The following is a 144,179-nucleotide window of genomic DNA, read 5'->3' on the forward strand; positions in this document are numbered from 1 at the left end:
AACTAACTATCACTACACCTGTGTAAAACTGAACTGGGTCCAATTTTAACCTCAGCAAGGTCACAGACTTCACAGTCAAAGTGGGTGACAATGTTATCACAAGAAAATACTAAATTGTCTACTTGGGGTGCATCCTAGAGGCAAATCTTCCCAGTGACATAATGACTTCTAATTTAATTAAAAAAGAAAATCTACCAAATAACATTTTTTTTGTACTTTTTGGTGGTTAGTAAGAACACTTTGAAGACTCTAGCAAGAGCACTCATTCAACCTTTCTTTGACTATGGAATCCACGTATGGTACCGCAGCGCCTCAAAGGCCTTTAAAACAAGGCTCCAAACAGCCCAAAACAAAACTGGTTAGGCTACTGCTTAACCTTCCATCTCGGGTTCACCTTTCCCTCTGATCATTTTGTAACTGTGGGATGGCTCAAGGTAGCTGACAGAGTATAGCATCTTGCAATGGGCCTGGTGTACAAGATACACTAGATACCCATGTACCTGTCAAAATACTTCTAAAGCATGTCAAAATACTTCCAAAACATGTCCCAAAAAAAGATTTCTACAGACCTTCATTATGACATGAAGTATTATGACATTCACATCACGTGTTTTCCCTCGCGTTCCTCTGATTGTGCAAAGACGTACATGCTTTCTCTATTTTTATTTTCATCTGTCCAACTCTCCCCCCCACCACACGCACGCACGCACGCACGCACGCACGCACACACAATAGATGTCTGCAAGCTCCCCTCCACCAGTTGCCAGGAAGCCTTCAGGTGTCCGAGTCATGATCGGTGTTCCGGGTGAGCCACTTCCTACTGGGACCGTGCCTGTCTATTCAAGCATAAAAAAAGGTATTTTCACGTGTGTGTGTGTGTGTGTGGGTGTGTGTGTGAGAGTGAGAGAGTGGGAGTGAGAGAGAGAACTAGGACTGAAAAGAGTAGTTGAGTCAATGTAAATTGATGAATTTGAATATTTATGGTTTCTACCTTTCAGTGAATGGTGATGGTGGCAAGCTGAAACACACATCCACATTGAATGCAGAAAGAGAGGTGGTATGTATTTTTATGACACTGGTGCGTTGCATGTATGTGTACGTGCGCATGCATGGCCTCATGAAGCCAATCCTACAATCTTAAAATAATAATAATAATAATCTTTTCCAATTCAAAATGTATTGACGTGTGCTATAGGCCTATGCTTGATGCAGCATTATACTGTGTATCCCCATAGTTAACTAATCGCTTTGCAGAAATACATTTAAAAAGATAGGTTTAAACACAGTAACATCAACAAAGTAACTCTTAAGAGTTTACAAATTGATCAACTATAATGATGATTTAATTTGATTTGATTTGTAGTGTTTGGGGTTGGCCATAGCTGAGTGGGTAGACAGTCTGTCTGGGAATAGACAGGTCACTGGTTTGACCCTCATCTCACCCAGTGTCTGTGTCCTAACCCCTTAACACCTCACAAACCTTTAGTCACTTAGTGGTATGCACTAAAGTTTAGTGCATACCAAACAAAGTCAAAATCTCAAGGCATATAACCTATTTCATATCCTTGCAAGGTAGTCTATAACATGTGCTAACACTCTGTAAAGATTACATTTTATTTACTATATATATATATATATATATATATATATATATATATATATATATACAACACACACACACACACACACACACACACACACACACACACACACACACACACACACACACACACACACACACACACACACACACACGCATATACGTATATTTCGATAATAAAGTTGGAGTTGCCACAAAATCCCAATGCACAACTGGACTTGTCTCACGGTCTGGAACACCAGTCAGACTCACGCACAACATTTAGTGTGCACTGCAAAAAGTCCAGTCTCAGAAGCAAATATTGTACTTTTACTCCACTACAATTATTTAAAAGCTTTAGTTACTAGTTACTTTGTAGATTTTGATTATTATTACAAAACATAATAAACACCACTTTTTCCCCATGTACATTTCGGGCCATTTGAAAATAGCCAATCTACAAACTCACAATGTGTTGCGATGCAATGCTTTATTAGCTTATAGATCTGCTATTTTCAAAAGTTGTTGAAAACCTGAAATGGGACATTCTGCATAATGACTACTTTTACTTTTGGTACTTAAAGTACATTTTGATACCAAATACGTTTGAACTTTTACTCAAGTAATGTTTGAATTCCGGACTTTTACTTTTTTTTCTACAGTAGTTTATACAGCAGTATTTATACTTTTACTAGGTAAAACATGTGAGTACCTATTCCACCACTGTGCTCTAGGAACTTCTGAATCACTGTTTTGATGACGTGGAGAGATTCATGGGCCGCTTGCAACAAACAGCTGAAGCTCAGAGCGTCCTCAACCAGAGGAACAAGAAGAGAAGCCGAAAAAGCAAGAAAAAACAGAGCCAGGATGGTAAGTGTCACTATTATGTTCTGCTCATTACCCTCGCATAGGTATTTACAGGTGTGACAGCTGTGGTTCTGTTCTTGTACATGGTGAATTTCTTGGTTTGAAATCAATCCAGTCGCCACTCAAGAGACCAAAAACGAATTCTTAGCATTGTGAACATACATGTACTGTAATAGGATCAACTATGTCTTCCTGTGCCACCCTGCTGGTGGGACCAGTATCTTTCAAGAGGACGCTTGAGAAGTTTCACTGTAATTTTACTCAATACATATTTTCCATATTTACTGTAAGTACTATTACAATAGATTGTGTTATATAGCATTAGATATCTCTACCGTGTCTGGGGGCCCATGGCATAAAATATTTGATAAGGCCTGATTGGTTTGTGTGCGCGTGTGCATGCGTGCGTGTGTGTGTGCGTGTGTGAATGATTTTTGGAATTTGTCCGAGACAACTAACTACTACTTACTTCGGCACACTTGCATTGCGTGGTTTTAAATCATCAAAATCAACGTTGCATTGATTTTAACAATAGTGGTTCATCTTTCCTTTATGCAGATGATGTGTTGGTGCTGAAGGCAAGTCCTCCGCCGCAGGAGGAATTTGTGGACATCTTTCAGAAAATCAAATACTCTCTCAGTCTTCTGGTGAGCAGAGATGAGTCACTCCTCAGAGATGACACTTCTTTTTCTCCTGCTGTCAATCAAACAATACAGGACATGCAACTTAGCTTGCCAGGTCTTCTCCTTACTTTTAGTTTTTTTTATCAAGGCAGCTGTACTGGAAAAGTATTTTTTTTATGTCATTCAAGTAAATTAGGATCATGAAAGATTCTTTCTTTTTTTTTAGGACCGTCTCAAGTCTTCCATATCAGAGCCTAACTCACCAGAGTTGCTGCATCATGTCTTTGTCCCTCTCGGACTGGTGAGTCTCAGTGATTTTATTTGTCTAGTAGCTGTCTGTCTATGTGTCTGTCCGTCACTTAGCCTAATTTATACTCCGTCGTACGGCAGACACTGTCATGCGGGCAAAGTATGAATAAAGTTCTACCATCCCATTCACAGTTGGTGAAAACGACAGGTGGACCAGAGTTGGGGGCAACGGTGGTTAGCCCGGCTCTGACCCAGGGTGCCGTGTCGCTGCTTCAGGAGCATCTGACCGAAGATGAAAAGGAACTCTGGACGTCCTTAGGGCCCAACTGGACTTTACATTGGTGTGTGTGTGTGTGTGTGTGTGTGTGTGTGTGTGTGTGTGTGTGTGTGTGTGCGTGCGTGCGTGCGCGACTGCGCGTGTAAAACATCTAACTTTGATTAAGCTATAAACTGAGAATGGGGCTGGGCGTTATGACTTCAAATTAATATCACGATTATTTTAAACTTTTGCCTCAATTACGATTAATGAACGATTTTGTTCTTTAATTGTAACTGTTTGCAGATCTGCAAAATGTATCTACAAGATACGATCGGTTACACCGCCAATGTACAACAAAGTATAATACAAGTGGTTAATCAGTCTAATCGATTTAGTCCTTTTATATTAAAATGTATAATAATCTGTCTTGTCTATTTGTTGATATACTGTATGAGAAAAACCTTGCTTCTCAATTACTTGATTATAAGTCGGCTGTTGGTTCCAAATATTGGTTTCGATATATTTCTGGTTCTATCTGAGAGTATCATTTGAGTGGAGGGTAAAGGTGCTTCTGCTCTGTTTGCCAGCTCCCAGCTCAGTGTGTCTGTTCCTCCATACACACCCGTGTTCCTGGACGGGTGGCAGCCACAGGACTCCAGCTCAGACCCCATTGAGTCACAGCACAACCAGGATGCCATTGATGGAAGCAGGGAGGTAATAGTACTGTACACAAAACATGCCCAACAACTATCTGACAAGAAAGATTACACATTAATCATTTATGAATAACTCATTCTGATGTGTACTGTAGGTCAATATACAGTGATGGAAAGAAACTAAATACCTTTACTGAACTAGCTTAATTAAGTACTTGTGTTTTACTTGAGTATTTACATTTTTACTTTGCTACTTTATACTTGTACTTTGCTTTATTTCAGATGTACAGAATATGCTTTTTACTTCACTACATTCATCTGACAGCTTTCAGATTAATAAACAAAATATTGTCAGCTAATAAATGCTCCACCTTTACAAGGTGAAAGTAAAAGAAACATTAAACTATGAACACATTAATGCATCAATATCTGTAATCCAATAATGCTTATCTCCTGATTTTACTGGTGTAATAAGTATATACTGATGATAATTATTAGAGTACCATTTGTAATGTAGGAATTCTACTTGTAACAGCGTATTCCTACACTGACATATTACTAGATTTACCGTAAAAGGCATTAATACTTCTTCCACCACTGTCAGTATGTTGGCTAATCCACGTGACTTAATCTGCAGGAAAACACCGGACACGATACAATGAGGCCTGTCTCCACTGTGCAGCCAACTGAACAATAGTAAGTCAGAGGCAAATGTTCCTTCTTAACCAATTTCAACCAGATTTCCCTATTTTGGGCATGGATGATTTTCAAAAATGTATCTGCTATTTATTTCAAATATCTGCAAATACTGTTTTTGTCACGTCCGCCTCCAGACCAAATGTCTTATTTTTTCCAAGATGTGTTTTATTTCTGCGAATGTTCCCCCCCAGAATAGGGATGCTAGGCTCCAATTGGTTTAATCACCTCAAAGCAAAACAATCAGTAGGAGATGTTGGTGGGGTTTTTTCATAACTCTTTATCAACCACCCCACTGTCCACACATCCCCACATGGGAGTTGCCGCTACAGCACCCACAACACTAAAGACACAGTTATTCAGATGAAGGATTGCATTCAACCACTGGTTTGACTTGCTTGTTTAATCTTCTGATACTGTGCCAGTTGATAAGCCTGCTAAACAAGAATTTCATACAAGTGTATATACTGACTTATGTTACTGTTTCTCAGTGATTGGCAAACACGTAAGGATTCAGTTCAGTAATTGAAAGTGATATTGGCAAAGACATTCTGAACTGCTATATGAACTTATCTGCTGTCCTAACAGGTGAATGAAAGATTCTATAACTATACATTAGTGGTTCTCAAAGTGGGGTCTGGGGACCCCTAGCGGTCCTTGAGGACGTTCCAAGGGGCCCATGGCTAAATGATTGATAGTTAGGAACCAAATGCACAATTTCTGTCTGTAACTCAAATGGAAGCAAATGGACCCATAAGGATCCATTTGTACACCCTCTCAGAGTAATGGCAGTTCGTGGCCTAATATGCATGCCAAACTAGGGCCATTGAAATGAAAAGGTTTGAGAATCACTGCTGTTAATGAAACTGTTTGAATGACATCATTCATCTTTGGTTTACCATAGCAATGGTCTACCACCAGAGGGCGAGAGACACTACTGTTGCAGTTATGACTTTGTGGCCAGGAACAGCAGTGAACTTTCAGTGCTGCAAGGAGAAACCCTGGAGGTATAGATCTCACTCATAGCATTAGTTATCAATTACCATTTTAATTTTAGAATCATTTGATGTATAGTAAACAAAACAAAAAACAAACACAAAGTTAAAGAACTTTTTTTTTCTTTTGACAGGTAATTGAGTCATCAAAGCGCTGGTGGAAATGTCGGAATCGATTTGACCAGATAGGCTTTGTGCCCCATAATATCCTGGAACCTTTGTCTGCTCTCAATAATGATGAAAGACACAGCCCCGTGGTGCGCAGAGAGTCAAAGGTAATGCACAAACACACACACACACGCGCACGCACGCACGCACGCACACACACACACACACACACACACACACACACACACACACACACACACACACACACACACACACACAATGTTTTGGCCTTATTACGTTTTGTTTGTTTTTGACATTAAACAAAAAATCTAAAATGTTTGTTTCCTGTCTTTCCCCCACAGAAGGTTCCCCTTTCACCTCCAACCAGTATGTATTTCTCATTTCCAAGCCCAAACGACACTAGTCCTTCTACAGCACACCCTCTCAGCATGCCTATGCTTTCTCCAACAATGCAGGGAGAAGCAGATCGAGGTAATAAACCCCTTTACGTCTAACATACACATACTACAGTGGTTCTCAACCTTCTTTGTTTGATGGACTCCCAGTTTGATATGCTTAACCCGGCCTACGGACCCCAATTCCTAGGTTTATTTTTTTACTTTTTAAGAAATGTTTAAATAGTACCAAAATAAAAAAGACCATTACTGTGTTAACAGTAATCAGCAAACTAATAAACTATACTTTAAGAACTGGTCAAACATTGGCCAAATTGTCAAATAATATAAGAAAGAGTCAACATTTATTTTCACAATATTTATCTGTGGAGCTGAGTGGAACAAAATGTGATACCTCAACTCCAACAATTCCAAGGGCTTGTCAGGGTGGGATGGGATCCCCAGTTCACATATTATGATTATTTTGGGGTTCATGGCCTGAAAAGGTTGAGAAGCATTGTTCTAAATTGCTACCTACCGTACTATACCATGTTTGTTTATGCGTGCGCTTTTGTTCCTGCATGTATGCCTGTTTTTTGTACACAGTCCTCATGAATGATATGAATGATGAGCTTCAGCACCGGCTGGCCAACGGGAAGTCGGGCCGTCCTCTGGTCATACCGCGCACATGTGACACGTCTGCCCCGCTGGACTACCACTCCCCCCCCGCCGAGGTGGCTGCCTGGCTCCGTGGCAAAGGCTTCAGTCAGGAGTGAGTTTACTGCTGTTTCAGAACCACTAGTACTAGTGGACTCATAATGTGCCAGTAAATCAGTGTCAAACTAATTCTGCATTCAACCTGGAGACTTGACATTCAGTAATTGGGTCTTATGATAAAAGGACAAGACCAAGTCTTTATCACGGACACATTTGTCTGTGTAAATGGTGCATTTATATAGCACCTTCAGAGATTGTGCATTACATTACATTCACTTCACCCTTCACCCACACATTCATACACCGATGGCGAAGGAAACCATGCAAGGCACCAACCTAGGGGTTACTAGGAGTCTTAATCAAGGACTCTTCGACACTAACTCTGGGGGAGCCCGGGATCGAACTGGGAACCCTCTGTGTTCTAAGACGACAACTCTACCCCTGAGCCACTGCTGCCCCGAAGATATGGACATATTGATATGTACGGACATATTGTTGACCCCTAACCGCACACAGAAGAACCCCTTCTTTGTTATCATTACACCATTATGAAATAAGTTAGGCAAACATTGTTCCAAAGAGAGGGATGGAACTTTTAAACAACTATTTTTTTATTTTATTTTAATGATTTGAAGGATTATTTATCATAGCTTCTGCCAAACCTTGCATTTTTCGTTTAATTAAAATCATCTAATTTTCTCCTTGTCCCCTCTGTTAGGACTATTCAGGTTCTTGGTATTTTAAGTGGTGCACAGCTTTTCTCTCTGAATAAAGAGGAGCTCCGCACAGTCGCACCAGAAGAGGGTGCCAGAGTCTACAGTCAGGTCATGGTACAGAAAGCCCTACTTGAGGTAATGATTCATGTAGTAATCAAACATATCTTTGGCCTGATATCATTATATTGTGCAGATAAAATTATATGGGTCTGTGGTTCCAATCACGCAGGCAGTAGCTGATATTCTCAATATATTCTTGCTCTGTGATACAAACATTTTGTATGTGGGGTGTGTTTGTGAACTGCAGTGCAATGTATGATCATTGCTATTTTTGCTGAATGTTGGATTTAGTTTGCATTGCAGAGCACAGGATATTTCTATCAATCAGCATGAACTGAAAATTGTGTGTTCCTGGTTGGTGTAAAGCAATATTGAATATTTAGGCTATTTGAAAATAGCCAATTTACAAAGAAAGATTATGTCCTTGTCAGTTGTCACTGCATTATCGACCCCTGCTGGTTGGTGGAGGCACCTGTTCAGAGGTGAGAGGATCTGGGGGAGGCAGTGTTAAAGGGCCAGTTCACCTCTGGGGCAATTTTGGTATTTCAGCATGAATGATGATGCATTTTGCATCATATGAGTCATCATGCTGCATCATATGATGCAAAATGCATCATCATTCATGCTGAAATACCAAAATATCTCAAAACACAGATTGAACACAAAAAATATCTTAGGATTTTGTTGATCGTGTCCCAAACAACAATAAAATAAGATCTGGTTGCCCCAGAGGTGAACTGGCCCTTTAACTATGTCTATGTGTTACTTTCTCCTGGTGAAACTCCTCTGTGAAAGGTAGACCTATTACTGCACACAGAAACCTTTTTGACATGAAGTGCGTGAGGAATACAAAAGTGTGACGTCTCATTACTCCGACTACGTGGCTACTCGTGCGGTTAGGGTTAGGGTTAGTAATGGGGAGAGTCGGACGAACGTAATGTCGCGTGCCATATTTCCTTGATAGTCAGTGTGCCATATCAGCATGAAGTTTAAATATGACACTTTAAAAGTACATATCTCCAACTGATTTTGATTGTCTATATACAGTATGACAACATTATTTGTTTCTTCTTTAGACATATTTCAGGATGTAATGATCATTAGACTCAGAGCAATAACACACCTATCTCCCAGACTCCCTTTCCAGTCAGTTTGAATTAATATAGATTTGTGCAGGATGTAATTTGTATATAGATTTAACACTTATTCCAGTGTGCCAGTGATCACCCGCCCCTGTGCCAATGTTGGCACCCATGCCTAAGGTTGCCTACCGTTGGTATACTGTCTGGCTACTCCATGTGAATCAGAGGAGGCATGTGATTTGTCTTCTACAGCTTTCCAATGTTAACAGTTGGGGTTGGCATGCAGTGACAGAAAAGAAAAACAGGGATGGGGGGAAAACTCACTGTCCACATTCATGACCCCATTGGTCATTTTTCTCCTACTTAACACACTTTAGTATTAACACTAGTAAGACGCCTCAGGGTGACATGCGACCTCAATTCTTGGCCATCTTGCCAGTGATGTATATCAGACCAGTTACCCATGTATGGAGACCCCTGCATGATAGTCAACAATGTGATGTCAGAACATGCCCATATATGGGCATTACCAAATATGTGCATTCCCAGATATGCGCTTAATATTGATGACATCGGACAGGGATCTCCATATATGGGCAACTGGGCATAAAACGGACACAGTCATAATTAATTTGTGTGACTCGTGATGACATCAGTGATCTCCATAAGGGCATAAAAGGGACATCAAACCAGAGCCTGACGTCAGAGCGGCAAACCCATTCTGTTAATCAGATTGACATCAGAGCATGATGTCAGAGCGACAAACCCATAGAACCACAGACAAACCCATAGAACCACAGACAACCCCATAGAACCACAGACAAACCCATAGAACCACGGTGTCAGGCGTGACGTACAGACAGACCGACAGACAGAGATACGCCGACAAGATGTGCCGGTTTTCATAGTAAACTTACGACCTAGGGTCGCAATTAAGTAAGAAATTCACGGTACCGTGTGAATTATGATAAATCCAACCATGTGGATCACATTCAGCTCCATTGTCCTCTCTTTGTCTTTTTCAGGATGTGCACAAAACCACAGAACTGGAAGCAGTGATGGAGAAGCAAAAACTGAAGGTGGACGTGAAGTCACAGGGTGGAGCGCTGTGACTGTGATGCCACCAGATGCTGTGATGTCATCAATGTCACCGTCCCGCCATGCAGGTGGAATGCTGTGACACCAATAATAGCACTGACCCACCGGTTAAAATGTGGCACCAGATAACAAAGGACACGGTTGTAGTTATTTCTGAAAAGCTTGTGTCACTTCCCTACAGACATTAGTATTTACATAATTATCATGATCTAGGGAGTTTCAGTGTCTTTATCACACGCATGCAGGTATACTGTTGAAATGCTGTCGATTCCCTGACGATAGCATGTGCACTTTTGCTTAAAGTTAAGCACATCTTCCAATACTTTTCATGGAAAATGGGACTTTTTTTTAAGACTGAGGATATGTGATCCTTTGTTCTGTTTACTTAAGTCAAGATCATTTGTTTTCCATAGCCTTTACAATGAAGAGGTTATGTGAGGTGTTCACATAAGTATCATTTCTTTTAGACTTGGGTCATCTTTGAAACACAAACAAAACGCCTTCAAGCTTTCCCATGGCGGTTATTTATGAAGTGGCTAAAACAACTGGCACAGTACTACTAGAGACCAATTCATTTAGATTAGATAAGATTAAATTAGATTTATTGATCACACAGGGGTGAATTCTGTCCAAGATACAAAAGGTCAGTAGAAAGACAGAAGGATCTGATTATCACGCACAATGAGTATGCCATCAAAACATCTAATCAGTGTTTACTATTTGATTTATTTACATTAGCAGACACTTTGATCCAGAGTGTCTGCTGGTGCAAGGTCAAGGTGAATACCATCAAGGTTTGATAAACACCAACACAGTATGTGATCAAGAAATTGTTTTTATACAGTACATATTCATGTATTTAGTAGTTACATTAAGCTGTCCATTGTCTAGTGCAAAATTCTAAACCAAACACACACACACACACACACACACACACACACAGTTTATACAAATATACACATATGGACACATACAGTATATACACGCACGCACACACGCACGCACGCACGCACACACACACACATAATTGTGGGAGGGCAACAGCTTGCTGAGACTAGGTTGTCAAAGTAAACACATTTAATGGCGGTTAACTCACTGCTAATAGCAATTACTTATTTTAATCATGATTATTCATACATTTATTTATTTGTGCCATTTGGCCTACCATAGTTAAGACCCAGCGCTCTACGTCTGTGACTATGCATTATGTGTTTCTGGTATGTGTTGTGGATTTCCATGGTCATTGTAGATGTTACAGTACCATCACAACTCATTAGGGCCTACATTTATCATTTCTTCTGCTAACTTTCAAAAGGTTGCTAAATGAGATTGGAATATAACATGGTGGCAATATCCTCTGCTAACTTTATTTTTGTTTTATTTTGTTGAATCCTGTATGAGGCCCATCATTTATTGCATAAGGGTGGACACTACAGTACTCATATTACTAAGTAAATTTAGCATATCATTATACCCATCGACTACAACCTGTTTTTATGCTAATGCAGTACCATTTGAGGGTTTCTGGACAATATTTGTCCTAGTTTTGGGTTGTAAACTGATTTTCAATTTAAATAAACATACCTTTACATAAAACAAGCATGTTTGTCCACTCCCATGTAAATAAGAGTCACTGTCTGTGAATACATTGGACCGTTTTCATGCAAATTAAACCTTCACTGAGACATTAGGGGTAGCGCAAAGCGGGCTGCTATGTGCTGTAGTTCCAAACATTGGGACTTCCTCATGGAGATGCAGAGCATTTCTGCATTCCATTCTTACAATGGGAGTCTATGTTAGAGAATTAACTTTCTTCAACAGGTCTGAGCCTCTTGAAGTCTGTCAGGAGATGCAGAAAGAGACACTGAAGCTGTAGGAGGGTGCATTACTTCATGCACGCTAATCAGTGTTGATTTTGTCGACTAAAACTATGACAAAAAATGTTTGTTGACTGCATTTTTTTCACTGACGAAAACTAAATAAAAACATAATAAAAACTAAGCTGTGATGACTAAAAATAAGACTAAATATATTGACCATTTCGTCAACAAAATAAAAACTAGACTAAAACGTTAAAAAGACTAAAAGGGAGGGACTAGTGGAGAAGAGTAATTTTATGTTTGGTTGCTCTCAGGTGTTGAGTGCTGAAAATAGCTGATCTTGCTATTTTCAGCACACAACCAAGTATAAAATCAATCATTACGATGCCATTAAGGCCCGCCAAATTACATTTTAGTTGACTAAATCAACTGTAGATTTAATCACCTATAAAATCTTATATTTAGTCGACTAAAATTAGACTAAAACTAAAACCTTTCAGGTGACTAAATTATGACTAAAACTAAATTACATTTTATTCAAAAGACTATGACTAAAACTAAATCAAAATTTGCTGTCAAAAACAACACTGACGCTAATCAGGAAAGCAAGACAAAGCAATGTAGAACCAGTGGTTCTCAAAGTGGGGTCCGGGACCCCCCAGGCCAGGGGTCCTTTGGGGATCCAGTGCATTACACATGTACTGTCACTAGTTGTAAATGTTGGGATGTATCTACATAGGATGTTCCCAGCATTTTAATCATGCACTGAAATACTGCAATATTTAAAACAGCCTTTATTGCACAGTTAGAATTCAGCTGGGCATATTATTTAAATATACAGTATCTTTAAATATTAAAAAAGCACAAGGGTATCACCCTTTCAAATATTGTACACATATTATTCACATATCATTGTTCACATTAAGTTTATCTTTATCACATTTTCCATTTTTAAGAGTATGATGATTAATAAATAAATACAGATCATTATATATTAGTGAAAAAATTGACTCAAAACTGAATACATTTGGCAGCAGGTCATACAGAACACATGTAAACTTTAACGTCATCACAATTAACATACCGGTACATTAAAATTATCTTAGTGCAAAAAATACATTGTCAAGAGTTAATTGGCACAGTAATATCTTCAGTGTTCATTTATCCCTTTGGTTATATTAACATTTTTTTACCCTGTCAAAGTTACGGTAAATGAACACTTAGGATTTTACTGTGTGAACCTGTATAAAAATGATTGTATAATTGTAGTGGTTAATGCTTTGTTAAGACTGTGAGCTACAGCAGTGGTTCTCAAAGTGTGGTAAACGTATCCTGAGGATTCCTTGAGGGGGTTCCAAACCAGGGCCCATTGGGTCCAACTCCTGAGAGAGTTATGGGGGTCCTAGCTCTGGTCCATAGCTTTAGTGATGTTCTCCCTAAAGCTATGTTCCACTACCTCCGCTCCGGCTTGGCAAAACCTTAAAGCCGTATCGTCTGGTACGAAAATTACAAAAACTGTTTCGCCCCTCGCCAAACCAAAGGTATCAGTGGGGAGTTGAAAGCTTACTCTACTTAGTGAACGCAGTCTGGGCCATCCACCACACGTCTAAAATACATTTCTAGAGCGAAATGAAAAATATTCCTCCCGATGGAGACTCCATTTCTTCTAGTTTTTCCACTATTTGTCGTCAACATCACGGCGCCAACTCACTACTGCCGCGCAGGTCAGAGGACCGCATTAACAGAGCATTAGACTCATTGGGTGTCATTCGGCTCTGTGACGTTGGAAGCTCTGTTTCGTAAAAACACTCTTCAACCAGGAAGAGCGTCTCCATCCGGTGGAATATTTTTCATTTCACTCTAGAAATGTATTTTAAATGTGTGGTGGGGGCCCAGACTGCGTCCACTAAGTAGAGTAAGCTTTAAACTCCCCACTGATACCTTTGGTTTGGTGAAGGGCAAAACAAACTCTACCTCCGGAGCGGAGGTAGAGGAACATTGCATTAGGGAGAACTCCACTGGACCAGAGCTATGGGTGTCCTTGAAATGACAAAGGTTGGAGAACCACTGAGCTACAGTATTTCAAGTACAATTACATAGTGGAAACAGAGAGATCTAAACAGCAGATGCAGAGCAATCAGTCCTGTGGTCTTCTTCACACCTGGAGGTTGTCCTTGTGGCAGGAGTCCCACGGTACTAGCTCATTTCCTTGAAACCACAGCTGGATCTCCCTCTGGGCGCTCTCCAGTGAATCGCTGGCATGGACCACATTCCTTAAAGACACACAAACACAAACATATTTTTCACCATGTTACAAATTGTCTTTCTCATAATAGAATCTTATATTGTGTCCGTCCATCTGTCTGTCTGCCTGCATGCGTGTCTGTCTATCGTTTTTCAATTAACTCTGGTAATTGATATTATTTGCATGTAGAAATTAAAGTGAGTGCCCAGTCTTTACAGTGAATACATTACCTGCTGACATGAACACTGAAATCGCCTCTGATTGTCCCTCCTGGCGCTTCAGCTGGATTAGTAGGTCCCACCATTAAACGAGATGTCTGGACAACATTGTTCCCTTCCCACACCTAGAAAGGGAGAAATAAGGAAAGATCCTTTTAAACCTTGATGCCTGAAAGAATGTAAAACAACCAAAAGCTTGCAATACCTTTTGGATACTTGGAGATGCATGTGTGGTTACTGGCTGCTGTCTTTTGTTAAACCTTGACACTTTGTCATATGTTCAGTAAATTGTTATGCTTTTCATCAAATTAATCAAAGCCATAGATTTAAAAATGTACAATTATGCAGCTGATTTGTCCCAGTGTTTATCAGTTTCAACCTCGCATCCCTATTTTGGGCAAACATTCAAAAGCTTTTTAAATAGCAGATCTACAAGCTCACAGTCGAGATTTGTTGTGAGCTCGCAGATTTGCAAATTTTTAAAAATTTTCAATAGAGTTAAAAAAAAGAGTGATTTGCCCTTGTGATAAAATATCAGGCTCATTGCAACAGTGTCATTCTTTAAAGCGATGGAGATTTGCATAATTATTAGCGAACCGAATGACCCTGTACCGAACAATACAATACCACTCCACATCCACATTCACCTGGAACCCCCTCAAGGACCCCTAGGGGTCCGAAGAGCCCACTTAGAGAACCACTACCCTAGAGGTTATAATAATTATGTGCAATGTAGGCTGCTCCATGTGCGTTATGTAGAAGCCACCGCACGAACAAAAATAATAAAAATACATAACAAATAAGCCCTCACCATAACAACCACTGGACCAGAGGTCATGTAATTCAGAAGAATGGGATAGAAGGGCTTCCCTGTCAGATCACGGTAATGCTCAGAAAGAAGCTTCTCAGGAACCTGTAACCAGAGTTAGTTCAGCCCATGAATAGATGATGTTGCCGGATAGACATAAAGCTTAGAACAGTGATTCCCAACCATGTAGGCTGGGGCCCTGGTGTGTAAAAGGATGTTGCAAGTGGGCCCCAAATAATTGACACAAATATGTATATATATATATATATATATATATATATTTTTTTTTTTTTCTTTTTGGTAAAAAAATCATTAATATTACAAATATATAAACTAAAGATATGTCTATTATTGTTTCTTTTGAGCTTGTCAATCTGCTACTTTTGAATTTGACTAGAAGTAACAGGTTTCCAACAGAGGAATAAAAATATGGTGCATGCACACTCCAAATGCTTTATCAGACAGACAGACACTCTTATTACCTGCAACATTTTCAAGCCCACCAGCTTGAAGCCCCTTTGCTCAAATCGCTGAATAATTTGTCCAATAAGGCATCGCTGGACTCCATCAGGCTTCACTGCTATAAGAGTCCGCTCGTTTACACCACCTAGTGGGACACAGCATGCATTTTCATTACAAGAACCATTTAACCTCTGTATACTCCATTGACCTGGGTCGGGTCTATACTAGTAAGCCCCATTCCCCTTTCCTTTTACACCAAATCTCTTTGGCATAATCAGATCTACAATGAATCTCACAATGCATTGCGAGCTTGTAGATCTGCTATTTTTTGTCTGCTATAAGTGGTTAATTATCTGTTGTCACACCAGTCCTCCACTGGCTCCCGGTCAAACACAGTATAAACAGTAAATGTGGTTCATTGGCTTCCTTTAAAACGGCCCTGAAAATTCACCATCAGGACTGAGGAGACGGGTATGGCTGCAGGCCTGGAGACACCTCCCTCAGCAGATCTTTCTTGTCAGACCTTTCGTCTCAGAACGGAAGTGTGTCGGCGCGCTTCCGGCGCTTACGAGTGACGTCACACAGCAGACTTACAAGCTCACAAGGCTCACAACGCATCACAAGCGCAACGCTTTGTGGGCTTGTAGATCGGCTGTTTTCGCCAACCAACACTGCCACCGGTACCCAGTCGTTTTTAGAGACAGCTACATGGATAAATTATTATTGCAGAAAATTCCTCTTCAAACCATTATTGAACACTGGAAAATAACACATTTCTTAATAATTAGTTAATTTATTTTAATAAATATCAGCGGCGAGGCGAGGGATCCCCGGGGACCCCCCCTGAGGAGCGGCGGTCCGCGAGAGACACTCCGGTGGAGGGTCGCCGGCGACGGTCAGCGGCCCCGTGGTCAGCGGCGAGAGACCCTCGCAGGTTTGAAGAGGAACTTTTGGCAATAAGAATTAATGCAATAGCCTACTGTTATTTATTATTAAAAGTTACTTTTCATTGTAAAGAAACTTTTTATTTTCCGTGTTCCAAAAAGGCAGACAAGCCACAGTACAGTGGAACGCAGCTTCCTTTAAGATTTTTTACCCTGTAGACTTGCCGTTGTACCTGAGACGAGAGGTCTGACAAGAAAGATTTCTGCTGAGAGAGGTGACTCCACCCCTGCAGCCATACACTCTTGGAGACTAAGGAGACCAAAAGGGGAGGTTCACTTCTCCCTTAGACAGCAAACCCCCCCTCTTTTCTGCACATAGTGTTTTATACTTGTGATGATATTGAACTTTGGTGTTATTTTTTTTAAAATGTTGATGAATTTAAGGACCCCAATAGAAACAAGACCACAAGGACTTTTTTGGTGGTATCCTTTTAAACCAAGTGTTGTGCTGTTTTTACATTTTTGTCTAATAGAATATTCAACCAACCAACCAACCAACCAACCAAGCTAGCTGTCCTACCTCCCTGACTGAGTGTCCATCACCAGCCCACCTCATCCCCATGTCTCAGGTCTGGTGATGCACTGAACCTCTGCAAACCCTTATCAGTTAGTTAGTTCTATGCCGCCTTGTAAATATTAATAACTGGCCATACAGTAGGCTGCAAGCAACAGCAGCGGACGGTAACAAAGTACATTTATTTCAGTACTGTACTTAAAGGACAACTTTGTTTTTTTTACAACAAGGGTTCATATTTTAGATTGTAATTAGAGAAAAGAAAAAGTGAGTGTTAAAATGTTTTCATTTGCTTCGTTCTATTGTTTTATTGCATTTACCGTGCTAAATGTGGGGCATGCATACGCATGGGGGCATGCGTACAAATGGCTAAATATGTCTTTTTAGACAAAATAAGCCAGCAGTTTCTTTATTGCTATTTACAGTAAAGCCTCGATCAGAGTCGGATGTAGTCTTTTTGAGTCATGAAACTACAACGTTACATCATTCCTCGCGGTGAAGAGACACATCTCTCTGTTTTTACTTTCAGACAGATAAGCTCTTCACCCCGTTCACTGATTGGCCGATCTAGACCAGTCAGTCACGTGAACAGGACTCCAACGTGACTGACTATGATGGCCTTCACTTATTTTCTGACTTGAGGTGGAAAGCTTTCCACCTCAAATTTGCGGTGGATAGCTCTTCACCGCAGACTCTGATCGAGGCTTAACACTTCTAGTCCCCATAAGTCACATCCAACCATGAAAGGTTGCGTTGTATCTTGGGAATGGGCTTATTCTGTGTAAAATTACATATTTTGCCACTTGTACTCATGCCCCCAACCACTGAAATAAGAATCTCTAAAACAATAGAAGGAAGTAAATGAAATACTTTTAACACTCATCTTTTATATTCTTTAATTACAATCTAAAATATGAACCCTTGTTGTAAAAAACTAAAGTTGTCATTTAAGTAAATATCTTTTTTAATAGCTGTACTTTACTTTGTACTTTTGGATACTCCACCACATTAAAAGACAAATATTGTAGCCTACTTTAAACATTACATTTCTAGGAAGGAAAAACTAACCGCCTCAGCCATTCTGTCTCAATCTCTCTCACATGCTACTAAATGAGTCGGCTGTGAGCTAATGGAAGGCTGTAGATGATTAATTACTCTGACTATTATAGGCCAACGCGTGACTCCATGGTGCATATCGGCTAGGATTTATCAATTATGCCAATAAAAAAAAAAAGAAAGTGAGGTGAGCGGTACTATTTATGAGTTAATTTCATCAAGCGTCCCGCTGGCCAATCACAGCGTGTCCTGTCATTGTGAAGTTGGCCAATGGGACCCTGGGCATACAACAAACTTTGAGCCGTTTGTGCCAAGGTGTAGGCCACATCTAGGCCAGATCTGAGCCATATATTAGAGAGTTCTGCCAATGCGGTTCACGCTTTGTCACTATTCGCCATAGTGCCGGACAAAACAAGATGTTGGAGCTTAGCTCCTTCTAGGAGCACCACTCAAAAATAGTACCTGTTGTGGCTATATTGCAGGGCTCATATAGAACAGGCTACAACACTTAAAGTTTGAGTGCTGATAAGCAGAATTTTATTGCTGCTATGAATAACAGGGTGCAAAGTTGCAGGACAGTGTGTCTGTGTTTAGAGCCCATAGCTCAGAGAAAAGTAGGCTATTATATAGTGAACGGTCTGTGCAATTCCTACTGGCAAAGGAAACCGCTGACAAGAAAATGAAAGCACAATGTTGATAGATAACAACGACGAACACTGTCCTAATTTGCAGTGTAAATTTGTATAAATATTAACCAAAACAAGATTTTAGCTCAAGACCCAAAAGAGAAATTTGAAGTCTGCCCGGGACCCAAACTAGTGAAAATAGCAGACGTACAAGCTCACAATGTGGCGCGAAAAGAGCTTGTCTGTATTGATTGATTGAAGAATTTATCAGAAGTTTGCTTAGGAAAAGGTACAGTTTCATGATGACAGTACATGCAGTTCACTGGTACAGGGTCAACTAAAAGGATACGCCAAAGAAGCTTGTTTCAATAATGAGATCCTTTTTAAATCGGCTATTTTCACTACTTCTTAAAAAATATATAATGGAATTTCTTTAGATTTTTCAACATTTTTCCATGAAAATCCTGGCTTTTTGGGGAATGTTTTTTGAAAATTTCTTATAATAATTAAAAACAAAATGTAGGAAACCAAAAATTAAGGGACCCATGAAAATGTCTCTGAATGCCGACCTAGTGTTTGGGAAACAGTGTAATAGGCTATAATAACTCGTAGGAGAACTTTTATTTTGAAGAGAGAAAACGTCTTCAAAGCAACGTGGTGCGGTGCTCCCATTCAAAACAACCCAAAGGGGAGGAGGGAGGAGTAAAACGCCTCGGCGGACACAGCTATCAGATACCCTATATAAATTGAGGACAATCTCTAAATAGACCGAGAAGACCAGTGAATGTAATTTACTTCATTGACCAGTGGTGTTTTAACTCTACTCCACATCTCAGAGGCAAATCATCTGTTACGAAATATTGTAGGCTACTTTTACTCCACTACAATTATTTGAAAACTTAGTTAGGCCTACTTTGGAAAGCATAGGCTACATTAACCACTTCAGCCAAGGCTATTTGAAAATAGCCTATATATAAGCTCACAACTTCTACATTGCTGTATTGATACTTTTACAAAACATTTGAGTAGCCTACTTTTCCCACCACTGATTTAGCCTATTTGATTGAAAAAGGCTGTTATTCGGGAGCTCTGTTGCGCCCCCTGACAGGATAGACGTGTTTTCCTAATAGTCACGGGTGGCCAATTATAGGCTGCAGTGATTTGTCAGAGGACATGCCATGGACAGTCTAAAATAGTTTTTTTTTTACAGCTCCAACCATAATGATGCACGTAAAAGAAATATGCACTCTCCGTGTTATTCACAAACAATAGTTGCTTATGGGGATGGGACGATATGAAAATGTAGGCTAATGTCACGATTATTGTAAAAAAATAATAAAAAAAAAAAATAATAATCAAAATATCAATATCAATCAAAATATCCCCAACATCCATTATCCTGGGGCGGATAATGGATAAAATAGCCGATCTCTAGAAGTTCAAGATCGTCTGTTTTTATCCAAAGAGATTCCACGTTCCTTTACTATTTTCAGGGCGCTCTGTTGTTGAAAGTGGGTCGATCGCCGAGAGCCGCGCGAAATAAATAAAGATCATAGCCTAAACAACATTGTTCCATTGAAGAAGTGTGTGCCTATATAGGTAGTTTAGTAGGCTACTTACTTGACTTGGTCCTGTGTGCAACAGCTCTGTGGCCCACCAACAGGTTAGAACCCAACTTGGACGCAAAAGTATTTCTGGCTTCTTGACTTCCTCCTAGAAAACACTGACCGTGTTGAAAAATACTCTTAAAGACACACCGCTGCAAGAAAACCATGATGTCTGTTATAAGTTGTTCCCAGTCCGACAGTCGGAGAGATGTTCAGACTCCTCGCAGGCTGCTCAATTTTGTGAAACAAAAATCACGAGTCCCACCCCCGTGTGTGTGAAGTCCAAACTAGGAAGAGAGGGACAGTTTAACTCCAGAAATGCAGAGACCACGACCTGATCACGTTTATCTAATCACCTCACAAAATCACGCATGGTTCAGCAGACAGCAGTAAAAAAAAAAAGGGGAAAAAAAAAAAAAAGTTTAACCGAAATGAAGGTCAATATAAATTATATATGTTTTGTTTAATTTCTATTAGGCTACCTGACTGTTCCACTATTTCTAGCCAAATATTTTGTCAACATTTTCTCTTTTTGGTGGGGGGTGGGGAATTAAAAATGACTGGTAAATGGTTGGTAAATATTTTGAACCAAACCACAGATAACAAACCTGACCTGCTGTTGCTCAATTCAAATGGTGCCCCAAACACAACAAAACGTCATTATTGACGCATTCTCATTGATTGCATAAGAGGAGCTTAGTAAAAAAAGAAAAAAAAAGAAGAAATACATTAACAATCTATCTTTTTTTAGGAGTGAGAAAATGCTTAAACATAGTGTCCCATAAAAACATAGTTTATTGTGTATGCAAGTGCATATCTGTGTTTCTCAAACGTTTTCATGTTAAGGACCCCCAAATTAAATGTAGGACAGGTGCGTATCAGTGTTTCTCAAACGTTTTCATGTCATGGACCCCCAAATTAAACATAGGCCTACCTGCAATATTAGGCCACCACACAAACCCCCATCAGAACATGTTTTGAGACCCAAATATGTATTTCTGCAGTCAAAATGTTTCAAATATTATTCCCAACCCCCTGTAGATTAGCAGATCAGCAGATTTCCGCACCCCTGGAAGCTCCAATATAGGCCTATAGTCAACAAAAAGGAGTGGGTCATGTACCTGTCGCCAACACTAGAGTCGACAACAATAAACAAACACCATCAGCTTCCACATTTTAGAAATACTGTTAGGACAGAGCTTTCCACTCTCGTACACAAGTGAAAAGATTTGTATTCTCATAAAAACCAATACCCAACGTGTAGACTTGACCAGATCATATTTTAAGAGTAATATAACATTAACTTTTTTTTAACCATGTTGTGACAAAAATGGACAATCAATATTTGTGAAAATGGAAAATATGTAAACCAAGATAAACCTCACTGGTGGTGACCACCCAGTCACAAATGGCCCAGGGTCAGCAAAGGAGACCACTGGGCTCTAAACATGCACAAATGCAATATAAGGTGCCAATCAATGTCTTCTGCCAAATATTAGCGAGACCTGTGGAATCTGTGCACATTCTGCACAATGTATTAGTCTGTATTTTCAATAAAGAAGTGTGTTAATCCATTCCATCGGAATCTTACTGCTTTTTGTTAACCAGAATTACTGTAATGGTGGCTGAGGGTGCAACTGCACAACAGTCCCAGTTTTGGCATGCATTGCAAGGTACTGTTCCAGCAACCCTGTGTACTCCTTTGCTGACCCTCCAGCTTGGCATTCCATTATTATTCCAAGATTTTCTGCGGTGGCAGCGATGTATAGATTGCCAAATATAATATGTATTATGTACTTGTTTGCCTTCCATTAAAACTCATTGAATGGTTGGTCAACTAGCTTCACAGTACAAGTGTACAGCTGTCAATCTAACAGCTGAGCCTTCTCCCCCACGCTTACTCTCCTACTCTGTCAGCGAATCTGTACTTCTGTATCTATTTGTATGTTGGCCTTATCTTTAGTACATATCCTTATAAGACCATTTAGGAGAGCGTCTTGTCAGAATGGACAATAAGAACTGTCTGAGAATGGGGCTGAGGAGGCTTGTGCCCCAGCAGGGCTGCCCCTTATCATCTGTGACGCCGTTACTCTGCTCGAATCTTTGATCTTTAAATAAAACTTTGTCGGGGCACCGTCCAGGCGCATACCACTTAGGCATGGATGCATGGCGGCGTCGCCGGTTTGATTCCCAATCCGGACAACCTTTGCAGCATGTCACTCCCCATCTCTCCCCCCCATTTCCTGTAAGTCTACTGTCCTATCAATAAAGGCATAAAAGCCAAAAATACAAATCTTGGGGAAAAAAAATCAACCAATCAATCAATCAATACTACATCCTTACATCCTACTACATTCATTCCACGAGCCGTTATTTTTTTCCATAACGGCTCGTAGAATGAAAATGACAGCATCGACGAAATACCTCTACGTTTGTCTTAATCTAAGGCAGGTTATTGAGTCATAAGCCTGCACATGGTAAGCACATGCACCAAATGTCTAAGCTTGCGGTTCCTCTCGTACAGAGTGGGATTACCATTCCAACAACACATCATCATCAGTGGGATAAAACTAACCTGTGGCTTAACAATGATTTACAACTGTATTGAAATGTCCTTTTTTAATATATTCAATAATGATCAATATGACAACTAGCTTTGCTATAAAAAAAAAATTACAATGTAAACTGCATTCACATAATTTCAATTCTGGGCACATTCCTTGATGGAATCATAAATTAACTGATATCCAAATTTTAATACAAAAGAAGCACTTTATTAATCAGCTTTATTATTTCAGAATGGAATGATACGAAAGAAATTAAGTTCAAAGTCTGTCTCCTTTGGAGATGAAAAACAAAACGAAAAAAAAAAAAAAAAAAACACGAAAAAAAAAAAAAAAACTCAAGGCAAAATTATTAAAAGCAGACATTTTTTTAAAAACTCAAATTGAGTTGGAAAAGTGCTCAGTCCTGGGCTCAGCGTTTGTTGCAGAGCCAAGGGAGAGAAGGCCCGGCTCAGACGGTCCAAGTCTCAATGAAGGCCAATTTTAAAATCAGCTTCACTCTTTCCTGCCAAATCGTCATTAAAAAAAATAAAAATACAAATGTCAACCATTACAGCAGAAATTAAAGAGAAATGTCAGCAGCAGCAGCATCCTTAACCTCCAATTGACCAATCAGACAAAAACCTCTGGCGTGAATGGTAGGAGGTACTGTAGGTTGGAGCACAAAGCAGGAGGGGTGTCGGGCAAAGCAGTCGGCACTCACAGTCTATTAAGATCATAGTCGTGTGTGGAGTGGTTGGAACAAGACATTGTGCTATAGTTTCACAGTGCCTGTAGGCAGACTGCTATTACACAGTCTGTAGTAGCGGAGGTCATTCACCAGCCTCTGCACGCTCTGAGTGAACGAAGGCAAGTCCTTGAAAGAAAAACAAAGGGGGAGAAAAACATAGACAGCCATGTTGGTTACAAAAGTATAAGTTCCGCTGTGTGTGAAGGGGGGCATTAATATGTAACTAGTTGTCAGGTCACAGGGCACGCGGTGATACACAAAATACAGTCAAACGGTAGAGGGTGAGGCTTATCGTCAGTGTTGACGTTTTAAATAAAATGCATTTTGAGCTAAAACCCTTCTTCTGAGAAATCTTTGTTTTTTACCATTTGAGATCATTTATTTTACTAATCAGTGCATTCAGTCAATATTTAACTACAATTTAGTTCTGAGATATTGTCGCTGTCAGGCAGAAACCTTTTATCTTCATTCTCCATATTTAAAATGAATGTTACTTCACACTACAGTGTCACACAAAAGTAGCAAAAATAGCAGATCTACAAGCTCGCGACATGTTGTGAGCTTGTAGATCTGCTATTTTCGTTATTTAAAAATGTCTTTTAACAAAAGTGAAATTGGTTAAATGTCTCTCAGAGTTTTATTCATTTTGAACCAATGAAAAAAATTAACAAGAACAACATTGGATCCATTGGAACACAAGTTATTTTTTTCCCCATTTCTTGAGAAATAACAGTATTCGAGAAATGAGGTTTCCACCTGACAATGACGATCTGCTATAAATTAGCTATACTCGTAATATCACTTGTTAAGCCGACAGAGCTCGGCACAGCACGGCATCTTGCCCTCAGGCCAGTAAAGTGCGTTCGCGACTTACCCGCTCGAGTTTGAAATTGCGCGCGAGGACGCCTCGCTGGTTGGCGTCCACACCCTGGCACCCGTTGAGGAACTCTGGCATGAAGGCTGTGTAGAAGGTGTCGAAGTCCACGGAGGCCATGTTGTAGACAGCCAGGGTGATCTCCTCTTGGAGAAGGTCGTGGCTCTTGTGCAGCAGCACCTGCAGCAACACGTTGATGAAGTGGAACAGCATGGAGGTCCGGAACAGCTTCTGCAAGAAGAAGCAAAAACAATCAATGGCATTTAGAATGTTACTTCTAGGGCTGTCACGCTTTTGCTCAAGTAATTGCGAGGTTTATCGCATTGAACATTTGGAACATATGAATAAATGGGGTCAATATGACAGCATTTTACACAAATTTGTTAAATAAAAAAGTGGAGATATCGCTGATCTACAAGCTCACAACGCACCGTGATAAATTGTGAGCTTGTAGATATTAACACCATTTCTGAACATTTTGAAAATGTAGGTAGGCCTATGTTCCAACATGGAAACGATTATCTCAAATAATTGCAATTGGGTGGTTAATGGTGTGGCTGCAGACTAAGCTGTCTGGAACAGGGTTTGTACGTATGCAGACTATATATACGTATAAAATATATATAGACCACAATCAAAAAATAAAATGCCTGAAATGAGAAAATAATCAATGCCATTTGGGAGGTCAACTGATTTAATGTGCTGCGTGATGCCGTAAGTCTCTCTTTCTCTCTCCTACTGAGCCAGGCATCAAAACACATAACATTTTGGATACCTACATACAGGCAAGAGGTTAGGCCAACATAGACCTTTGTACGTGGACACAAACAAAACCCTGACTCACCCTGTGGTACAATTTGTGCTTGCTGTTGAGTGACTCCAGGTAACAGAGGTTCTGTTTGAAGATGTGTATGTCTGGCTGCAGGAATGACTGCCCGAAAGCCTGCCAAGACAAATGCCAGCACACGTCAGGGAATTGGCACACACGTTCTATCCATTATCTTCTTACTGATTACTTTTTTCAATGAATCAGATAGTTTGTTTGTTTAGTTTTTTACCAAAAGAAGAAATACCTATACAGTATATACAATTTATATATTTATGAATGAAAATGGATTATTATATATTCATGAATAAAAATGGATTATATTTTGAAAATATATATTTTTAAAACAATTGATTAAATCAAATAGTTGCATCCATATTAGGTTATTGGGTTACATTATGTTGGAACCCCCCCATAGGCAATTTGACAGATTTGTTTTTATTTTCCCAAGTTTGATTTCTGTTCAAATACAATGCAATATGCGTCAAGGCCACTAGAGGCTGCCCTTAGTCTTTCATTTCGTGCTCAGTCCTCTACACTGATATAAATAGCTTGTAACCAGCTTGAGCAGCACTATTTTAATTAATGTACGTATGCCATTTTCTCTCACACACACACACACACGCACGCGCGCCATCTTCACACGGTTCTAAAGTGAGGAAGACAGCTTATTTTTTGTCCGTTAGGATCTGCATTGTATGTTGTCTTTCCATACAACCAATTAACTACATTAACCCTGGGCAGTGGGCACCACTATTTTGGCCATATCATTAAGGCAAAGCTAAATCAAAATGTTTCAAAATATCTATATCTCATGTTCTAAACGAGAAAGAGTTTTGAAAATCTGGAAGCTCACTCACAAGGTGTCGGTATTTTTGAATAGCCGAAGGTTAAAATAGGGCTTAAGTGGTTAAATCTAGCTTTTATACTGCAGGACATGTCTATTTTATTTTATGATGGCATACTTTGGTTTTCAAGTAAGTAAGCAGCGCCACAGATCACGCTCAACCCAGAGTCAGCTCAAACAAAGGGTCAAACTCGTTCTCCTGCTATACCACCAAAATGTGGAACGCCTTACCGAAGGCCTTAAAGGAGCGTAGATCCCTAACTTACAGGCGGCAGCCGTTCGTAACTGGTAAAAAAAAACTAGCCCAGCCTTACACTCCCCCTGACCCTTCTTTGTAGTTATCTACTGTATATATTTTTTGCACTGTTATTTTATCTTCCTTTTTTAATTGACCTTGTACCAGTAAACTGTACCGTCATGAAACAGTACCTTTTCCTACGCAAACTTCTAATAAAATCTTCAATCAATCAAAGAACCAGAAGCAGGCATGGCTTGCAAAAATCAAGTGCCATGATGATTAGACCGACTGTCCAAGGGTTCAGATAACAACAGCACAATATAATATATGGGGGAACAAAGTTGTTCCTTTGTTCCCCCGTCAGTTATAGTGAGAGCAGAGAGCACACGCTCAAAGCACATCAAACTACACCTCTGTGGAACAGTGTTGATTTTTGAATGAAATTCCATTTAGTTCTAGTCACATTTTAGTATGTATTTTGGCAGACCTTGATTGTGTTGTTAAAGTGATCCCTGACTAATACGACAAATATGCCTTAATACATTATAATTGTCCTCTATAACTACAATGTAAAATTAAAAACACCTTAAATATTGTATTTCTTCTAGAAATAGCTAATCTTTCACTCAATAGGGGAAATGCCCGTCGCAAGTTGATGATGTCATAAATGTCAAGTGTGATCTATCCTATGGAATTTATGGCATTCATGTGAAAATAAAAACAAACTTAATACTTCCTATGGTTAATATGAGCATCAAATCAATATTTCAAATGTGTTTGTGTTTTGTTTTTTTGCACATGCATGCCATAAAAATTACACATGACATTTATGACATCATCAACTTGCGACAGGCATTTCCCCTACTGGGTGAAAGATTAGCTATTTCTAGAAGAAATAAAATATTTAAGGTGTTTTTAATTTTACATTGTAGTTATAGAGGACAATTATAATGTATATTAAGACATATTTGTCGTATTAGTCAGGGATCACTTTAAGGCTTATTTGGTTGCATGCTAGAAATAGCTGATCTACAAGCTCACAACGAGTCGCGATGCATTGTAGATCTGCTATATTCAGAGCGCAACATGTGTGATCATGGATTTCTTGTGGTGAATGCAATTTAATGAACTCGCAATATCTCTTATTGTAAGCTGCTACAGCTAGGCTAGATTTCATATAGAGTATAGCTGACATCTCGCCTACTGTGTTAGAACAGCATTTAGGTTTGTCAGGTCCATAGAATAATGGGTGCCGTCCGGCTCCGTATTTGTTTTTTATTTTTTTTTTAATTTCAGGGTTCCGTTAGGGTTTGGGTCTGTCATTTTGAACCCGTGAAGAGCAGCTCTATGTGTATTATCTAATGTTCACTATTTATTATAAGTATATATTTATAAGCGTGGTTGCTATAGGCAACCAGACTATTGATCTAGGTCCGAGAACTTTTATGTCTCCTACAGTAAACCTATTTCTGTCACCTCCTGTAAAGTAAAGCCATTTTCATTGAACTTTTTTTTAATCCCAAAAGTTGATTGTGTTCAATGGACGTTTTCTGTAACCCCAAAACCCATTCAGTTCTTTGGAACTTTTCTGTCCCTTTTCTGATTGGACAATATCATGTCCAATCAGACAGGATTGGTCGTGCTTCACTTGACATCACAATATCTAATATAAGATGGTAAGACGGAATTCATTTCCAAGCGGATTCCTCGCATCAATGCAACCACACTTGCAATTTACCAGAATTGCACCATTCTAGTTATATACATTTAAGGTTTCATTCACAAGTGCTGTGTTAAAACAAGAGTAGGGAATGGAGCATACACACAGTGTGGTACACCAACCAACCTGCATGACAGCTGAGAACTGGGCCTCGTTTTCCATGGTGTCTTCAACAGCCCCTTTCTGGACGCTCGCCAACACAGACGTCTTGAAGAAGTACCTCCAGTTCTGGTGGAGCACTTGGTACAGTAGTTCAAACATCTCCGCCTTGACATCTGGAGAGGACCGCTGTCATAGAGGAGAGGAGAAAAATATCCTTATCTTTCAGCTGTTTTCTTTTTGTTTTGTTTTAGCTTCTTTTTTTTCTTTTTGATATTAGCAAAGGGACAGGAAAGTGTGGACAGAGGGGGGGAAATACATGCAACGCAGGTCTTTCCAAGTTCCCTTTCTATGCCATCACTGTGCTGTAGCTGCAGATGAGAAATATAATTTCCATTTGACATGGAGAAAAAGAAAAAAAAATTCTCTTCCCATTCTGTGTGGACATTACATTGTCTTTTATCTCTACCCGAACTCATTCTCAATACGGTTCTCATCTTGTCTCATTAGCTGACTGTGGAAGAAAAGTAGAAGTGACCTTGTGCTAAACAGGTAACACATCTTGATAAAGCATGTTGCCACGGCCATTCATATGCTTAACTGTACAGTGCAGAATGCCTTGCCTTCCTCAGCGGGATGATCACGCTGAGTTTGTACGCAAGTATGCTGAGGTAGCAACCTTTGGTATAGGTCGCTTCCTCATCAAGTCGATGAGGAAGCGAAAACTGCCCCACTCATCACAGGATATGTTATAAGATCGGAGGAAAGTGGAACACCAGGAAGAACATGGGGAGAGTACTCAATCTCCATACAGAACAGACCCAGTTGGGTTTTCACCCAGGACCTTGATTCAGGCCACGGGGAAACAGTGCTAACCACTAAGCCACCAATGGATGTGCCAAATTGAAGGTAGATGAACACCAACTGACCTCTGCCACGATGGGGTAGACCTGTTCCATGCAGAGATTGAGGATGCTGGGAAGGAAGGGTTTGAAGGCCTGCCCAGGCTCCTGCACCACCACCTGCAGGATTTTCAGGAACTTCTGCACAACTCTACATCCTGCACTGCCTTCTTGCAAGATACTGGCAGCAAGTTGCTCCCTTTGAAAAGAAAAGAAAACAAATGGGGACGGTCACACTTGTATTGATGTACAGCACATCCTTTGCCTTTTTATCCAGCGTTATGTTTTTCCTCATAGACAGGAGGCGATGACAGCTTACTCACCTGGTGAACATGCTAAGGAAGGTGTGGATGATTTGTCCAGTGAAAGGAACACCCATCTGAACTCGCAAGGCTTGAAACAGCGTCAGGAAGAAACTCAACATTTCATCAGTCACATCTGAGGAGGAGAAGGAACCATTCACCATTAACGTCATCGTAAGCCCAGATATTGTATTATGGCATGACAAAAAAATGTAAATTTCTTATTTCATGTGAACTTGCATGAGTGCCTAGCAGTGAGTGAAGCGTGGCTAAGGATCGATTCATACTCCACTTTTAGAGCCTAAGTTATTTCGGTTTGGCTCTGTCTAAACTATGATATGGCGTCATTCAGAGCCGAATTAATGACCCCCCCCCCCCCCCCCCCCCCGAATGAAGCCATATTATAGTTTAGACAGAGCCTAACCGAAATAAATTAGGCTCTAAAAGTGGAGTATGAATCGACCCTAAGACATTCATCTGTTCTGACCTGGCTGCTGAATGAATACTGGGAAAAGGCTGAGGGACACTTGGACAGACTCCTGAAGACTCTGGTAACAAATCTGCCGTGATTTGGTTGATTCCCCCGAGATGCTGTCAACCATATCTCTGAGCACACGAAGGGTCTGCTGCAGCACCGATTTCACTGTAAGAAAATCAAGAATAGGTGAAAAAAGACTGCTGATCGCATATACAGTGTGTGTGTGTGTGTGTGTGTATGTGTGTCACTTTAGATTATTTAATCTCATTCCTTGTTTTTCTTTCTCTTACAAATACTAGAATACATGTTTAAATATATGGATTCTTCAAAGACTAGCATTCAAGCAAAAAAAGATAGACAAATATAACAGATGAAACAGGAAAACAATGACAGTGTGTGAGAGGAGTGAGGGAGGCATTATTTATGATGAATGATAATTGCAACAACTCCCAGTGGGAAGCAACAATAGAGACGAGCGGAGAATACTGACTGCCATCTAGGTCAGAGCGCCGCTGGGGGAGGTTAGCTGTACCCCGCAGACTCCGGTAGTCTCGGGTGAGCGCCGTCAGTAAACTGCCATGGTTGGAGGAGCGCGTGTGCCACTGCTGTTCGCTCTCCGGTAGGTTGGGCCACGGCAACAGCAGCATGTTGGACAGAGCCCTACACACCAACATGTGAGCCTGGACAAATCACAGAATACAGTGTCAACCACTGACCATCACAACAACAACAAAAAGGTACAGACCGTGTGATAACATGCATGCAAAATGCATTTAGATGGCTGTAGATGCTGGTTAAAACAATGGAAGTAATCCCTTTAGGAGTGCAATGTTGTTGGAAATAGAAAACACACAGTATAAACTCTAACTGCACTCTGTCGAGGTGCCAACTGTCAACTTGCGCCTTGTGCTCAAGTAGGCCAAGTATGGCCTGCTTGCAGAGCGCGCCATGTGGTGCGCTCACCACTGGCATCACTACTGGCGATGCCAGTGACATCGCCACTGGCATCACCAGGAATGCTGGTCCCTCAATGGCTGTTAATGATGACGTTGCCAGAAATGCTGGTCCCTGATTGAGCTACGGGCTTAAACACGGGCAGACACCGACATACATATGCAGCTGAACGCAGCACTTGTGTGCTCTGCTGGCACAAGTAAATAGAACAGCAATGAGGGGAAATGGACCTCTTGTGGGAGTCTGCGAGTCTGGCTCTCTGTGATGAGGTTGAAGATGTTCTGGACTGCTGGTAGTGTGATCAGGAAAACAGGCCGCACGGTGGAGGTCATGGAAACCAGGAGATGGCACGCAGACAGCAGCAACTTTTCAGGTACCTGAAAAAGAAGGCACATTGTCATGCCAATGCAATCTTATCTGATGGCACTTGACATACAACAAAATAACACACAATTAAAGCATAGACAACCTTAACCACAATGGAAACAAGCCTTCAGGGCTTTGTTTTATCCTTTTAGCATCGTTGTATAATCGGACCGTTGTACATTTGGCAAAATGTTAATTAAGTATTCAATCAATCAAAAACTCTAAGCATAAACAATTACATAGAAAAAATACTTTTGAAGATGATTTTACTGTTAAATTGGCTTAATTAATCAAGCCACACCAAACGAAATATCAAAGCACTAGAGTAAATTCTACTTAAAAAGTTGAGTAAATCACATTTGTAATAATACAATCACATTTTTGGATGATTAAGTAAAAAGAAGAGATTCAGGTTTAGGTTTGACCATACATAAACCATGAAAGAGTTAATGTTCATTGTTTGACTATTACTTCCCGATAGTTAAAATCTGCTGTTCTTACTCAGAATCACTCCCAGGGTCTTTTTTATTTACCGATATGCATAATGACACGCAACGAAAACGAATCATGTAAAAGGAAAAGGATAAAGGATACAGGTCCAATTTATACTTAAATAAAACGCGTCTCAAAAGCATTATGCAACAAAGTGTAAATTTAGCCTAAGACTGGAGTAAGTTACCTTGGCAGTGATAAGTGGACTGCTGGCATCTATGGCAGATGTGATGAGATTGTTGAATCTCTGGTTCTGGCTCTGGTTCTGTCTGTGGACCTCCCCGTAGAACTGTGCTAGCCAGTGGGAATAGGCCTGCAGGGCAGCAAGGGCCTGTGCATGGCTGGAAGGAACACACGCGTGCACACTTTAGCGTCACTTTACAAGCATACAAGCTCACAGTGGCACCAGCTTCTCAAACTTCACACAACACAACTTCTGTGAAAATTGCTCATAGTATAAGAGCTTTCCTGTAACCAGTAGTAACAATTTTGAGGTATTTGTACTTTTCTTCTACTCCACTGCATCTCGGATCCAAATATTGTTTTACTCCACTACATTTATTTGAAAACGTTAGTTACTTTGCAGATATAAATTATAATATTATAAAACATACATAAACCACTTCTTTGGCACTATTTTATACCTTGGCTATTTGAGAATAGGATTTTTTTCAAACATTTTGTACTTTCTGAAGCCAACACGTTCATACTTTTACCCAAGTACATTTTGAATGTCATTTTGTACTTTCTGAAGCCAACACGTTCATACTTTTACCCAAGTACATTTTGAATTCTGGACATTTACTTGGTGTGACCGTGCCCTAACAGAGTATTCTATATTGACACATTTACTTATGTGAGCACTTTTCCCACCACTGCCTGTAGCCAGAGAATACTCACACATCAATGAGGTCTGGCTTGAGCACAGAAGGCACAGCAGTCTCCAGGTCATACAGGCTGATCTGGGAGCCATAGCATGTGACTTCAACCAACCTGCGTTGAGGCAAAATCAAAACAAAACACTTCATTCTTCATTCATACTTTGGTTCCAAATAGAAACTTTAGGTCTTATGGCAAGAGAGAGAAGAACAGAAAATAATTCAATATATTAAATTCCTTTGAGAAGTTAATCTTTTTCTTTTTTTTTGAACCTGAAACCTATGATAATCCTACCCAGACATTGGTTCCCAGACATTGGTTCTTAAAGTGGGATCCGGGAACCCCCAGGGGTCCTTAAGGGAGTTCCAGGGGGTCCCCAGCTAAATGATAGAACCAAATGGACCCTTATGGGAGGTCTGTAACTCTGAGAGTGTACAAATGGAACCAAATGGAATGGTTATTGGTTAGGGTCCATTTGGTTCCATTTGTACACTTTTTAAATTAACGTTGATTTTACAATATAAAATAGGGTCTCAGAGATAGAAAAATAGCATTAAATGGTGTCTGTAGCCTAATGCATGTCAAACTGGTGGTCCTTGAGACTAAAATGGTTGGGAATCACAGCTAGAGTTATTCATTATTTTACACTTTGGCTATTCAAAAATCGTAAACATTTGTGCAAATATTTGAATATTACATATATATTTTTAAATAGAACATTTTTAATTGAGATCTTTGCTTCTGGGGGTCCCTGGAACAAAACATTTTGAGATGGGGGTCAGCAGCCAGATGCATATCATTTTTGGGGTCCTGGGATCCCTGACATTAAACATTTGTGAGCACCACTGAGCACCATACGTTAGGATTCAGAAGACATTTGTAGAAGTCAGCCTCGGGTCTTAATGGGTTAAGACAGTGGTTCTCAAATTGGATTCCAGGTACTCTCTGGGTTCCTTTAGGGGGTTCTAAATTGACCTTCACAAGTCATGTAAATCTGACAGTATACAAATGGAACCAAATGGACCCTAACTGGTTCCATTTGTATACCCTCAGTCAACTAGTGGTCAGTAGCTCTATAGCAAACCGCGGTCGCGTCCGCGTCTTTCGGCCGTTTTTCGCCGCGGACCGGGCCTCACACCCCCGCGTCTGCCTCCACCTCGCCGAGATCTATCTTTAGAGGGGTCCCTGGTTCCTGTGCGTTCAGGCATTCCGGAGAAACGGACTCCTTCACCCGAGTATATGCTGTTGTTTTGTTGAGGCAAGCTACTTCCTTAGAAGTCAGCAAGATGCGCTGTGATTGGCCGGCAGTGTATAACCCTCGCTGTGATTGGCCGGTAGTGTATGATGACGTAATTTTTCCGCGAAAACCGGACCCCGGCGAGGATCACAGAAAACATATAAAGAGAAGGCTTTAGAAGCTGAAAATAACGGAGTGGGTGTTCTAAAACTTTAGCGATTTAACAGTTAGGACAATTTTAAGATTTGTTTTATAAAAAAAGTTACATGGTATAACTTTAAGACGATAGGAGCACTGACCTCTCCACCACTGCAAGCGCATCGTTGAAGCGTGCAGCGAAGACGTCACCGATGAAATACTCTGACAGCCGGCCGACAGCCTGCAGCAACGAGCTCAGGTCTCTCAGAGAACAGTGTAGCCGACGGCAATCATTCTCTGCAGTGATGTTTAGCCTCCGTGCTGAAAGGAGAGACAGACAGGCATCACAGATCAGCACAAAATATAGACTCGACTATACACTGAAATAAGAAGGGATGGCTCTGGAGAATTGTCACATACTTGTGCCACTGGTAACAATATATTGCTGTAAACCCAGGTAAACGTCTAGATTCTCCTGGAGGACTGGATACTTGAGAGAGAAAGAGAGAAATGAGGAGTCAGAAGGAGGTAGCTGTTGACTTGAGGAGCGGACACACTTTAAAATGACCATTAAATGAAAATATAAATAGGTTTGTGACCATAGCAGGTCTTGGCGGCAACATAATGTATGGATCAGAATCATATTTCCTTCAAATTACACCCAATTTACATGTTTACATGCACAGTTCTGCAATGTTTTAAATAAACAATATAACACACTAATAAAGTCTCACAAATCACTTGGATTTACCTTTTATTTTATTATCGATTTCAAGCAAACGACCAGGTGACAAAATCTCATCCGCAGTGACAAAGTCACACATCACTGCAGGTTTCACAGCCTCTTTGGGTTTCAAAGCAAGTGTCTTCCAAGTGAAGAGCCTTCTGAAAAGCTTGCAACGTGCTATGGTAGTGGTTCTCAACCTTTTCAGGCCACAACCCCCAAAATAATCACATTTTAACTGGGGACCCCCCCACCCTGACAAGCACTAAGAGTTGAGGCATTACATTTTGTATAACAGGGTTCTATTGTGAAAATAACAGATCTAAATGCGTTGCGAGATGTTGTGAGCATGTAGATCGGTTATTTTCACAATTTCTGCCTCTAATATTTTACAATTTGACCAATGTTTAATATGTAATTTTATAGTTATTTAAAAGTCCTTAAATTGCCACTTCAGCAATGTGCAGATACCCTCAATACACTTAAACTTTATGTTGGTTTGTTTACTGTTGAGTAAGAAAGAACAATGTTACACATTAAGTTAATCATCTGGGGACCCGCCAAAATACTTTGGGGACCCCTCTGGGGGTCCTGACCCACAGGTTGAGAACCACTGTGCTATGGTGGGTCACTACAATAACAACAATAATAAAATAAAATAAAATATATGTCTTACCAAAGTAGAGAATGCATGGGATGGGAGCAGCTCCATCACCTTGGCAACCACCTCCAGACTCTGACGCAGATACCTTTGCCACTCGGTCTGTTTCTATGGTTACCAAATGGAGAGAGATGACAACTTCAGTCTTTGGTAGAGAGATATATCTTTACAAAGTGTTTAGCACATCGACAGTTCTATCCAGGGACTGGTGCAGAACCCTAATGACAGCCGAGATAAGAATGAGATAAAATGGAATGGAGGTAGCCTGGTAAACCACCCATCAAAAAAAGAAAAAATCACATTTCATTTGATTGAAAATCAAATTGAATTTACGAGACCAGGTGCATTACCAGGCTTGTGCCTTGGCCTAATGCTTATCTAACTGGGGGGGGGGGTCCTTGAAATTAAGGTTCCTTGATCACTGAACTTAACTATACCGGAACCCCAATCTACACTGTTAAATCATCAGTGCTCATTTAACTCTGAGTGTATACAAATGGCATTTGTACACTCTCCGACCCATAAGGGTCCCTTCGGGTCACCAGTGGTCCCCAGACCAGACTTTGAGAACCATTGTCTAGACCTAGGCTATACACTGTTGGTTCAGCAAATACACAAAGACATGCTGTACAGAGACATTGAGGAGAGGCTCTGAAAGGGGAGGAGACTGGGCGAGACTGTTATTGCCTAGATACTGTGACGTGAAGCGAACCACAAAATCAAACCGTTGGTTTGACTCCTGCTGGATGGAGACCTCTGTTGCATGTCCACAATCCTCTCACTGCCCTCCACTATCCAATTTAAAAGCAAAGCTTACATCATCATCCAGGGTCTCGTCATCCAGCTCCTCCAAGTGTGCCTGGTTGTATCTGAACTGGATCCGGTTCAGAACTTCCCTCAGCAGCAGCACTAAGGCATCTTTGTATCTGTTAAGACGTACAACAAACACAAGCTCATTCATTTGTCATGTTCCATAGAACAATTTAAATGAAGTCACCCAAGAACTGTATTTAGCACACCTGACAGTGGATTTCAAAATGCATACGTTGGGAATATTCAGTCAGATAGTCAGATTTATAGGCAAAAGATATCTACATCATCCTCATACTGTGCCACATAGTATTACTTGCTTATGACATATTTAGTATAATATTCATATTATTTATAACAGAATGCAATACAATTCATAGTGAAGGAGCTGTAAGCTGTAAACATATCTCAGTTTACATTTGAGATACGTTTGAGAATTATGAACGACAGACTGACCATGTGTGACCAACAGTTGAAGACTTATACAGTACTACTAACTGTGAGTGTTTATGATGAAACAGCGATTCGATTTTAAAATGTTTAATTTAGATTGTATTACCTTCACATATAGAAAGGAAGACAAATTTGTGTGCCTTGAGCAAATGAGAATACATACAATTCATAACATTGAATTGAGGAGTAATACTTTCAAGATTCTAGGTAATAATACATTTGAATGGTTTTATGTGTATAAACTAGAAATTATGAGGATCTTGCGATCCACAGATGTGGCGCTAATGTGGATCTCATCACTATAGGGATTGAAACAAACTAAGGACATCAACAGCTACTGAATCGTACCTATTTAAAACACTTTCTCTTTCGGCCAGTCTGCTTTTGATCTTGGTTGTTAAAAAATCCAAGAAAACGCTCCATATATCCAGACAGGCAAAGTAGCCTTCGTGGTTAGGCTGAAAAACAACATAGAAGAAATGTTTAAACGATTGTCATCCATATGCTCTGATGCATGGCCTGTTGGCGACAATGAATGACTGAATGAAAGATCATTTATTAGGTGAACTGCAATACTCACTTGGTTGAAGGTATACTTGAAGAGCAGGGACAGAAATTCTACAATTGGAAACTGAGGACTAGACTCAATCCGTCTCAGGTGAACACTGACAAACAGCCGCAGAAAGTCTGTGAACTTCTCCAAGTAACTGCAAGTTGATAGTGAGAATGAGAAACATCAGATATCCTTGCTACCAAAGCTGCACATTCAAGTAGTCTGGACAATGGCACTGACTATTACATTGTTTAATGAGATAGTATTAAATGTCACACAGTCTGTATAGAATAAGAAACTATTTTCAGTAGCAATAAGAGCTCCACCTTTCATCAAGTTCCTGTAATCGGCTCTTGACAGTGTGAGCGTTATTCTCTCGCGTCAACCTCTGCAGCAGAAAGAAGGTCTGCTGGAACATGCGCAGCAGGTACTCTTCAAAATCCAATGGCACACAGTTCTTTGACACCAGTTCATTGACACAGGTCATGGCTAGTACACCAAGACGAGCCCGGTCCACCTTATTCCCATCACCACTCAGCTGTAATGTTCTCCCTCCACCATTTGATGTCGGCGCCAACGTCCCGACGCCCTGCTGCCCGTTAGAGGAAGAGATGAAGGAGCCATTTTTGTCCTTTGTTCGAAGATCACAACCGAAACGGGCAAAGTGAAAGATGGAGGCCAGCAGGGTGGGGGTTATGCTTGTAGACAGTGGTATCCAGCTGAACAAGTGGGCCAGGCACTCCAAGACAAGACAACATAGTTGCTGACTGTCACTGTCCAATGCTGCCACAGGCTGCAGCTTGGAGAACTGGCTACCTTGTAATAGACTGCCCACCAATTCTGCAGATAGAGGAAAGACAAAGCCACCGTCTGAGTTAATGAAGAAACACAAACCACTTGTTATGGTACAGCTTGTGTACTTTTGTGATTTTAAGGAAGTTGCAACCAGCTACCAATGATCAGGCCAAAGAGTATTCCACCTCTACCGTTACATTTTCAAGACACTGTTGGCAAAATCACTCACCGTTTTCCCCTGATGTGGGTGAGGGAGGTGGCGTGGAAGCTATGATATTGTGCTTGTCCCAATACGTTTCTAGGATGCCTGCATTAAAAGAAAGTTGCATCATGAGAGATTATTATTACGAGAGGTACAGTAGCTGGGTCACAGATCAGCGGCTAAAGTTGTGCCTCCTCTTATAGCCTATCGAGAGAAATATACTTGAACATTTGGAAACCTCAGCGGTTCAGAAATAACATGGAACATTCATATGTGTGCAATATAAATAGTGGTCAGACTCATGCTGGTAGAATTGTTAATAAAACAGCAACAACTGGTTCACCTTTATAGCAGCAAGTTAAAATACAATTGTCTTTGTGAAGGATTTCAATAAAATGTGCTGCACCATGTTCTAAGGAAATCCTAGTTTTGTTGGGCAGTGTTAATTTTGACAGCAAATTGTGATGTAGTTTTAGTCATGGTCTTTTGAATAAAATATAATTTAGTTTTAGCCATATTTTAGTCATTTGGTTTTAGTCGACTAAATATCATGAGTCAACTAAATGTAAAGCTCACAACAGGTCTGAAGATCAGCTATTTTCTGAGTGCGACACCCAAACGCAACCAAGCATAAAATGACTTGTCTTAATGTCTTAGGGTGGCAATACACTACAAGATAATCGGGGCATTGAAATCTGGTAGCATCACACACTATAGGATAATCATTTAAGATTCTCTTAACAAATAATCTAAACATGCACCCTACACAATATATATATATTAAAAAAAAATAAGTAAACATTAAGAAGAGTCGAAAAACATGGAAAGCAAACATGTTTTAAAAGTGGGACATCCAGCGCCTCCTCTCTCTGTGTGTGTGTGTGTGTGTAAGTGAGTGAGTGTGTGTGTGAGAGAGAGAGAGAGAGAGAGAGAGAGAGAGAGAGAGAGAGAGGGAGAGAGAGAGAGAGGGAGGCGGTCAGATCAGTGGGCTGTCGGCAACAACAGTCCCCGTCCCTTGCGTCCGAACAGCGTGGTCAGTGGCTGTCTTTCTCTCGTCGCAGCTGTGCTGTCAGTTCCATATCAATAACGATCCAGATAAATATACTGCAAAACATTTTTGAAAATAGTTGTGGCTGCTCCGACCGTTCTGCGAGCAACTTGGCTGGGTTAAGATTGGATCTTTGAACCCTCACACTAGACGATATTTATGCGAGAGATTCGCCCCTGATCTAGACGCAGATCCCCCGATACTTGGGAGGTTTGTTAAATGCCCTGATTATCGGGTAGTGAAAGGCTACCTTTAGTTCTACTGGATCTCTTCTCCACTACTCCATCCCTGCCAATTTAGTCTAGTTTGTATTTGTTGACGAAATTGTCAGTATATTTAGTTATTTGACATCATAGCTTAACTTTCAAATCAATGACAGTTTGTAGGGCCTAATGACCGAACATATGGTGGACATGGAACAGTAACATCACGGACATAACACATTTTACCATGCTCTGACGGTTGTTCTCTAAACACACAATTGCACACGGCAAACAACAAACTTTGGCAATAGGATGTAGGCTACTCCTATATGTGTGTGTGTGTGTGTGTGCGCGTGTGAGCACGGATAAGACCCTAACTTCTCGATTTCGTAATACTTTTAGTTGACTTGCTATGTGGATAAGTATAAGATTCTCACCAGTCAGAAGTCCAAGCACTGTGGGCACCTGCTCTAGCAGCAGTTTACGCAGCTCCTCTTTCCTTGCAACACTTAAGTCTTCTCGGGGGCATGCTAGCTCCTCTGATGTTGTTTTTAACAATACCAATCCTAAAGAAGCCAAGCCTGGGGACTGGATCAACTGTAGATGAATGAAGATTAGTAAAGATTGTTTCCACAAATCTAAATGTTTTAAGTATAGTACAACTGGACAATGCCGTTTACAACCCTTTAAATAACATTAGCCAAAAAGCTAAATTAACAACCTATACGTAAAAAAGGAGAAATGGATAACTCAAATTAGTGGTGGTGGGGGGAGGGGGGGGGGCATGACCAGAAGCAGAACTTGAGCTGGGCTTACCTGAAGGGTGTTTGTAAAGAAATCGTGGTAAAACATTGGCCAATCCTGGCGACCAATGTCCACGATGACTTTGCACAGTTTATTGCGGATGAAATAGGGCATGGCTTTATGCTGGCCTAGTAATAGTTTAGGCAGACAGCTGCGGATCTCCATCTTGTCTTGTGAAGCCACTCCCAACCACATCTTGTTCACCAGGCTCTGAAAGTTACAGTACAAAGAACATGCGGTTGCCAGAGCTGAATGAAACATTTCTGTCATTCTACTGAGTTCTGTTGTAGAACAAACAACATAAAGATGTGGAGCATCAGCTGTTGTGTAGACTTCTATTTTTTTTAATCATAATGGTGTGAGGTGAGTCCACATCATCAACCACCATGACACCATGAAAATGTGAAATATTATCCTGTTGTTTATACCGGTAATTAACGTTGGACATTAATGTAAACTAAAAAAAAAACAAAAAAACAACTGTACTGTAGCTATACTGTACTGTAGCTGTTTGGACATGAGTATTTGTATGCTATTCTTTATTCATCGTAATTTACAGATGTGCTTTTTTTCTTACAGAAACACAATGCCACACACATGAACGTAGCCTCATACTAGAATGTTAATCTGTGTTGGTCCGAAATATGTTTTATGTTTCTGCACCATATCACCAAATCACATTTCTGTAATGGGTGAATAAAGGTGATTCTGATTGAGGGAAAAAAAATCTGTTGATTGTACAGTGATTGTACATTTGTCATATTGTTTAGACCATGGAACATTCATGCATGCAAATTACGGTAAGTATCTAGTTTTAAAGAACTTTTTTTTAAATCATGCATTGTTTAATTGAATTACACTTACCATATTTATTTTGATTTCTATCACTCACATTGTATATTCAAGTGTAGTCTGATTTTAGTTCATTTTCTACATTCCATATTAAACATAGTTATTATTGTTGTCATGTACAGTATTGCTACGTTCATAAAAACCTATCCCTCCTCCCACAACCAGCATCTCTCACCTCAAACACTGTAAGGCTGTACATCATGACATACTCGTTCCGAGTGTTGGAGAGGAAGAACAAGCAGTGGCGCCATGCTCCAGTCTGCTGAGCAAAGTTATTCAGCAGCTCTTCTGCAGAAAAAGGAAGTGGGTGTGAATGGTTGACAGTCACAACCTGACACAAAAGTGTGCGTGTATAATATCCTAAGATATCACCTATGTCAGGTGGAAAACTCATATAACTGGTAATTCAAATTCAAAACATGTAACAGATTTTGTGTGACACCGTAGTATGATCAAGTAGGGCATTCATTTACAAAGAAACGTAAGTTAAAACATGGAGATAAGAGGTTTCTGACCAACAGCAACGATATCATTGGTGCACTGAAAGGAATATCACACCATATGACCCAGTTAGTATGAAAAAGCAATGCTAATCAATATGGTGGTTCATTATTAAAATATATTTATTTTAATATATACAAAAACAAAAAAAAAGGAAATAATTTGGGCATGTCATGATAGGTAAACATTTTCAAGAAATTTTCATTTCCAAAATAGTGAAAGCAGGTAAGCTCAAAAGAAACTGTAGATCGGCCATTTTCGCTACTGTTGGGAAGGCATGCCATCATGTACATGTAGCATATGCTACCTCCATAACTGATGTTACCATGATGGAATTAAAAATACTTTTGAAATGAAATCTATTCTCTATGACTGTAACAAAATATAGGCAACATTTGAATTTATGATATAATGGAAATATTAAAAGGAATAGATCATGATATAGAGTAAACGTATTATCAATACTTGTTTTGGCCATTCCAAAAATATTTACCAAAATAAATCAAACCACAGTTACACAGTATACAGGGTTCAGACTGAGCCCTGAGTTGTTACTGGACCTGGACTGAGATCAGTGCCTTGCTCGAGGCAAGGAATGCCAAAAGGGTCGTTGGTTCACAATTCTTTTACGGAGAAAGCAGGGTGAGAATTGCACAACTACAACAGCACCAAACCCACATTTCAACAAGAACATCAACATGTGGGTGAATCACATCCTTTCCTTCTTCAACTCTTATGCCAGACTCACCTATCTCTCTCTTTCGCTCATTGGTCGTGCAGCTATGAAAGAACTCCGTCATTAGGCTCTCAAGTGCACTTAATGAAGTTTCCTCTGATGCCTGGCAAACAAAGAGAGCTGTTATTAAGGAGGGATAGGCAAAACAAAACACTCCGGCTGCACAGTCAATTTAAAATAAATATGAACTTGCATAATTACAACTAAAGTTGATGTATTCAATAAATACACTGAACAGATCTGATGCCTATACTGTATGTTGTTGTCAAGCTGAAGTATGTAATATACCCTTTTACTCTCCGTCAGCTAAGCAAACAAAATTGTTAGACATAATGTGTCCATGCATGCACAATAGATGGATGTTCAGTTCAGTCCAATCAGAGACCATCTTGACCAGCTGGCCACCAGTCAGAAACGATCTCTCTCTCTCACACACACACACACACTATAGTATATATAGTATGCAACGGTGTCTCTTGCTGAAAATAGATGATCTACAAGCTCACAACGTGTCATGATGTTTGCAGATTGTCTATTTTTGGCAAGTTAATGTTGTTGGGTATACTCAAGGGGAGGGGGTTTCTCCAGTCACACCAATTTGGCAGTAAATGCATGTAAAGTAGAATTCAAGTGTTTATTGAACCGTGGACGGCAAACTGTACGGTTCAGTATTAAACCAAAATCTTATGCAGTTAGGGACCCGAACACAGCACACACACACACACACGTATATACTGTACAGTAAGTATATGCAGTATACACACACACACACACACACAAACATCAAACACAGTTCTGACTTCTGATGTGTTTGGTAGATGGTACCGGAAAGCCTGTTTATTTTCCTTTTTAAATGGTGCCCACTGCCCAGTTTGTAAGGAATTGCATTTGGGGGATGAGCAGCAGAATGAGCAGACAGCGGGTACAGAGATGAAAAATAGGTTCCCCCTGGGTGAGTGTTGAATTGTCCTTGAGTCAGACACTTGACAGTTCCTGATGAGCAGGTTGGTTCCTTGTATGGTTTCCTCCACCATCGGTGTGTGAATGGGTTAATGTAATGCACACTGGAAGGCGCTTTGGATAAAGGTGCTCTAAAATGTTTTAGCTTGGAATCCAGACTGATTCACACCGTTCATCCCCCCCCCCCTCCCCATCCAGTATCAAGTACTGCCATTTACCCACATTTCTCACCATTTCCTCTCTGCTCAGTATTGCACTTGTTTGAGTCGTTTACTGAGCACCTAGCATACAAACTCTGACTCTGACCATTTTATAGAGATGGAGGTTTTCTTGTTTTTGTTTTACAATTTATAAACATATTCAAATCGATTTAAAGCTTTAAAGAGATCATTGGCACAAGACACAGATTGCAGCATGAGGCTACATCAGTTGTTATGAAGAGCTGTGTATCTGCATGCATATTTGGGTGGCTCCCAGACTCAGCAGACATTTCACTCTTATATTTTCAGCAGATACTGGCAGGTTTGGAACATTATATTGACAAGAGTTACAAGAATGTAGAACTCCATGTATCATATTAAAAGAAGCATATTATAGCATTATAATTAATAAATCCGATGTGATTTCCAGTTTTATAATGAGTGAGATGGTAAACATAATTCGGATTTGGACCTTAATCAGTACTGGTCAACAATAAAAAGACACAAACAAGGAACTTGTGCAACCAAATCCTACATTAATGGTTTATTAAGTAAAAACAAGATCTCGTCAAACAGACGAGCAGAATGACATTTTTTTTTTACCATCAATCTCAATGGCAGGCAGGTCTAAATTCCTGAAATGAGCCACAACTTGCAGAGACTTACATTACTCAAGACAAATATTCGCTCTTGCAAGATGGGCGTCTGTAAACGTGAAATGGCTTGAGCTAATCTGATACATCCTGGAAGAAATGTCCCTAATAAACAGCTATACCGCTTCATCTGTGCACATGGTTACAGTACATCATATTAAATTCAATTAAATGACATGATTTGCGATGAAAGTGTAAACAGTACTGTTCTGATCAACATTAATATACAGACAGTAGATGTAGATTATTCACATTGAACTCTTGGTCCAAGGCGCATTAAAGGACCTGTGGCAGAATCACAGCACACATCATGGGTAAAAGATAATAATAATCCATAAAACTTACCATGTTTAGTTCAGACGTGTCGCGCAATGTTGCTAATTCTTCTGGAAATGTGAGCAACCAGGCTGTTAGCAACCTAGCTAGCCTATAGCAGCTTCAATAGCTAGCTACGGAATTGCTGGCTAACGTTACTGTACCAGAGCCTCATGCTATCTAATGAGCGTTACCACAGATTACACAGAACATTATTATTAAGCTAACATTATATATTTCGTTAGCAACCCGTCGTTAAAAACAACTTAACGCCTAGTCCTCTGGAAATGGCAGCGTCGCATCGTCGCAATGGCGAGGCACCCCCGCTACCCCGTTATCATTATAATTATTGGAAATGTTAAGACTATAGCGAGCAGCTTCAGCTTCGGGGGAGTTCAGCAGCTTGAAGCTGCGGAGCATCGACGACGGAACGGCTACTTAACGTGACCCGTAACGTCACCGTTACCGTTAGCACGGCAGGACACACACGGACCGGACGGGTTAGCTTAGGTCGATGGCTGTCAGGCGTAGGTAACGTTAGTTTATTAGCCTCTCCTCTGCTCTTCCTGTCGTTCACAGTCACACCAAGCACGCAGCCGAGGATGCCCCTGTAAACAAAACGACCGTGTGTCTCTTTATACACTAACTTATGGAACTATGATAATAACTGTAGAACTACGTGCTCATATACGCGCTTGTTACTGTTTGCTCACTGCTTTAGGGCGGCTGCAGTGGTGAATGTGATGTGATCATCAGAAGTCTTGCTTGTTGCAAGATAAGTTTTGCGTCACAACTTCCTCTTTTACGACACGAAAAGAATCTGACGCACCCACTCCACTCTCTTCTTCTTCCACTTGCCATGTTGGGTATTGGACTACGGCGATAAATAAAACAACTAGATATATGACTCAGTCCTTTTTGCGCCTAGTAGACTAGCCGGAGAGTTTTTTTGTTAAAAGGTTGAAGCACTAGTCTATTTTCTGATAAAATTATTGCTATTCAGTATTACAGTACAGTGTTGAGTGTTCAGTGACACAGGGGCCTCCCCAACTCAGCAGGTTGAATATTTATTTATAGTTGAACGTTTATTGCGACCGTAGGTCGCTTTTACTATGAAAACCTGCAGCTCCCATGCACCTGTCAGTCACGCCTTATGTTACGCTCCATAGAGCATCGCAGTGCGGTGTCGGAAGTAAACAACCCATTCATTTTCACCATAGCGTTTTTCATTATCAGCCACAAAGTCGTAGCAATTCAATGTACACTTACCACTAGGCTGGTGGTTGTAAAATGGTTCTATATGCTCCTGTAGAACCCCCGAGTATGTATGCAATCACTCTAGTTTTAGTAAAAACACGTTTTAATCAAGATCGCACGGAGAAGAACTGCATTTCCCATACTGCTAAACATGTACATCCGGTGAAATCGACGTCTGTGATTGGTCTAGCTTCTTCTTCTTTCATGTATCTTGCGGTTACCGCGGAAGTAGCTACTGCCCCCTGTCTTCCCGGCGGATTATTGCACGTCAGCAGAACTGCGTGAGCGATCGTCTTTCTTTTACAAATATGATGCACTATGTTAAGGATGACGATAAGAGCGTCCACAGAGATGACAATCACTACATTTCAGGCCGTATGCCGGCCTGGATAACTAAGGGACCATACTCTTATTAATTAAGGTAGCTATGGTTCAAAAAGAGGGGGGGTCATAAAATATTTTTCTGAGCACTTGGGGGGGCCATGTTTTTTTTTATTTTGGCTTTGGGGGGGTCATGCGATTTATAAAAGATGGATTCATTCTTTAAATCAGGGGTCTTCAACAGGGGGTCCACGACCCCTCGGGTGTCCACGGGGATACTGCAGGGGGTCCCCGAACATATTAGTGTAAAAAGAAAACCACTTTTATATATATAATAATTTTAAAAATGCCATTTGTCTTTAAATATAAAAACACTCAACCCCCTACATTCAAGGTAGCTGGGCCGAGGCAGCTGGTCACCTGGACTACAGTGCCATGGCCCATGGTTTTCAATTGCTTATTTTTTACTTGATAAAAGCTGAAAAGGCAAAAACTCCACGCACACTGTCTTCAAATGCAAAAAGGGGAATTTAATAAAGGGATGCAATGCTCGGTATTTAAACCTTTATCAGGCAAACTCAGAGTTTGCCTGATGAAGGTTTAAATACCGAAATGCCTTTTCAGTTCACCGACCATTGCTTGGTCTCTCCTCGACAGCACCTGTCGATGTAGGTGTGCAAAAGCCTTTCGTTTCATTACTTGATAAAAGCAACACATGACCTAATATGGATGTAAAATGTATATGTGTATTTATGTATTTATTTTTCCTTTTTTTAAGGATAATGATGTGTGTGTGTGTGGGGGGGTCATGCATTTTCCTAAAGTCACTCAGGGGGGGTCACACAAAAATATTTGAAGGCTGAGGGGGGGTCAAGAAAAAAAAAATAAATAAAATCACATCTGCACCAGCACCCCCTGGTGGCTAAAAAACGAACGGTCCCTAAACTGAGCGTGATTTAAGGGCTTTATTTCAGGAAACAACAACAACATTCGCTATGCATTCTGGGAGTGTAGTTTCCGCAAGTTTAAAAATAATGATGTACACAGTCTTGTACCCTGCCCTTTTTTTCAGCTTTCTAATTAATCTTTGCATTCAAAAAAATGTGAATATTGACACGATCCCTCTCCAGCCGAGGTGGCTTTGTCCAAGGCTTAAAAACGTTTAAATAAATACTTTATGAAATGTCTATGGAAGAAATGAATGCGGAAAACGCTTCCGACACCAGAGTGAGGACGGGGTGGGGCTTCAACTGCGATGCTCTATATGGCCAATATATGGACGAATTGTGTCAGATTCATAGTCTATGACGTCAGTCATCTCCATATTTGGGAGAAATATGGACACATTTTGTCCAACTTTAACAACCAACCGCGAATCAGACTTGCAAATGAATTCTGTCCTTGTCCCTTTTATGCACATCTGGTGTATTGCGGGAGAGTGCTGGATTTAGCTGGTTTTATTTTCACCACCCGTCTGTTCCCAACCGCAGGTATGTAAATACCGCCAGCGCCCCAACATTTTGCGTTGGGTTGACAGCGTCCCCACTAGTGTGGGTCTTAGCACAACAGACACGGATGTGGTTAGTAGACATGCAACCCGGACAGAGCGATAACTCTAACGGTGCTGAGTTGGCTCATGCGACCTTCGCAACGCTCGATACGGCGACTCCCTCACTCGGTTGTGTCTCACGTGGCTCAAGGTCGCTTGAGACGGCACACCTCGGTCGTCTCCACAGAAAACAAGCGCTCCTTCCTTACGGATTCCAAAATCATGAACTGTTTCGGGTTCTTTCTCCCGCCTATGGGATGACAACTTTCTTGGAACCTTGGTTCGTTCTTGCGTACTGGCCTCGAACCAACTTTTACGGTTCCATTAAGGAAGTTCCAAATACTTTACGTGCATCTTGAGGGAGAAGGTGACAAGTTGATGTCACCTTATTTCTGTGCATATTCAAACCTGTGTATGAAAAGTTTAGGAAGAATGAAGTTGTCTACCCAACTGTCGGCCAGTAGGATGAAGATGAGCAATGTCCAGGTATTGGTAAGTGTTCAACCGTCTTTGGACCAATTGGCAGAAACCACTTCAAGAGTGCTGCTGATACACCCTGAAGGGCTCTCATGACTTTCATTCAGGATGCCTGTCAGCACACCATATGCTGCAACCACATGCATTTCCAGGGCTGATCCCCTCATCAGTTTTGCGATGCAGCTCAGGAATGACTGAATGAGGTAAAGGCTCTGTAGAGTGGACTAAATGCTGAAACTGAATGCCAACTTTTGTCAACGGACTGCTAGTCTGTTGTAGTCGTAAGTAGTCTGTTTGGTGGAGAACCGCCAGGAAGATCAAGGCAGTATCTGAAACCTTAAAGAGTTGTGTGGTAGTGAGTGGATCTCACCTTGGGGACTCTCAGTCTCACTGGTACAGTGTAATGTGGAGTTAAGTTGAAAGCCTTCTGTTCTCATAGGCTTGAAATAACTCACTGTGCTGCAGCAGTATTAGCATGTGGTCAGACATTGTGGTGGTGAAATGTTATGTACTATCCAACTGAAGGCAGGAATGCTGTTTTATGCTTAGCTCCTGGGCATGAAGAAGCCCATGTGCTTCACTAGAAAGGTTATTTGCCAAGACTATTAGGGATATTTCACTTAAAACATTTTTGGGTAATTTTATCACCTACTCAGGCTTTTGGGAGCACCCCGGACAGTCTTTAAGCTGCTTGATTCAGTATTCAGATATTAGTTTTATCTGACACGTCCCCTTCCTATACAAACCCATTATAACTTAATCACCAGTAAGACTCCCTAATCGGGAGATAAGCGACCGTAGGTCACTTATCTCCACAAATAGAGCAAAAATTTGTTTTTCCAAAATCTTCCTGAGCATGTTGATGACATGAGTGTAGACATACTGTGTAGTGATTTTCGTGATTTTAGGGCAAAATCTGAATCGGCCTCATGGTGGCGCTTGAGGGCCATGTGAGAAATGAGGGGTGGGGTCTCCGCGCCGCCAAGGCGGACGAATAGGTACCGGCCCCGTCTATTCGGACCATAGATTAATCGTAAACACCTGTCCTTCCTTGGTTCTGGTGACTCATACTGTCCACCTAATATGTGGAGGGGGCTGTGTTCTTTCAATAACTTTTAATGAAAAACATTAAATACAATTAAAAAAAGTAAAAAAAAAAAAAGAATATGGCCCCTCACGTATTAGGGGGCAGTATGAGTCAGCATAACCAAGGACAGGTGTTTTCCGGGTTGAAGATTTAACTAAAGTGAGACAGAAAGAGTGCTCCCATAAAAACATCTATAAAAATCTTATTCATTGTCATTTTATTTACAGTATTTGTAACTTACAATGTGTGTATAGCTTAGACATTCTCGCAAAAACAAGAATAACATTGTAAAACCACATGCTCATAAATTATTCACAACCAAGAACTAAATGCAGTAAACTCAATATTCAATATACAAGCTATTCTTCCTTCAAGTCTATCAATTCCAGCTTGTGGCAGCTTGATGGTTTTGACAGACAGACCTGCAGGTGCGTTTGCTGACTGTTTTCTAACATGTTGTGCTTCCGGTCTGACCAGTTGTCCATTTACTGTTTGACATATTGAATTCAATATCCATATTGCACTGCTGTTACACAGTCCAGGTTTCTTGCCAAAGTTACTGACCAGTTGGGATAGACCTGTCCCCATCTGTGCAAGAAACTGTGTTCTCCTGTTTGCTGGAGTGTTGTCGCAGGGCCTGCATGCTATAAACCCAGGCTCTGTCCACACCATGGCCCTCAGTCCTGCAAGGTGTCCAATCGGGGAAGGGGAAACGACCAGCAATCACTTGCGCATCATCAGGTAGCTCAGCCAGCAACTTCTCTTGCAGTAATGATAGCTAGGATATGAACACAAAAAGAGACATTTCACCCTCTATGTGTTCATTCAATCTATCTCTAAGGTTGCAATTTTATTCCCTTATTATGGCAAGGAAACACAACGCCAAGATCTCGGATATGAGATGTCCTTTACTCAAGTAGTCTATTTCTCCTATGTCTATGTCTCCTCCAAAACATATCCAGAGCAAAAAGAGTCAAAACATAACATAGTTCATAATTGGATCATTTATGGTACTCACCACACTGGGAGCCAAAAACACTGTAACATTCTTACAGTCCCTTAAGTTGACCTGTAATGAAATACAAGACAAGATGTGATTTGTCCTAATACTAAACATTTGAATTACACAACACAATTATAAACAGTTTACAAAAACAAGTTATTTTAACCACTTTCAACATGGCATGTCTTTTTAGGTGAGAAAAAGCCAGCAGATCTACAACCTCAACGCTTTGCATCGCGACACACTGTGAGTTTATAGATTAGCTATTTTATCAATGTTCATCGCCATGTGACAAAGGGTAAAATAGAGCTTGAAAATAATAGTTCAATTGATGTCGAACCTTCCAGAGATCTTCTCGTCGGTACGACACCTTTCCGTGATGCCCTGCTCTCCATGCATGAAAGCGAGCCAGCCGTAAGAGCCAGGGGTTGAGCTCATAGCCAATAGCAGGACTAAAGCCCTGGCGATGAGCTTCCAGAACCTTTAAAAATAATGATGAACAAACAACACTGTCATTTCCCTACATGGATTGTAATAATGTTAGCTAAGATCAAATCAGATAAAACAACTCAATGACAAGAGACATTTATATACGGTGCACTTCATTAATTGCCAAATAAGCCATTTCAAACTAGCAGGGTCAGGCATTACTTTGACAGGTTATTTTGTGTAGGCTTCTGAACGGCACTGGCTTCTTGAAGCTAGAACAACTCCTGATAATCTAGTGTCTCAGAAGCTAAATGTCATGCCCAATGCTAGGATACTGTCCACAACACTGCTAATACTCAGCTCTGTTTTAATAAAACAGAGCTGAGTATTACCAGTGTTGCAGACTCTATCCTTCTCTTGTATTGCCGTTTGTCCAGCACCTGGGCTAGAGTGGATTTGTGGTAAAAGGTACATATTATTGTACATATTATTGTTAGCCTCATAGCATAACTGCCTAACTCATTTTTGTAAGGTTTTCAGTAGAGAAAAAAGAAAGTCGCCTAGATGAGTTATGCAGCAAGTACAAAAACTCATTTTTCTTAAGACATGTTTAATCATAACTCTACTCTCCTAACATTGCTGATGCATCCTGCCTTATTGCCAATGTTCTCAGTTCTGTTATCAGCATCTTCTGCCTAAGTCAAGAAGTTGACTTAAAAGCACTTTCTGCCCATGTCATTTTTGAAAGGTAACAAGCATTCTTATTGGATTAGGGGATGGGCATTAAGGCATACATGTTATGAGTAGAGCTAGGCAGAAATGTCATTTTGGCCAAAACATAACTTAGGCAATTTTGCCTAAGTAGGTCACAGTTTAGTAGGTGAAACGGCACATGCTGAGTCCGTCTGGACGAGTACACTTTTTTACGGTCTATGGGTTTGCGGCTCTGACATCATGCTCTGACATCACTGTGATGTCAGGGGAACCACTCTAGCAGAATGGGTTTGCCCCTCTGACATCACGCTCTGGCTTCACTGTGATGTCACACTAACAGAATCCCTTTTATGCCCATTATATGGAGTTCCCTGATGTCATCAATATTAAGCCCATATCTAACAGGACTTCAAATGGGAACGCCCATATATAGCGGCCACATCGGCCACATACAGACAGCTGGTTCTAAAGACAGGGATCTCCATGTATAGGCATAAAAGGGTATGATGTCAGATATCATGGACATCATAGGACTTTCACATAACGAATAACTGAGTAAGCATGTTTGGCCTCTAACAGCATATCTCCATACAGTACATGGATCTCTATATATGGGTACCAGGGGTCTCCATATATGTGTAACTGGTCCGATATACGTGATCACTGGCCAGATGGCCAAGACATGGCGCGACCTCGTCCTTTAGGGTGAGGTCGCTTGACACCCTGAGGTGTCTTACCAGTGGTTACACTTTGTATCCGTCCAGTGAAACATTTAATGCTAAATGATGGAGCATGTGAAAGCAACCCAAACATCCAGTTAATACTTACGATGCGGCCATCACCTGAGCCCAAATCCACAAGTGTTCCCTGTCGGCCTCTCAGCAGTGTCATTACATTCTGCACTTGGGCCTTGCTGGCAGCAATATATGGGACCTGGAATGAACATTTATATTTGGCAACATACGGCAGTGTTTCCCAAACAAAATCTAATGTTTCTAAAACAGGGGTCTTCAATGTTTTCAGGCCAAGGACCCCTTAGCTGAGAAATAGATGAAGCAGGGACCCCCTCGGGCCTCTACATATTGTATAAACGTGTGATGCAGATTTTCATCGATTTCATAGATAGATTCATAGACTTGTTTGACAGCACTGTCATCAGTCTATGTTGGATTCATGTTGTGTATTTTCATTACATTTAACCACTTAAACTTGACCTTTTACTAGGTACTCTTTTTTTACCTCTACACCAAACCTATTCGCTGAAAATAGACGATCTACAAGCTCTCAACACCTTGCAGCGCGAGGCGTTGAGAGTTTGTAGATCTGCTATTTTTGAACTCTCGGAACAGGGATGCGAGGGTAGTAGTAACTCTAAGGACCACCTAGGGGTCCCGGACCCCCTGTTGAAGACCCCTGTTCTAAAATATTAATGTATTTATTATTATTCGGATTTTGATGCTATATTAACTCATTTGGCTGGGGACCTCCTGGATCTCCCCCGAGTCCCCTGGGGGTCCACGGACCCCACGTTGAGAATCAATGCCATAGTGTAACTGTACCAGTTACCGTTCCATAGCATAGCCCTACCTGTAGCCTCAAGGGAACCCTTCGGAAACCTGGTTGGAGGATTCCCGCCCACACAGCATAGATTCCGAGCCCAGTGGCAGCAGATATCTGGGCAATACCCCAACCTCCAAGACTCCGATCCTTGAACTCTGACATAAGCTCATCTGGGGTGCCAACCGTGCCATCGTCCATTCCTACCTACACAAAATGTATAATTACAAGTATAAATAAATTACATCCATAATCAAAAGTGATGATTTATTTTTTCCATAGGGCTGACAATTCACACAGATATTGGTGGAACAGGACTAGACCTTCCCATCACAATGAAAATGACATAACCGTTAACTGTTACAGTAGGCTATGTAGGTAGTTAGGTAGGTAGTGTGGTAGTTACGGTATAACTGTCAGTCTTAGGGCTTTCACAACCAGTGAACAAGAGTCACATGAATTGGCCCACATGCATTTGTAGTGAATTATCTTTAATTTGAGGGATAACAAAACAAACAAAAAAATTATAATAAGATTCTCTTAATCTTTGCTAAGGAACAGCTTGGGTCCAAGTTTATTTTCACAGTTACAGATGTTTTATGTTATGGGTTCATTGCCACTTGGCAGCCAGTCACATGTTTATCTGCTGGACCAGTTATAATAGTATATCGAGTGCTGGACCTTTTACAAATGCATCCAGTGGTGGAAAGTAACTAAGTGCATTTACTTAAGAACTGTACGTAAGCGATGCGACAGATTGCAAGCTTGTATATCTATTTTCTCCAGACTTACATAAGTATTTCTAGTTCTACATTGCAGTATTGATACTTTTACTTAAGTACAAAATGAGTACTTTTTCCACCACTTGTGCATCCAACATCAGACCAATTTACATGACCTTGCTTGCAGGGAGGCAGAAATTCAACTATTTCAGTCCTCAAGAATACATTCAGATACCACAGCAACACACAACACGCAGACAATAACACGGACGCTATCACAAATTTGACAAATTGTCTCACGAAGCATTGTGTGGCTCACATAACTGATTATTATAGTCTCACACTACCAACCTGCTGGTAACGGACACGGGCAAGTCGGAACCTGTCCAGACGCACTGGTCCGTCAGAAAAATGGAACGTAGAAAAACTCGAACCTCGCTGTTTTGGTTCCGCTTGTTTAGCACGCGCGCAAGTAACATGACCAGCGTGATGATGATGACCACATTGACCGGCGATACATTGTAGGCCCATTCCCACTGGGCCAGATAAACAGATAAAAAAATATGTTCTCCATTCAAGTGGATGGTAAGATACAGATAAAAATATCGGTCACAGATATCTTTTTATCAGCATCTTACCATCCACTTGAATGGAGAACATATTTTTTTTTATCTGTTAGTGGTACTTTTATTTTGATAAAGGGTCTATTTTGTAATAGACCCTTTAAACATAGCCTATGTTTGGTCTCTCAGTATTAGACTAAACTATTCCTCACCATCACCAAGCATGTTTGTTCATTGGGAACATTTTATGCAGGGCTCATGTATTTTGCTCAAGCACACATTTGACACAAAGCCAAGGAGGTTGGAACTGTCCTGTCCGCCTCACTGCTAGTCTGTCATTCAATGGTATATGAGTTACAAAAAGGATCTACATTTAAATAAGTAGGCCTTAGTACTTACTTGAGCTTATCATTTTACCTTGTACCAGTGAAATGTACTGTCATGAAATTAAACTGTATCTTTTCCTTTGCAAACTTCGAATACATTCTTCAAAGTACAGACCTATAGGATGCACTGAACATCTGCAGTGTCAGAGAACCCTGTTGCACACATTAAAGCAGGGGTCGTTTTTCAGGCCAAGGACCCCTTAGCTGAGACAGATGAAGCACCCAGTACATAATACACTTGTTCATAGATTCATAGATAGCTCCATAGACTTGTTTGACAGCAATCGTTGTGTTGGATTCATGTTAATATGTATTTTCAGATTGCTAACCACTTAAAGCCTCAATACTTGTTTTGTCTGGGTCCCCCCATACCAAACCTTTGCAAAAAATAGCCGATCTTCGGCGATCTACAAGCTCACACATGTAATTTAGATCTGCTATTGACAACCAATGTTCCCCTCAGAATATGGATACTAGGGTAGGGTTCAAATTAAAAAAATCCCATGACACAAAGATTTGGCTGCCCCCCTATAGTAACTCTGAGGACCCCCCTGTTGAATCGAATGTAATATTCATGTGTACTCCCAGAGTCCCAGGAACTTGCAAGTGTCCCTCATGATCTCTGCCTCATCCCCCTGGATGGAGTGGAGATGGGAGTATTTTACTGCTCCGCCAGCAGTGCACCATCTCCACGGTCTTTCCCATGTTGAGCTGGAGCTGATTGCAGTCAGTCACACCACACTATGAAGCGGTCCAACCCAAAGCTTTAATGAGAACAGTCATCACAATCTATAAACACAATTTTGAACAGTATACTCTCCAATTGTTTTGTTTATTAATTTGAGCTTGCTGTCACAATTCAGCATGCTAGTAGTATTCAATGACCCAAAAGTTCAGTCATGAAACTCTGATGATGAAATTCTTCATAATATCACAAGACCACATTCTTAATTAGTACTCCATGTGATTTTCACAAAATGACTATGAGCCATTTTCTTGTATACCAACAAACATGAATATTTATTATAATAATCATTACATTTGGAACCCCCTCCCCTTCTTCAACAAAGATAAGATATACGCAGAACATCCCCATTATACTGCAAGGATTTGTTCCCTCTAACAAAACAACTGCTTAGGCCAAAAACATGAAATAATATAATAATCATAACATTTGGAACCTCCTCCCCTTCTTCAAAGACAAGATATAAAGATATAAAATTTTAAAGGAACACGCAGAACATTACCATTATACTGTACATATGTACGGATTTGTTCCCTCTAACAAAACAACTGCTTAGACCAAAACATGTAATGATATAATAATCAAATGTTACATTTGGAACCTCCTCCCCTTCTTCAACAAAGATAAGATATAAAAAATGTAAAGGAACACACAGAACATTCCAATTATTCTGTACATACGTACGGATTTTGTTCCCCAACAAAACAACTGCTTAGGCCAACTACACAAAGAACAGCTGTGTGGCCTGTCGATACTTGTAAATAACCACTGTGCCTGTCACTCACTGTCTCCGTCACTTATGATGCCCTGCAGATTGCTCCAGTCTGTTCTCCTGCCTCCTCTGGCAGTCTGACCGTCCCCATCACTGTCAGAGCTGGATTTCACGGTGCGTGTATACGAATCCGATTGATGAGCATATTTTTCCTGCCATGTTCGGTTCCGTGTAGGTCGACCTGAGAGAGAAGATTGTCATACATAATGAGTTTCCTTGTTCATATAGAAAACAAAGCCCATACCAACACGTACTTCCAGTCAACCTTGAAGACGCAGAAAGAATCGTCCATTGCATTTGGGCAGAAACCTTTTATATTTATAAAAATAAATGAAAAGATTCATGAACACAGTGTCCCGTTGCTGGCCCACAAAAAACTACCTGGCCACAGTTTTCTAGTTTAGACTACAGAACCAACAGGCACAAACCAGTGAATGACATATTGTTGACTGGCAATGTGGAGTTAAAAGTAGCCTTTCCCACAGAAACATGGACATTAGCATTTTCCAGTGCAATTTATGCACTGAAAGTCATTGAAGAGTTGAAGGAACTAGGAACATTAAAGGACAACTTTGTTTTTTTACAACAAGGGTTCATATTTTAGATTGTAATTTTAACACTCACTTTTTCTTTTCTCTAATAGAGAAAAGAAAAAGTGAGTGTTAAAATGTTTTCATTTGCTTCGTTCTATTGTTTTATCGTGTTTACCGTGCTAAAATGTGGGGCATGCGTACGCATTGGGGCATGCGTACAAGTGGCTAAATATGTATTTTTAAACACAATAAGCCAGCAGTTTCTTTATTGTTATTTACAGTAACACTTCTAGCCCCCATAAGTCACATCCAACCATGATAGATTATGTTGTATCTTGGGAATGGGCTTATTCTGTGTAAAATTACATATTTAGCCACTTGTACGCATGCCCCCAACTACTGAAATAAGAATCTCTAAAACAATAGAAAGAAGTAAATGAAATAACTTTAACACTCATCTTTTATATTCTTTAATTACAATCTAAAATATGAACCCTTGTTGTAAAAAACTAAAGTTGTCCTTTAAAGGGATAGTTCACCCCCAAAATGACTTTTTCTATTGGTTACTCACCCCATGGAGACTTGAGTTCAATAATAGTTTTGTTTTTGTGTCACATTACTAAGACAATAATTTGATTACAATACATTTATCCCCATTGATTGCAGATGGGGACCGAAATACATTTGGGTCCCCATCCGGAATCAATAGTGGTAAATTTACTATAATAACATTTTTGTCTTAGGAATGTGATAAATACAAAAATATATTATTGAACTCAAGTTTCCATGGCGTGAGTAATCAATAGAAAAAGGGGAAAAAATCATTTTGGGGATGAACTATCCCTTTTACCACCTCATAAGGGTCAAATATTTGGTGCCATTTATGCCAATCCTTTAGATTCAAAGATGTTCTACGTAACATCCAAGGTTGCTGAATAAGAACTACAAAACTATGTGGATCTCGGGATCACCAGACAGCTCAGACTTGATATGACCAGCTTGTGACAAACGGTCAACAACGACGTCGGTCGTCTATCTTTCTAAACTGTCGCTTTCATGAGCTTGACTGCATCGATTTGGAGTCAATAGAAAACGTCTGTAACAGTTATTTGTACAATGCACATGCATTGCAAACATCGTTTTATCTTGGCCCCTGTTGCCATGTCCAAAAAGTGTTCTTCCGTCAGGGCAAAGAAAGACATATCCTGTGTACAGTGACGGTCTCAGCACTTACTGCCGCCCAGAGCTACTGAAGCCACCTGCTGTGCAACTTAACACATTTCGTGCCATAGACGTCTCAGTTGTGAGACGAGTGCATAAAGAAATAAACAGAAACAAAACATACTAGTCCATCCGGTTCAATTCTTCTTCTGCAGAAAAAAAAAAAATCACACCCGTGTGAAGTGGAGCTGTGTGTGTGTGTGTGTGTGTGTGTGTGTGTGTGTGTGTGTGTGTGTAGATCATGTGTACCGATTTTTGTGACATTTGAAGAAAATATGTAGGAAAAGGAGCAAAAAGTGTGTTTTGGAGAAAATTCAAGATGGCGGAAAATCTATCCTGGCGCAAATGGGCGTGGCTTTCCGATCTACGGTTCAAGAGTTACGGGGCAAAACGTAAAGTGGGCCGTTATAGCGCCACCATGAGGCCGAGTGATGTATTTATTTTTCGATTCATTCTTAAAATCATTATGAATCTCCTCTCCGAGGTTTGAAACTGTAGCTCCTATGGTTTACGAGAGAAAAATACTTGAAAGTGATTTCTTGCATTGTCCCATTATAAGTCAATGGGGACAATTAAGCGTCGTTTTTTGCCGATTACGTCGGCATGGTAAGGCGGATCGGAACGAAAGGTAATAGAACACCATTCCCGGCCGAGCCGCACATTTTGATGTATATATTGCGCGAGTGGCGTAAATGGTGCGGCACTAGTTACGCGCCGAAGTCAGGCTACATACACACACACAGACAGACACACCCACACAGCCACGTATAGGGAGCCTGTGTTTCACACAGCTCCAAAAACAAGCTTTCCTCTGGTTCTAGCTCTCTACAGCGCCATGTGCTCCATTGCACACAGTGTATAGTGGTGCCTGGGCAGAGCTACTACAGCAGGGAGCAAAATGTCTCGACTCTCGACTCGCTCAGAGAGACCACAGCCACAGTGTGCTTCAGAACAGAGTGGGGAGCATAGATCGCTGTTGGAAAACACGCTAAAAACAATGAAAGTAAACGATGGCACTAAACCATTGGATTAATTCAAAAAAGCTGGCACGAAATGTGTTAAGAGAAACATATGCTATCCAAGCGGGACAACAGCCCAAAAGGTTTTTAAAAACAACCGATAACCACCTGGAGTGATGATAATGTTGCTGACATCAAGTTCAGCCACCTCTTGCTTGCGTTCTCTCTTTGCTTTAACCTTTTTACACTTTACAATAGTTGGTCGGCCTGCAAAGGAAAGACAACGATGCTATTAGTATTAAGACCAACCAGTTGCTCAGTTTCCAATAACAGACCCTTTTTTATACGTAGCTAAATAGAGCTAACCTTTGACCCCGAGGTCTTCTAGTTCTTTTTTCAGGACAGCTACCATTTGTTTATCTGAACGGCAGTCAGCAAGGAGCTTCTTGTATGGCTTCCTCACGCCACAGAGATTTATGTAGTGCTTTAGCCTAGCCACAGCTTTGCTTCCGTCCTGTGCAAGGAGTCAAAGTGAAGTACTCAGTGTCTATTGATATCACAATATTTGAGGAATAGTTTCCCATGGAAAATGGAAGATGCTTCATGAGACAAGCAGTAATAATAAAAAATATTTCAGAGCATACATGCAAAGTTACAACACATTATACATATTATGATATCAAAGATGATCAAGATAATTATTTCGATTTGAAAGCTCACCTTTGACGCCCCAGGCTTCGCATTCTTTTTGGCTCCCTTGTTTTCACTCTTGCTGTTGTTTTCTACAGTGGAGTGACAATGCATTAAAGTCACAGGCAAAAAGGTCACTGTAGGTCCAAATATATTTCAATTTAAATCAAATTCCTTGCCCTGTTGTGATGTGATCTGTAAAATAAAATTGCATACCTGTGTGCTCTGCTAGAGTTTTTAATCTTAAGAACTTTTGAATATTCAGCAGGATTACATTTTTCATAGTAACGTTGAGCACATAATTGCTTTCATATTTACAATTACAATTTAGGCATTTAGCAGACACTCTTAATCCAGAATGACTTTACCTTTACCCTCTTCATCTTCCTCAGAAGAATCACTGCGGTTGTGGTTGGAAGTAGTTTCCTTCAATGGAGTGTGGAGGCATATTATTCATACAGAGAGCAATGAACGATAAGTTCCAGCTCATTTCAAATCTCACTATATTTTGTTGAAGATATTACATTGTGAGTGGTATTGGTTGAAGCCTCACCTTTTCTGATTTAGACTTAACTTTCTTTCGTTTTCTTACAGTCTCCTTTTTGTCCGTTTCATCCGAGTCTTCTAGAGAGGGGGGTGATGAGTCAGAGTCCTGTTTAAGCTCCTCAGGTGTCTTCTGTTTTGATCCTTCTCTCTCCAGAGGCAGCTCTTCATACCAGAAAACAAAACAGTAAAACATTTGTTAAGCTCGGAATAAATTGAAATATAAAACTAATGCCAGTGAAACAAGAGCATCACATTCGCAGGGGTTAAAGCCAAAACGAATCCCAAGACTGAATTATTTTTTCAGACCATGTCCCAATATGTGACATGGTCTGAAAAACATGGCACACCAATATCTGGGTTGTTTCCCTGAAGTTCTGAACTGCCTTCACTGAATGTGTATGCCAATCCAAGCTACATTTTATAGAAGTATCTTCTGAAGTTCTGTTGTATTCTATTGCTAGTCTAGCCAAAGCAAATACGCATATCTTGAAATTATAACTGATCTGTAGTTTGGAGATCACTTGACTAGCGTTTTGACGACTTTGTCATTCACGGCGTGGCCATCGCTACACCTTATTTTATTTATTTTTTATGGATCTTCACTGATCTCAGAAATAGCTCCTATGGAATCCTCAAGACTGAAATCAGTCCCCAGGACTGAGAACTTTAACCCCTGCATTCGGGTGTATAATACAGTACACGCATGAATGACGGTAACAATGACCTTGAGAGCAGAAAGCTGAAACACAAACTTGTTCAGTCTATGTTAGTATTGAACTACTGTATGAGGTTTAGTCAAGCCAAGTTCAGTTCAAACGAGACCAATGGAAGGTACAATAGTGGCATGACAAGAAAATGTTTTGTTAACCACTTAAATTAACCGTGAAACACCGGATTTAGAAGCTCACAATATCCTGCTTTGCGACATGCTGGTGGATTTCGCTGAATGTTTGTCTATATTTGCAGAATGTTCAACTACTGTAAGGAACACATGGCCAAAATAGGGATGGCAGGTTGAAAGTGGTAATTGGACTGAATTTACCTTTCTCGCCTTCTTCCTCAGAAGAGTCACTACTGCTGTCGTGGTTGGAATTGGTTTCCTTTATGGCGCCATTTTTCTTTCCATCGTCACTGGATTTCTGTGATGGGGAAGGCTTCTCTATACTTGCATTCTGACGTTTCTTCATCCCACTTTCATTTGTTCTCCCTTTAGTCTTCTGTTTGTTAGATTTGTCATCCTGTGGAAAGGGTCAAAGACAACTGATTGGACCAATCTCAGTGTGCAAACTCTCCATGTCCTTGCCTCACACAGACAGTGTGTTCAGTGTAACTGCATTGAGTGCTAAGAGGGTGCAAGGGCTCGGAATGGTACTAATATAATAATGTGGACTGGATAGCATTCTGTGATATCATGTCATAAAAATGCTGTGTGTTGTTCTTAACCATGGAATTAAAGTGAGGGAAGCACAGAAGTACAGCATGATGTGCAGAATGACTATGCAGAGAGCATAGATGTTAAGCACATTCCAAGTCACAGTATATTATGTTGAAGATGATTAAGCATAACCTTTAAAATATTACGTTGTGTGTGGTATTACTCGAAGGCTCACCTTTTCTGATTTAGACTTTACGTTCCTTTGTTTTTTTACGGTCTCCTTTTTGTCAGTTTCACTGTCGCTGTCGTCTTCTGGAGAGGATGATGATTTCTCCTCATCATCTTCCTCAGAAGAATCACTGCTGTTGTGGTTGGAAGTAGGTTCCTTCAATGGAGTGTGGAGGCATATATTCATACAGAGAGCATGAGTGATACGTTACAGCTCATTTCAAATCTCACAAAATTTAGTTGAAGATGGTTAACAATATTACATTCTGTGTGGTATTGCTTGAAGCCTCACCTTTTCTGCTTTAGACTTCTTTCGTATTTTGTCACTGGAGTCTCCTTTTTTCACCAGAGGCAGCTCTTCATACAAACAAAAACAAAACAGTCAAAAATGTGTTCAAAAATATATTGAAATATAAAACTTATATTACCCGTGAAACAAGAGCATCACATTCAGGTGTACACCCATCATCAAAGACAGTTCAAGTCAATTGAAACTGGACCAAACAAAGGGTTTATTGAAGTCATGACAAGAAAATGTAAACCCTATATATCAGGGGTCTTCAACGTTTTCAGGCCAAGGATCCCTTAGTTGAGAGAGAGATGAAGCAGGGACCCCCACAACCTTGTCATAGATTCCATATCGTTTCATTGTTTGACAGCACATTGCACAATCATTAGTGTATTTTGGATTCATGTTCCAGATATTTAACCACTTGAACTGTCAATACTATTCCCCTCTACACAAAACCTCTTTGCCGAAAATAGCCGATCTACAAGCTCACAGCGCAAGCTTGTAGATTTGCTATTTTTGGCTAAAGTTATCAGAATCTGGTTAAGAATCTGTCTAAAAAGGATATTTGTTTTTCTTTCCATCACACAACGATTTGGAGGACCCTATGTAGTAACTCTGAGGACCCCCTAGGGTTCCCAGACGCCCTGTTGAAGACCCTTGCTATATATACTTTGTTGTACATCAAATTGTAAAATAGCCTGCCTATCTACAAGCTCACAATGTGCCATGTTGCAAGCTGGTAGATTTTGATACGCCCAGAATAGGGACACCAGGTTGGAAGGTGGTTATCGGGCAGAAGAAAGGGCACACCATAATAGATCCTGTAAAATGATGATTGCATATTATTTACCTTTCTTGCAATCTTCCTCAGAAGACTCGCTACTGCCGTCATGGTCGGATGTAGTTTCCTTTGTGGCGCCATTCTTCTTTCTATCATCACTGGATTTCTGTGATGGGGAAGGATGCTTTTCTGCACTTCCATTACGACCCTTCTTCAGCCCTCTTTTATTTGCAGTTTTTCCTTTGATCTTCTGTTGGTTATCAGAGCTTTCATTTGTTTCCACATCCATGCTTCCTTCACCACCCATGTCTTCATCGCTGACCGCCTCATTCTGGTCCTCCTCATCATCATCTCGACTTGGCCTTGACTCTGGTGTTTTGCTCGTCTTCTTTGCGGCACTTTCCATTTCAGAAGCTTTATCAAAGAAAAGAATATAAGATTTTTGCCACTGAGGATTTTACTGTGTATATTGAAAGCTAAACCCTAATCATACACGACCACTCATTATCACCAACCTGAAGAGCTTAATAGACGAGATTTCTTTGCCTGGGATACAGTTGTGTCATCTGCTTTCCCATCGCTTGCCTCGTCATTTTCCTCTTCCCTCTTTCTCTTCTTTTTGGGGACCACGGCAGAGGCTGTTTTGGCAGACTCGCTGTCTTCTTCATCGGGTTCCTAGAGGTGAAGGTTATGGTTTCGTTAATTGACCAAAAAATACAATACAAAAACATGTATACAAACTCGAGCGAAAGCAACTACTGTATGGCATTGAAGAATTTCATTCACGTTATACCTGCATTTTCATCAGTTCCTCTTGAACCACCTTCTTCATGAGTTGTTTGGCTTCTGGACTTAATGATTCACGGCCCACATGTGACAAATATTGTCGCTGTATAATGCCTCGAGTTAGGGTACTAAAGTCAAACAAAGTAAAGTGTTAAATTTAAGAAACATGAAGTTCTAATTCCTGATTGGACAAAATTGTTGTCCCGGACTGAAAATGGCAGTTTCCGCAAGAGATGGAGAGCAAGGGAGATTAATGTTGACACTCTAGTCTAATAGCAATGATTACTATCAGTTATTTAACACACAAATATCACTTTAATAATAAAATAAATAACAGTCCGACTCCCACAATGACAGACAGACCCATGCTGTTGCATGGATTTTCACTGTGTTTTTGACAACAGGCTAGTGTTAGTGAAACCTCATCAATCAGTGCATACATGTGTACACGTTTGTTAAGTTAACCTCCTCTGTAGCTGTGATTCCCTTGAAGGCCAACATTGGCGTTCATTTACAGAAAGTGTGTATGTATTCATCAATGGGTTCTTTTTTTGAAAATGTTAAGTATAAAATACTGCTGTAAAGTGTAAATAGTAGTGGTTAAAAGACGTATTGTTGTCGAGAACTTCCGTCAACAAGGGAAACGCATACATACACATCCCATAGTCTATGATACACATGATACGAACACATGTACAGTCATTACTTGAGGTCTGGGTTTGCTGCATCACTCAGTTGTTGACAGACAAACGTCCGAATCTGCCCTTCTTCTTCACACATCATGTTGACTTTGCATTTGGCGGTATTTTTGTTGTCAAACGAAGTGACCGTAGAGGAAGTGACGTAACGTTCCTGCGCCTTGCGCAGTTTCCTCTCTCTTCTTCATAATCTGACAGAACAAGAAGCCCGTCGGCGTATTGCTGACCCCCACTGGCAATACTTGGCAATAGAATATTAATCCATCACTGCTTTCACTGCACAGTGATCGTGTTCCAAAGTTCTCAGTGAGCAGATCACTTCATAGAAATGCAGGACAGTCAACAGCATCTCACCGGCATCGCATGTTCACAATCATGCTGCAGTTCCTTCTTTGCCACACACTACTCACACAGTCCATCCTCATGTTTCAGTTCCCAAAGCGAGACAATCCCCATGCTAAACCATGGGTGTCCAAATTACAAACAACCCTGGTCATGATTTTTGAATATTGTATTATACAATTTCCTATACTGTACATGTCCATGACTGTTACACTTTTACAAACAATTAACTAATCGCCTAGCCTCCATCTCCTAATAACTATAATTATATGTTTCAATCAACTACATGCCATCACTGACAATAGACTGACTCTACTTGTTTAGAGTATGACACTGTTTTTGGTCCATCTTTCCATTATTTCTCAGAGATCCCCAAGTCTATGCTCACGAGATACATGTGTCCACCTCCTCCCTCTGCAAGGACTTTTTGGCTGCCACTGCCGCATGACTTCAACAGCCTGCCCTCCACATCCACATGCTGGCACCCATAACATAAACCCACCCTTCAGGTCTACTCTGTAGTGTTTCTAGCATAATTTTATTTTATCATCATTGAGCTAATTAAGAGCAATTTGTAGTATTCAGTCACATGGCTTCACTGTAATTATAAAGTATCAACTCACATATTTCAAAGTGCTTGACTAAAAAAGATGTGCAGTTGAGATAGTTTGTCCCTATAGCAATACATTATATTATATTAATAACAGTAAAATAAGAATCAATTAAAGATTGTGCCATGTCAGACTAGATCTTACAGTAATAAGTGTTCTAATCTCTTGCATGTACTTAAAGCATTAACCATACGTACCATACAAAATTATTCAAGTCATTTATTCAGAACATTTGCATGACCACTGACAAAAAGACATTTTGGATGGAAGTTACATTAGTGCATATCAGAAGGTATCCTAAGCGGTCATTCAAAAACGGTGTGAACTACATACTGCTCTCGTTCATGCATTTAAATAATTCAGAGTGATTAGGACGTGCCATTGATAAGTCAATGTGTCCTCTCCCTGAGGGAAATGAAAATACTAAAGTGTGTGAAATGTACAACACATTTTGTAATACATTTTTAGTGGCTCGGTATACAATAAGGAGAATATTGCCGCAGTTCAGCTTGAAATGTTTGGTATGACCACGGCATCAGTGAACACATTCTAAATGTGATGTGTGCTTCCAGAACATGTTTGAAATAAGCCATAAATAAAATAAAAAAGGTGGGGCAAGACTAATCTAATTACTACCCATCTATACAGTAAATGTACACAAAATTGCACAAAATAAAAATACAACTAACAGACAATAAATTAAGTTAATAAATTAATACAAAACACACGTCTTCAAACGAATAAAGTATCGATAATAACTTAAATAAGGAAAAAAACAACAAAAAGTGTGCTGCTCCGCACTCACATTTACAGACAGTTCCCACCTGGAAACCAAAGTGACAGCCCCATTTTATTCCAGTGTTAACGTACCAACGATTAAATGTATATTTTCTCCTCTGCTCATCAGTGTGTTATGGTAGTCCAACGCAAGTAACAACTACTGTATGCACCCAGTGGCTTTTTTCACATCACAACCTGAATGAAAAGGATTAGAGGAAGAGTACAATGGAGGGCTCTTAGTGCACATTGTTAACAGCAGGGAGAGGGGTTGAGGGATTTAAAGCCCTGTTTGTGACTGAGGGGGCTATTCCTCATATTAAAACAAATAATATTCACATATCGTCTTTCATGTGCCCTGTCATTTGCCATATTTGCCATTTTAAGAAATTACAAAAAAACGCTTTCTTTTGTAAACATAACGGAAGCCATTTGTGAACTTCCACGTCTTTCTTACGTCAACAACTCAGCCACATCAAAATGACCAATGTAGCTTTTGGAGACGTTTATGGCAAATCCATGCTATTGCTATAATCAAGATCGTCCTTTTTGTATTTCATATTGCTAGGCTCCACCAAGAACACTTGTACATTCATTCTCCCATGCAATACCACGTCATTAGTCCTTGTACACAGTCTGTTGTCCGTGTCCTCTCTCGTCATGCATGATATGCCTCCTGACGTGGATGCGTCGCACTCGCCTGTCTCCTCCGCTGGCACCCTCTTCTTCCGATTGGCCGGAGGAGCCAGAGGCCCTGGAGTCTAGAAGGGCCAGACCTCCAGGACCTGATCCTCGACCATTTTCATAGATGAGGATGTTGAGGGTTTCTTCAAAGATGCGCGCCTCAGGAAACTCAACCTAAACAAACCCAACACACAGATTCAGAAGAATTGTGAACCGACTGTTTTTTTCTGTTCTCCTTTTCCTACACACCTATCTACACTCAGGTGTGGAAAAGCTTCACCGCTTCATATTCCTTAGAAACACCAAATGATAGACATAGATAACTTTATTATCCCAAGGGGGAAAATCAGTTGCCCAAATGATCAGGACATCATACATGTGGAAAGAAGAAAAAAAAATAAAGTACTATAGAGCTTTTGACCCCCAAAGGAATTAGACTACAGAAACATGTATGTCTGAGTGGCTGAGTGATGGCTGAGAGCTGTGAATCAGAACAGAGAGACAGATGACCGCATCTCAAAATGTACGCTGTGAATGGGGTGTTCACTGTTCATCTGAGCAAAACTGTTAAGACAGCTAAGATATTCACCACCACCATCCACAAAGTTGCCATTTATGGTGCATAACTGTAATTGACCTTCATTTAGTCCTTTGAATTGAATTGGCTGATGACAAACAAATGCAGTGTTCTGAAAGAAATTATATTTGCTTACTTTGGTCTGTTTCTTCTCAGTGGCGTACACTATGGAGGTGCAACAAACTTCAGCAATTTTGCGGCCTTCACCGTAGAATGACCAACAGCAGATCTCATCCCCCAGCACGTCCTTCACAAACAGAACTCGGCCATTAAAGCGTAGCCCAAGCTTGTCAAACAGCTCAATGTTCTTCAGCAGGTTATCATCAGAGTTACTGGTAATGGAGAAAAACAAGAAAAGCCAAGAGGTCACCAGCAGACACTTGTCATTCTACATCAAAGCAGTGCAATCCTCTACAGGTGAAAGCCGAATTGACAGACGGAGTGACAATGCTGTTGACGGATCTGTTTTTTTACATTCTGTCTGTGCCATCCATCTTCAGCCTCAATTCTTACCTGGTGTAAGAATATTTGTTGTTTCCCCTGTTGTTCTGCAGTTTTACGACAGGCTGCGGATAGAGAGAGGGGGGATACAGAGGAGACTTGTTATGTTTGCAAATGGAATTGATAATCTATAGAGGTGACTAGGGCTGTCACAATTATTACAAGCTATGATTCAGACCCACAGTCTTAAGATGGTGGGTCCGACCACATGAGACTAAAGTCAGGGTAAAGATAATTTATTCTGTCCCACGACGGTGCCGTGCTTATAAAATAGTGCAGTATCATTAGAGCTTTGGTCTAACGCGAACACACAGCCACCCATCAGGCCGGGACACTGCTGAGCTGGGGTCGAACATCTGTCTCCCTTCTCACACACTCTTTTCCCCAGCACACACTCCAGTTCTGAGTCGTGCACTTATGCAGAATATTATCATACAGTATTATGGATATGAGAGTATCTTGGTGCATACGAAGAGGACATTCTTCTGTACATTAAGGGCCCAGCCCATGAGGCTTGTAGTACGATTGATGAGTCTTCTACTGCACACAGCTGCCTATCTCAGGACCTTAAAAGGAGTCTGGGTCTCGAAGAGACTCTCAGCTTTCCAAATTGTTTAGACACCGAGTGCTCACACATCGGGAGGCGTGCGTGGAAATCAGACTGAAGACACCATATACACACGCTTAGCCCACGCACGGGCACGCACGTAAAGATGCACGTAAAACTGACACTGCCTGATGAACCAGGCTCATCGGATGAACATCTGGCCTCATCTCACAGGCCACCATTTCCATATATGTACATTTTCTGAAGGACCCATGTCACATAAATTGCATTAATGTACACATATTCCAGACTCTGCGGCACCGGTAGTAGCACACATACAACATGCACAGCTAACGTGCACGTATGTAGACACTCATTAAACTGGGAGTATAAAAGGTGTTCCACAGAGAGGACCATTGCTTTTTGTCTCAACGTCGTGCGTCCACACATCGATCCTTGATCAATCAGCCCGGGAGCTGACTGCAACCTCTGTATAACTTGCTATGTGTAATAAACCCTTGCTCGGTCTTTTGACGAGTGAACCGAGGACTATTGTTTTCCTCCTCTTATTGTGTCGCCTCATATCACTGCTGGAGAAACGGTGGACAAGTCAGAACCCCTGAATATACTACAAAATTGGCTGCCCAACGTGGTTCTGTATAGCATCTGGACCTGGAAACACAGAGGTGAGTTGGCTTGCATCAAGTTCAAATCACTTCTGTTGCGTGTGCAGGGACGTGCTGGCAATTTGTTAAACGAAGGCAGCCCCTGGTCGGCCGCATTCCTTTTCCAGAGCGCATTAGGGAGCCCAGCTGTCTTTCTCGGGCTGGATCTGGAGCCAGCTCCTCCCTGTACACATCATAGTGTCCGTCTAGCTGCAGTCCAGATCCCACGAGGTAGCTGACTTGTCCCTTATTTATATATATATTTTTTTTTTTATTTCTCTCGCAGTGACAGGGCGACAGTCTTGATGGGGTTGCCGTCAGCTCACGTTTTTTCTTTTGTACCCCGATGATGGGATTAATACAAAGCGCCGTTCCTGCGTGTTTTTGGAAGCAAAGAGTTGATTCTAATCTGGGTACTCGTCAATTGCTTAGATTTTAATCGGATTAGGGCACGGTCGCGAACCTCTAATCACCCCTAAAAAGCCGCTGTGATGCCGCTACGCGGGTCTCGCGTTATGAGACGCAAAGAGTTTGGTTATATAGTCTTTTATTAGGGAGGGATACCAGTAGCGTTCCTGCTGTCTTCTTTCTCTTTTTATTAGTGTTTGACTATGTGCCGGTTCGGAGTTCGGTTAATTGCTCCACCAATCTCAATTAAATTGTTTCGGGCGGTCTGATTGATTCCATCCTAGACGTTAAGGTCTGATCAACTCTTGCGTGGGGTGGCTTCGCTTCAGTGTCGTGGATTATCGGTTGTGTGGTGACTGGTGATCACGCCTGTGCGCGTCGTAGGTGCCCAGTAATTCAGACGTGGCCTGCAGGCGAGTGATTATTGTGATTATAAGTCATGACTTAATTGTGTTGTGTGGTTTATGCGCGCATGATTTTCAGTACTGGAGGAGTGATGTTGGCCGTCTGGGTGACGTGCTGCTGTGAGTGGTATGATTAGGCCTATGTATCTTTATTTGTTGCTTGTTTATGCCGGCCTGTGTATCTTTATTTGTTGTTTGTTTGTTTGTTTGTGGGTGTGTTCATGTTGCATGTTGGGTGTCTACGTCTGTGTGTTTATACGTGTGAAGAATATGATAGTGTCTTGATTTGTGACGGTCTATGTCTAGTGTAACGACTGTAGTGAGGATAAGTGGATGATATTGGTTATATTGTAGAGCATAAGCGTAGACTAATTAGTTAATATTGGTGATGTTGATGAAAATGAAATTAGGTATGAGAATAATAGAAAAGTCAATGGATATATGAATATAATGAGGATGAGTGTTGTGCAAGGAGGAGGAAAGTTGTTTGGGTCCTGCCTCCTGTTGCTCTCTTTCTCTCCCCTCTGTTATCTCTCCCCTCTGCGTGTGTATCTGGGAGGGCCCCTTTTGTCTTGGGAGCAGCCTTTAAGTTGGGAGTGTTTTTACTTGAGTAGTTGGGTAGCAGATCCCAGGGTCAGACACCATTACATAGTTGCTCACAGCGGTTCTGTGGACGGTAGGGTTGACTTGCGTCTTCCCCTATAGAGCCCACAGCGAGGCATGTGACCCCCTCCTCTCCTGTACTGTGTTTGGCTCTCTCTCTCTCTCTCTCTCTCCCTGTCTCTCCTTCCTGTGCTGTTGTGGGCAGTATTTCTACTTGAGTAGTTCCTGCCACCGGAGTCCCTTACTGTGTGTGTGACTGTGAGTGAGTGTTTTCCTTATCTCTGTCTCTCCTGCGCTGTATGGTGCAGTATATATATATACATCCATCCATCGATCCATTCGACCGCTTATCCGGAATCGGATTATAGTTCCAACTGAGGCTTCCAGGTTTCCATATCCTGAGCAACTTCTAGTATTTCTTTCATTGGGGCGTTATTGTTTGTTCTTTCCTTGGGGCGTTATTGTTTGTTGAGTACTATTTGGGTGTGTCTATTGAGGGTTGAAATAGGGATTGGGAATGTGTACCTATTTTTAAAACATGTTGCTCATGTTTTAAGGGGGGGAGACCTAAAGATCACAAAAGAATGTGGATTGTGGGAACGATATGCAGGAGGAGTATTTTTACTCAAGCAGCTCGGAGACCAGAGCAAATGTTGAGACCAATCACAGGGTTCCCTTTCTTCTGAGCGATGGGAACACAAAACTAGTTTAGCCAAGGCCCATGCAGGCTGAACCTCTCCCCTTAGTTATAATTAGTCTATGTGTGTTCATTGTGAACCTTCCCGGTAGGATGGCCCAATTCTTTTCCGGACGCATACTGTAATTGTCACTTTTTTCCCAAGAAGAGATTACAGTGTAATTTGGTTTTCACGTGTAGCTAAAACTCCTGTTTCATTAGAATGTCACTCGGCACAGTCACTGCCAGCAGCCTGCTGGCATATTTGCGTAATTCTCATATATCATCGATAGAGGAACAGGTGGTAGCCAGCCATTGGTTCTGTATGGCTGCATGAACGTGTTCTTAAGCAAGGGTTATGTTTTGCCATTGTCATTTCATTTATCATAATTAATTTATCCTATAACTGTCGTTTAGAACATTAGAACCTTGCATGTCAATGCCAGCACCAGTGAACAAATTAAAGTAGGCCTATGTCAGATTGAAAGCCTATCATGGATTGGTAAATGTGACAAGAAAGTCTCCAAACGAATAGAGTCTTGCAACCAATAGAGATTAATTGCAGGGGAAGATCCCCGCCAGGGCTGGTTGTCTACCCAGACCTGAGAGTTAAATAGGCAGTCATGGAGGCCCATTTTAATGTAGGCTGCTCAAATGAACTAATATATAGGCCTACTGTTTATCTTTTATTATTTTTCCTTTCCGCTTTTGCAATTGATGTTTTCCTATATAAAGCCCTGGTCCATCCAGTGGTTCAATATAGTGATTAAATGTTTGGGGGGTCGCTTATACATAGCCTAATTTATAATGGTGGGCTCGCCTGAGAGGCGGGCACACGTAAGTGATTCTCATTATTTATCTATCAGTCTATACTAGTCTCCTCAAAACTTGGGCACCTTTTCTATTCATACATACATACACCTACACACACACACACACACGCACGCACGCACGCACGCACGCACACACACACATACACACACACATACACACATACACACACACACACATACAGTACATACATCCACACACAGGTTTCCTTTTTCTCTCTCTCTACCTCCTTCTCTTTCTCTCTCTCTCTTCTCTCTCTCTCTCTCTATCTTTTGTCTCTCTCTCCCAATCTCTCTCCTTCTCTCTCTCTTTATATCTTTGTCTCTCTCCCTCTCTCCCCCTCTCTACCTCTCGCTCGTTGTTTCTTTGATTAAGCTGGTCTGTTTTCCCATTCCGCTGTTATTATGCAATGATGTTGTCCAGTCATGCCTTTCTGTATAGAGCAATGTTCCTCAACTGTCCTTAGCTTGAGTACCTCCCCTGTCCGGGATGGTTGAATCTGAGGCACTCCAATTAACAATTATTCCTGAATCACCTCTTTGCTAAGATTACCTCCAGTTCATAACACTTTAAGTCCAGTTTTCATGTTCTTAACTACACATAACCTTGAAGCATATCTCAGTTCAAGAATCTGGGCTCACGTTAGGGGCTCTAGGTGTCCTCATTAAACATAACACTAGATGTGTCAGCCCTTCTCGCTTCCATTGTCGCGAACCTACTAACTATGAACTGACATGATATGCTAGTTCTCTCTTAAGGGCGTTTTCTGAGTGACCCTCGCAGTACCCCTAGTTGAGAAACACTGTTTTATCACACTTCAAGAGCATGATTGTTCTAATACAACTGTGTACTGTTCGCCAGGCTGTATCCTGTACTGTCATATTCATATAGGGATTAATAGGTGACAGAGAACAGGTATAGCTCATGCTCTGTTTGACGTGCAGCCATGGCACCTGGACACAGTTATCCGTCTCCTCATGCCGAACAATTTTGACACTCTGACTTTTGACATCTGACCTTTAGTTCTCCCACCATATTGAATTCTATGAAAAACAGTGAAGGTCCATCTCCTCCTGGGATTTTCGTGTCCCGTGCACGAAACATATTTTGCATGAACTTTGGACCAATGTCTGGAGATCTGCCAGATCTAATTGAAGCATGTTTTTTTGATAGTTCAATTGCATCCACATAATTAATTTATTGTTACACGCTCCATTTTGTTGCGTTTGGGATTACAATGCAAGCAAGGTACTAGGCCTAAGTAGGCCTACATTTATGGTCTGGTTATGTCCATACATGTACAAGATGGTGCATACAAGTCATTGTAACGCCTTACGCTAACGTACACACTCCTATGATGGGTACATGCAGGTTAGGTAAGAATGAGCCAACAGGACCACAGGGTGCTTCTGTCGTGGGGGAAACCTTGTCCTTTAAGAAATTAAAACTAAAAAACTACAGGAGCTTGTAGATCTAGTTTTCCCTGGAGAAAAAAAAAAAAAAAAAAAAAAAGATAAAATGCAATCTGGAATAATTATATGAGTCCCTGGTCGCGATTAAAGATATATTAATGTGTGGGTCCCAGCACTGGAATAAACGCATTCAGAGGTCCGTGATGGTTACCCACACAGTAGCAGAAGGTGTTATTTTCAGAGGTCCTGCAGGGGGTCATCCTACTTCCCTGACACTTTGTTTCTCTCCAGTTTTGTTTATACATTCATTGGAGAATTAATGCTAATGATTTTTTCTTTTCTGTTTTCTTCTCTTTGAGCACACGTGGGCCAGGGGAGCTACCAGCGAGGACACCTCACTGGAGATCAGAGCCAAAAACCTGCGTTCAGGCCATCCCCAGTCATGCCCAACGACGCAAACACAGAGACCATCTGGGTGAACAATGAACAGACCTGGACCTGTGAAATCTACAGGACATGGACTGCTCCGCATGACCGACAGGATCAGTCTGGCCCAAGACCATTTGAAGCTTAATAGGCATACAGTAGTATTTGGCAATCGATTTTTTTTCTTTTGGTGTATGATTGTGTGGCATGGAAATCAACTCATTGAAGTAGGCAAAGCGGCTGGACCTAGGTCTACCGAACTGTTTTTATTTTTGTGGTGAGTATATGGCTAGGTGCATCCGGCATTCCGGGTGCCGGGAGGAACAACCAGTTTGTTCGCCTGGCCGTCGACACCTGAAGACTAGGGAGGAGTTTAGCGATAGCGAGTTTTCGGGTAGGCAGAGGAGCCATGGGGTTCAATGAGAAGGTTTACATGCCTTGAGTGAAAGAATTGATTGAGTGTGGATGCCTGTATAACTGGAGGTGATGGCTGAATGGGTGTGTGAATGACAGTGAATGGTGGATGAATGAAGGTGTATGGCCCATGAGGGAATGTGTGTATTGAATATAGACAACCCTACCCTTGCACCTAACTATACAGTAGTGAATATAATGACAATTGTGGGAGAGGTTTTTACATCTCCCACAAGGGGGGGGGGGGACAACATTGATAGAGGATTAGAGACAGGTCCGTTAACATATGAATAGATCACATCATTAAATTATATTAATAATAGGGGTGTAACGATACTGTATATTAGTAATATATGATATTTAATAGCGATATGATATGTGTCACGATAACATGGCTGACGATATGATACACATAAGATAAACCCGTACTTTGACATGAACACATTTATCGATATTCCAAGAGTAGTTATATGCAATCTTAGCTCTTGAAATTGCTAAATGCAAGGCAAATACTTTTTATACAATCAATTATTTGCATTACAAAACAATCTGCTACCAATTATCTGCATTGTAAAACGATATGATATGATATGATACGATGCCGTACATGGTATGTTGCATTGGCGGGTGCATGGATACGGTCGATCATGGTAAATTGAACTTAATCGTTCGATCCAGTCACTATTTTGTTACACCCTTTCTAAATAATGGATAAAAGGACATGTAGAGACAAATGTGACACTAGTGAACACGATTATAATACTAATGTATAGACATACATGGACAGCGCTCGAGCTCCATGGAATTATAAATAATATTTTTAGAATAAATAAAATATACATATTTGAAGTCAATGAGGAAAATGTATGTATATATATATATATATTACTGATACCTCTTGACATCTCATAAACCAGTATAGAGATGAAATGTTTATTTTTTTTAGACTTAGAATGAGATCGAGAATTTGATTGTACAGACAGCATATCGTTTTGTAAAATAATCGATCAACTAACAAGGGGGGCGCAACTATGTTATACCTTTCTAGGCACATGAATGGCATTAACCCATAGGGAATTGAACATCGTAGTTGCATTTTGAGTCTGATGTCTTAAGTTGGCATAGGAAGTAGCTTGTTGGAAAGTACTGGTGAGGACTGAAATCAATCTCCTGCTGCCTCAGTAAGTGAGACCGTGGGGAGGAAGGGGACGCCCTTGCTCTCTCATGTTCTAGTCACGGACCTGATGGTAGCTAATTCATGCTGAGGGGGACTCGCTGAGTCTGAGCTGGCCACCACCTCCAGAGGTGGAACTTCAACCGAGGAATCTAGAACCATGGTTGTACAGGTTTGAACTCATAGATCTGCGCTGCAGGTCTGCCCCTCAGCCTAAAACCACCACACTGGCCCTTATTATCAATGGGGTCATTGATGTTGACATCAGTGAGCTTGTAGTTTTAGTGCCAACTTTTAACCTACTGGTAGTTTGTAATCGAGCATTTCATGAGTGAGTTATCAAGGCAGGGTAGTTTGTCAATCAAGGCACAATCAGCCCACTTCTAGAATCCTTCCCTTCCATCAAGCGGAGAACACTACAAGGAACCAAGGAACACTGCACTGAGGCGATGAAGCCAGGCGGGCACACAAAGGACAATTTGGACAATCACCTTCCGGTAGATATGGACAGTTTTCTCTGCAAGAAAATGTCGTTCCCTCTAGCCAAAAGGATGCGGACTGTCAACCTGTTCAGTTTCGGCCGGGCAGAAGGTCGGCTCTTGAAATGGTGAAACCAACCGCCTAGGGGGGCGGGACTCATACTCTACCCAAACATGAATCGCCATGTTAGTGACTGTGTTTATATCGGCTCTCATTCGTTAATGCTGCATCACCTCGATCCATTCCGTTGTGGCGAAGAGCATAGTCAGAGCCATTGACATTCATGCAATCAAGATGAGGGCGGTAGAGGAGCTCTCTGCTTCTTCCCTTCCTGATGAGTACCTTGTTGTGAAGGATGAGGTACTGATCGATAGCACGTACGCAGATAACTACATAGATATTCATCCCCATGAGCGCGGTGACATATGGGATGGAGAGAAGCGTCGGTTCCTGAATGCCACTGACTGAAAGGATGTCCGGGGCATGCCCGCCTCTGGACATCCTCTCCAGGTACTCTGTACCTCCAGCTCTCCTTTCATCCCCTTTGGCCCCCACACATACTCATTAGATAGCCACAAGCTTCTTACTGATCTCATTTTTCTGGCTGATCCATCCTTTGCATTCATTCCAAATGTTCTTGACTTCGACCTTTCCTTCAACATTGCATTTGTCACCTACACCACATGCACCACATGGTATGGTAGCCCCTAGGCGAAGATTTTGCGCGTCTTTTCAGATTAGACAATTTTTTAGTTGTTTCTTAGGCTGTGATAGTGGGTGAGGACTGTTGCGAATTAGCGTCGCCGATGCGCATGCATTTTATTATTCAATGTGTTTTGTTTCATTACCTCATTGTTGTCTATAAGTTAGGTATATCTCCAGCTTATGATATTTTAGCTGTGATCTAAACTGCAAGGCTTAAACATAGTGTGGGTGTGGGCGTAAGCTCTAGGATCACTATAATTATTGTTTGTCACTGCAATGTATTTTATGACGTTCACGTTAAGATAGCTGTCTGTTTTGTGGGTTGATTCCTTTTAGTTTTCAAATGCTTAGATCTTCATGTGTTGTGATATTTGTTTACATTCAGTTTAGACGATGCTCGGGGGTCCCTCCGGGTCGGTTGCGGTGTGGCTGTGTGGTTTGAGTTCAAGTTTTCCCCACTAGGTGGCGGTAAAACCGCCAAGGGGGGATTGCAGTATCATTAGAGCTTTGGTCTAACGCGAACACACAGCCACCCATCAGGCCGGGACACTGCTGAGCTGGGGTCGAACATCTGTCTCCCTTCTCACACACTCTTTTCCCCAGCACACACTCCAGTTCTGAGTCGTGCACTTATGCAGAATATTATCATACAGTATTATGGATATGAGAGTATCTTGGTGCATACGAAGAGGACATTCTTCTGTACATTAAGGGCCCAGCCCATGAGGCTTGTAGTACGATTGATGAGTCTTCTACTGCACACAGCTGCCTATCTCAGGACCTTAAAAGGAGTCTGGGTCTCGAAGAGACTCTCAGCTTTCCAAATTGTTTAGACACCGAGTGCTCACACATCGGGAGGCGTGCGTGGAAATCAGACTGAAGACACCATATACACACGCTTAGCCCACGCACGGGCACGCACGTAAAGATGCACGTAAAACTGACACTGCCTGATGAACCAGGCTCATCGGATGAACATCTGGCCTCATCTCACAGGCCACCATTTCCATATATGTACATTTTCTGAAGGACCCATGTCACATAAATTGCATTAATGTACACATATTCCAGACTCTGCGGCACCGGTAGTAGCACACATACAACATGCACAGCTAACGTGCACGTATGTAGACACTCATTAAACTGGGAGTATAAAAGGTGTTCCACAGAGAGGACCATTGCTTTTTGTCTCAACGTCGTGCGTCCACACATCGATCCTTGATCAATCAGCCCGGGAGCTGACTGCAACCTCTGTATAACTTGCTATGTGTAATAAACCCTTGCTCGGTCTTTTGACGAGTGAACCGAGGACTATTGTTTTCCTCCTCTTATTGTGTCGCCTCATATCACTGCTGGAGAAACGGTGGACAAGTCAGAACCCCTGAATATACTACAATAGCAAGCTTGTGGTCTTGTAGGTCTGCTATTTGTCGCATGACACTGCCGTGCGACTATGTATGAATTGGGCTAAAACATGTGGGGAGGCATTCATCATGCCTAGCTGCTACCAACTGTAGCAGATGTGATCCCCAGGCACCGAAGGTGAAACTACAGCCATGAATAAAAGTCAAACGTTAGTTAAAAACAAGAATACCCTGAAGAAGAAGTGTGTTGAAACATTCGTGTATTTTATTTATCATAGCTCATGCATTGTGGCTTTTCACTTTGATAGTTGAGTGTCACAACTTTTACATTTTGTTCCACAATCATTAAAAAGGATAAACACAAGCATTCTCCCATACTACCCATACTACCTTCAACCCTAAAGATGTTCAAACCTTACCTTCCTACAGGTTGCAATCATCCTCTGTTCCTCTTTGGCAGATGTAATCATTGGGATGCGACACACGCTTTCATAAACATCTTTTTGTTTCTGCAAGCAATAGAGACGTGTGAGTGGACTGAGCACCTTGTGTGTTAAATGTTTTAGATCACTAAAAGAAAATAATCTGATACTGTAATCTTTTAAAAGCAGGCTTAGGACCTTATTATCACAGGCTTTTGTTAGTTATGGTGTGTGTGCGTGTGTGTGGTGATGGGGGGGGATGGTGCCAGCAATTTTTGTATCTTTTGTGTTTCAATAATGATTTTGTCTACCTGGTAGGAAATGTGCAATACGAATATGATTGACCAACTTGGAAAAGTTGGTCTACTATCATGTACACTTGAGCAACCCCCAACTCCCTCGCATGGACAGTCAGTGGCCAACAGTAGAAGACTGTGGTCATACTGCTTTAACAAGTTTGACTTCACAAACTGTTAAATAAAGGATCTCAATCAATGAAACAACTCTAACTTGGTGGAAATGTGCCAAATTAAATTATTTGATTTATTTAGGCTGAATAACTGGGGACACTTGCTTACAGTACCTGCATGGCAGTGAGGCAGTGTTGGATGAGTCCCTGGACTCTGTAGTACTGAGCCTCCTTTAGAATCTCTTCCAGCTCTCTGTGCTCGTCAGGAAGTGGCACTGAGCCATCTCGCAGGAAGTTCAAAACCAGTGCAAAATGCCGCCCACAACGATCCAACACTACCCATCCTAGAAGAAGGGAAAGAATTCATCTAAGCCTAATAGTCAGGGAATTTTAATAAAACCCTGGGAATAAATTCCTTACCAAACAATTTATTCACCAATGTGTTCGTAAAGGTGTCTAGTAACATATCTAAGAAAGATTGAAATTCAACATCCCTAGCAAAATGTTTGACAGCTAGGGTAATTCTGGGTCTCATTCACTTACTATACTCTGTACTATAAGGGAAAAAAATCACTCCCAAAAATCTGCTTTAAGTGGGGTGTGAGGGGTCTAACTAGCTGTTTTTAATTATTCTGAATCCATTGCAAGCATTTGTTTTGCACGAAAAACATTCTTTGGGCCAAAAATGGACCCCATACCCCTTATGAAAAGTGATGACTCATCAATAAACCATCGTTTTTTTTTTGGGGTCCGTTTTAGCCCAAAGAATGTTTTCCGTGCAAAACAAATGCTTGCAATGGATTCAGAATAATTAAAAACACCTAGTTAGACCCCTCACACCCCACTTAAAGCATATTTTTGGGAGTGATTATTTCCCTTATAGTACAGTGTTAGTGTTAGTGAATGAGACCCAGAATTACCCTAGCTGTCAAACATTTTGCTAGGGATGTTGAATTTCAATCTTTGTTTGATATGTTACTAGACACCTTTACGAACACATTGGTGAAGAAATTGTTTGGTAAGGAATTTATTCCCAGATTTGACAGTTATTCTGCTAATTTTCCCTGACTATAAGGCATTTGCATTCTTCTCAACTGTTTATGTTATTGCATGTGATGGTACATGGCTCCCGATTAGGGCTGGGTACCAAAATTCCACAACTTTATAGCACAGACTTAACTGATTTGATACCATCGAGTACCAAAACATGACTTGACATTTGATAACCAAAGATACCTACAGCCAATGTTTCAACAACCAAAAATAACTGTTCTTCTAGGCGCTGTCAGCTTGTGGATCTTTTTTATTATTATCACAAGGTAGTAGTAATGTTACAGACCTACTTTTGACAACAAAAGGATCTCTGCTCATCAGAAAGAAAACGTACACTCACCTTCTGAGTCTATGGTGACCTCTGTACCTCCATTGCAAATGCTCCTCAACAAGCTATCCTCTTTGCTTAGTGTCTGAACAGTGGTATAATGCAGAGAGCCACCGACGTTCAGCTTGACATACTTGCTCCCAAGCAGACCACGTATAGTAATACCATGCTCCCCTGTGTCCTGGCAGGCCGAATGGGGAACAGGGCCAGAGACAGCAGTCATACTGCTAGCGGAGGCCTCAGCAGACATGGAGTTTGAGAGTCGCTGCTGCTGCAACAACAACACAACACACAAGACAAAGAGATGATAAAGCTGACGGTTCAATATGGATATGGATTTCATGCAGTGCTGTGTTCTACCTGTCACGCGGGTATACACCGTATGCTTAAAAGCACATGCCCTCATGAACCTTCAAAAGTAGCATATCTGATAGGCATTATGCACTGGCCACACAAATAGCCACGGATCATAGATTATAGTATGCCCTCAATAAAAGTCTAGAACACACCACTGATTTCATGTCAAACATTATCTTACATTATCTTATACAATAACAGTTATTTGATTTCTATAACGCTTTTCAAACATATGATGCAAAGTTTTTTTTTTTTTTTCTAAATTTTTATCCCACGATTTTTGTAACCCATTTTTTCACCCGGTGCCAATTGCCTAAGCTGTGATCCTGGGCTCTACTCTCCCTCTGCCAACCTGGGGAGGGCCCCGAACTGAGCTCATGCTTCCTTCAATGCATGAGGAGTGAGCAGGCCGCTTCTTATCACCTGACAGGGGGAGCTTCCCCGGTTGGACGTAGCGCGTGGAAGGAACACGTTATTCCAACCAGTTCCATTCCCCTCCATCAGGCGCCCCGGCTGGCCAGGGGGAGGCTTTATAGAGACCAGGATTACTGCATGTTTTTGTGAGGGTATCTACCCTAGGAGACACGGGGAGAACATGCAAACTCCACACAGAAAGGCCCTTTTGCCAACCCCACCTAGGGTGTGGGCACTGATGACGCGGAGGAGGGAACACGCCCCCAGCACCCACAGTGTCCCCCGGCGGGAATCGAACCCAGGACCTTCTAGCTGTGAGGCGACAGCACTACTGACTGCGCCACCGTGCCCCCTGAAGTTTTTTTTTTCTTTTAAGACATAGCGTGAAGTGAGCAGTGCTTCATTAAACGTCCCGCAAAGCTTGGTCAATGTGACCCGGGGGCGTACAACACACTTTGGGGGCTTTGTCCAAAGACGTAGGCCGGATGTAGGCCAAGCTTTGCATCCCATGAAAATTGGCCAATGTGACCCTGGGTGTACAACAAACTTTGAGCTCTTTGTGCAAAGATGTAGGCCAGCTGTAGGCCAAGCTTTGTGTCCTAGACAAAGCCAGATGTTGGGGCTTAGCTCCTTCCAGGAGCACCGCTCAAAAATTGCAGCTGCTTTGCAACTTAACAGAAGCTAGACTAAGGCCATGGCTACACGGAGCTGGATATTTCATATATCCCGTTTATTCAGATATCCACATAGAAAAATATCTAGGTCCACACGACAAAGATATCTAGGTTTAACAAGCACACACACAGTGAAGTCTTCAGAGATATCCGGGTTCCATGTCTACACGGATCCAGTGAATCGGATATTTTTCAATGTCTTCACTTATTTATCCGGTTTAAAAAATATCCAGCTTCGCGGCCGAAATATCCAGCTTCATGTGGCTGCAAGCCCCAACAGCACAAAAAAATGTCTAGCTTCAGAAATATCCAGCTGTGTGTAGCCATGGCCTGAGTGTGTGCATGTGAAAGGGTGAGAGCATAATATGGGTGGGATACGAACCCTGGTACAGGTAAGGGAAGGGGGTTGGAGTTGGGTCCCAGTTGGATATGGACCCTGGTTGGTGTAAGACGCAGGAAGTGGGCTGAACAGGAGCAGAAATACAAATAAACCATCTAGTATTCAAACTAAACCAGTAGAACCAAAAAATGTCACTACTGCAAAAGCTAACTTGAAGAAATGTCTTCAATCGCCTCTTCAAAATGACTTGTTCTAAACTTCCATAGTGTAGCTCAGGGGTCTTCAATGTTTTCAGGCCAAGGACCCCTTCGCTGAGAGATTCTACAGTATATAGTGTCATTGTTTGACAGCACAATCATCAGTGTATTTTGGATTCATGCCAATTTGTGTTTTCAGATATTTAACCACTTGAACTGTCAATACTTAATAAACTTGACCTTTCACGCTGTACTTCGTCTGCTTTTTTTCCACAATACACCAAACCCCTTTGCCAAAAATAGCCCATCTACAAGCTCACAACGCCTTGGCGTGAGCTTGTAGATCTGCTATTTTTGGCTTAAGTTCTCAGAATACGTTTTTTTATATAAAAAAGGAAAAAAGTCCATTAATTAAAAAGTTAATATAAAAAAGGAGAAAAATGTTTCTATCACACAAAGATTTGGAAGACCCCCTATAGTAACTCTGAGGACCCCTAGGGAATAGGGATCCCGGACCCCCTGTTGAAGACCCCTGGTGTAGCTGCTTAAAGCTACTTTTGCCATAAGATGGTGTCATGTGTCACATTTTCGGTGTGAAAATCAGTTATTTCTGCCGTGCAAGTGACACATCATACTAAACAACATGAATGGTGAATCCAGCATGGTTTTATTTACTCTTCTTTAGAGAAAGATCTGGTCTGGGGAACCTACGGGTTAATTTGACCAGTCTCAAAGTTACAGACCTGTCCATGTGGACCCCCTGGTGGTCCCTGGACCTGACACTGAGAACCACTGATCTAGACCAGACCATTCAGGGCTGATTATATACAGTACACCATCTAAAAAAGTAATCTTGCACACTTGATTACTTTAATGTAAACACCATTTTTTTTTTTATTAAACCTTTTTCAAACGTACATTTGATAAAGAGATGCCTAGTTTTAGGAACACAGCAGATGACACGACTTGGGCAGCTATAAGCACCTCCGCGAAAGTAGGTTCTATGGTGTAATGGTTACTTAGCACTCAGGACTCTGAATCCTGCGATCCGAGTTCAAATCTCGGTAGGACCTTACTTTGGGAAAATTCTACATCAGCGAGATTGCGATATGATAACGCGTCATTAGCCGTTAGTCACTTCCCAGTGTAGTTCAGATACTCTCATTTAAGCTTATCATCGCCATGATTGATCAGGGATAGTCCAAGCTTTCGTGTTCCTTATCTCCGAATACAGTAGTAGGTCATTGGTTCTCAAAGTGGGGTCCATGGACCCTAAGCCTAAGGGGTCCCCAGAATCCAGATGAATGATGGATAGTTATTTTCAAAACATCTTGACATTCGCAAAATCTTTTCAGATGGGCGTCCGCAGCCAAATTAAACATTAATTTAGGGGGCCTTGAAATGACAAAGTTTGAGTAGAGGCACATAGATAGCGTAGCTTAAGTTAGCAAACATTAGCCAGCAGCTACAGCTGTTAACTGTGGTCAAAATCCTTTACTAAAACGATTAACGTATTTATGAACTTACCACACCAAACATCCAAGGGATTGGCTTTAAATACAGGTTAGAGTTTGCAGAAGTTATCAAGGATGATCCACACGGCTGCATTTAACACACGGCTAGCTTGCTTAGCGTACGGGTTACTTGTGTTTTAATTAGCATCCCTGCTAAGTGCTAAATCAAAGCAGTTAATACTGCCTTTTGTGCCAGGTTAGCCTAACAGCAGCCTTCTGCTATTCGGCGGTCGTCTGAAGCACACCAGCAGCTTTCATGAAACGAAATTCAAATAATAATTTTGACAAACCAGGGCAACTAGACGGAACATTAATATTTAAGACTGATTTCTCCTGCTTCTTCCGCCTCTTCTTCTTCTTTGGAGTTTATTGACGGTTTCCGGTTTGCAAACCTCTTATGTTGCATTACCGCCAACAAGTGGACTGGAGTGTAGAACTAGAGATTGTAGACTGTAGAGAGCAAACCAATAAAATAAAACAAAACTCCTATATTCTATTAACTAAGTGTGTTGCTCTTATAAACGTAATAATAAGATGACATACTTTGCCTGCTGCTTTTCATGATGTTTAATCTTTTTCAACGACTGATGTAATTGATTCCTCTCACTATTACTTCCTACAATGAAGAAGTACATGTTCAAATCTGTTTCTTGTTCACATTCTATGCATTTTCCTGTTGGATGTTTCCCTATTCTATACAGTGCATCATTAAGACCTGAATGTCCAATAGAGGGTATGCGCGTGATCATCATACCCGATACCCAGAAGTGACGCGGGCAGCGGGAACACCTGAGTTGCAAAAAACTACTTTCTGGCCTTGATAGCCCATACATCCAAACAGAAAAGTCCCATCTGATTGCATTAAACTACATTAAACTCACTTTGCCACTCACTTTGCCACTCGATTTGCTATTCACATGCGCATACCTTCCATTCTCAGACGAGTGATGATACTCTCTTCCTTCCTATTCCACTGTCACTACGGCCCAAGGTTGGGGGGGCCTTGAAACTCCCTCCCTCCACAGTGAATCCTTGTACCCAGGGCCCAGAATTTGGTGTGACACCCCTGCTTACAGTTATGCACACAGCTGATCCTGTACATCATGATTCAGGATCTTTAAACACTGAATCTGGGTAACTGTGTTCACAGATATCTATGGACTGAGTAGCACACTGTCTTCATTAGGTTCACAAACTATCTATGGACTGAGTATCACACTCTTCTGTTTATTACACAAACTACTGTACAGAGAGAAGTGCATTAGTGCCACCTTCTGGGAGCGGGGACCTATGAATACAAGTAGCCTACAATGCCCTGAATGATTTCAAAATAATGTAAAAATATTATTTATAACATAGTTTGGCTCCCGGGCAAAACTCTAATCTCTCTTGCGGGGTCTCGACCTGAAAGGTTTGGGAACCACTGCTCTGACTGATTTCAGAATAATATAATATATAATATCATATGTATGTTTTTCTTTCATGGGTTATTTCGTCTGTTTTGCATTTTTATATTCTATTTGACATAATGAAAAAAAAAACATATTAGTAAAACCAGGATAAAAAAAGATAAACGAAATTTACACCATTCAACAGAGACTTTATTTCAAGTTCAGCAAATAAGTTTACTGCCTTCAAAAGTGTGTAATTTTTTTATACAAAGCAAATAAATACTACTAATGATAAGAAGAAGAATTAATCTACAAAGCAATAGTCTCGATCCTTCATTTTGGCACAGTGAACGAGACTAAATTCACCGCTCAAACAATCAGTTATAAATAAATACATAATGCATCACAGCAAGCAGTCAAGTTTGTAATTCTTCATCAACATAGTGCATACAACATCAAATCTGATAACAATGATAAACGCTCAATAAGTATAATGATAATGGCAAGATTCAGCAGAAGCAATAAAATGTACAATCAGTGCATGCTATAAGCATAATGACATTCATGTTCCTCACCTCTTCTAACATGTCACGTGACATCAGGTGAAAATACACTCCAGTTTACAACAAAGAATAAAAAATAATGCTGGTTTCGTAATCTTTATGAAGTAAACACTATGGCAACAAGAGATGGCACATTGAGAGACAATAAATTATTTAACATTATATTTTGGCACTGGATTTGGCACATATGATAATGTATGTATACTGTATGTATATATATATGTGTGTGTGTGTGTGTGTGTGTGTGTGTGTGTGTGTGTGTGTGTGTGTGTGTGTGTGTGTGTGTATGTATGTATGTATGTATGTATATATATATATATATATATATATATATATATATATATATATATATCCATGTCTCCATATTATAGTAAGTCAAATATTTACATTCAATTATTCTATTTTTGTATGTCTGCGTATGACATTGGCAGAGAGAGAGAAGAGAGAGACACAGAGAGAGAGAGAGAGAGAGAGAGAGAGAGAGAGAGAGAGAGAGAGAGAGAGAGAGAGAGAGAGAGGGTAAAAGAGAACGAAAAATATATTGTCTGGTGATCTTGAAAATAAATAACATCAGCTCTTCCCCTCTGACACATCCAAAAATTATGAAAATTAAACAACACCACTAAGGATAGATTATGTTCATGACTGTTACCCTTGATTGTTACATATATAAAGTATTGCCAAGTTCTCTAAAGTTTTGGCCTCATAATATTTGAAGTTATTAAACAAAACCACCCTTTTGCCCTTTTTTTCCTATGCCTCCACACTCCATAACGTCGCATTGTTTTTCACCTCTTACCCTTATTAAGGCACCAATCCAAATGACACAGAATGGTGGGCTGCAGAAAAGAGCCCACGGTTGAGATAAGCACGTCTCTAATTCATATCACATTAGACGCATGTGATGGTGAAACAGAAAGAGAATGAAACAACTGAAATGATAAAGAGGGGAGTGAGGCCGTACAAGAGAGAGAAGTTGTCCTCCAACAGACTTGAATCTTTCTGTTGTTGTAAATCCACTTCTTGACATTTTCCCAACCTCTAGATGGATACTTCATATTCCCGTGTATCCTGTGGCCCAAGTAAGAATAAAGATAATTAACACAATGCATTGGGCAGGTTCTTAAAAATACTATACAATATATCGTTGTTGTCTGGTGGAACCCTTGTATAAACTATGGGAGAGTCACATAAAAATGTCCAATAGCCTTATTTAGAAGCACACAGCACACGTGAAGTTCACCAAACATGTTGACAGTATTAAGCCCGATTCATACTTCGTGGTACAATGGTGTTGCATGCAGAAAAAAGTAGATCCACAAACTCACAACATGTAGCACGACAGCGCCTTGTGAGCTTATATCTCAGATCTGCTATTTTCGGCATTAGCATTAAGTATTAACTTTGCACTCACCCCTGCCTCATAAAGAGGATTGTTGAAATCCGACTCGACTGTAATTGGACTGTATGAGTGCGTATGAGAAAGAGACTTCCAGAATAGAGGCTTCCACTCTAGTCTGCATATGCTGTGGGTTAGAGAAAGAGATGGGAACGAGTTTGAGAACTTAACTGTAAAATAGGTTATGATAGCATCACATCACTGATGGCTAGCATGAATGAATTCATGAATGAACATAGTTGAACTTGAACTCCTCAATGGAACACACTTAACATCGCTATTGTACTATGAGACTAACCCACAGCTAAACTATTGTAGATTTTAGTTAGCACATGAATTATTTGTGTTATGCATGTGTTACATGCCCCACTCTAGGGGATAAGGATATGCAACATAAATAAGGCAAATGGCAGGTGAATCTTGTTGCTAATGGCCGGCATCCATGTTATCAAAGAAATACTAGATAAGAAGCCATAACCCCAGGTCATGATATGCTGTGATTATACCACAATATCATGATTCATGGCCAAAGCTATTGCTTTGATAATGAACGGTTACCGAATATATCAATAGGAACAATATAGCATATCCTGATTAAAACAATGTTACATGTTAATAGCAATTTCATTACAAGAATAATTTAAACAAGAAAGTAGTCCCTGACTGCCTGCACAAACAAGATGGTTACTATGCAATGGTCACATTTTAGATAGCTTTTCTACACTTTTGCCATTCTCATATTTGAGCAGCTGTGCCTGTCATCCTCTGCTGTTTCTGATACTGGTACAGAAATCCCACAACATTTCATTGATCCGCAACTTTGATGTTGTTTAAAACTACACATTTTCCTGGCAGCAGTCATCATCAAAGCAGTGCTCAACATATGTAGTTTATAATATGCTATCTAACATACTACTGTAGTAGTAGTATACTTTCAATGAGTATTATGAGTTCTCAGTATATTCCAGACACTAATCACTCACCTTATGGATGACACTTACTTTGTATAATACATGTAAATTCCTCCAATCAATAGGATGACCAGGATTATGGGCAGAATTATTGCCAAGGCAATGTTCTCACTCAGTATCTGATGGGAAGGCTCGAATGACTGGGAAACTGAAAAAATGACCCAAACAAATACTGATAATGGAACTTCAAATGACATTTACACTGATTAAATGTTACATTGTGTTAGGGAGGGAGGACACGTCTGAAAAACATTCTCAGTGGAAACAAATTCAAAGCTTTGTCAGATTATTTAAATTCGAGGAGCTGGTATAATCTCGTGTTTTCTCGCGTTGAGATTATTAATACAATTTGAATTCATTCTTTCATTCACTAAGAAATGCAATCCAAAATTCATAAAAAGAAAGAAATGTGGATATGGGACCATAAAAATGCTCCCACATTGCTAAAGACATTTTAAAACATTTTTTGGATATGAGAAGAAAAGAAAAAAATACCTTCTAATTTGTGATCATCCAATAGCTCCTCATATGCCACTGTGTGAGGAGAGAAGGTGATTAGAGATTCACGAGATAGAGATTATGGTGTTGTTGCCGTTGACATCTACAGGCTCTTTTTGTCTACAAAGGGTAACCCAGAACCCTCCTCCATCCAACAGTGTGGAAAGTACTTTACTTAGGTATTTCCAATTTTCAAAAGAAGACATTTCTGTATAATAATTGCTTTCTACATTTGGTACTTTAAGTACATTTTGATACCAATACTTTGTACTTTTACTCAAGTACATTTTGAATTCCGGACATTTACTTGTACAGAGTGTTTCTACATGGCAGTATTGATACTTTTACTTAAGTAAAGAATGTGAATTGCTCCATAACCTGAACCTTTCCAGAACCTGTGATCAAGTTCTGTGATGTGTTTTACGTTTCCATTATATTTAGAACCAGCCCTGAAGACATCATTAAAAGAAAACCCATGATATTACAGATATTTTAGCTATTTTTTAAAAGGTTCTGAGCTCTAGGTCCCAGAACTCAGGGGTTAGTACCACCTCCATGGCCACATTAGGTTCTGAGAAACTAATCTGAAACAGAGCCGTAGCGCATGGAAACCAATCCAGAGCGTGTGACATATGATTTGTTGCACAGCAAGGTTAGTTTGGTTTTTGTAGTTAAAAGGCCATATGAATAACCAGGAAGCAGTTGGAAGTCTGGAAGCCTTTCAAAACATATCATTGTCGGGTGGAAACCCTGTATGTCCAAAACCGTTAGTTTTGTATTTATCATTTTAAAAGCGATTTAAAATGCTGAAAATAGCACACGAGGCGTTGTGTGCTTGTAGATCTGCTATTCTCACTAATCTTGAGCGACAGTCTTGTATGGTGAAGCAGGGCTTTACTTTACGAGAAAAAACGTACACATTTGAAACATGAGATACAAGGTTTCTGCTGGACAGTTACAATACGGTACCTTCTCTGGTATTTATCGGTACATTCAACTCAATGGGACATCTTGTTATTGTAATATGGTAAACAACAAAAACTTTTTTTTTTCTTTTTTTTTTCATTCTTTGGGTGAACTACTCCTTGTTAATGGGAATCCTTTAACAATGGATCCATTTGGTTACATTTGTACACTCTGAGTTATCTGAGGACTTCACTGTGTGAGAAAGGTTTTACCTTTACAAAACGGTGGTGGGCTGTTCCACTGAGATGGGTGACCTGGGACACAGTTGATAATGACCTCCCCGATGAGTTCATAGCCCTCATAACAGAAGAAACGCAGTGTCTCTCCTGCTTGGTAGCAGTGCTTGTATAAGGTCTGGTAACCGTTGTCAGGAACACCAGGGTTTGGGCATGGGTCATACTTCACTGTTTAGTGCACAGACAAGAAACAACAATACTGGTTGGTTGGAGCATTGAAGCTAAAATGACAGACCTGTAGGATGCTTTCCGTACAGTGTCATCTTTAATTTGAATTGATATATTTATGTATAGGTAAAAGTAAAGTTTTAATCTAAATCCTACTGTTCTGATGTAAAGAAATCACAAGGTATACTGTATAGCAAGGGGAGAACACTATACCCTATAGCTTCTCCGTGTCGCGTACACGTGAATCCTAAAACCGCCACGATACAGTTAGGTTCTTGTAAAGGAGCACTGTTTTCGGTGGAGATGACGGAGGCACGGCGTCTCAGGTGACCTTGAGCCACGTGAGACACTGCTGAGCGAGTGGTAGCGAACAAGTAGTTGTGTTGAGTGTTGTGAAGGTCGCATGAGCCGACTCAGCGCCATTAGACGTTGTAAACCAGGGGCCGGAATAGTAAATCTTCGTCCCTACGACTTTCGGCACTTCTGTGCGGCCCAGGTGAACACAACGGAGCGTTGTAACCCTACCTCCGGTTCAGCCAATCACAAGCTTCCGCAGGCAGATCTTAACTGTATCGTGGTGGGTTTTAGATACACACATCACGTACACATCATGCCGTTTTGCATCATTAAGTGTATAGGCCCAATGACACAAAACAATATATTTTTCCGTATCTGATCTCCTCACATAAAACATTTACTGTATTATACATGAACACTGAGGATTTACTCAGTAGCTGTATGTGTATAATACGTAAATCAGAAAGTAAGGGATGGACTCACAGACACACTTTGGGCTGCGGTCACTCCATTTGGGGGTGCCAGTGTCCCGTCCATGGCAGGAGATTTGGCTGGGTCCTTCCAATTGATAACCCTGGTTGCAAGAGAAGCGGACCACTGTTCCCACAGCGAAACCCGCTTCAGGTCGCACTGAGCGCGCTCCGTTCACCACCTCTCCTGGGTCAGGACACTGCTGGACTAAAGGGGGTCAGAGTTGCAGAAAGACTGTAATCATAATGTTTCATTCAGATAATTCCGTAAAGACACTTTCCCAGAAGAAAATGATAATGATAATTCAATAGCGACAATATTGTTGTTACATAATTCTTCAAATAAGAAACAGGGTATAAAAGCAAAAACAAAAGAAAGAAATGCATAGCACTTTGACTCTTTCACATGTGTGTCACTTCTTGTAATGACATCAGTGTATTGTTTGATTTGAGGACACAGATCTTTTAAAAAGTAGACTGTTACCAAAATGTTCTCACCTTTGACACAAGTAGGTGGACTGTTGCTCCAGGAAAGGTCCCATTGGCAAGTAATGATGTCAGAGCCACTGATGTCATATCCTGGTTGGCACTGATACGTCAACACACTGCCTCTCACAGGAGAGGTGTGGGAGGAGCTAATCCAGCCATATTCAATTTGAGGGAGTGGGGGGCAGGTGTCATTTGGTTCCACCTCTGCAGGAGACACAACAGGTACATTTGAAAGACAGCAACTTGTCAGGTCAAGGAGATTATAATGTCATCATTAACAATAAATATGAGTCAATGTATCGGGTGGGCACTGAGGGGGCAGGTGCTCAAACCATAGAAAAGGGCACATATTTTTGTGGGGATACGTTGTGCCATTTCACACCAGAAATGTAGTACACTAGAAATTCGCGGCGGCACAGCCGCCGCTCCATTCCTAGGACTTCGCGCCCTCCGGGCGCTCAGGCAGGACTGCTGCTCTATAACATTTGGCAACTTGAAATGTGCTAAAAGTAAACAGCATTGGCTGTAATGAAGTAGAGCATTAATTAAGGTTGTACTTACTACTTACCAGAATGAAATGACTCGAATGAAGCAAAGATGGAAACATACGGAGCTTTGCAAAAGACAGAGGCGGCGCGGCACTGCATGAGGTGTTCCAGCAAATGTGTTACTCCATAGCAGGATCCAGGCAGAGGTGGAACATAATTCGATTGGTAACTAAATGTTGTGTAACTGGCTTCACGTTCGGTGGAAAACACGAGTCAGAACTCTCTCTCTCTCTCTCTCTCTCTCTCTCTCTCCCTCTCGCTGTGTTTTTTTGTCTCTCTCTCTCTCTAGGTGTTGATGCTCTTGTTGTGGGAGTCTGCAGTAACTTTCCGTCTGTGCTGCGCTTGCGGGATCCTAGCCAGTGGCGTCAGTTCAGAAAAAGCTAAGGTATGGCAACATGACTGGTGCGCGCGTGCAAGACACCAGTCATGTTGCCATACCTTAGCAACAGGCATGATACATTTGTTTTAAGAAGAAGTAGCTCTACATATAATATATATATATAGGCCTACCTATAATATAATTCTAATACCTTGTTAAGAATTTGACAACATATTAACCAGAACAGATAGACAAAGAGACATTCATGGATTTATATTTAGAACTAACTTTTATCTTCCCCCCTGGACCCCCTGGACCCAGGGTATGGTATATAGCTGCATACCCCTGCCATACCCAAGTGACGCCCCTGATCCTAGCGATTAGCGAATGAGCGGACGGCAGAGTTATGGGCGGTATTTTTCCGTACGTTCTTCTCCCTACCCTGTACGTTCTTCTCCCTACCGTTGAGTCGAAGTAGAGTTGGAGTGGATGCAGAGTGGGCGTGAATGGGCTTGGAAGTGGGATGCGGCTGTAAGCCAATTGTAAATATAAGATTGGATGTTTTATGCTAATAGGGCAAGATTAATGTCCCACAAAAACTTGGCCCATGTTATTGGACAGTAAATCTCTGCATCAGGTGAAAAGTCAAACTAAAACTGACTGATGGCAGCCAGCTCATTTATATTATAATTGGGCTATAATTAATAATTATGATAGTGAAATTATAATTATTTGTCAAATGTTCATTTTAATAAGGGCCAGGGATGTTGGGCAGGCCATTAAAAAAAGGGCACTTTGAAGCAAAAGGGCAGGTGCCCAAGCACCCAAAGCCCCCCCCCCCCCCCTGTATGTGCCTGATATACTGTACATGTCTGCAGTCAGCCTCTGATTGGACAACAGACAAGGAACAAACTCTATGCACATTATGCTACAGATAATACAAAACTATCTATGTATTGATTGTATTCCATGCCATCTGTCTTGAAAGCAAGGGCCAGGGAAGAAACAATGTGTAAATGGGACAAAGAACGGACAATCTATCAATGGAAATGTCTACTTAAATTCACCTACTTACCACGATAGTGAATAAGGAATCCCTGGCTTAGGATGAAAGTGGAATCATCTGGATCACTCTGAAACTGAATGGTGACCTCTGACCCCCCAGACACCACCTGGAAGCGCTCTCTGGACCCCAGGTACTGGCCAATCACGTGAGACATGACATCATGTCCATCGAAAATAGTCAGCACATCGTTGTGGCGGATATTCAGACTTCAGGAGGGAAGGGAACAATAACAGAGAGAGAGGTTGTACTTCAGTGAGATAATCAATGGAGAGAAACATGATACAAAGTATATATAATATAGTATATAATACACTACGATCTGTAATAGTTTTTCATTACATTCTCAATTCCCTGGGCCAGCGTATGCAGCAGGGGCTCGAGTCAATTGTTTTGCTTTTAATAGTGACTAGACTAGAGTAATAGAGCGTAAAACTACGGAACTATTTCATATTTTGGTCCCACGTTAATTTTCCTTCCTCAATTAACCACCTGTATTTGACCAATGTCCCCAGCGCTCTATACTAGGGACGATCCTTGTTCTCTCTACATCAAATCTCTTTGTTGTACATTTCTGATCTAATCTTACATTTTTGCAGAATGTTCGCAACATAATAGGAACGCTAGGGTTCATGTGGTTAGTTATGTACTCACATCCGTACGTCCAGTTCAATGCGCTTCTCCTCATTACCGTGGATCTGCCATACACAATCCTGGCCCTTGGAATAGCTCTGGGGCCAGTCCGGAGACAGGACAGTGCCAGACGGCTCGGTCAACTCCCCTCCACACAGAGCTTATAGACAGAGGAAAGGCACAAATAGACGTAAGGAGATGGACTATCTTCAAGATAGTTAGAAAGAGTGATGTAATAATGATGGTGGAGGGAGCAAGAAATGCAGAGGTTGAAAAAATACTTCTGTAGAGCTACGGTATAAGAGATACAACAAGACAGGATTTAATAATGGAGTGGATCTCATCTCTATATTTGGGCAAAGTTTCACCCCAAAAAACATCCATTGACCATTGACTTCCAGCATGAAATTGAAGTTTTAAAAGTTTGATCATAGGCCAAAAATAATGAGGGATTTAATTCCTTGGCCTTCTGGTATCATGCAAGAAATAGGTACTGATTTGTCCAGCTATATATGGTAGATTAGCCCCAGACACATGCATTCTGGGCTAGCCTATTTTCTGAGGGTATATTTGGCTTTTGGTCATCAGGCAGAGGCTCTGAGCGACTCTGCTACATCAGCTCCGTATTGACCTCCCCCCACCTGGAAACCCGGTCCAGGTCACGACACTATGAGAGGGCGGACCACGGCCACGTCACTCTGACTCTAGTCTCTCGATTACAGACAAAAGAGCGACAGAACGTTTCCTTGACGATGGCTAGCCAGATTGCTCTGACTCAGACATAATACCATAAGCAAACCAGTCAAAAGGGACACAGACAGATGGGTACAACAGGTACTCTGACAAAGCCCCTGACACTATATGACTCAGACATATTGTTCGGATCGACGGTGCGTCGTGCAGTAGGTGTAAGGGCCGCTAAGCAGCCCGAACCTCTAGTACAGCTAAAGTTCAGATGGCATCATCCCTGCACTCATCCTTGCACTGACAAACTGCCTTTCAGCCATGCAGTAAAACTACTTAGGGTAGTGCGCACAAAATGTGCTTACATTTTTGATTACTATGCTTGGTTCAGTAATCATCTTTGGCTCTAGCTAAAGGCTGGAATTCTTCCATTTCCACATCGTCTGTAGCTGGTCTAGTGCCTCAGTAAAATCTATTTAGATTGAACTGAAAATGTGTTAAATGTATGTCTGTGATCAAATGTAAAAACAGCATACTGTAAATGTATATTGGTCATGTATAATGTTCATAAGAAATATATGAAATAGGTATTTATATAATTGTCTCTATCTTTGAACATACAGTATCCACCTCTTTCCGCGGGAATTTACTGGAGAATTCTTTACACCACACTTCCGGTTAACAGCAGACATACAAGCTCACGTCGTGTCGCAGATGCAACCGTTGTGAGCTTGTAGATCACACTCAGCTGCGGCGCCGGAAGCTCCGTGCAGCTTCTGCGCAATGCACGATGGGATGTTGGAAAGTTGTGGATATATACATATTTTCGATTTTTGGAGCGATGCTAAATGCTCCTACATCAGGCTTTGCGTGTATGTCCGTCCGCCCGCATGTCCGTATGTCAGTCCCGCAAAGATTGTCATTGGCCAAGCTTCGTGGGATGTTTAGAGCATGTATTTAAAGGCACCGCTCAACTTTTTTTAATGTTGTTAACAGACTGTCCACCTAGAGTGATTTGTCTGGGTGTGGAACCATACCTCTGCACACAGGTTCACTCTCATTCCAGTGTGGGTCACTGGGGTCCACGCACTCAATGGTCCCTGAGCCCTGCTCCATGACGAAGCCCGGAGAGCACGAGAAGGTAACAGTGGTGCCCAACTGGTATGTGATGTCACTGCTGCTGAAATTGCCGTGGGGCATGTAGGGCTCCCAGCAATGTTCAGCATCAAACGCTGAGAGAGAGAGAGAGAGAGAGAGAGAGAGAGACAGACAGACAGACAGACAGACAGACAGACAGACAGACAGACAGACAGACAGACAGACAGACAGGTTACAAGATAAATACACTGTAGTTGATTTAGTATGAAAACCTGCAGATCATGTCCGCAGGCATGACTCATGTCACGCCTCATGTCACACTCCTTATATGGCCACGATCACTTATGTCATCAATATTAAGCCCATATCTGGGGATGCCCATACTGTATATGGACTTATCGTGTCAGTCTCATGATAACCACTGTGGTTGTCTCGAAATTAATTCCATCCTTGTCCCTTTTATGCCCTTATATGGAGATCCCTGATGTCATCAATATTAAGCCCATATCTTGGAATGACCATTTATGGTCATATTGTGTCAGTCTCTGTTGTTTCAGCACAACCTCGCCTGAAGCTTTCTGGTCTTACTGGTGAATATTGTGTGTGTGTATGTGTGTGTTATTCTAAAGCTTTTATCCAGTGAGCACTGTGTTCCATATCCAGAGTACACGGTATCTCAACTGTATCTCCAGCCCGGGCTTGCTGTGTGTGGGCACATCATAGCTAACCTAATTCACCTTCCTTAATTAACACAATAACAGAGTAATGAAAAGACAGCTTTTCATTTGTGACTGGAGGGCCGTACATCAAACCGCCTCACGCTACAGGAACAGGAGATAGGCTCCTGCCTTATGGACCACACAGCTCTGCAAGGCTTACTTAATGGGAGGAGGCTGGTTACAAATATTGGACTTTTACTCCAATGCAATTATTTGAAAACTTTAGTTACTAGTTACTTTGTATTTTGATTATTATTGAAATAACGTACGTTAACCTCGGCCACTTGAAAATATTTCCATACATTTGAAGACTTGTGAAATGGGACATTCTGCAATATGAGTACTTTTACTTTTGCACATTGAGTATAATTTGAGGCCAATACTTTTGTACTTTTACCCAATTGTACATTTTGAATTCCGGACTTTTACTTCTAACAGAGTAGCTACTTCTACATTGCAGCATTGACACTTTGTTTACATTCTAATCTATTTAGACTAGGATGTAAACAAAGTGTCGGCCCGACAATGGCCAAAATGATTATTTTATCATTATTTTACGCTTTTTGTAGTCATTTTTGAATTGAAACACATATATGAAGCTTATTTTTTTATAAAAAAAAATTGAAACATTATTTTTATTTTAGCATCCGTTTTTCAAGAAAAGGTTGACTATAGCTCCTAAGACATGAGTACTTCTGCCACCACTGGGTGGTGATTAGAATGAGGGGTAAAAGCGAATTGGACGCCATTGAAAGGCTGTCTGCTGCACAGCTCGACAGCAGCTCAACTCCATTATCAATACCTCAATCCTATCAGCACTTCTAAGTTCCGGTTGGGTTGAGATTTAACAAAATGAATAACTTAATCTTGAATATTAAGTCTGATAAGTGATCTGCTCAGGTAAATACATTATTGCATGTGAGATAATTTCTCACTTGTGCATCTCTGGATTGCCCCCCCCCCCCCCAACCTGATGGACTCTAGTGAACATATGTTTGGCAGATTGTCACTTACCTTGCTTATTTATTCATACATACATAGAATGTCTATATGATCTTTTTACATTTTTTAAACGTAGTAGTGCTTTTTATCATAGTGACATTTATTTTTATGTTTTTGTGAAAGTATGTTTTTAACCACTGCACAAACAAAGTTCCGAAAGGAAAATAAAGTTCTTTGAATTGAATTGAATGAATCTGACGTGGAGAGTTCTGAGAATGGTGAGAGTAGTTTCAAAAAGTAGTTTCATGTTACCATGTTACCATTCCTGTTCCTTAACTGTTACTAAACCTTAATTCCATATTACTCGTGTGTGTGTTATTTAGCTGGATTAAGCTAGATTATTATTATTACTACTACTAGTAGTAGTAGTAGTAGTAGTATATATCTGCGGTACCAATCTACGCAGCACATACTTCCTCACTGCTTATTTAACTCTGAGAGTGTACAAATGGACCGGTCCATTTGGTACACTCTCAGAGTTACAGACCCATAAGGGTCCATTTGGACGTCCCCAGACCAGACGTTGATTAAGTGTGGCATGCGGCATGGTCAGTCAGTGAGATTAGATGTAAGTGGGGTCTCTCAGCTTACCTTCAAATCGCAGAGCCAGCAGCAGCGGAATGGAGGAGGAATCCGCTGTGAGCTCCAGATAGAGCATTGGACCCTCACTCACCAGGCCACGTTCAGGGACGTCATCCAGGTCTGAGTCAAACAGCAGCGGAGCCATGGAGCCATTCCCACTGCGTACAATTAACCTATAGAACAATAAGATGCTATGGGAGCAGCTCCTGCCCTACACAAGAGACTGGGCATGCATCATGTTGGGTATGCATGTTGATTACATACAACAGAATAATAAGTGTTTAGGACAGTGATTCTCTAAGTGGGGTCTGGAGAGCCCCAGGGGTCCTTGAGGGGGTTCCAGCGGAGTCCCCAGGTAAATTGGTTAATTAGCATCAAATTGATAATTGGAAATAGACGATCTACAAGCTCACAACACACCACATCGTGTAGATCTGCTAAAGAAATGCTTTTTTTCTTTAGTTCTTTACATCTTAACAAAACAAATCTTGTATGGGGGTTCTTTGCACAAAATATTTTCAGATGGGGGTCCACTATACAGATGGCAGTCCTTGACATGAAAAAGTTTACATTGATTTAGAACACATGGGGCTCTATTTTCGTCCGTGCCTTAATCTTTCATCCGGGTCTAAAACCTTTTGTTAAGTTGTTGCTGAAACATCTGTAAAACCAAGGCTATACTTTGCTAATGGATTAATTATACATTTTATTAATTGATAAAACAAACAATTGTTGGGGCTTGAAAATAAAAATTGGCGGGTGAATGGCTATTCATTAGATTATAGCTTTTCCATTCTATATTATGTCTTATGAAATCAATAGATCTCGGAATGCATTGCTAATTAAAGTGTTATAAATGAAGTGTTTAAACTACTGAAGGCGGTTGTTCCCAATATGCGTTGAGTTTGCCAAGACAGTACAGCCAAAGAATAAAAGCTTTTTCAAATTTGCAATTCTGGAGATTGAGTGAGTTGGAGTTTTTCCAGTAGTTTAAACACCACTTTCCTGTTTACACAAACCCCTCCTCACAGTGAGCAGGTCTCCTTTTTATTGTATTTTTTAAGTTGATTATGTCAGGGTGGAATCATCTCTTTACACTGAATTGTGAGATTTGACTCACGGTCACTCACCCTGAATAGGCGCTGTGAGGTCAATAAAATTGACACTTACAGGGTTAGGGTTAGGGTTACACTTTGACAGTGTAGATACATATGGAACAGAATTGATCTATTTGTACACTCTGAGGATTTTACACTGTAGATTAGGGTCCCAAAGATAAAATGTATCAAATGGGTCTCAATGGAAGAGTAGGGAGACCACCTCCAACCAATGTGCTAGATCTTAGCACACTTAAAATTGTGTTTTAGACATTAAAATAAGTTCCAGATTTCACCTTTACAATCTTCTGCTCCCTGTAACTTAACTGAAAATACTGTGCAGTATGTAGTATAGCATGGGATCAATGAGACATAGTTCTACTTAGTCGCACGCTGGTGTTATGCACATAAAATAGCCAATCTACAAGCTCTCAATTTGTTGAGCTGCAACACGTTGTGAACGTTCGGTTACAATGTAACCTTTGTTCCCTCGAGTGAAGAGACTATCCCTCCACCCAACACATTTCATACCGTATGTGTGGGGTCATTCCCCAAACATATGAAATATTTTGGGTGGAGAGATATTCTCGATATGATAGAGAACCTGTATAATGGCTATTTCTGATGCGTGACACTAGCATGCAACCAAGTACATATCAGGCACTAGCTAATAAGAATACACTGTCATCATACTTATCGTCATCTTCATCCAGTGCAACCCTTTCAAAGTGGAGATGAAGTTTGTGCCCCTCTTTGGCTTCGATAAACCAGTGGCAACTCAGGTTGTTTCCGTTACTGTGGTTGCTGACTGAGGGAGGTGGTGGCGAGAGTATCCGCCCCACTGTTGCATTACGAACCCACCCTCCACAAGATACAGCTGGAAAAACACAAGACTCGTTAATTGCCCATAATTCATGACTGTTATAAACAGGCATGCAGAAACCTAACATGATTTAATAAATAAAGCTAGCACAAGGAATTTAATTTACGTTATATGACGATTTGTTTGATTTACAATAGAGAATGACATGCCACACAATTTTGAGTAATGTCTGTCTGTCTGTCTGTCTGTAAACCAAACCCCAGAAACTGACCGACACAATGTGGCTCAGGTGTACTCCAATGGGGTTGTGTAGCGTTGACGCAGGTAGCCACCTCATGGCCCCGAACCTGGAACCCTGGATCACAGTGGAAATGGGCCACACCTCCAGGATGTATGTCTGTCACAGTCACACCGCCCCCCTCAGGGGACAGGGGGAACGAGCAGGACAGCAGAAAGGCTGTTGAGGTTTTTCCAGAGATAGGATTAGGAAGGAACACTTATGGACACGATCCAAGTCCAAACACTCCCTACACTTCAGTAAAATGATGAGGGAAAGGCACTATGTCGTAAGCCCAGATAAAATGGCACCTTGAAAATATCCAATTCACGCATTTCAGAGTAAAACGTGCAGGCGGGACATAACATAACTTGATTTGAACATTGATAATTGGCCATGTGTCATAACAAACAGGGGGAATTACAGTTGAATATTGGTTGATGGATGTCAAGAATATTATTGTTTGAAATTGGTTGGCTCAAGCCTATTAAGAAATATTGTGTTTTTCAGGCAGACAACAATTGGATTTTGACATAAGAATACAAAGAAGGGGTGCCTGGTGACCCAGCCAGTTTAAATCCAACTCCCATCATGTCCCCCCTCTGTCTGACCTAGGTTTCTTGTCTCTCTATATATACTATATAAATAAAGCATCAAATTATAAAACATAAAAATACAAATGTGCACAATATGACCTGGGTTGTGATCTAAAAAAACAACAACAATAAACAAGATGGGATGACGCATTATTCAGCTCAAAACATTCTCCTGGCTTTGAAAGGTAGACTTCAGAATATAACCTGAGCTAACCTTAACCAGAAATATTTTAAGCAAAAGATGTAGGATATGGCTTTCAGTGTGTGGGAGGTTTGGCATTTGGCTCCATTTCTCACACTACACAAAGTGTTTTATGCCCCACATTCAGTGAGTGTCACAAGAGAGTTGTGCAGTCAGCCAGTGCTGTTACAGTACAGTAAGTGCACATTATTGCATGTTGGTTATGCCAGATTTCCTTTTTAACACAATTTTTCTGGAGTATGTCAGAGTGCTCTCATAATGTGCACATAGCACCTCACTGGCCAATCAGGCAAGGCTCTTTACAACAAGCAACAATTACTGACATTTGGGTAGTTAACATACAGCCTATTTTGCCTGATAAACTAATACTAAGTGACAAACAAACCTGTTGAAAATGAAGTTGCATACATATGTGATATGGACAATTTGCTATAAGACAATGTGCTATGAGTAGCTTACATTTTGTCATGCAAGTGCCTCTTGCATCATCTTTGTAGATGCTGTGATTACTGTTACTGTACTGTTACAGAGTCAACCTTTAGGTAATAAGGAAATAGTATATTTAAAGTTTTACCATGTAACTTTTTTTATAAAACAAATCTTAAAATTGTCCTAACTCTTAAATCGCTAAAGTTTTAGAACACCCACTCCGTTATTTTCAGCTTCTGAAGCCTTCTCTTTATATGTTTTCTATGATCCTGACCGGGGTCCGGTTTTCGCGCAAAAATTACGTCATCATACACTACCGGCCAATCACAGCGAGGGTTATACACTGCCGGCCAATCACAGCGCATCTTGAAGTGGGGTCGCTAGCTATCACAATAGGGCGGCCATATTTGTAGGCGCCCGTGTGTCTCTATCTATACTCGGGTGAAACACTCCGTTTCTCCGGAATGCCTGAACGCACAGGAACCAGGGACCCCTCTAAAGATAGATCTCGGCGAGGTGGAGGCAGACGCGGGGGTGACGCGGGGGTGTGAGGCCCGGTCCGCGGCGAAAAACGGCCGAAAGACGCGGACGCTACTGACCACTAGTTGAGCAACTTACACAGTATAGCTTTAAAAAAATATATATATATAAAAAAATATAAAATATTTTTTAGCAAATATTGAAGGTGTATTTAGTTTTGGAGAAAACTTACTTGGATGCATTTTACATAAACTGGCAGTGATTTTGCTCAGGAGGCTTTGGGAAGTGTTATGTCAGATTGTCCTGACCACTATGGGCCAGCAAATGGATCCTTACAAGTCCATTTTCTTCCATTTGTATACTCTCAGAGTTATGGGAGTCTGTGGTCTAATACATACAAAGCTGGCAGTCCTTGAAATTAAAAAATGTGAGAATACTTTAGGCTGAGTTATGGAAACAGCCAAAGTGTTATTTACCTTGATAGTGGAGCCTGAACATGCCATGATTGGTCTGCCGAAGACTGCGATAGTGAATCTGCACCTGGTTGGTTGAACTGCGAATAACTTGGCCCTCTTTCATAAGCGTCTCGTTGGCTAATAGCTCCGGTCCCAAACCCCCATACCCAATAATGGTCAGAGACTCTTCCCTGGACAAGTTAACCTTCCTCACCTACAGGCAAAAGAAAAGATCAATTTGTCCAGTAAATCAAGGTTCAAGGGTGTTACATGTATACACAATCAATATGGCTGGTACAGTAGCATCATTATTGATGCTACTGCCGTGCATGTGTATGATGTACTGTATGTATGTAACTACGAATGTATGTATGTATATGTATAGTATGTATGTACGTATGTACGGTATGTATGTACGGTATGTATGTATGTATGTATGTATGTATGTATGTATGTATGTATGTATGTATGTATGTATGTATGTATGTATGTTTGTATGTATGTATGTATGTATGTATGTATGTATGAATGTATGTATATATGTATGTATGTATGAACAGTATCTCACAAAAGTGAGTACACCCCTCTCATTTCTGCATTCAAATATTTCATTATATCTTTTCATGGGAAAATAGTGAAGAAATTACACTTTGATACAATGTAAAGTAGTCAGTGTACAGCTCCTACTCCTCACCTGGCTGCCGCCACACATGCTTGACACCATCTGAGTACAAGGACAAGTGTGTCTTGCCTACAGTCAAGCATGGTGGTGGGAGTTAACCTTGTCATGGTCTGTGGATGTATGAGTGCTCCAGGCACTGGGAAGCTGCAGTTCATTGATAAATGGTAAATGATGCATTTATATAGCGCCGTTATCCAAGGCGCATTACATAGATTGTGCATTACATTCACCCATTCACACACCGATGGCGGAGGAAACCATGCAAGGCACCAACCTGCTCACCGGGAGCAACTAGGGGTTCTAGTCGGGGGGCCTTAGGGATTTCGTGCTAATCAGTCTAAAAGCGCCAAACTTTTCACAGATGTAGCCCAGGGCATGCTCTAATGATTTAGCTAGGGCGCCCGAGTCAGCGACCTTCAGGGTCGCCACAGCGGCCAAATCAAGTTGGGCTCCCATCGACTTTCTATACAGGAGGAAAATACCCAGAAAAAATGATTTTTTTTTCTGGGTATTTAAGTAGGATGTGAGGGGTCTAACTAGGGGTTTGTCATGATGCTGAATCCATTGCAAGCATTTGTTCCGCATAAAAAACATTCCTTGGGCTACAAATGGCCCCAGAAAACGATGGTTTAGTGATGAAAAGTGATGAGTCATCACTTTTCACAGTTTTGTGTTTTTCTGGGTATTTTGAGTTTACTGATGGCTGTTATTTTCTGTCTCCTTTTTAGGCAACCTGTGAGAGTGACTGATTGTTCTGAATAAATTTGACTTTTGTTCTAACTGCAAATACTGCTTCTGTGTGTTGGCTTGGGTCAGACTTCACTGTTCATACAGTACATACGTACAGTACAAGCATACATGTGCAAACATACACTGTAGTACATGCTTACCATACATACTGCACATATCCATGTACATATAGGCAGATAAACAGACAGCCTCATCAAAATAGTTTTGCATGCAATAAAGTGTACATTTGGCATGCTGCCACAGTACCTGAATCATTCACAAAGTGAATAAAGTGTTCATTACTTGAATCTCCACCCCATATCCTGGATACACAGTGATGCTGTAGGTGCACTCCAGAGGCGAAAACGAGGATGAAGATGCTGGATCCGGTGACTCAACAATCTCCTCCATACCTGACAGGGTTGCATTGCACTGCACTGTGGGGGAAGAAAACAACTGTTCATAACCCGTCTTTAAAACCCATTAAGACCTGAGGCTGCTTCTAAAAGTGTCTTCTAAATCCTAACGGTTTTCTGAAAAACGTATGTTTCTATGTCAGTGGTGCTCAAACCTTTCCATGTCAAGGACCCCCGAAATTAAATGTATTTTGGCCGCCGACCCCATCTTAAAATATTTTTAATATTTTGACCTCCCCAGAATCAAAGATTTGAGTTAAAAGATTTGCACATTACATTTTCAAGATAAAAAAAAATAGCAGATCTACAAGTTCATAGCACGGCACTAAGTGACATGCCATGAGCTTGAATATCTGCTATTTTTGAATGGCCAAAGTATAAAATAATGCTTAAAGTGGTTAAAAGTGACACTCTTAAAAGAGATGCTTTCCCGGTTTTAATAGGTTTAACCATTTGAACCCCAGCATTCATATTCTGGAGCGAACATTAGCCAAAAATAGCCATTACTTTTTCCCCAAGACTGGACAGCAATTTGCTGAACGACTGTATACTTTTAAAAAATGCTTTATAAATAAACTGACTTGGACTTATTTAGATCACCACAACATGCTGCATGCTTAACCTGCTCTGGGCAAGGTGAACCATGCACTCCTGAGGTTATCGTGTTGCGTCACCTTATGAGCCTGTCGCTGTTTGCCATGAACGTCAGAACCAGAATAGGGACGCTACTCTAGTGTTTGTGTAGTTCTAATTGTTTTTCATGATTATTATTATCCAGGGAAAAACACACTGATATTTAAATCTATTTTTCAAGTGGTCCTGGCCAAGAAGGAAGAACCGCAAAAATGACAACTACACACAATTTAAGATAAGAGCTCATAGGCAGGCAAACGTATAATTTGTTAATCTAATGATCACTACCAATTGGGGAATATAACTTCAAATCCTTTTGTAGCAGATTGCAGGAGAATTCAGTTCTCACAGTTGTAGAACTTATGCCATTAAAACCGGGAAAGCATCAGTGTCATTTTAGATTTTTGCGTTGGCTACTCAAAAATAGCTGATCATTTTAAATAAGTTCACAGAGCATCAATTTGTGCCGCGCTGCGAGTTGTACGCCTGCTATTTTTGAAAAACCTTTCAAACACTTTTTGAAAGTGTGAGAACTACTGATTTAGAAAGCGTTTGTAGAATCGGCCATTCATTCAGTCTATGACATGACATACACTGTAGCATATGGGGATTCCTGGTTGCCTCAGTAAATGGCCTCAACATTCCTAGAGGATCCTGTGGATATTTCTTATATATTTCTTCAGAAACAATTCTTTTAAATCAAACACCAGATTATCTTTACAAACAGTTTTTAAAATCAAGCAACACACACAATTATTAGGCTACACCAGGAATGCCAGGCTTGGTCATTTAACACTTCCTGCACCAAGAACCAATCTCCTCAAACACAGTCATTTATCGATCGATTTGTTACCATCTCACACTAATCTCACACAAAACAAATTATCTTTCAAGACACACCTATTGTGGCTGGCCACAGGACCGGAATCTTAATTTTACATTATTGTACAATGCATTGTAATTATGTTTGTACTTTCATGTTTTTATAGTCTATGTATCTTATATGGACCCCAGGAAGATTAGCTGTTGCCCCAGCGTCAGCTAATGGGGATCCATTCAATAAACAATATTACAGATGTACTGTAATGTGGAGGGAAAGTCATATCTTTCCACTCATATGCAACCACTGTCCAGCAAACTATGTTTCTTTTCTTTTCATATTTATTCATAATTACCATAAATATATTATGCTAACCCATTCTGTCCACAGCTACTGTATTTACAGACTGTAACTACAGTATCTAGCAAGCTATGTTGTTTTCCTGTGGCTGAAACTCTTTAGATAATCTGCGATGAATTAAACCAATAAAAAAATGTCTGAAAGAGTATGTACAGTACTGTAATGTATGCACATTCAAAATGTGAAATTATATTTTAGTAACACCAGTTACAGCGTGTGTAGAATTAGCCTGGTAAACCGCCCCCGGTCACGGAATTCAATTTCGTTGAATGAAAATGAAATTGAATTCCGCAACCGGGGTGGTTGACCAGGCTAGTGGAGAATTGCAGTTGGATGACGTAATGAAAGCAATAGCACTTGACAACACCACCTCCGTATTATGGTGTTTTAGTTTATAACCAAGGCCATTTGATTATGAGCCCTATACAATGACCATGTGCAAGAACCTATTAAATACCAACACATTTACAGCGCTGTATGTAGGCTACTGGTCCATCATAAAAACCTTTGCACTACTAATGTAGGTGGTCATCAGGAGTCTGAAACTAATCTGTCACTGTTATTTCACGAGGAACTTGATTATTTATTTTAACCTTTATTAGACATAGTGGTGGTGGAGTGTTGGGGTGAGGTAGAATGAGTTAGTCATGGTAAGGATTATTCATCTTCATGCTTATCAAACCATTCAACCACTCAAACTGAGACACTGTGGTGCTGGAAAGGAAAAGGAGGACACACACCAAAATGTATATCCTCGGTTTATTATACAAATTATTATGTTATTATTCTTTTCAGAAGCTGGCAAAATAAGCCAGATGGACATTAATCCGTTACAGAGCTGCAGCAGTCTAGCCCGGTAAACACCCTGGTCACAGAATTCACCTTTCATCTGAATGAAAATGAAACGTGAATTCTGCAACCGGGGTGGTTTACCAGGCTAACAGGAATCCTATTTTCAATATACTATGCACTAAAATGCACCTTTTGGTGTTTTCTTTATTTTTGTTGATTCTTCAGAGGTGAAAAACATTCTGTTTCATTCTCCTACATCAGAGGTTCTCAAACATGTTTGGCACGTACAGGTCACCCCTGTAAATAATGATTTCATCCACGGCACCCCTGAACGACATTGTTACTATAGCACCTTATGTCATATAACGGTAAGTAAATATGTAAATCTTTTCCCCAAAGATACAGTATATTTCATCAGGGAAACTTGAGAGAAAATTAGTTTCCAATAGGACAGATAGAAAATAATTGTCAAAAATACTGATCTACAAATTCACAACGCGTCACAGCCTGATGCATTGTGAGCTTGTAGATCTGCTATATTTGGTGAAGAGTACTGTAGACTGGAAAAGAAAGTAAAGTGCAAGTGACATTGATTAATTCCAAATATTATCAACTCATTCTGAGGCATCCTGGCTCTGGACTTGCATCAAGGGCACGGCCGTTCCCTTGATGCAAGTATAAGTATAAGTACCGGCACCCACTTATACGGCACCCTTATATGCTTTCTAGTTTGTGTCTGTACATTCGCTGTTCGATGCCTGGTTCATGGACCTCCTTCAGGGCAAACATCTCACTTGTATGACATCCGAAATGTAAAAGATCATATAAACCAGTGGGTTTCAGAAATCTTTGAGAATAAATACATTTGAATAAATTGCCTATAGATTTTGAATACATATTTGTCATTTTTCCCCCCCGATGTTTTCTTTCCTTGGGTTATAGAGCAGATGGAGGCCAAGGTAACATCCTCAAATAGGTGCATACAGAATTTCATGACCTTCTTCACCAGACCGTTGTCCATGTTGCTGAAAGAGAAACCAAAAATAACAATTTGAAAGAGATTGTTGGGGTGGAGTTTAATAACTGGTACTGACTAGGTTGGATGTATAAGTTACTTATAACCAGGGGCAGAAACAAACAAAGAGAAAGTGTAAATACAAATTTTCCTGATACATTTTAGATATCTTTATATCCCCTAATTTTTATAATTTGTCATTACCAACCACTGAAGTCTACAAATATGATGTTGTTGGCAATAAACCGTAAAACTCACATCAGCACTCAAAGATGACAGTATTACAACATTGTCTTAAGCAGCATAGGTATATGTAACAATTTATCTACAGCTAGCTAATCATGGTTAAGATCAGGCATCTGAGGTTAAGAATGTAATTTGCTTTTTCATTCATAAACGGATCAAACATAACTAGGTATGTAATCAACCAAGTAACTAGCATTACACACACACTTTTCAAAGTCAAATGTCACGTTACCTTTTCTTTAAAGATGTCCATGCTTGCTGGCGGTGGTGGGTTGAGAATAAAGAAAAGTAGCAATGCTCGCTCCTGCACAAAACCGCAAGATTACAACAACGAGGACTTTAGCAAAGAATTGTTTCAATCCACCAAGGATCTTTTTCTGGTCTGTTCTTTTGTGGGTTTTTGTGGGTCAACTCAAAGCTTTGTCTGCAAAACTAAGTCTCTAGGATCTCTCTCTGGGATCCTCTACTTTTTCATGAATGGTTTCTTTATACCTGTTTCCATATATACCGGTACTTATATGAGTGTGCAGAAGCAGCCATGCTTTTTTTAATGGATAGGCAGACAGCCAACAAGTTGCAAATCGGGTCTCCATTAGCAATTTACAACATTGTGCATCTATCTACCTGGCACATGCATGGTGGTTATAGTTGTTGTGGTGATCAGAGTGGTTGTCGTTTCCTCTTCTACAGGCGGTGAGGACATCGCGTTCCTTGACCGCGACTGGATGTCAGCAGGCGTAGAGCTTAAAGCGGTGGTGAGAACCCCAGGTGACATGGCGGTTGCCGTGGACCCAGCCTGTCCAACATCAGGGACGGCCTGGGTCGGGTTGGTGGTGGTACCTGCAAAGTAAACAACGTCTTGTCAGCCTCTCCTCCTATGATGATCACAGCCTAGGCCTGTCACAATTAATACATAATAATCGTCTAATAGCAATTATTTGACATAATCACAATTATTTTGTCATAATCGTCACAATCGTTTCCATGTTGAAGGTTTTTCAAAAGATTAGTGGAAATAGCAGATCTACACGCTCACAACGTGTCACGATGTACGCATTGTGAGCTCGTAGTTCGGCTATTTCCACTATCAATGTTCTTTTTTAAGTATAAAGTTGTCAAATATGTCAGTAATTTCTTTGTAAATGTATTTAGGTTATGTGTCATATTTGCCATGTGCAACTTCAAAGCCTAAAGCAAAACAGAAATGTAATTGTCAACAACTAAAACACAATTAAATTGTTAATCGCAATTATTTGAGGGACAATTAATTGTCAAATAAAATGTCATAATCGTGACAGTCCTATCACCACCCACATCATACTGCAGCCACATCAGTCATAACCGGCACAATTAACTACTTGAACCCTAGCATAACAGGCAATCATTCGGCGATATTAGACAAACATTCTGCGAATAGCCGATCTACAAGCTCACTATACCGGTACGTTGCTAGGCGTTCTGAGCTTGTGTGTCGTTTATTTTGCCAATAAGGAGGTATGGTGTAGACTAGAGGGATAAAAGGACAGGGGCAAGCTAGGCTAGACCCCTGGAGGACCCCGGTCAACTAAGTATATAGACTACAGTAGCGTGTATTTATTCTAACTCTAGCATTTGGCAAGACCCAAACTCAGGGTGAACACTTTTAACTAAAATCTTTGCTTCTGGGGGTCCGTGGAAATGAGTGCTCTCAAACTTTGTCATGTCAAGGACCCCCAGAATGATAAGAACAGAAGGACCCCCAGAATGATAAGAACAGAGGGCCTAAGTGGTTAAAGAGCTGCAGTGATGTACCTGTGTCTAAAGCAGTGCGTCCTAAGTATTCTTTACTCTGTAGGGCTGCATGGATCAAGTCCAGTCCCAGGGGATACGAGTCTGGGGCTGGTGTGGGCGGAGTGTCAGGGTCAGGTGTCACAAAGCTCACTCCTGAAATGGTCAAGACTAATGATTTGTACATTACAAAAAACAAACAAACAAATCGAATGAATAACGAGGATGCTAAACATGAGAGATGCGTTAACTTGCAGGGTCTGGGCAGAAAACATACGTTTTCTTGGTAAACACCAAGTAAACGTACTCTTTGGGAGCAGAACATTGGAGTGCAGACTCTTATTTTATTATTTGTACACTATTTATTAGTCCAGCACCCAGCCTATATGGCCTTGGATGTGTGTGCCATTTTGGCAGGGTTTCAGCCTCTTTGTTAACAGAAAACATTGAATGCATGCATTGAGGTCTAATCCTAAGGACTTTTTAAATTAAAGTATTTTAAGGATCCCCAATTTGATTTTGAAGATTGTAATCTCTGGGACCTCATAGAACATTGTTTATTGTTGTCTCCACCAGCCGAAGGCTGAGGGAGAGTATGTTTTCCCCTCCGTCCGTCCGTCCGTCCGTCCGTGCGTCCGTGCGTGCGTGCGTCCGTGCGTCCTCGCAGTTTGTGAACAGCTAATCTCAGTCACCGTTGGCCCGATCGCTGCCAAACTGAGCACACACACTCCCTGGATGCCAATCTAGAACCTCTGCCCCACATTTTTCAAATCAGCCTCATGGTGGCGCTATAACAGGCCGATTTGTGTGGCCTGGTTGTTACCAGCTAATCTCTGGCGCCGTTGGCCCGATCGCTGCCAAACTGAGCACACACACTCCCTGGATGCTAATTCAGAACCTCTGCCCCACATTTTTTAAATCAGCCTCATGGTGGCGCTATAACAGGCCGATTTGTGTGGCCTGGTGGAGACCTGTGCTCGGAAGAGCACTGCTTCTAGTTGCATGTGATTTGGTCCAATATGGTCAATAATTTGGTCCAGAATGAACTATAGAGATAAAAGTGAAACCCGGATCAAAATAGCCACACATTTTATATTCTATTTAGTAGTAATTACATGCTCTCAAGGAACTCTGGGGGTCCCTGGACCCCCATGTTGAGGACAACTGGTCTAATGCAGTGGTTCTCAAACTGTGGGTCGGGCCCCCCAGGGGGGTCCCAACATTATTTTGGGGGGTCCCCAGATGATTAACTTAATGTACAACATTGTTTTCTCACTCAACAGTATACAAACCAACATGAAGTTGAAGTGTATAGACTATAGAGGGTATCTCCACATTTCTAAAGTGACAATTTTAGGACTTTTTAACACCTCTAAAATGACAAATTAAACATTGGCCAAATTGTCAAATATTAGAAGCAGAAATTGTGAAAACGGCCGATCTACATGCTCACAACGCCTCGCAACGAGAGGCGTTGTGAGCATGCTATTTTCACAAAATAAATGTAACTCTTAGTGCTCGTATAGGGTGGGGGGTCCCCAGTTAAAATATGATTATTTTGGGGGTCGAGGCCTGAAAAGGTTGAGAACCACTGGTCTAATGATCGAGTGACATGCACATAACTGGCTGGTTATCGCTGTAGTCAACAAAAGGCCTGTAGTCAATTTTGATGGTGGTACAACAAATGGGCATGCATAAAAGCATTCTCTCTCTCTCTCTCTCTCTCACACACACACACACACACACACACACACACACACACACACACACACACACACACACACACACACACACACACACACACACAGTTACCTGTAACTAGGTGTAGCATGGTGACAGACAGCATCACAGCAGGAAGTGGATACCCCATGGCTTTGGGAGAGACTGAAGGTCCTGCAAGATTCAAAGTATGAAGGATGAATGATGGAGAAAAAGACATTCTATTAATCAGTTCAGTCAAAAGGTTTATCTTGGTTATAGCAGGCAATGAAGTTGGCATGTGTTTATCACAACGTTCCCTGGGGGGGAGAGGGAGAGAGAAAAAATATCGATTCCTGATGGTATTTCTTAAATTGTCTCGCTGCGCACATGCAGGTGCTGGGCATAATGTTTACATCATGCATAGGCCCCACTGATTCTGATCGATTTAATATTGCAAAATCATAGGCTAAACGATAGCTTACTCAGTGAAAAGGAATAGGTATTCTCCTGCTACAATGCCTATATTGCAGTTTTAGTAACAATAACAAGATGTGTTAATACGACAGGGCGAAAGAAACAAGTGCATGGTAATAAAAAATAAAAGACACAGACCCCCCCCCCCCCTTCCGAAAATCTGCGATAACACAGCGATTACGCTATCCCAATATTCAACGACCACCAGACTCAACCACACAGCCCCTCGTTATGCAGCAGAAACAATATTTTAGCAAAGCCGTGTGTGTGCCATAACGCTTGTCCGTCGACCGTCGCTATTTAGGCGTTTCCTCGACGAAAATGCCAGCGTGGTGCATGTCAAATTCATGGATGTCTAAAAACGAGGCAGCAGCATCACTCGCATCACACCCGGCCTTCATTGTATGGAGGACGGAGTCAAATAGCGAAATACCGCCGCGGAGGAGACATCAATCAGCCATGGCTACAGCGTCGTTATAAGAGGGTGACCACTAGTATAGTACCCCTTACCCCCGTGCCTTAACGATAGCGGTCCCTTTATTGCTGTCGTTTCCCTTCAGCGTGTCCTGTTGCTTTTAGGGGGCCGTGAAGATAAGAGGGGCTGCTGGTGCACGATCAGATGCCCGTATAGCTGGTTGTTGCCGTGCGCTTCTTGACGCATTCGGTTATGATGTGTATGTATGTGTGTGTGAGGGCATTCGTGTTAAAGCGAGGCGATTCGGGTGCTCCCCCTCGTGGCCGCAAGCAGCCATTGCACGGGCTAAATGGGCAACGGTCTACGACGTCTCCATCACAGCGTGCGGGAGGAGCTGTCCACCCTCCGCGGTGCTGAAACAACAGCGATACAGTGTGCAGGAGGCGACCGGAGAGAAAGCGACGCTGCGCCCGTTTTTGGTAACTACCTGGGATGCTTATTGATTTAAATGCATGCGCGTGCCATAGGCTAAAAGCTTAATTTATGTGCTCTGGAGGGCGATGTCGCTTGCCAAAAAAAAGCACTGATCTACAAGCTAAGAACGCGTCGCGCAGCGACGGGTTGTTAGCTTGTAGATCAGTTCTTTTTTGGCACGCGTCACCGTTGTACTACGGAGTATACGTTTTTAGGCTTATATGCTGTGCGAACCTTCTCTCTCTCTCTCTCTCTCTCTCTCTCTCTCTCTCTCTCTCTCTCTCTCTCTCTCGCTCTCTCTCTCTCTCTCCTCCTTCTCGGCGGTTTCCTCTAATGGATGGAGGATTGCGATGGTTTATTATTTTGAGGGGAACACGGATGGAATGCGGACTTTAACTCCAAAGCTGCAGGGCCCCGGAGAACTGCAGGGACTGTCTGGCACTCTGGCGCAGAGCAAAGATCAACATATAAGAGCTCAAATAGTAATAGGGCTAAATACATCTGAAAGGAAGATAAGAATATTGACTTGAGCAGCTGCTGCCGTCTGTATGAAACGCCGTCCCAGAGCCACCATGCTGTGTGCATGTGCGTGTTTCCTCGGGGCGCTGTCGTCACCAATTGACAGTGCCATAAATCCAAAACATGTGCACGCACGCGTGTAAAGCCCCTATCATAGTCGGCACCGCGGTGGAAAGCTATCCACCGCGGTGTAGTCTTTTTGAGTCATAAAACTACAACATTACGTCATTACTCGCGGTGAAGAGCTTTCCACCGCGAGTCCTGACACATCTCTCTGTTTTTACTTTAAGACAGATCGGCTCTTCACCCCGTTCACTGATTGGTCGACCTGGACCGGTCTAGACCAGGTTTGCGTCTGAACCAGAGGGCCAGCGGACTATGATGGCCTCCACTTATTTTCTGACTTGAGGTGGAAAGCTTTCCACCTAAAATTTGCGGTGGATAGCTCTTCACCGCGGACTATGATAGAGGCTTAAGGGTCCTCCTCCTCCCCCCAAATGCACGCACGCGCGGACACGCACTATACGAGGATTAGATAACCTTCTTCATACACGCAGAAATATAGTAGGCCTCCAGTAGGATAAAAACAGCGCGCGCGCGCGTGCACGCACACACACACACACACACACACACACACACACACACACACACACACACACACACACACACACACACACACACACACACACACACACACAGCCACATCTCTTTAATAATTAATTGGTAGTTGGCAACAAAAGGACTTGCATATTTAATCTAAATCCATGTGTTACTTTCCTTTCCAAAAGGTTGACATCATGGTTGCATAACTGCTGAAAACCATAGCAGAAGCAATTGAAAGTAATTCAAGGAGAGATAACTAAGGCTTGAAAGCAACAGAAGCATACATACCGGTATACCATTTTTGACGGCCCTGTCTAAAATGCATTATAATCTGTTTATAACACAGTTACATCATACATTTAAGCACTCATAACTACCAGCCTATTCTCACCCCCTCGCGTCGGTTGTATGACGCTTTAGAGGTGAGAATATGTTGCAGCTACTGATAATGACGTGTAAGATCAAGTATCATAATGCTTAATAAGTGCTGGTGTAAAATACACCATATAATGATTGTACAATGCATGAGAATCAAGGTTTATTCACTACAGGTAGTAGAAGTGAAATACAATTAAGTGAGGTCCTCAAAAGTAGGCTACTGTGCCACAACAACAGACAATAATAAAACAACTAAGATAAGATTAGACAAAATGAAAATAAAATTCATGGCTCAGAAAACTTCAAGTAGGCTACCCACATCAGCATAACATAACAATGGCAAGAGAGAAATGTTCTCAAAGTTGGGTCCGGGGACCCCCAGGGGTCCTTGGGTGGGTTCCAGGGGGTCCCCAGCTACATTTTAATATAGCATCACAATAATTTTAACCACTTTATCCATTTATATGTTGGCTATTAAAAAGCAGATTAGTAGATCTACAAGCCCAGAGCGCAACACTTTTTGCCGTGCTGCTGTACATCTGATATTTTTGGACGTTTAGACAATGATTTTGTAACACACTACATGGGTAGTCTGAAATTAAGGAAACACACAGAAAACAGCCACATTTCCATCTATAAGGCCAAACCTCATTGAACAAAAATATTGTCATGGAATGATTAATGATGAAGTTTCTTCTTCTGAAACAAACAAATTAGCAAAAAAGTATTGTATAAAACAAAACAAAGATTGTTTCCTAGTGGTTTTGGAGAGAAACTGAAAAATGATATCAGAAATGTATTTGTCCACACTGAAAGTAGACAAAATATATTTATTGACATAGACATGCCGCAGAGGCCACATGCTTCCCCCGGGCCGCAGTTTGAATAACGCTGAAGTAGGGTTTTAATTTACAAAGAAAAAAAGAATAAAATAAAAATCGTTGTATTTCACATGGCCATTCATTCTCATAACATTTGTACCTCCACTTCATTATTTCAGTGTTCCACAGCATCTGAATGATGCACTGGTTCGTGAGCCCGCTCCCCTGGCCTCCATGCGCTGAGTTGGGTGTCCAACCACTGAACGGGCTCCTGTGGACACTGCTGCTCCTCTTTCTGTGGTATTGTTATCGGATGGGCTCAGACCTGCCTGCCCCGGGCCGGACGCATGCCGGGAAGCACAAGTCGGCCTCCAGGCGTGCCATGTTGTCCCGCGCTGGGAGCTGCGTCGGAAGCGAGTGCAACGCGGGATCCAAGGTCCCCGGAAGTGATCAAGTCCCTTGCATCCCCATGGAATCAGGAGAGGATGAAGGACGGGGCTACCTCACTCCCGTGCTGAGTCACGCCTTATTCCCAGCCCAGGCATCTGTTGGAGGTAGGAAACTGTACGCTGCACTTCAGGAGTATGCCAAACGCTACAGTTGGGTGGGCATGGGCCGCATCCACAAGGGACTGCGTGAGCAGGTAAGAATATTATCCATGAAACCATAGGCTTGTGGGCACAATTTCCCCAAAGTAATGTCTTAGTAGTGTGTGTGTGTGTGTGTGTGTGTGTGTGTGTGTGTGTGTGTGTGTGTGTGTGTGTGTGTGTGTGTGTGTGTGTGTGTGTGTGTGTGTGTGCGTGCGTGCGTGCGTGCGTGTGTGTGTGTGTTTAACCTGAATCCTATTATTTTGTTGTGAAGAGGGCATGTGAAAATGTGACATAACACATAACACGAAATCTAACACAATCTGTTCTCTGTATTGTGATCTTGCTCTCAAGTCAAGGATATGAAAACAAAAATTCAGCCAACCTACTTATAACATGTCTGGTTCAAGAGCAATTATGTTCACACACATAGTGGCCAGTTATACGGTAAATGCACTGCCACACTTTTTTGCTTAAGTGCACAGTAATCAAAAGCTATATTTCCATAGCAGCGTAAGCAAGCACATTCACCAAATAAATGAAACTGATGTAATGAAAGAATGTCATCATTGATAGCTTACTCACTCCTACACGTCTGATTAAGATACATATTTATGAATTCATTTTACAGCTAGATATGTGTTAGGAGAAACAACCATAGATTTGACTGAAGACGTTTTCAAGCTGTTTCTTTAGAAGTCACTAACTTGCGATTGATCACACACATCAGGTCAGGTTGAACGATCTTTCTACAATCCAGAAGCCTCATCTATTCTTCCTCCCAGACGTCCCAAGCATTCCGTTCTTCCCCCGGGACGCCCATCGCCATGATATTGATGTCTTGGAGGCCAACTACCCTGTCATCATGGCTGAGTTCCAGGCTGTTTACCAGAGAGGCGTAGACCCAAAATCTGGATGGACCTGTCTGGGACCAAAGGTAGTGAATAGGGATGTCCGATATTATCGGCCGGCCGATATTATCGTCCGATATTAGCATAAAAAGTAATATCGGAAAATATCGGTATCGGTAAAAAAATATTTAAAAACAGGAGTTCTTACTGTATGGTAGTTAGGGGTGTGCCAAAAAACCCAAAGTGGGGTTTGGGGACTCTCAGGGGGTCCCCAGCTAATGTTAGATAGTTAGCAACCAAATGGATCCTTAGGGGTCTGTAACTCTGAGTGTACAAATGGAACCAAATGGACACTTACAGGTCTGAAACTTTTAGTGTACAAATGGAACCAAATGGACCCATTCCATTTGTACATTCTTAATATGATTTTATAATATAAATTGGGGTCCCAGCGATATATAAATGCCATTAAATGGGGGTCAGTAGCGTAAAACATTTCAAACTGGGAGTCCTTGAAATTCAAATGGTTGAGAATCACTGCTAGATATTATATTAGCATATATCGGTATTGGTTAATATCGGTATGGGAAATTAAGAGTTAGATATTATCGGTTATCGGTAAAAAAGTCAATATCGGACATCCCTAGTAGTGAAGATTATAAGTCTTCACTTTGGCACAAACAGAGGCAGAATAGATTTGCAACGCGCACAAGCACACGCACACACACACGCACACGCACACGCACACGCACACGCACGCACGCACACACACACACACACACACACACACACACACACACTGACACACACCTTCAGTCGCTTATCCGGAATCGGCCCGCAGGGGGACAACAGTTCCGGCAGAGAGCTCCAGACTTCCCTTTCCCGATCAACATTAGCCACTTCCTCCTGCGGGATCCCCGAGGCGTTCCAAGGCCAGTGTGGGGCTATAATCCCCCCATCTGGTCATTGGTCTGCCACAGGGTCTCCTCCCAGTGGGAGGGAGAGGCTCAGGAGGCATCCGTACTAGATGCCCGAACCACCTAAACTGTCTCCTTTCCAAGTGAAGAAGCTCTCTCGCGGATGACTGAACTCTTCACTCTAGGGAGAGGCCCGCCACCCGTCTGAGAAAACGTACACACACACACACACACACACACACACACACGTGCGTACGCGCGCACACACACACACACACACGCGCGCGCACACACACACACACACACACACACACACACACACACACACACACACACACACACACACACACACACACACACACACACACAGTTCAAGAAAGCTCCTTGAATAATTAAAGGGATAAAGTGTTCCTTCTTTGAGTCGTTTACAATCTATTATATTCTAATCAGGTTAGAAAGGGTGATCAATTAGCAACATGGCTTACTTGTCAGCAAATCAAAAGGTTTCTCTCTCTTTTTCCTACATTTTTTTGGCATGCATCTTTTTCCAGGGTTTTATTATTATAATACAACTACCGTGGGACATGCTGTATACCCTAGCATATTTCTATAAAGGTTAAAGGAACATTTGGAGACAAAAGACACTACAAAAAGCCATCTGTCTTTCCATAACACTAAAACACATGGGAGTTTTATATTATTTTCTGAAATAATAGAGATTGTTGAATTAGTGTGACTATGAAATAAATAATACTAGTCCTTACCCGTTCAAAGATATGAGCTCTGAAATGATGTGCAGTGTGTGGGTTATGGGATGTGCACTGTGCACACAGTATATGAGGGATGGAAAGTAACTTTAACTGGTGCTTGCATGATAATATGTAGGAGCATCAATGTAAGAAATACCCGTTTCGTTTAATAGCTACAGAGATACTGTGTCCCCAAGCTAGATGCAGAATAGATATAGATACACCATAAAAATGCTAATATACAGCATATGATTTGTGAAAGTGACAAACGGGCTTCACAGTTATGTTAGGTGTGTTCATATGCTAATGGTGATGCGATTTCAGATCAATTGCTCCAGCCACTGAGGAGAAACGCCTCAAGCTAGATGCAGAATAGATATAGATACACCATAAAAATGCTAATATACAGCATACAATTTGTGAAAGTGACAAACGGGCTTCACAGTTATGTCAGGTGTGTTCATATGCTTATGGTGATGCGATTTCAGATCAATTGCTCCAGCCACTGAGGAGAAACGCTGTGACAGACACTCAGACACTCACTCAGACACTCACTCAGACACTCACTCAGACATTCGATAAATTATAGTATAGATAATGTACTACAAATGTGTAGAACCATTGCCTTTTACCCAAGTCAATTGGAGTAATTACAGCATTTAGAAAAGGTGATGATGGGGTGATTTTTTATTTACTTTTTATTGTCTCTGCTCTCAGAATCAGATCCTTTTTCTCTGTGCACACATTCGTAGTTTGGATATTGTAGCTAAGCTAGCAATAATTGTTTTACCAGGAAGGTGTGTGTGTGTATCCATCCAGGATGAAATCGTCACTCTTAAGTAAACTACAATAGAGGAGTAGCGTCATTTGATTCTGCATTCCTATTTTTGCTCCAACACAGAGCCTCCAGTTCTTTTTAAAAGGCTTGACTGGCTAGTTGGTTACCTACCACAAATACTTCTAAAGGCCTCAATGCCACCTATATTTAATAATAATAAATGATTAAAGTAATTATTTGGCATCTTTATTATAATAACACTTTACTGACCTGAACTTAATAGAAAAACTCAATGTGTGTTTGTGTAATGTATGTGTTACAGTATATGTAATGCATCTCATGTTTTTCTTTTTTCTTTTTTTTTTTCAGGGCCAGGCAGTGTTTTCCTTGTACAGTGCAGGTGTCTGTGTGGCAGCGAACTGTCGTGCCTGTCCCTGTACCTACCGGACACTTCTGTCTCTTCGTACATTTATAAGCAGTAACTCCCTGGGAGCCGCTGGATTCTGGCTGCTACCGCCTGGGGCTACTCTAGGGGGCTCATATGGACCAACCAATACGCGCCTGCGTTGTCATCTAGGTAAGTAATTATGTTTGAGAAGAAAAGAGAAATCATTCCTGAAAGACTGTGATTTTGACACTTGTTCACTTCTTCAAGCTTCTGGATTTTGGAAGGAAGGTGTCCATGGACGTGCAGAGAATGTTAGAGAGGCAGGGGCTAAAATTTCTAAAAGGGCCCTTTGGGTGGAAATATCGAATATATATTTTCGGTGCTTGATACCACACTGAACTAAGCATAATCAAGTCAATACTGGAGATGTGGTGTAACGGCATGGATTTCTACACAGTGAGGGCAATTCCTTCAACATAATATGCTGCATTCAAGTTCAGGAGAGTTTGGACAAGGCAATTCTCTTGAATGCTGCGGGGCTTCAGGTATGGCATGGAAAGGGGGTAATGCATTTCTTTTACCATAGTAAAAACTGCATTCATGGTCTGGAGAGGGAACCTTTTACAGACGGAAAAAAGGTCAGGGGCTCAAGCCCTGAAGGTGCCTGAAGGTGACAGCATACCTAAGTGTTTGTTGCAGTTGCAAAGTATAAAACGAACATAGGCTACTCACTCATCATCAACTGAGTGGAGAGACTCAATGCAACAGTGCAGCTTCTGTACAGACCAATGTATTTCACCCATGTTTTGGACAAAGGTTTGGACATTCCTTTTGGCAGTACGCAGGCTGCAGTGACACAATGACTTTATGCCGCACCGTTTTAAGATTCTGAAAGAGTAGAAGAGTAGGAACAGGAAATGTTTGATTGCTCGATTGAGCTCTTATGTTTCTGCATCACAGGTGATTTAAATTAAATAACCACTATCCTTGTAGACTGCCATACAGAGTGTCATAATATTAATATTATAATGGTGTTTTAAAACAAAATCTAGAATTTGCTATGGACCAGGCCAAATCTTTGCCACGGACATCTTTGCCACAGACACCTTTTTTGTTTGACATATTGATGACCACATGACGTAAGAGAAACATTTGAAAATGGTCACTGTTGGTTAGAAACCTTGCATCTCCAAGTTTCAAATTTGCACATCTTTTCATAAATTATAGCCCTGCCTCATCATGCAAGACTGTCACACACAAAACTAGTGAAAATGGCAGATCTACAAGCACACAATGCTGTGTGCTTGTAGATCGGCTATTTTCACTATTTTAAATCATTTAAAAAAATGATAAATACAAAACGAATGGTTTTGGACATACAAGGTTTCCACCTGACAATGACGATATGGTCAAAGGCTGAGAAGATGATGTTGATCTGATGATGGTCTTCCTTCTCAGGTCTGCAGACGCCGCCTCTGTGTGAGCTGGTGGTGGGAGGAGAACCCCAGTGTTGGTCAGAGGGACACTGTCTTTTAGTAGACGACTCATTCCTCCACACAATCTCTCACAAGGGTCTGTAAATCACAGTATCTTATAACCTTGTTGTGAACTTGTAGATCTGCTATTTTCAAACACTTTACTTTACTTTTTGAATTCTGGACTTTTACTTGTAACAGAGTATTTCTATATCTCAGTATTGAGTAAAAAAATTGAGTACTCTTTCCACCACTGTGTCTGTCTTTTTTAAAGGGTCTGCAGACGATGGACCACGTGTCATTTTCAGCGTTGATCTCTGGCATCCAAACGTGGCTGCGGCAGAGCGACAAGCCTTGGACTTCATTTTCAGCCCTGACCTCTGAATTTGCTCCTGCAAAACCCATAGACGACTCGTAGGGGTGCCTTATCTTAGCCTTGCTTGTTGTGGGTCATAAAATCTCAATGTTAACATCATTCCAGCCAATGAATCACTGTGTGAATCTACCCTAAAGCCTGATTTATGGTTTGCCATACGACAATGTCGCGTACCGAAAATGGCAGATCTACAAGCTCACAACATGTCGCGGCATGATGTGAGCTTGTAGATCTGCTATTTTCAGCACGCGGCACCATTGTACGGCAAAGTATAAATCAGGTTTAAGAATTGTATAAGCCATTCGGCCCTAGCCTAAAGAGAGCAGAAAAAAATCGTGTTCACTTTTTATTTTTAATAGTCACATACTATATGATGCTCATGAATGCTAATTTGCATGTGAAGACCTTTCCTGTTGACAAATAGATTTTGTTTTTTGAAAATGGTGCATGTGCTAATATGCCTTTAGGAAGTGGGTGACTTTACAGTCACTACTGAGATGTTCTATTTTGACATTTTATTCCAGAATCAAAAACTGTGAAAAAACAGAAGTTATATAAATGTGAACTTCAATAATGTATTTTTTTTATTTCTAGTTTGGTGCCTTTTTAGGTTACTTTACCTTGTTATTTTTAACATTGACCTATTTTTTGCAAACTGTGATTATTATTATTATTATATTACACTTATCATTATCGTTATCATTATCATTATTATTATTGGCCGGGTTTCCCAAAGCGATTTTAGCCCATCATGGTCGTAGAGACCAAGCCCCGACCGTCATGTTCCCGGGTTTACATGGGTTCGGGCAGAGCGACTTAATAAGCCCCCTATCACCATCATTCAGATTTCACAAAGTGCTTAATAAAGTCTCACTCCTGTCTAAATACGGTATGGCATTCTATAATTAACCATATCCTCTGTGTTCTTTAATAAGAAGCCTTTTTATCCGATCGCTTTCTGTTTTCCCATGTATTTCCTGGCGTTCCCCATACGCACCAACCTATTGAGATAAACAGACAGCGATTGGAAAGGCTTCTTATAAGTTATTAAAGAGGATATACAGGTAATTATAGAATGCCGTACCGTATTCAGACAGGTGTGAGACTTTATTAAGCACTTGTGAAATCTGAATGATGGTGTAGTTGTAGGCCTAGGGGGCTAAATAAGTTGCTCTGCCCAAACCCATGTAAACACAGGAACATGACAGTCGCGTCGGTCGGGGCTTGGTCTCTACGACCATGCGTGAGCTACGATGGGCTAAAATCGCTTTGGGAAACCCGGCCATTATTATTATTAACATTGTCACTGTGGTTTGAACATGGCATGTGCTGCTCATGAAAATACACTATGACTCGTGTATATACAGTAGGGTTTGGGTTCATTCAGTTTCAATTTGAAGCCAACCCCAACAGATAAACCCATGTTGACATGGTGTCAATGCACTTGAAACCTAAAATACATGCTTTATTGGAAAGTGCTTTCCATTGTGCTGGCAAGCAGAAATGTGATCAGAGCGATACTGGCGCCAAAAACAAAAACGGTGATTATAAATGACAACGATCAATGACATTTTAGGATGATTTGTGGTCAGGGGTGGAGATTAGGGGTGTCTCAGAATACAATTCACATGTTTCAAAATCCACACATCTGTGAAATTTGTAATGGATAATAAATCTGTTGGAATCTCAATCGCAGATTGATTGTTCTGATTCTTTTAATGGTCAGTGTTACTGTTCAAAGAAAAGAAAAGAACAAACTAAATGGATATGTGTACAGTCTGTCTATCCACAAGGAATATGTGATTGAATAAATTACAAGATGATCTGTCAACAGACCTTCAACTTTGAGTAAAAAAAAAGTACAGAAATCCTTAACAGACATTATGTCAAGTATCAGCAATAAACACCCTATTACTCTGACTCTGGCATCCAGAGTCCATGAAGGAGTCAGGAATAAAACGTCACACGTGCTGGGCCCCTGATTCAGCCCGGGAAAAAGAGTTGTAGAGGCCCCTATTGCGTGCTATAGAGAGAGATCTCTCTATAGCGCTGCTGCTACTCAAAGATTTGCCATTTCAGATCATGACAAGTGACAAGCCAGTGGGCCAATTACTCTACATGAGTTATATTTCGTCGTTGTCGGGTGGAAACCTTGTATGTCCAAAACTGTTTGTTTTGTATTTATCATTTTAAAAATGATTTAAACTAGTGAAAACAGCCGATCTACAAGCACACAACGCCTCGCACCGCGAGGCGTTGTGTGGTTGTAGATCTGCTGTTTTCACTACTTTTGTGCAACGGCCTTATATGATGAAGCAGGGCTTTGCTTTACGAAAAATTTTATATATTTGAAACTTGGAGATACGAGGTTTCTGCCCGACAGTGACAATTTACTTTGTTGGCTGCCCAGCCCCCAAAATGGAACGAAGGCCGACATTTTATTTTAATTTTTTTCCTAATGGCCGGGAATGAACCGGCCATTCGGGAGTTGTCCCGCTTTTCCCAATGGCCAGCACGTCCCTGAGTACAGGTCTTAAAGTTCTCCTGTGGGGGTCAAGCTTGGTGTGGAGCCTGATGGCTTGGAGTACAGCGCTTTGTGGTGTTCTGAAGGAGCGGGATGAGTCTGTGTCTGAAACATGCTCCTCATCTTCACTATAGTATAGCTCATCACAGAGGCAAAATTCACAGAGGGCTTCTCAAATGTTTTCCAGTCGTCCAATGTAAAAAAACATACAAAAAATGCCATGCTATACAGCAGTGGTTCCCAAACATTTTTGGCTCAAGACCCAAAAGAGAAATTACACATTTGCCCGGGACCCAAACTAGTGACAACAGCAGATCTACAAGCTTAATCAACAATGCACCGCTTCGCGCCACGTTGTTGTCCAATTTTGGAATTTCTTAGGTTTTTATTTTATTCAGGCCTATTAATAAAATGGCTTAGTAAAATCATTGCACTTTTTTATTCTTGATAATCTTAGCATTTTGGGGAATGTTTTTTGAAAATGTTTTGAAGGTATCTGCGGCCATAGATCATATGGGCGCGCCACGTCAGTGTGTGCATGCATGGGAATTGTGGGAACACTGGGGAACAGGCACAATAGACAGCAGACTTTTCTCTGTCTGTATATCATAGGCCTACTGTTTTTTATTTAAATGATGAATCAACAATGAACTGAAATGTACATTATAACTTAAGATCAATGTGTTTTAACTGCTAAGGTCAAAACCATAGTGCATCTCTTGGGAGTTTCTCACACAGGCACATGCACAGATAACGTGTGTCATAATCAGAATATGATGATTATACAACAATGAGAGAGACAGTAAGAAGATAAAGTAATGCAGAAGAGGAGTGCAGTGTGTGGTACCACCAGATTAGTAATCTCAGTCCATAGATTAATAAATATTGTTACAACTGATGTAAATGAAGCACACAGGCAACTTCTAAAAGGAATACTATATTATTTGAACAACAAATCACAAATCAACTCCATTCAATGCTACGTATGCAAAGGGTGTAAGTAAGCCCAGGTCACCCATGGTTCCTTAACAAATAACAAACATGTTAAATAAATTATGAATTAATATAACATAGATTGACATGACACATAAATTCCCTGCAACACATGGTGACACAATAATAGAAGAATAACAGATGTGAAGTCTCTCCTCAGCCACAAATTGCCAGGGACTCTACTATAGAGGGCTGTGACATTATCATTATCATACCCGGAAGTTATGCGGAAACGCCAACTGAGTGGCAAAAAACTACTTTCTGGCCTTGACACTTGACAGCCTATACATCCAAACCAGAGTCCTCTCTGATTGCATTAAACAACGTTAAACTACGTTAAACTCACTTTGCCACTCCATTTGTCATTCACTTTATGCAAGTGCATACCCTCTATATACAGTAATTAACCCATTAAGCCCTGGACGCTTTGTCGTATGACGAATAGAGGAAATAGGCGACCTACAATATGCAGGGATTCCAGGTTGAAAGCAACCTTCAACCTTTTGTTCCGTTTATTTTTTGTTTACTCAGTAGATGAGTTTGTATGACGATTTTGTCTCATCTGCCATCTGCTCATCTGAGACCCATGATTAGGATTACAGAGACTGAACTAATCCTACCCTCCAGAGAGACAGATTATTACAGAGATTGTTCTTTATGTATTATTTATATGTTAACATACTAAGTATATGGGTTTACAGTGTATCCTTCAGGGAATGATTGAGTGTTCTGGGAGCACTGGAAATAGTAATGGGATTACTGTAATAGACACACAAGTCTTTCCAACATTGCGTAGAAATCTGCGACAGTGCCCATTACTCAGAATTCCTGGAAAAGTTTATGCCAATGTACGTGGACCAGCTCTTTATTCTTGCAGGGATCCTGGAGAAGCTCTGGGAATATGCATATCCTGTCTACATGTGTTTTGTGGATTTGGAGAAGAGACGGTAGTAAGTCGAATTAGTTTCTGGTGGGGAATGGATTCAGCCAGGGCTGCACCGGTGTCACCTATCCTGTTTGTGATGTTCATGGACAGGACTCTCGAGACACAGGTGTGGAGGAGAGGGTATACGGTTGCTTCACTGCTTTTTGCTCATGATGTGATCCTGATGGCACCATCGGTCCGAGACCTTCAGCTCTCACTGGATTGGTTTTGCAGTCGGTTTGCTCCCACGACCCGACTCCGGATAAGCGGTTCAAGATGGATGGACACGCAAAGTACACAACCATCATCTTTTGAACAAGCTACTACTGTTCAAATTATGTTTTCAATCTCTTAAAAATACAAAAAGCCAAAGGACTGCAAGCTCTCAACCTTTTTGTTTTATTCTTTTGACAAATATGTACATATTATGTTTATTGATTAGACATACGTATTGAATAAATGCATACATGCCGCTGTTGAAGTCCAATCTCATCAAAATCTAACATTGTTTAATACAGTTTATTCTACTTGTTGAAGGGGGAGCCTATAGTGGCTAGGCAACTCAGAATTGCTGAAGATGAGGGAGCGGTTATCATGACTTTCTTGGAAAGCCATGGCTATTTTTTTTCTTTCTGTAATGACACGGTGTGAATGGACACAGTCCTGGTGTATCTGCAGCAGTGGTTTTTTTTTACTTTTAATTTTTATCCCACGATTTTTGCAACCCATTTTTCACCCAGTGCCAATTGCCTATGTAATCCTGGGCTCTGCTCTCCCTCTGCCTTGCCTGGGGAGACAACGGACTGAATATTTTCACCGATCAGACCCTCTGTTAGACTTGGGTCTAATCAGTGGTGGAAAAGTACCCCAATGTTTTACTTAAGTAAAAGTATGAATACTGCAATATAGAAGTACTCTGTTACAAGTAAAAGTCTGGAATTCAAAATGTACTACTTGAGTAAAAGTACAAAATCAGCATCAAGTACTGTACTAAAGAACCAAAAGTAAAAGTACACATTATGCAGAATGTGCCATTTCATGTTTTCCAAATTCTTTTGAAAATAGCAGATAATAAAGCTCACAATGCGTTGGCTATTTTCAAAAGGCTGAAGTGTATAATACACAGCATATGTTTTTTTGTAATAATAAGCTAAATCTAAAAAGTAACTAGTAACTAAAGTTTTCAAATAAATATACTGTAGTGGAGCAACATTTGGATTCAAGATGTAGTGGAGTAGTAGTAAAAGTATTGTATATTGGAAATACTCAATTAAAGTACAGTACAAATACATAAAATGTGTACTTAGGCTACGGTACTTAAGTAAATGTACTTAGTTATTTTACACCACTGGGTCCAATAATGATGTACCGGTAGGTCCACCATCAACACATGTGTACCGGTATGTTCCTGCTGAGCATCAAGACTCTCAGGTGTGGGGAAAACCCTTCTTGGGCAATATAATGTATTTCTTTTAGGCACCGCAGGCCTATTACACTACAGAACTGCTACACAAAAATCTAGAAAGGACACCCCCAAAAGCTTGTCTCTATCTGTAGCTTCAGGCGGAAGGGATGTACGAGTCACAAACATACATAGTATGGGAGACATTTTCTTTTACCAAGTACTCTGCTAAAAGATTTAGATAGAGTGCATCTAAGTTTGCTTTCTTGACCCATTAAGGCCTGAGGCCGGTTCTAAAAATGTCTATCAATAATAATAATAATGAATTGCATTTTTATAGCGCTTTTCCAAGTGCTCAAAGCGCTTTACAATGGTTCATTCATTCATACATTCTCTCACAAATCCTAGCAGTTGTGAAAAACGTCCTGTATATTGTTATATCAGTGGTTGTCACTTGTCAAACACCCCAAAATGATATGTATTTGGCTGCCGACCCCCTTTTCAAAAATATTTTGGTCCACTGACCCCTCAGAAGCAAAAGTACACTCTATGAGCATATGAGCTATTAGTTAAAGTGGTCATTACCTTCCCGGTCTTAATAGGTTAAAAACAGATGATAACCAACATCCACACAACGATGTCTCAGTCTTTACCAGATTTTTTGTGAATTCAAATGAAACATGTAGATGGATGGACTTAAAAATATACATGATTTCCCATAACATTTTTGTTTGTACAATGTTAAAGATCATAAAATCAAGCAATTTTGTACATGATGTAGATTAAGAAAAACAAAACAAAACCAAATACAGCAAACAAAAAACAATCCCTTCCCTTCACAGTCAGTAACTATCAGTCACTTTCTCTTTTATGCTCTTCATTGCTGCAGTGTCATTTGGTTTTCTTCAGAAACAGCTACAGTATATTTGTCACATCACAGGTTTCCAGGTTCATTTCATTTCTGTGACATCATTTTGTGCTCTTCATGCAGATGACATCATTTTGTGCTCTTCATTCCCGTGACATCATTTTCACAAACTCTGGATGGAAAAAAGGCAGAGTGTAAGTGATGTATTTTACTAAAAGAAGTGATAATTAGCTCTATATTCTGATAGCAATCATTAGCATGGTTTCAACTCCAAAAAGAGGCAGTTCTTACAGGACATCTTACCCTCATTTATCAGCTTCAATTTGATAGTTTTCCAGTTGCAGTATCTTAGTATAAATATGTGAAGTGTGTGTGTGCGTGCGTGCGTGCGTGCGTGCGTGCGTGCGTGCGTGCGTGTGTGTGTGTGTCTGTCGCTGGGTTGGCGGTGCCCGTGATCGAAACCCATGACCTTGTGGTAAAAAGGCAAGAGCTCTACCCATGGGGTAAAAAAACGAACTGAAATAGCAGGTTAAGGCTATGTAACAACTGCACACTCATACCGTACTTATCTGGATAAAATGGACCCATTCCTCTGGTATAGATGGCATACAGCACTTGACAAATACAGTAATTAAAACCAGAGCAAAAGGCGCCATGCAAGGAGGTGCAAGGACATAAACACATCAGGAGGGTTCGTAATTCAACTTTGCTGGCAGAGGTGGTTATGTGAAAAACACAAATGTGATTAATTAACTGCTTTTAAATAGCAATTGCAGTTGTAACTGGTGCAGAACCACTCATAAGCTATACAAGAAAAACGTGTCAGCAGTTTTGTATTAATCATAGTGGCCATTAGATCTAAAGTAGCTGTGTGTAGGAAAATTACCTTGCATTGCCAAGTCTGCACATGGCCTCTGGAAGTTTGACAAACCATTTTATTATTTATTGGTCTGTACTGTACATCCTATCCAATCTGCATGATTTGATGGAAGAGGGACATCATTTGTTTGCTGGTTACAGTTATGACTGCATCATGCAGACAAACCTTTCACATTATCTGGGACATATCACTGACTAATCCAGCAACATCACATCACTGACGGTTTTTGCTCACAATACTTGTGCATCTCAGTGGCAATAATGGGGAGATTTTATCAATGTCTATGTGGGCCTATGGATTAATACATTAATTTGTGTTTTGGTTTGATTTTCATTTGGTTGTGTGATTTTGTGGTGTATTTCCATGATTTGTATTATTTTTGCAGGTTTTTGTATGATATTGTTTTCCTTGATGATTACTGCTTTTACTTGATTAGTTGAGTTGCATGAATTTGATAACATTGTTTTCTTTTCCAGTGACTTGCACCAACCAAGCCTGAGTTGATGAGGAAAATGACACCTGGCCAAACTGAACACAACCTGTGTGTGGGAGTGGCAATCAATTAAGTGGCCTATAAAAGGAGACCGTTGTTTTTGAGAATTGAAGAGTTGAGACAGAAGCTGGTTGGCCAGGTTGGTATAGAAGGAGAATGAGCGCTGTGGCCTTGCTGACGGGCTGGAGTCTGGTTGGGCACGGACACTGTGTGTGTGTGTGTGTGTGTGTGTGTGTGTGTGTGTGTGTGTGTGTGTGTGTGTGTGTGTGTGTGTGTGTGTGTGTGTGTGTGTGTGTGTGTGTGTGTGTGTGTGTGTGTGTGTGTGTGTGTGTGTGTGTGTGTGTACGTGTGCGTGCGTGTGCACGTGTGCGCGCGTGTATGTGTGCGTGTCTCACCCTCAAAGTCCACAGTGCCATCTCCGTTATTGTCAGCTTCTCTGACGACTGCATCAATCTCATGTTGGCTGGTCTGTTCACCTAATAGCTTCGACATGGCATGTCTGAGCTCATCTGATGTTATAGAACCATCACCATCCATATCAAACTGAAGGAAACAAAATGAGAATAACTTAATGATTACAATACTGTAAGTACCTTCAATAATTCACCCTTTGTCAAGTCCCGCCCATTGTCCTGCCCCTCTCCACACCCATTGGTTGCTTTGACTTGGAGGGACATTCAGTGGGACATTCCATCCACTGCCATGTTAATTCAGTTGCTTCATATTGTTATTCTGTGTGCTCAATTCTAATTTCAAACTTTGTTTCAGTCAATTGGAGCTGCTCAGTGGCAGCATAGTGAATCAGTATGTTTTTAAATGTTTTTATTTCTCCAAAAATTATGTTTTAGCTAATTCAACATAAAAAAAGGCGGAACCAGGGCGGGACAAGGCAGATAGAGCCTGCTGGTTGGTCAGTCAGGGACCAACCAGGAGGCTAACAAAGGGTGAATTCCGTTTAGCAGCACGTCTCACTGTGCTGTATTCTCTCTTCATTTTCAGTGAACCTCCATAACCTTAAATACATGTAGACCTACTGCAGTACTACGTTTCTGAAAGGGAGCTGACTGACTGCAATATTGTGATTAAATGAGTTAAGGGAAACATGTCATTTACAGCTTGGCTATAATATAAAGAAATCCCAAACCCAGATTTGACCACCCAAGCAACATCAGCTTCACTGTTCTAATTTCTACCACGGTTCTGGGGGCTTGGTTCAGAGTATGGGAAGCCATTGGTGTTTCCTTTAGCCAATTAGGGAGAAAGTAACAAGAAAGTGACGACTAGTTGCAGCGTTTGTTTATTGACAGCTTTGCCAAGCTGTAAAAATGGTAATGTCGCTGCCAAGTTTTGTGAACTGCATCAAGCAGAACTTAAACCCAGATCAGCCTGTTGCTGATCAAACCAGAACCAAAGATCAATCTCTGCATCCCCAACTTTAGAAGGCAGCAGAAATAGTAATCAAAAGACATGTATCAGTAAGGTCCACCAGGTGATGCTAGAGATAGCTTGTTGGAGACAATTGGATTTCAAATGATTTTGGCAGGCACACCATCACATCAAACTCAATAGACATCAAACCGTAAAGTCTGAATTCAACCCATTAAAAAAATAATAGAGCATACTGTAGGCCTAGTGAGTGTGAGACAAAAAGAAAGAGAAAGGGTGGGGGTTTCATCAGCTCACCTCTTTGAAAGCATCTTTAAGCTCCTTCAGCCCGATCATCCCCGCAGTTTCAGCCAGTAGTTTGGGGCTCATCAACTCCACAAAATCCTCAAAATCTACCCTCCCTCCCACTGTGGTAAGATGGGACAAAACACTTATTATGCAACTCCACACATCTAGGTACACATCATAATATACACACGGAGTACACACACACACACACACACACACACACACACACACACACACACACACACACACACACACACACACACACACACACACACACACACACACACACACACACACACACACACACACACACACACACACACACACACACAAATACAATCCTGGACATATTTTAATGTAATGAACGTTATTTAACCAAACTGTATTGTAAAATATGTTGATACATATATCAGATTGGGCACTGTTAAGTTAACAGTGCCCAATCTGATATACCCGCATGCAGAAACAGTGACCAAATTTGGAGATGACTGACATCACGGAACACCGGGTGAAACAGTGCCCAAATACTGATACGTCTAATGTCAGTCAAGAAGTCATCTCCAAAAGTGAGCACTGTTTAATATCAGTGATCTAAATGTGGGCTGACTGATGTCAGTCAGTGATGTCAGTCATCTCCAAATTTGGGCATTGTTTCAGCATGCGGCTGTTACCATGGTTACTGATACTAAACAGTGGTGACACTGTTTAGTATCAGTGATGTCAGCATGCAGACAGACAGCGGACACCGGATGGACAGACATTCGCTAAATTAATAGTTATTGCGCGGGGGGATGTGCACAGGGGTGTGCACAATATCTGAGGGATTGAATGTAGGTGTCTCAGAAGTAATGTTGGAGTGCCCATTGGGCAGATCTTTATGCCCACACATGGTGTTCCATGTCCTGGCCAGTCTGTGATGTCAGTACTATCACGTCAGAGTAGGCCTACTGCAGACAGTGATGTTAGCATGCAGACAGATGTGTACCATGGCGGCAGAACATGTATATGCCTTAGAACATAATGGAATTGCAGACAAAATCCACTGTGCGATTGACACGGCAGTAACTAAATACATTTAATCAAATATTGTACTCTACATATACATTTTTTATGTAGTTTTGATTTCACTTTCCCAAAACCAAAAAGGAAAGGAGCATTACTCACAATTCATATTGACATTCTGGCTTAGTTCTATCAATTCCATCTCAGTTGGCATGTAACCCATGGTCCTCATCAGGTTCCCCAGATCTTTGCAAGATATTAATCCATCCTTGTCTTTATCAAACTCCTCAAATGCCTCACGCAGCTCTATTAAAATATTTAAAAAAGAAAAGAAAAAAGGGGGAAAAGATCATGCAAACAAGCCAAATAAAAGCACGAGAGACTAGCACATCACATGGCTGTTTTTTGTCATTTAATGCCTTACTTCATCATACAAGAGTGTCAAGCACAATTGGTGAAAATAGCCGGTTTACAAGCTCACGATTTTCATTCTGAAAAGTAACGTTTTTTTTTTTTACATATAAGGTTTCCACCCGACAACGACGATAGTTACAGTATGGAAAATTGCATGTTAAAGGTTGCACTGTCTCTAGAGATCATCTTTTAAATAAAGGAATGCAAAGAGTCACCTTCTACTTCATCTTGTGACAGGGTCCTTGTCTGCAAAACAATAACACGTAAGGATTAGTGTATGTACTTTTTCATAATCTTTGGTTTCGCAGCTAATGACAAAATTAACGGAGATCATTTCAATATCTGTGCAATGGCTTTTTAGCAAATTGCTTTAAATAATCAAGAAAACATAACCAATTCATGGAGGAATCCATGCCTCTGCTTTTGACATCTCCTCTACATTTGTATGGCCGGTGGAGATATATGTTTTATCAATGCTTGTGGTCAGACTTTATTCATGCCTTTATGGGAAATGTAGACTCTCTGTATATAATGTTTGATAATATCACAATAAAACAATGTAAATTCAAATGAATATTAAGCCCTATTTTGGGCATTTTTTCAAAATGTGTCAATTCTGTAGTAAAATGTCAGATTTACAAGCTCACAAAGCATACCATCATGTCGTCTTTTTTTCATACTGTATATTGTAGGGTTTGGTTAAGAAAATGTCCCTGTTATTTTACAAATCATCAGCAAGATCCAACATATAGAAAATTGCAGTTTTAGACTTGCATATCTTGCATTGTATCCCGCTAGGACCATTTTCAATTGCTTACTCGCTTAATTTACATAAGAAATAATTATAATAATTACTATTAATTATAACAAAGAGAATTTGAACCTGGGGAAACATACAGTAAATAGAATCCATATACAGCACGTGTTCACTTACTCTCCTCTTCCCTCCTCTTAGAAAGATGCATGCTGGTCCCAGACTCATGACCAAGGGTTCAGTGGAGATGCAGGGGCACCTTATGTCCTTGCTGTGTATCTGTGTTCTTATTCAAATGTTGTCTCTCAGTGTTCTACGCTACAACATGTGTGTGTTGGCCGGTGTGTTGTTCCTTAATGTCGTGCGAATCCGTGATCACTGTTGATCTGTAAATGCCAGTGGGTGGGGGGTGGGATGAGGTATCAGCTGGATTATCTCTCTGTGCTTCTCCAGTCTATAAAAGACGGATGGATGGGCTTAACACTACAGCACTTTGTTGAAACATTGCTGTTATAAAAAAAACATTATGCTGAAATGACATTTATTCTGCAGTGAAATCAAACATGTAAAGTATCACTATTATGAGAGGTAAAATACTGTTTATTTTTCCTATTGGATGGTTAGATTTGGTTGTCGTCATCATGGCTACTTGCGTAAATGAGTGACATTAGATCCGGTAGGGCTCTGCTCTCACTAGAATGAAACTGGAATGCCACAGATTAGAGTCAAGAGAGTGGAAGAGAAACAAGCTCTGGCATCAGATGGGACACAGGATCATGCATTGCATGCCATTACATAATACATCATACAGTACATCATATTGAAATATGTATTCTAAGGGCATTAGATGGACTTTAGAGTTGGAATTACATTGTTTTAGTGTCTCTCCAGTCTACAGTCCATGGAGTATTTCAATTTACATTAATGTCTGATAAAACGCACGTGTGTGTGTGTGTGTGTGTGTGTGTGTGTGTGCTCTGCCCTGCCATAACTTGTGACACCCAATGTGCGTTAGCCCACTCAACTTGTGACATCCGTTTGACTTGTGACACCCAAAATTTGGATGCCACAAGTTTTCTTTGTTTAAATCAAGGTATTTTACTCCCATGGTGCTCTGGTGTGATTTTTAGGATCGGATGTCATAAGTGACATTTTCTTAGATTTGTGTGTGTGTGTGTGTGTGTGTGGGTTTGTGCTCGTGGACTCCCCTTGGAGGCTGGACCATGCTACTTTTAAAAATGTGGATTTTCCATCATTTAAACAGATTTTCGTCAAATCTGATAGTTAATAATGACACCTGATTTTTTTTGGAGCTGTACGAGCCCTGGAAAGGGTTTTAAAAATGTGGATTTTCCATCATTTAAACAGATTTTTGTCAAATCTGATAGTTGCTAATGACACCTGATTTTTGATTGGAGCTGTACGAGCCCTGGAAAGGGTGGTTGCCGAAAGTGAGTATACAGCCTCGCATGCAATTTATCGGATGTCGGATGTCACAAGTCATCTCAAGGCAGTATGTGTGTGTGTGTGTGTGTGTGTGTGTGTGTGTGTGTGAGATTTTGTATTTTAGCAAGATTCTTTTTTTGTAGCTTTTGACAAATTGACACATTAGCCCAAAATAGGGATGACCAGCCACCAGCGACAAAAATCTATGACCATACAGAGGATTTCAAAAGCAGAGACATGACCCAGCGAAACCAAGTGTTCACCCTAAGGCCCACTGACAATGTTACATAAAGTACTATGTCTTCAACTGGCCCTGCAAATCTTTTTACATAACAGTGTTTAATCCTTGACTGTTTGACTGCTTACGAACTGCTTTCTATATACGTATCAAAATAACCAATTACGGGGTAATTTACCATTTATGCACCCATTGATTGTAAATGTCTTTGTTCAAGAGGTGAGTAATTGGTTAAACAAATGATGTTATAAAAATATCTACAACTTTTAGTGGGTGCTTCAAGGTAGAAAAATGTCCACCGATTCATGTTAGCTAACTTCAGACAATCATCACCAGCTATCTATTTAGGCTATTAGGTTGGTTATTGGATGCCTGCAGCTCTCCTGAAATCAGATTTTAGATTTATAATGCACAGGCAGGCCAGCAACCACTGCCTAGCGGCTTAATAGAGACCCGAATGGATGAGGTTATATCGTATACTACTATACTACATCCAGAGAACTTCTTTCTGAGAGATAAATTTAGCATTTTGTTTTATCTCAGACAATTTTTGAAAAAATTATTGTGTTTAAAATGTGTGAGATGTTTTCACCACATGCACTTCAATGGTCCATTGTTACGGTCTAACAGAAACTTCTTTGCAAAAACATTTGCGGTTTCTCAGTGCTCAAGCTTGCTTCTCTCTCTCTCTGTTCCACCTCAGATATTTGTTGGTGCATGCCACTTCCTTCCATCTGTTCCTGTGAAACTGGTTGTGAAACGCCTAAATGGCCATGGACATAAACCTCTAATTTAACGTGTTCGTTGAACCTGATACATCTGCTCCTCCCTCAGGAAGTGCTGATGCAAATCATGGTACAGAGTGAATACTTCCGAGGAGATTATTTAATGTGCTGTTGTTTTGTGAGGAGCAATTTAGGTCACATCTAAAGAATGGAGGTCAAACTCTCTCTTCTGTTGATGGCTCTTTGTCTTCCCTGTGAGATTTCATGTCTTTACTGATTTTGTATTCCATTCCACGTATTCCATATTAGTTATCACTTCTATCATCTCTCTCTAACAGTCACCTCTTTCTCCCTATGTGTTGGTCTTCTCTTACTTTTTAATCAGGTTTGAATGGCCAGGCCATGGAGTCCATTCCTTCCAGTTCAGTGCAGAAAAGACCTGGAGAAACGCTCAGTCTTCTTTCTTGTAGGGGAACTGGTTTTACATTCGGTAGCTATGGAATGCACTGGATAAGACAGCCTAAAGGAAAAGCACTGCAATGGATTGGAGCTATTTGGCACGATGCAAGTAAAACAGTTTATGCCAGTGGTGTTCAAGGACGTATAGGAATCACCAGAGACAATACCAACAGCATGGTATATCTGACACTGTCTAACCTGACACCAGAGGACTCTGCTGTGTATTACTGTGCTAGACACAGTGCTGTGTCAGAGTGGAGAGCCTGCACAAAAAACATTTAGAGATTATTTTAGTCAACAGGGGGCAGTAAACGGTCAGACATCAGTCAACACTAAACTGAGTGAAACTCACAGTGATTAAACATAAATGTACAGCTACATTGAGTCTATGTCATCATCAATGGTACACAATCATAAAGCAAACTATGCATGAAATAAAAAGCTGTTTAGAATACCGGTAGATATTTATTATGTGTCCAGAAATGCTGTACAGTATATTAGTTAAATATTTAATTTTGAATGTGCCTTTCTCTCTCTCTCTCTCTCTCTCTCTCTCTCTCTCTCCCTCTCTCCCTCTCTCTCTCTCCCTCTCTCTCTCTCTCTCTCGCACACATGCGCACACAGGCACGCGCACACACACACACACACACACACACACACACACACACACACACACACACACACACACACACACACACACACACACACACACACACACACACACACACTTGTGCAAAGGCACACGCACACTCATGCAAATGCACATGTACACGTGAAAATCCATCAGTGACAGTTGACAGACTTCCTGAAACTGAAGACAAAAACATTTCCTGTGTCTATGAAGGTCTAGAAGTTAAAGGCTAATTTGAATTAGAACTTTATTAATGTTGAACAATAATTATGTTTTGCAGTGGAAACCATTGTGGTTGATCAGGTGATTGAGAACCCTAACACTCATCACAATGACATTACATTCCAATATACTAATTGATTATATTACAGTAATATGACATAAAACCTTACCCATGATAGGATTTAAAACACGCTTGTTGAGAGGTGAGAAACAGTATAATGTGATAGTAATAATCAAATCTGAAAACTTTTGATGAGCAATTCCTCTTTAAATAGGTCCAGCAGGTCAAATGCCACAAGCATCTCACTACAAACATCACAGAAACTATAACACAGATGATACATCTTTACATTTTAACCACATGGAATGATATTCGAATTTAGACCTTTAGAGGGCGTCTATGCAAAGTGTCTCAATCGTCTAGCTCTTTATAACCAGACTCTCAGGTCTCTTCTCATGATGTGAGACTGACTGACATTAGAACCATGGAACTGAAGACTGACTGCGGTTTACTACTGATGATGATGTCTATATTCAGTATTAGTGAGTTGGTGATTATTACAATGTATTAGTAAATTCTTAATTATATAATTCTACATAAAAAAATCAATGAATAAACTCATTGACGTGTTGATTTGTCTACAGGTGTTGAAGGTCAGACTTTGACTGAATCTGAACCAGTGGTTAAAAAGCCTGGAGAATCTCACAAGCTGACCTGTACAGCCTCTGGATTCACATTCAGTAGTTATGAAATGAATTGGATCAGACAGGCTCCTGGTAAAGGACCGGAGTGGATTGCCTACGTTTATAACAGTATCTACTACTCCCAGTCAGTCCAGGGTCGGTTCATTATCTCCAGAGACAATAGCAGACAGCAGCTGTATCTCCAGATGAACAGTCTGAAGACTGAAGACTCTGCTGTTTATTACTGTGCTAGAGACTCACAGTGACACAGGAGGCTGCAGAGCTGTACAAAAACATTTTTGTAGAACTTCCTCTTTTCACATTTCTAAAACTATTATGATATCATCAATGTTGTTATAGTCACAATCATGACAGTTCTACTCACCATGAAGGAAATAATTTCTAAAAGAACCATATATTCACAATGAGTGTGCAATCCTGTAAGAGATTTTGTAAACATGAACAAATGCATGTGAACATCATCAAGGCTGAGGACACTGCAGTGTTTTACTTTTTCTGAGATTTAGATTGATAAATAAGTTTAAGATCAAACACCATTATACAATTTAGCATTCAAGACTATTGTTTCTTTAGAGACATTAGCATAAGAGAAAATATACACTTGCTGTTTGACAAACTCTGTTTGAATGTCATCATTCAGCATTCAACAATGTCATTCCTCCCACAACCAGATGACCAAGACATGGCGTGACCTTGCCCTTAGGCGTCTTACTGGTAATAGCTTTGTGTCATTATGTAAAACACATTATTTGGTTTCCTGATCTCAACAACCCTCTTATAGGTAATGTATTTGTGGTTGAGAGAGTCAGTGTCAGTCCACCCCTCTAAGAATAGCTCCCATCAGTTCATCTTCAAATCAAACCATGTTCTCTGTAGCTCTGCTGCTGCTGGCAGCTGGATCCTGTGAGTCTCTATATATTGTTTATATTCAAAGACAGTTGTTATTCTACGGTATAAATAGTTAATTTATTACTAAACATTTATCTTTCCCACAGGTGTGAACAGTGAGACACTGACTCAGCCAGCCTCCCTGACTGTCCAGCCTGGTCAACCACTGACCATCACCTGTCAGGTCTCATATTCTGTTGGTAGATATTATACAGCATGGATCAGACAACCTGCAGGGAAAGGACTGGAGTGGATTGGGAGTAAATATACAGGGGGTTCATACTACAAGGATTCCCTCAAAAACAAGTTTAGTATCTCATTAGACTCTTCCAGCAAAACAGTGACTCTGACTGGACAGAATGTGCAGCCTGAAGACACAGCTGTGTATTATTGTGCCAGAGAGCCACAATGATACACACAATCAGTAGATGTGAACAAAAACCTCTCTATTGCTCAGCAGTTATATGAACCCACCAGAGGAGATGCTCACATCACATGAATGAATTGAAGATATGTATATGGCCTAATAAAAATGAACAAATATTGAATATAAATACCAATAAATTAATCATTGAACCTCTAAACATAGCTTTCAAATATATTTTTAATCAAAGTCTTTAAGACACTACAACTTCACAAGTTTATACAGTAGGTGTCTTTTCCCTTCAATTTGGTATTGTAGTTCACCTGTTCTATCAGTTCACATTCTATGCTGTTGGCAGTTGGAGGCTGTTATAGAGAACAAAGGAAACCTAAATTATAAAATAAGTTTTAGTTCTGTAACCTCTGTTTGAAATATAAATATTGTTTTAAATCATTTCTTCTAAATCTAATGTTTTTTTTTGTCTTTTCTTTTTATCTTATTTTTTTTAATGAAACATCCTTGTATGTATTTTGCACTCTTTTAAGGATTTGTATTTTAACTTCTTAATTCTTTTTTTCATGTAAAGCAATTTGAACTGCTTGTTGTAATGTGCTATACAATTAAGCTTGTCTTGTCTTGCCTTATTTCTTTATTCCAATCTATTTTCCATTCCATTCCATTCATGCTATATTATATTATCACATCACCGACGTCTGTCTGTTCACAAAAGCATGCATCTGTCTCTCCCTCTGCGCGCGCGCGCACACACACACACACACACACACACACACACACACACACACACACACACACACACACACACACACACACACACACACACACACACACATTGCACAATCTTGCCTATACCGGTATATGCACATGTAAAATCATCAGTAACAGTTGACAGACTTCCTGAAACTGTAGACGAAAACATTTCCTGCAGTCTATGAAGGTTTAGAAGTTAAAGGCAAATATTTTAATTAGAACTTTATTAATGATGAACAATAATTATGTTTAGCATTGTGGTTGAACAGCTGATTGAGAACCCTAACACACATATCAGATACCAATGACATTATATTCTAATTACTATAAATTGATTATATTAATAAGACATAAAACCTGCATGACAGGATTTAAAATGCTTTGTTGAGAGGGGAGAAACAGTGTAAAATGATAATAATAATCAAATTTGAACACGTTTGATGAGCGAAAATAGGTCCAGCAGGGCCAACGCCACAAGCATTTGCTACAAAGGTAAACCTCACATAAACTATAACACAGATGATACATCTTAACATTTTACGTAACCACATGGAATGATAGTCCAAGTTAGACCTTTAGAGGGCGTCTATGCAAAGTGTCTCACTCCTCTAGCTCTTTATAACCAGACTCTCAGCTCTCTTCTCATGATGTGAGACTGACTGACATTAGAACCATGGAACTGAAGACTGACTGCAGTTTACTACTGATGATGATGGTGTCTGTATTCAGTATTAGTGAGTTGGTGATTATTACAATGTATTAGTAAATTCTTAATTAAACATAATTAATAAATAAACTCATTGATGCGTTGATTTGTCTACAGATGTTGAGGGTCAGACTTTGATTGAATCTGAACCAGTGGTTAAAAAGCCTGGAGAATCTCACAAGCTGACCTGTACAGCCTCTGGATTCACATTCAGTAGTTATGAAATGGTTTGGATCAGACAGGCACCTGGAAAAGGACTAGAGTGGATTGCCTATGCTTATACCACTACCACCTACTACTCCCAGTCAGTCCAGGGCCGGTTCACCATCTCCAGAGACAATAGCAGACAGCAGGTGTATCTCCAGATGAACAGTCTGAAGACTGAAGACTCTTCTGTGTATTACTGTGCTAGAGACTCACACTGACACAGGAGGCTGCAGAGCTGTACAAAAATATTTTTTGTAGAACTTCCTCTTTTCACATTTCTAAAACTATTGTTGTTGTTAGTCACAATCATGACAGTTCTACTCACCATGAAGGAAATCATTTCTAAAGGAACCATATATTCACAATGAGTGTGCAAAAGAGATTTTGTAGACATGAACAAATGCATGTGAACATCATCAAGGCTGAGGACACTGCAGTGTTTTACTTTTTCTGAGATTTAGATTGATAAATAAGTTTAAGATCAAATACCATTATACAATTTAGCATTCAAGACTATTGTTTCTTTAGAGACATTAGCATAAGAGAAAATATACACTTGCTGTTTGACAAACTCCGTTTGAATGTCATCATTCAGCATTCAACAATGTCATTCCTCCCACAACCAGATGGCCAAGACATGGCGTGACCTTGCCCTTAGGCGTCTTACTGGTAATATAGCTTTGTGTCATTATGTAAAACACATTATTTGGTTTCCTGATCTCAACAACCCTCTTATAGGTAATTTCTTTGTGGTTTAGAGAGTCAGTGTCAGTCCATCCCACTAAGAAGAGCTCCCATCAGTTCATCTTCAAATCAAACCATGTTCTCTGTAGCTCTGCTGCTGCTGGCAGCCGGATCCTGTGAGTCTCTATAGATTGTTTATATTCAAAGACAGTTGTTATTCTATGGTGTAAATAGTTAATTCATTACTAAAGATTTCTCTTTTCCACAGTTGTGAACAGTGAGACACTGACTCAGCCAGCCTACCTGACTGTCCAGCCTGGTCAACCACTGACCATCACCTGTCAGGTCTCATATTCTCTTGCCTATTGGACAGCATGGATCAGACAACCTGCAGGGAAAGGACTGGAGTGGATAGGAGTGAAAGCTACTACTAGCTCATACTACAAGGATTCCCTCAAAAACAAGTTTAGTATCTCATTAGACTCTTCCAGCAACACAGTGACTCTGAATGGACAGAATGTGCAGCCTGAAGACACAGCTGTGTATTATTGTGCCAGAGACCCACAGTAATAAGAACCATCAGTATACCTGAACAAAAACCCTCCATCCCTCAACAGTTACTACATGAACCCACAAGAGGTGCTCATATCACATGCAGGTTGCATTTACTACAGCTCAGCCACTATTTATTTGATATTGACATTCAGGCTCTGACATTAGGACCCTACACACTGTAGGTCTTTTAAATTATTTTACACTACACAACAACGGATCACACACTGCAAGATTTCATCAGGATGTGATCCAGAACATTTTCTTCATTTCAATCTATTTTCCATTCCATTCCATTCATACTATACACATGCACAATCATATGCACGCATGTAAAAACATCAGTAACAGTTGACAGACTTCCTGAAACTGTAGACAAAAACATTTCCAGCAGTCTATATGAATGTTTAGAAGTTAAAGGCTAATATTTGAATTAGAACTTTATTAATGTTGAACAATGTTATGTTTTGCAGTGAAAACCACAGCTGGTTGAGAACCCTAACACCCTAACATACCAATGACATTACATTCCAATTACTATAAATTCATTATATTAATACGACAAAAAACCTGTATGACAGGATTTAAAACACTTTGTTGAGAGGGGAGAAACAGTATAAAGTGATAATAATAATCAAATATGAACACGTTTGATGAGTGAAAATAGGTCCAGCAGGTTCAACGCCACAAGCATTTAGCTACAAACGTAAACATCACAGAAACTATGACACATTATGATCCAGGTCTTATGCCTTATGCCTTAACTTCTTTACCTTTTTCTCACTATTTTGAAAAACACTTTTAAATACTTCAAATGCTGATCTACATCTGCACGTTGTGAACTTGCAGATCAGCTATTTGAAATATTTAAAAAACTAAAACAAAATAGTAAAAAAAGGCAAAGAAGTTAAGGCATAAGGCATAAGACCTGGATCATAATAGGGCCCACACTGTATGATACATCTTAACATTTTAACCACATGGAATGATAGTCCAATTTAGACCTTTAGAGGGCGTCTATGCAAAGTGTTTCACTCCTCTAGCTCTTTATAACCAGATTCTCAGCTCTCTTCTCATGATGTGAGACTGACTGACATTAGAACCATGGAACTGAAGACTGACTGCAGTTTACTTCTGATGATGGTGTCTGTATTTAGTATTAGTGAGTTGGTGATTATTACAATGTAGTACATTCTTAATGATATAATTATACATAAAACAATCAATTAATGAACTCATTGATGTGTTAATTTGTCTACAGGTGTTAAGGGTCAGACTTTGATTGAATCTGAACCAGTGGTTAAAAAGCCTGGAGAATCTCACAAGCTGACCTGTACAGCCTCTGGATTCACATTCAGTAGTTCTGAAATGAATTGGATCAGACAGGCTCCTGGTAAAGGACTAGAGTGGGTTGCCTACATCTACAGAGATGGTAGAAGTTACATCTACTACTCCCAGTCAGTCCAGGGTCGGTTCATCATCTCCAGAGACAATAGCAGACAGCAGGTGTATCTTCAGATGAACAGTCTGAAGACTGAGGACTCTGCTGTTTATTACTGTGCTAGAGACTCACACTGACACAGGAGGCTGCAAAGCTGTACAAAAACATTTTTTTGAAGAACTTCCTCTTTTCACGTTTCTAAAACTATTATGATATCATCAATGTTATTATAGGCACAATCATGACAATTCTACTCACCACAAAGGAAATCATTTTTAAAATAACCATTTACACACCATGAAGGGAATCATGTCTAAAATAACCTTACCTGTGTGCAATCGTGTAAGATGTTTTGCAGACATGAACAAATGTATGTGAACATCATCAAGGCTGAAGAATCTGCAGTGTTTTACTGTTTCTGAGATTTAGACTGAAAATACGTTTCAGATCAAACACCATTCTTCAATTTCACATTGATATTTTGGAGACTATATTGTTTCTATACACACTATAAGAGAAGATCTACACTTGCTCCTTTACTGTTTGACAAACTGTGTTTGAATGTAACATTCGGCATGCAACATGAAATGAAAATCTGTGTTCAACATAATATATGAATTAATGTATACAGTCATTCTTGATAATGGTGACACCTGTTCCTGTAAAGTCCATTAAAAATATTTATAATATATTTGTGTCATTATGTAAAACACATATTTGGTTTCCTCATCCTAACAGCCCTCATATAAATGCCATTATTCTGTGGTTGAGAGATGCAGAGTGTCAGTTTGTCCCACTGAGAGAGCAGCTCCCATCAGTTCATCTTCCAATCAAACCATGTTCTCTGTAGCTCTGCTGCTGCTGGCAGCTGGATCCTGTGAGTCTCTAGATTGTTTATATTCAAAGACAGTTGTTATTCTACGGTGCAAATAGTTAATTTATTACTAAACATTTCTTTCAACAGGTGTGAACAGTGAGACACTGACTCAGCCAGCCTCCCTGACTGTCCAGCCTGGTCAGCCACTGACCATCACCTGTCAGGTCTCATATTCTCTTGGCTATTGGACAGCATGGATCAGACAACCTGCAGGGAAAGGACTGGAGTGGATTGGGAGTAAAAATACAGGGGGTTCATACTACAAGGATTCCCTCAAAAACAAGTTTAGTATCTCATTAGACTCTTCCAGCAAAACAGTGACTCTGACTGGTCAGAATGTGCAGCCTGAAGACACAGCTGTGTATTATTGTGCCAGAGACCCACAGTAATAAAAACCATC

General features: G+C 40.8%; 9 protein-coding genes and 1 gene segment (V, D, J or C); 3 read left to right on the forward strand and 7 right to left on the reverse strand.

Moving 5' to 3' along the window:
* Positions 1 to 735: 735 nt before the first annotated feature.
* eps8l1a (EPS8 signaling adaptor L1a) lies at positions 736 to 10,114 on the forward strand (the record flags this gene model as incomplete). The annotated part of the gene is made up of 13 exons (XM_080723174.1): positions 736 to 856; positions 999 to 1,057; positions 2,314 to 2,449; positions 3,005 to 3,093; positions 3,296 to 3,370; positions 3,511 to 3,659; positions 4,165 to 4,302; positions 5,834 to 5,936; positions 6,059 to 6,199; positions 6,509 to 6,524; positions 7,034 to 7,199; positions 7,863 to 7,995; positions 10,028 to 10,114. The coding sequence occupies 13 exons, from the start codon at positions 736 to 738 to the stop codon at positions 10,112 to 10,114; spliced, it is 1,413 nt and encodes a 470-aa protein (XP_080579300.1).
* A 2,583-nt stretch (positions 10,115 to 12,697) lies between these two features.
* On the reverse strand, positions 12,698 to 20,665 carry nme4 (NME/NM23 nucleoside diphosphate kinase 4). Its single transcript, XM_080725093.1, has 5 exons — positions 20,414 to 20,665; positions 15,674 to 15,798; positions 15,195 to 15,296; positions 14,396 to 14,508; positions 12,698 to 14,193 (listed from the first exon to the last, which is right to left on the reverse strand). Exons 1-5 carry the CDS (start codon positions 20,565 to 20,567, stop codon positions 14,076 to 14,078), a joined length of 612 nt encoding a protein of 203 aa, XP_080581219.1. The 5' UTR covers positions 20,568 to 20,665; the 3' UTR covers positions 12,698 to 14,075.
* Positions 20,666 to 23,158: 2,493 nt separating this feature from the next.
* Positions 23,159 to 45,230, reverse strand: xpo6 (exportin 6). 2 transcript variants are annotated; one of them, XM_080724104.1, is made up of 24 exons: positions 44,547 to 45,230; positions 42,401 to 42,491; positions 41,327 to 41,439; positions 40,312 to 40,509; positions 39,933 to 40,092; positions 38,272 to 38,349; positions 37,574 to 38,087; positions 37,275 to 37,401; positions 37,043 to 37,152; positions 36,249 to 36,357; positions 35,447 to 35,539; positions 34,467 to 34,536; positions 34,208 to 34,367; positions 32,693 to 32,785; positions 31,980 to 32,133; positions 31,165 to 31,311; positions 30,471 to 30,660; positions 29,990 to 30,145; positions 29,524 to 29,638; positions 29,228 to 29,399; positions 28,326 to 28,487; positions 25,413 to 25,511; positions 24,569 to 24,799; positions 23,159 to 23,820 (listed from the first exon to the last, which is right to left on the reverse strand). In XM_080724104.1, exons 1-24 carry the CDS (start codon positions 44,547 to 44,549, stop codon positions 23,719 to 23,721), a joined length of 3,447 nt encoding a protein of 1,148 aa, XP_080580230.1. In that variant the 5' UTR covers positions 44,550 to 45,230; the 3' UTR covers positions 23,159 to 23,718. The 2 variants fall into 2 exon arrangements, with proteins under 2 accessions (XP_080580230.1, XP_080580231.1); XM_080724105.1 differs by lacking the exon at positions 44,547 to 45,230 and having other exon boundaries at positions 42,401 to 43,500.
* Positions 45,231 to 49,498: 4,268 nt separating this feature from the next.
* antkmt (adenine nucleotide translocase lysine methyltransferase) lies at positions 49,499 to 54,022 on the reverse strand. The gene is made up of 6 exons (XM_080725092.1): positions 53,984 to 54,022; positions 52,941 to 53,117; positions 52,182 to 52,286; positions 50,551 to 50,691; positions 50,226 to 50,276; positions 49,499 to 49,985 (listed from the first exon to the last, which is right to left on the reverse strand). Exons 2-6 carry the CDS (start codon positions 53,109 to 53,111, stop codon positions 49,764 to 49,766), a joined length of 690 nt encoding a protein of 229 aa, XP_080581218.1. The 5' UTR covers positions 53,112 to 53,117; positions 53,984 to 54,022; the 3' UTR covers positions 49,499 to 49,763.
* A 2,081-nt stretch (positions 54,023 to 56,103) lies between these two features.
* Positions 56,104 to 64,292, reverse strand: hirip3 (HIRA interacting protein 3; the record flags this gene model as incomplete). The annotated part of the gene is made up of 13 exons (XM_080723175.1): positions 56,104 to 56,279; positions 58,980 to 59,078; positions 59,178 to 59,325; positions 59,532 to 59,593; positions 59,870 to 59,927; positions 60,055 to 60,209; positions 61,090 to 61,285; positions 61,658 to 61,807; positions 61,943 to 62,007; positions 62,793 to 63,137; positions 63,239 to 63,398; positions 63,517 to 63,574; positions 64,216 to 64,292. The coding sequence occupies 13 exons, from the start codon at positions 64,290 to 64,292 to the stop codon at positions 56,104 to 56,106; spliced, it is 1,749 nt and encodes a 582-aa protein (XP_080579301.1).
* A 1,109-nt stretch (positions 64,293 to 65,401) lies between these two features.
* On the reverse strand, positions 65,402 to 83,866 carry kctd13 (potassium channel tetramerization domain containing 13). 4 transcript variants are annotated; one of them, XM_080724386.1, is made up of 8 exons: positions 83,807 to 83,866; positions 81,848 to 81,929; positions 80,033 to 80,291; positions 78,814 to 78,983; positions 78,228 to 78,317; positions 67,712 to 67,764; positions 67,335 to 67,530; positions 65,402 to 66,795 (listed from the first exon to the last, which is right to left on the reverse strand). In XM_080724386.1, exons 3-8 carry the CDS (start codon positions 80,268 to 80,270, stop codon positions 66,556 to 66,558), a joined length of 987 nt encoding a protein of 328 aa, XP_080580512.1. In that variant the 5' UTR covers positions 80,271 to 80,291; positions 81,848 to 81,929; positions 83,807 to 83,866; the 3' UTR covers positions 65,402 to 66,555. The 4 variants fall into 4 exon arrangements, with proteins under 4 accessions (XP_080580512.1, XP_080580513.1, XP_080580511.1 ...); XM_080724387.1 differs by having other exon boundaries at positions 80,033 to 80,288; positions 83,530 to 83,852; XM_080724385.1 differs by having other exon boundaries at positions 83,530 to 83,852.
* A 2,645-nt stretch (positions 83,867 to 86,511) lies between these two features.
* Positions 86,512 to 111,301, reverse strand: sez6l2 (seizure related 6 homolog (mouse)-like 2; the record flags this gene model as incomplete). Its single annotated transcript, XM_080723176.1, has 18 exons — positions 86,512 to 86,541; positions 86,885 to 86,996; positions 87,871 to 87,988; positions 88,336 to 88,374; positions 89,517 to 89,708; positions 90,489 to 90,683; positions 90,974 to 91,168; positions 92,907 to 93,103; positions 93,549 to 93,687; positions 95,249 to 95,443; positions 97,622 to 97,785; positions 99,403 to 99,586; positions 99,804 to 99,989; positions 101,993 to 102,185; positions 103,686 to 103,819; positions 108,289 to 108,504; positions 109,456 to 109,587; positions 111,244 to 111,301. 18 exons carry the CDS (start codon positions 111,299 to 111,301, stop codon positions 86,512 to 86,514), a joined length of 2,679 nt encoding a protein of 892 aa, XP_080579302.1.
* Positions 111,302 to 115,015: 3,714 nt separating this feature from the next.
* asphd1 (aspartate beta-hydroxylase domain containing 1) lies at positions 115,016 to 120,945 on the forward strand (the record flags this gene model as incomplete). The annotated part of the gene is made up of 5 exons (XM_080724195.1): positions 115,016 to 115,459; positions 116,134 to 116,340; positions 119,068 to 119,275; positions 120,545 to 120,658; positions 120,836 to 120,945. The coding sequence occupies 5 exons, from the start codon at positions 115,016 to 115,018 to the stop codon at positions 120,943 to 120,945; spliced, it is 1,083 nt and encodes a 360-aa protein (XP_080580321.1).
* Positions 120,946 to 127,792: 6,847 nt separating this feature from the next.
* cabp5b (calcium binding protein 5b) lies at positions 127,793 to 133,094 on the reverse strand (the record flags this gene model as incomplete). The annotated part of the gene is made up of 6 exons (XM_080723177.1): positions 127,793 to 127,821; positions 129,418 to 129,565; positions 130,706 to 130,815; positions 131,861 to 132,004; positions 132,328 to 132,358; positions 133,047 to 133,094. The coding sequence occupies 6 exons, from the start codon at positions 133,092 to 133,094 to the stop codon at positions 127,793 to 127,795; spliced, it is 510 nt and encodes a 169-aa protein (XP_080579303.1).
* A 7,951-nt stretch (positions 133,095 to 141,045) lies between these two features.
* Positions 141,046 to 143,039, forward strand: LOC308282789 (Ig heavy chain V region 6.96-like). The segment is given in 3 exons: positions 141,046 to 141,085; positions 141,178 to 141,249; positions 142,723 to 143,039.
* The last annotated feature ends 1,140 nt before the right edge of the window (positions 143,040 to 144,179 follow it).

The sequence above is a fragment of the Nannobrachium achirus genome (genome assembly GCF_963921795.1).
Source record: "Nannobrachium achirus genome assembly, chromosome: 4".
Classification (NCBI taxonomy): domain Eukaryota; kingdom Metazoa; phylum Chordata; class Actinopteri; order Myctophiformes; family Myctophidae; genus Nannobrachium; species Nannobrachium achirus.

Bases quoted from the DNA above. Each gene is read 5' to 3' on its own strand.
- nme4 (XM_080725093.1), bottom strand. From the start codon at position 20,567: ATGGTTTTCTTGCAGCGGTGTGTCTTTAAGAGTATTTTTCAACACGGT. The intron at 15,799-20,413 runs GTAAGTAGCCTA...GTGTCCCACTAG, and splicing joins TGCACACAGGACCAAGTCAA to GTGGTGTAAACGAGCGGACT. The intron at 15,297-15,673 runs GTAATAAGAGTG...CTCTGGTTACAG, and splicing joins TGGGCTTGAAAATGTTGCAG to GTTCCTGAGAAGCTTCTTTC.
- xpo6 (XM_080724104.1), bottom strand. The intron at 40,510-41,326 runs GTGAGAGATGCT...TGTAACTTTCAG, and splicing joins ACAGCCTTACAGTGTTTGAG to AGCCTGGTGAACAAGATGTG. The intron at 35,540-36,248 runs GTAAGCTTTGCT...TGGTAACCATAG, and splicing joins ACGAGACCCTGGATGATGAT to AAACAGACCGAGTGGCAAAG.
- antkmt (XM_080725092.1), bottom strand. From the start codon at position 53,111: ATGGACGATGGCACGGTTGGCACCCCAGATGAGCTTATGTCAGAGTTC. The intron at 50,692-52,181 runs GTAAGTATTAAC...TTATTTTTAAAG, and splicing joins GCTCAGGTGATGGCCGCATC to GTTCTGGAAGCTCATCGCCA. The intron at 50,277-50,550 runs GTTCGACATCAA...ATTTCATTACAG, and splicing joins GACGAGAAGATCTCTGGAAG to GTCAACTTAAGGGACTGTAA.
- kctd13 (XM_080724384.1), bottom strand. From the start codon at position 83,610: ATGCAGCCGTGTGGATCATCCTTGATAACTTCTGCAAACTCTAACCTG. The intron at 67,765-78,227 runs GTAAGGTTTGAA...CTCTATCCGCAG, and splicing joins TGATTGCAACCTGTAGGAAG to CCTGTCGTAAAACTGCAGAA. The intron at 66,796-67,334 runs GTAAGCAAATAT...GGGTTTGTTTAG, and splicing joins CTGAGAAGAAACAGACCAAA to GTTGAGTTTCCTGAGGCGCG.